The 127689-nt window shown below is 38.6% G+C and overlaps 4 protein-coding genes across 4 annotated transcripts; all 4 read left to right on the top strand.

Moving 5' to 3' along the window:
* Positions 1-52187: 52187 nt before the first annotated feature.
* Positions 52188-56966, top strand: nags (N-acetylglutamate synthase). Its single transcript, XM_053338295.1, has 8 exons — positions 52188-52562; positions 53348-53628; positions 54403-54616; positions 55591-55771; positions 55968-56007; positions 56130-56261; positions 56376-56558; positions 56786-56966. Exons 1-8 carry the CDS (start codon positions 52188-52190, stop codon positions 56964-56966), a joined length of 1587 nt encoding a protein of 528 aa, XP_053194270.1.
* Positions 56967-60087: 3121 nt separating this feature from the next.
* Positions 60088-67801, top strand: LOC128378385 (NACHT, LRR and PYD domains-containing protein 12-like). The gene is made up of 11 exons (XM_053337886.1): positions 60088-60162; positions 61297-61582; positions 61876-63652; positions 63744-63911; positions 64251-64424; positions 64572-64745; positions 65275-65448; positions 65556-65729; positions 65876-66049; positions 66379-66425; positions 67072-67801. The coding sequence occupies exons 2-11, from the start codon at positions 61309-61311 to the stop codon at positions 67641-67643; spliced, it is 3708 nt and encodes a 1235-aa protein (XP_053193861.1). The 5' UTR covers positions 60088-60162; positions 61297-61308; the 3' UTR covers positions 67644-67801.
* A 13475-nt stretch (positions 67802-81276) lies between these two features.
* Positions 81277-88338, top strand: LOC128378715 (NACHT, LRR and PYD domains-containing protein 12-like). The gene is made up of 10 exons (XM_053338294.1): positions 81277-81550; positions 82146-83925; positions 84009-84182; positions 84507-84680; positions 84833-85006; positions 85544-85717; positions 85835-86008; positions 86161-86334; positions 86665-86711; positions 87752-88338. The coding sequence occupies exons 1-10, from the start codon at positions 81277-81279 to the stop codon at positions 88336-88338; spliced, it is 3732 nt and encodes a 1243-aa protein (XP_053194269.1).
* Positions 88339-91671: 3333 nt separating this feature from the next.
* Positions 91672-93466, top strand: LOC128378386 (cytochrome c oxidase assembly factor 3 homolog, mitochondrial). Its single transcript, XM_053337888.1, has 2 exons — positions 91672-91858; positions 92692-93466. Exons 1-2 carry the CDS (start codon positions 91690-91692, stop codon positions 92796-92798), a joined length of 276 nt encoding a protein of 91 aa, XP_053193863.1. The 5' UTR covers positions 91672-91689; the 3' UTR covers positions 92799-93466.
* The last annotated feature ends 34223 nt before the right edge of the window (positions 93467-127689 follow it).

The raw sequence follows: 127689 nt of genomic DNA, 5'->3' as shown, positions 1-127689 counted from the left end.
TTTGCACTGCCCTCTAGACTGTGAGAGAGTTTGCCCACTGCCATTTTTAGAGGCTGATGGAATAATTATTTCCAAAAACTTGCAGAGAACTGTTCTGAAGACAGAAACGGTCAGTGAAATGTCGGTGTGTGAAGCAAAGTAGCTATAGTAACATGATCCTTGAAATATGTAGAAAATGCAATGTAGACAACTAGAACTAAAACCCTCTGACTAGCAATACTAATGTAATGATAAAAAAGTAGACTAATCTTGGTTGTTGTTACCATTACTACAACAGCATCTCTCTAGTAAACCTTCTATAACACTGCAGTTTTTGTGAAGGACTTCTGCACATATTTTGACTAGAAAAAAATGTCTAGGAAATCCTGAAGGCCTTGCTTTATATTGATTTATAGCTGTTCCAATGTGGCTGAAACAACAGCTATCTAATGCCAAAATCTAAAAATGACACAAACATGAACTAATCAATGTAATTTAAGAGATGTGATAAACATTGTTTCACCTGCAAATCACAAAAATCAGTTTAACTAGCTGTTTTTATAAGCTGCTCCAACAGTAAACCTTTGGGGAAAAGCACAGTCCACAAACTTATAAACTGCATGAGGTCATTTTTATTTTAATTCATCTCCATGATATCCTCCTGCTCCATTTACAAGAGTGTGTAAAAGCTTACAGCCTTGCTTGCAGCTCTGCAAGGTTATCTCGATCCATTTATATTTATATGAAGAAGTGAGCATGTGTATCGCGATGTTACCTGTGATCGTGTAGACATCAAATTTGGGCTCATACACTATCACCATCACTAATTCTTCATGTGTAATGTCCTGACACTAATGATGACTGACAAGTTCCTGACAAGTTAATTAACTGGCAGTAGAGAAGAGCGGGATGATGTGAGGGGAACATTTTGTAGTTCTACTGGTTACCAGCATGTAGGCAGGCAAGCCCATAGCCAAGATATATTCATAGATACCAAAAAACAAAAACAAAATCAGCCAATAAAACACCTACTGAATTCCTAGAAACCAAAGTATTGGACAAGATCAAATTTTGATCCAACCAACCCAGACTGATCCGCCATAGAGCGCCAGAGAAAGAAAGACCATGGCATAGCTGCATGACACCAACCCTTATAAAAGCATTGAATGGTCAGGCTTCTGCCTATATTTGTGAACTGCTAACTCCTTGAGCCTGATTGCTGGGTGAGATCTTCCTACTGATTGTTCCAAAATCTCGACATGTTACTAGGGTCTTTTCTGTTTGGGGCCTGCAGCTGTGGAACTCCCTGCCTGGAGATCTAAGGCAGACAAACTCAATGTCATCTTTTAAACCATATGGCTTTTTCTTAACCGTTGTCATTCATTGTGTTATTTAATTTATTGTATATTGTCGATATTTTCCTTGGAGTATCAGTTTTTACTGAAAGAACACCTTGAAAGGCGCTATACAAATAAAGTTATTCTAATTATTAAATGTAGATATACGAGATGTGAAAATATAATAAATAGAGCAAATATATAGTATGTACTTCTTGCCCATTCATTCATTCATTCATTTTCACAAAATTGATTTATTTATATTCATGTACTCTTTAGCTCAGCCTCTGACTGAGAGCTCACCAGAAACTCTTCTTCCTTCATTAATTTCCCTCCAGTCTCTCAGTTTTTTCCTCTTGTCTCAGTACATTTATGAGGCAGCATCTATAAAGCCCCGGGAAACGCACTCATTTTTTGCTCAGTATGAACACTTTTTCCAAATTCAAACTGAATGAGGTGTCTAAATCCTTCTGTGGTTCTGTGTGTGTTTACTTCTTGTTTATTTGATTCATTAGTTCACGTATCATTTTTAGACCCACAGTCTGCCTCTATGTTTGGACAGTGCAAGTGTACTACATGGTGATGGACACATTTACATTGTGCACACGAATAATAAGCGTGTTCATGTTTGTGCATGTTTCATTCATCTGTAGCGAGTGTACAAATGAAATCTGGTAATCCTTGAATCGTTCTAAGGATTAACACTAGGAGAAGTTGCCTACGTAAAACTCTACTGAACCACTTCAAAATGATGAAATACCTCACAATTATCATTATCACCATTGTGGTCAATTTGTTTTGAAGTGGTACTGGGAAGAAGGCCAGATTCAAATCTTTTTGTTTTGCTCATACAGATTCCCTGGAGCTGGTAGGTATCCAGTGTTTCAGCAGCATTAGTGTTTAATGATATATGTGCTACAAAGGGCTGCTTTATTCTGCTGTGCTACAGTGTAGACAAATTAGGGCTGTCCCTTCTCAAAAAGTTAAGTTGGAGCCAATGAGAACTAACAAGTAATGTGTCCAGCAAACTTCAGGTATTGCCTCATTTGCGGGACAAGCTAATTCTAATACAGTGCACTTTATTAACTTTATGCATGATTTTTCCGTTTATGCTGACTCCAATATTCTTACTCACATTACTTCTCGGGTGGTTTGGTTTCATCATTATCTATTCACCACCGTTATGTTGTGTTAGCCAAGATATGCTAGTTTATTAATACAGCAACAGGGCATGTAATGGGTCGAACAAACATTTTTGAAGGCCTCTGCTTGTTGCATTAATACACTGTGAACGCTCACTTTAAACAGAATATTACAGATTGCTTATTTAAATTTTTCCCCAAGTTTGAGTCGTACTTCGAATCTTGAATTGATTGTGAAAATAAGCTGGTCAGTAGTTTAGAGTGAGGAAAGGGGACACATGCACATTTTCAGGTATACATTTTTAGTATGTGGCTTTACTGGAATATCTTTGCATGATGATTATTAATACATTATTCATACAGACCATTTACATAGCCCCTTAGTTCAGCCTGTCTGAAACAGACAACTAGACTAGCATCTAGCAGAACAGACTTGCCTAGAATGAAATATAATATTCCCAAGTATGTTTTAATTAGTGTATCATCACGTGGAAATGAGAATTACTGTGTTTTTGTTACTTTAGAAAGAGCCCTTTATATCTACATAGGAAGTGGGTCCTCTACCGTAGGTTCTCGTACACAGTTGGAAGCGGAAGCTGGGAGGGATATTAAGTTGGTTACAAGCTGCAACTTCACCATTACATGCCACTAAATCCAATACGCTGCACCTTTAAGCCCCCCCCCCACATCTGATCCACAGTATGAGACTGGACAATGTTAACAACACATGTCCACGTGTGACAAGTTGACATCAGCTTGTTGGAAAGGTAGAAAAAACTGTCATTGAATTTAGAGCAGGTTGGCCCTGGTTTTTGACATTTCTACATTCATTCACCTCAAATTTTGGAGCCATGTTTAATATAGATATCTGGGATCATAGCAATATATAAATAACAGAAATCACAAAAAGCATGATATATCCCCTTTAAGGTTTGTCCACACAATGTTCAGATCAGCCTCTGACTGTACTGAAAGCTCACCAGAAACCCTTGTTCTTTCAGTTACTTCCCTCCGGTCTCTCAAGTTTTTTCCTAGTTTCTACGTTTATGAGGCAGGATGTATAAAGCCCTGGGATACGCACTCATTTTTTGCTCAGTATGGACACTTTTTCCAAATTGAATTAGGTGTCTTAATCCTTCTGTGGTACACTTTGTGTGCAGTCTCTCCCACAGAAAGTGCATTTGTGTGTACATATAGTATTTACAATTTATACCGATAATTAGGGGCATTCAAGGCCATCAATCAAGTTTCATGGTTTCTTTGGAAGAGGGGCTCTTCTTTGAAGCTGTGCTCCTTTCAGTATCTGCCTGCTTGTACATTGCCCTTCAATTTTCCCAACATATGTCAGTGTCAAAATAACCAACAGAGAAAAAACAGCACGATAAAAGGGAAGGAGGACACACAAAACTCAGGTTTGGACTTAAATGAACCAGGTGTGAAGTGACTAATTGAACATCTTATGTGATCACTTTGTCTGCAGCCACTGTATGCAATACTTAATCACCTGCAGTACCACATGTACTTAAACACACTAATCCCGAGGCAAAATGACATCAGAAATATAAAGGTCAAAAGGTCAAGTGCCCGAAAGTTCGTCAGATGCAAGGGCCAAGTATGGTTTGCAGGACTGTGTGTACTTGTCTTTCTTTTGTGTATACATGGACACATTTATGTCTTTGATTTATGTCTTATTTCATTTTCACACCCTATTTTCATCAAAAGGTGTGCATACGTAGGATAGTAGTTATAGGTGTGTAAGCTTTGATGTTTCTGGGTGTGTGTCTATGCATGTGTGTGTTTTTGTTTCAGTGTGAATCAGCATACGTAGCTTTGCAAACTTGAGAGTGAATCGTGGATGTGAGTTTCAAGTTTGGTGTAGGTCTGCTGTGAATATATCCATGTGTCCTCTTAACTCTGCCGGGTGCCTGAGGGGTGCGGCGGGCGTGCCCACTTTGAGGAGTAGATTTAGCTAATTGGTCTGTAGATAAAGAGAAGACATTCCACAGCCCAGAGAGTTCAAATGGTGAAAGGCCGGACACAATAGGTCTACTTAGGGACTTTCGACATGGTTTATTTTTTATAAGAACACATTTACATACATGTGTAACAAATAGTGACAGCATTATGAATGAGATGTTTACAGGAAAGGTTTTTAGTGCTTCTGTCACTTAAAATGTGAGGATTTTATTAACATATAGCCTACAGTTTAATTCACAGTCATTGCAATTCCTTCAGTTGAAACTAAAGTCACTTGGTATATTGGAGAACAAAAGCAAATTAACCAAACACATTTTGTCCGACCTAAGCCCGGTACTTAAACATATCTGTAAATGTACGTTATATAGGCCTACATGTTGTTTTAGTCTTGAATTGAATTTTCTCTTTTGTTTTAATAAAGATGTACTTGATGACACCTTATATTACAGTAAGCTTTAAAAAAAAAACCTCAGTCACATAGTCTTTTTGAATTGTCCTGTTCAGAACAGAGCAGCCATGACTTTTCTTTTGAGCTGCCTAGTAAATAACGTTAGCTAGATAGTTAGCTGTTACGTTACTCCTAGCGTTAGCTAGTGGCACAGCATAAATTTCCCATGACTATTAGAAATGGGAACCTTCATGATTTAAGGCAGGGGTGCCCAACCTTTTTTAAACAAAGATATACTTTAACATTTTCTAGCCTGTTGAGATCTACTTGTTCACACAGTCATCCATAGTGTTTGCAGTGACATATTTATTTACAATGCACATAAGAAAGACACATCCAGATGACAATTAATTAATTTTTCTACCTTAGTGTGACCTCTGGCACTGGGAAGAGGAAGCTAGTTTCTCATAGTCAGGGCAGTAGGAGCTGGTTGCAAGTCTCAGGCAGGCCATAAGGTGGTCATCTGTCATTGTGGACCTGTACTTTGACTTGATGATCTTCATGTGAGAGAAGGCAGCCTCACACAAATAGGTTGATCCAAAAAGTGCTGTCAGGTTGAAGGCACATCTTCTTAGGTTGGGATACTTTTGTTCCAGGAGTAGGTGCCAGAAGTCTCCTTTTGTACCAGGTGTTGCCCTGGATTTGATCTCAATGTCACTTTGCAGTGTGAGAATCTCACTCTCAACTGCACAGGTTTCTACTGCACATGCTACTTTTGAAGCAATATAATCCACATCAATATCCTCCAAAAAAGGAAAACACAGATAACTGGCAACAGGCTCAATGGAGGCAAAGTCAGTAAAACGCCTCTCAAATTCTGACAGGATGCTCTGAACTTGCTTTTCATAACGGGCTCCATCAAGCTGTGCAGAGTTTTTGCCGTGACGCTGAAGTTCTGCTTGCATGTGAGGAAAGTTTCGCAGGTCACAGCGTTGCAGCCTATTTGAAAGCAGCTGCAGCTTGCTTTTGAATGTGTTCACCGAACTGATCATGTTGATCACATGTTTATCCTGACCCTGGAGCTCTAGATTCAAATCATTGAGCATTTCAGTGATATCTGTCAGGAATGATAAGTCCAAAAGCCACTGGGAGTCCTCCAGCTGTGCATATTCTGTGTGCTTTGAAAGCTTCAGAAAGTCTTTAATTTCAGGTAACAACTCTGTAAACCTTGCCAAGAATTTACCTCTGCTGAGCCATCTCACGTCTGTGTGAAGCAGCAGGTCGATGTGTTCTGCGCCTGTCTCCTCCAGGTGAGCGCGGAATAACTTTCTCTGTAGACTCCTGGCCCGAACAGAGCACACTATCTTCATAGCAACATCCATCACTTCTTTCATGTTTAAAATCTTCCCACACAATGCTTGCTGGTGGATAATACAATGATAATTAAGGATGTCTGGGAAAGATTCACTCTGTTTGCACAATGCAATGAACCCATTAGTTCGGCCTACCATAGCTGGTGCACCATCAGTTGTAATGGAGATGAGCTTGAAGAGGGGCAGTTTGTTCTTTTTAACAAAGTCCATGAAAGTGCTGAAAATATCTTCACCTCTTGTGTGTCCTTTCAATGGCAAAATCGTGAGTAGCTCTTCTTTTGCACGTCTTCAAAAACCATTCTGATGAAAACACATAATTGTGCCACATCCACCACGTCAGTTGATTCGTCGAACTGGAGGGAGAAACACTCAAATGCATCGATGTCCTTCTTCAGCTGTGATTCAACATCCTCTGCCATTCCCTCCCAGCGTCGTGTGACAGTATTCCGTGATAACTGCATGTCCTTGATGGCGGTAACGATCTCTGTTTTGTTTTTAAACTCGCCAAAAAGTGCATCAGCAGCCTCGATAAAGGCTTCCTTAACAACTTCGCCGTCCTTGAACGACTTCTTGTGTTTCGCAAGAACATGACTAACTCGATAAGATGCCGTTGTTGCAGCCTTACCCTTGGTGTTTGGTCTAGTAAAAACAGACTGCTGTGCGGCAAGCTGACTCTTCAAATCCCGCACTTTCCGAGAGCGTAGCGGTGTTTTAGCAGGAAAGTCCGTCTCATAGCTTTTGTGTACCGTCTTGAAATGTCGTTCCAGATTGCCCTTCTTTGGTATGGCCACGCTGGCTTTGCAGATGAGACAGATGGGCCTTGAGTTTGAGTAGACAAAAAAGTAATCATCTTCCCACTCCGGGTGAAAATTGTAAGTTTTCCGTCTTTTTGCGTCTGCCATCCTCCTTCGTTTTAGCTGCAGCGCTAACTACCGTACTAGCGAGCGTCTGGTAGCACGCTGGTGACCTGACCTGACAGCCAAAACGGAGAGGGGGCGTGGCGCTGGCGCAGCCATGAGAAAAATACTATTAAAGCCATAGACTATATATTTAAAAAAAGATTAAAGCGTGGATTGATTACAAGAGTTTTATTTACCGTTGTCAAGGCTACTTCTCGCGATCGACTGAGAATTATTCCGCGATCTACCAGTCGATCGCGATCGACCGGTTGGGCACCCATGATTTAAGGTAATCACATTATTGTAATGATTTTTTTTCTTGACCTGCCCAGTAAATAATGTTAGTTAGATTGTTAGTTGTTATGCAACACCTAGCGTTAGCCAGTAGCACAGCACAACCCTCCCATGACTTGCTTTTCAAAGTCCTCTTAATGATTTTAAATAAGTTTAACAACAAATTATCTTGTGAACCTTCAAAAAACTACAGTTAGCATGAAAATGTATTAGCAGTAATCACAGCATTACTGATTTAATCCATATCCATAAAATTCAACAATAAGTCATTTCTCATGTGATTTTAAAAACAAAACATTTAGCAGTAATTTCTACCTTCTAAAAGTGTCTACACTATTGGATCCTCTATATCTGGCTGTTATTACAGACATGTCTGAACTTACCAAGACCCCTCGACTCATAGTCTTCTGTGCTGTCTAATGTGAGAAGGAAATGCTGTTCAGCAAAGGCCAAGAAGAAGAAAAAAACCTGAAATAAGAGTATTTTCTAAGAAAATACTGTCCTTGTCTAAACATACTGAGTGAACGAGACGACTTAATTTTGAGAAAGGCAATGTTTCAAGGCTGGCTGCTTATTTACATTACAACCAATGTGTATGTGAGTTTGAATGTGGTTTTTTGAGACAGGATGAGGAAGATTTGGTCTCCCTTCAGCTCTCTGAACGGTAATCACATTACTGTAATGCATTACTTTGTAATACCCAACTGCTCAACACTGGCCATGATTAATGTATCATCAAATCATCTCCAAATTCCCTATTCTCTTTCATTATTACCATCATCAAGATCATCACAATCATCATTATCATTAATATTAATAATGACAGCAATTATAATGTATTATGAATAATGCAAGTTCCTGCAAACACGAGAAGAGCTTTATTTTCAACTTCAAATTTGCCAACAAAGAAAAATGACTGTACACTCATATCATCATCATAACAGACACAACATTTACAGGTGTGTGTGTGTGCGCAGTTGTCATGGATCATTTGTGTGTGTCTGTTCAAATTGAGCAATTCCCTCACTCTTTGCTTCCTCTCTCCCACTCTGCTCAAGTAACACAGACATCAAGCCAAAAGAAACAGACTGAGGAGCTGGATGGTCGACAGTCATTTCTCTTTCTCTCTCTCTTTCTCTCTCTCTCTCTCTCTCTCTGTTTCCTGATCACTCTTTCTCTCTCTCCCTTTTTTTCATCTCCTTCCATTCTCTTTTTTTTAACTATCAAAACATACGTACGTTCACACACATAAACAAACACATGCACATGCATGCGTGGTACCAGAGGGAGATGATGAATACCCTATGTGGATGGGCTGAATTAAAAACAACATTAATGAGAAAGCTCTAATTGCCCTCATTCATCAGCCTGTCCACAGCTGAACTCTGAGGCTCTCAGATCAGATACGAATCAAACTGACTCCCATATTGTTACAAAAAGTGACCCAGTGAGCGAGTCAGTGAATGAAAGCCAATATTTAACATATTTATTGGACTGAAATGATGGATGGAGATCGATGGATGAGTTAAGTTGAAATATGTGGAATTTGCAGGCATTTTTTAAAATTATAGGGTAATCCCCTTGAAATGTATCATCAATTTATTAACATTTCATACACAAAGGCAATTATATCATGCATTATGAACACTTAAAAAATGGAAAAACAGCATTTAAACATTTAAAATACAAATGAAAGAACACATCTTTTAAGGGAAGTTAAAAAGGTAAGAACAGACTCAAATACAGGATAGGTATAGATCTAAAAATGTGTAATTTCAGTCAAAGGCAGCGCAGAAGATGAAAGTTTTAACCTAGATTTAAATGTGGTGAAGGTCACAGTCAGAGATGTAATTTGGTCCAAAGCCACAGAGATTTATACACCAGTTACAGTACTACAAAATGTATTCTCTAACATACTGGAAACCAGTGCAGAGACCTGAGACCAGTTGAAAAGTTCAGGGAAATACTAGTAAGTAACAAAAGTATTGTAATGATATTCATTTTTGAAGGACAAAATATGAGTAAGGACATTATTTTTGTACATGGGATAAATTAAAAGACATCTTGACTAAATGTAAATGTAATGTTAATATAAGCTGAATTCATAAGTATAAAATATGTATAGATGTATGCAAAGACCAACTTCATTTCAGGTCAGGGTGCGAACTACAGCTTGGCTCCTCATGATTTGGGGGGAGAGGTGTTAAAGTTCGGATTAGTTGACATTGACATATTGACAATATGCTACTTTTGCCATGCATTGCTATATTTCTGTATCTTCATCATCATGAATCATGCATACATGTGGGCTATTGTTGATGCATGACCAGTCTGCGCATTATTCCACATTTATCCAAGTTTCCATGATTAATTTCTCTGTTTTATAATCAACACACAGATATGTCAGATATGTCACAAAGAAAACAAGGAAGCTTACCCAAAATGTCCCCCCTGATTTAAAAAAAAAGAAAAAGAAAAAGTGAACTCCCTTGAAAGCCATGAGATAGTAAGGACTATGTTTCAGATGTGGGAAAACCCTACATTTGATAACTCAGAAGATGGTTTGTACATAGCGTGTGATTAGTAAATTATTTCAGTGAAAGGGAACCTTGACACAGAATCATCTTTTATCTCTATCAGACACAATAAAGGCGGAGCTGATCAGAGTGTCTGGTTGTAAAGCTTACAGTTAAACCGGTTTTGTTGGAATTTGGCGCTATATAAATAAAACTGAATTGAATTAGCTAAAGTTTCATTCCACCGTGCAACTCTTGTCCTCCAGGGTCAAAATTGACCCATTGTTTCGTCTTTTAGATGGACAATGTCATGGAAATAATCAAAATCACTTGTATGTATGTGATTATAATTAGTTTCACTGTTTATATGCTTGTCACGGTTCTGTTGTCATGGTGATTGACCCGCTGATATTATAATAAACCCCAGACTCCTACAACTTAAGTTAATTTAGCACTAATGTGTGTTGAACAATTATGTAATTCCTGGATAATGTTGAGTAGGAAGGTTTTTGAACATGATACTTTTTTATACCACACATTAGTTGTAGGGAGGGTCAGGTGAATGATGGGTATACTACGTGCAGCACTTTATTGGGAGACCACCTTCTAGAATTCACCTTCTGCATCCTGTGTGTGGTCAGGTTTAGGCAATAAAAGCTCTAGGGTTGAGGATAAGGAGATCTTGTGGTTTGAGGTAAATGTTAATAAAGTAAACACATAGTGTCTTGTGCTTTGGCACGCCATTTTAGCTACTGTCTCTTTAAGACAACCCCACCCCCCAATGACCCCACTGTGTTCTGATTGGCCACCTCTCTGAATCTGCCCTTCAGGAGACTTCTGCGAGTCCATCACTAAACCATGCAAAAAAAGTCATAGTTGGATTTTTCTAATTTTGAACTAAAATCTCGACTTTGCATTAAGTTTGAGAAATCCAATCAGAGTTCAAGAAAGCTAGAGAAATCCAATCAGCAATATGCAAGTTGACAATGCAAACAATACATGGTGCAACCTTTGCAGTAGGCCAATGTAGAAAAAAATGTACCACACAAAGGGCGCAGGCAGGTTGAAGCCCTGGTTTTTGACTTGCAGGGAGCATTACTACATACAATAACATCAAGTTTTGTAACTTTGACCATGTTTAACACAAATATCAAACATTATTACACATTGCACACAGTATATAACGTACAATATGTGCACTTCGACAATGCTTAACCATCCTGGTGTCGTCAGGTCAAGGACAACAGACGTTAACTCAAAAATTAGATATCATTTCATTTAAATCAGGCCTGTTGACCAAAATTTCCAAAAGAAAAAGTGTAATGTGGTAGTCATTTGGAATGAAGTTGGCTAAGAAGGTCGAACACATGATGATGATAATTTATACCGTATGCTTTAGAAACAGTCAAACCAAACCAGGTCAGTTTTGGCCCAGAAGGACATTAGTTGCATGGCAGATGGGAAGACAACAGAAGGGTTAAGTTGCTATATTGGAGCTGTTGAAATATGTTTTCAGTGAACATTTAGCAGATACATTCAGTATCAACTTTTTGTGACTTTTGCACATATGTTAATTGACAAAATTTGAACGTAGATTGATTAAAAAATATATTCTAGCCAACAATACGGCTTACAGACTGTATTTGTTCCTGCAAATTACAGTAGTAGTAAATAAGTGTAATTTAATGTAATTTATTATAATGAATCCATTTATTTATTTATTTATTTTTTTGTAGTTTTTAGGAGACAAGGTTGCCTGATGGTGCCTTTTTGGTTTTATGGTTATAAACCAGTCAATATGCAACCGCCAGTGATGGTGAAGCTATTTGAACATTTCAGATCTTGATGACAAAATGTTAAACTTAATGAAAAAAGTTGAACTTGTAGTACTCATGGATTTCATATGTAGTTTTTCTTCCTGGTTCACAGGTTGTGACATACTCTGATGTTTTTGAAAATGTCAAACCACATCTGCTCTTACCTCATTCTTGGCATCAAAATGCAGAACACAAAGAAACTGAGTCTTCTGTTGATCCACTGAATGACAAACATATTGTTGTCTTGCTTAGTATCAAAAAACTAGTTTCATTTGACAGCAGTTCAATCAGACTTTGCTTGGATGCCACATATTTTGTGTTGAAGCATCAGAAAAGCTTGAGTGTGCACTGTAAATGTGTCCATGTGCCCTTGTGAGTTAATGTGTGTGTGCGTGTGTGTGTCTGTGAGGCCATTTACGTAAGCAGTCACCTTTTAAATCAGCGTAAAGGGTGGGGAGACAGTGGAGACAAGACTCAGCGTGCCTGCTGACTGGCAGTGAGGATAGCCGCTGATCGAGCTGCTTTTCTTAATACAACTGTTACTACTTTAAAATACATCTGCAGCTAGAGTTCTCATCATTATCAGTGCTAAAACAAGACAGGAGCTGGATTTGTCTTGATGATACTGACATTATGAGGTAATTGAAAATGTTTTTGCAGTTGCTCTTCTTAATTAAAATAGTATAATGATTAGTATGTTATTCTGTGGAATAAATTAACTAAACTGAATTGTGTTAAGTTTCCTTCTGGGGAAACAACCTTGGTTTCACTCAGTCAAATGTAGCTATCAGGGAAAATATAATGGAGAATGTACATTTTATCATGATAACAGCTGTTAGTCACAGGTGATTTCTGCATTAGGATGGATGTAATGATGGATTTATATGAAGCTATTTCAGGGATTCAACTGGAGGGAAATTCAATGGACAGCACTTTGCATTATGGTGGTATGAATATAAAATGTGTACATACAGTATGTAAAAGTACACAAATGCACTTCTTCCTTCACTTCTGAGAGTATTCTAAAAAGCTATTTTTTGTCACGTACTCTGTAAAAAATTGCACAAAGTTTAAAGGCAACAAAATATAAAATAAAAATAAAATATCTAATCTTATAAACACATAATTGACTTTTGAAGCTGGCCATCCTGCAGGTTACTGTAGTTAGGCGTATTGTTAGTGAGCCTCAATTTTTCACAATAAAATACATAATAATAATAGAGGCAGACAATTCCACGTTTTTCATTTTTACAGTGTAGCATTAGAGCTGGCAAGGTTGGCCCGAATTATGTTTGCGTTGCTTGGAGAATCCACCGTTTGGCTAACACGCATGTTTGAATTCCATAATCCACCGAGTCTCTCCGGTAATCTCTGCTCTCTTTCTCTAATCTCTTAATTCAGCGATTAACTCAGAAACAGAGAAAAAGACAGAGAGGGGAAGACAGAGTGAGCATTTCCTCTCCTACTCCCTCATGCTGTGTTTTGCTCTGTTTTTGCTCTCTGTGACATTCAGTATAGAAAATAACAGTCAATCATTCTGTATTTACTATGTTCAATAGGATGAAATTGAACTCAGACGATGCATCATTAACTGTTAAATTATCCTTTTTATTAAGGTCAACAAATTACACTGAAAATTATACTTTTTTTTGTTCTTTTTTTAAGCAAATTTGGAATAATCATAAAACGTTAAAGGGTCAGTTCAATGAAAAATGCGCAAAATTACATATTACTCCTTTAGTGTCTATCCATCCAGATGGAGAACAGAACTTTCCATAAAGTGAGTCAGTTTTTGTTGATTAAAAAGTAGTTCCAGTGATAAAAGTTGCTGTGAATTATCCAAAGTATAGTTTTTCACACATTTTTATTCCCCCCACAAATGAAATTCCATCCACCTGCATTTGGGTGGAGGCAGGAATTTTCGGAGAGAGATATTGCAAAACCTCAGCACAAGAAATCCAAAACTGTCTGCGTGGCCAGATACCACTTCGGTTAAAAGAGAAAGTATGTTTTTTCTGCGATTTGGATGTAATGACCCTTTAAGCATGACCATTTCAACTCTAAAAAATATGTTTTTTATGAGTGAGCAGAGCTGAAGCTGGAGACTGGTTTCCACATCCCGCCACCTAACGACTGTAATGTCTGAGGGCTGTTTATATCATTTTTTTCTCCATCTTTCTGTTATCTTTTTTTTGTGTGTGTGTGTGTGTTAAATATTACATTTTGATGGGACTGCCAAAAACAACACCATTCTTTCACTACTGCCTTGCTCAAAAGCACATTGACGCTCCATATTGAGCCTTACTGAAGTTATTTACAATGTGCAGTTATGGATATTTGTTCCTTCACTTCTTCTCTTTTTCTTTTCTTCTTTCCTTTAGGTTACAGACCACAGAAAAAGCAAATATCTGGAGTAGTTGGTGAAATCAGCACTTGTATACTTTGGAATAGTGTAGAAAAGAATCAACCTAAATATGATGTGGTTCTGCAGCAGACGGTGTCATTTTGATGTATCACTGTACAAATAAACAGCAGGTTCATGGCTACTGTGCCTCATTAGCTGGTTGTTGTTTACATCTGGGCTGGCTAATGTTTTGGCTGACCACCCAGACGGAACACACACACACACACACACACACATGCATACACATGCATACACATCCCTCCTGGTCATAGATTCAGCAGACCAGAACAACACTGTAGAGTTGAGATTTGATCAGAGAGTGCACTCTTGATATGGCGCACTGATCCTGCTGCCTCCAGCGTTGTGTATGTGTTTGTGTATGTGTGTGAGTTTGTGTGTGTGTGTGAGACCCATTAAGAATCTATAAGTACTGCAATCTGCCGTAATACTAATAAATCAATATTTGTGTTTTTATTGACATTTAAAAATTGTGTTGCATCGGGTTGAACTTACACCAACATTGAACTAACGAGTAGTTCAATCTAGTGACTTAAAAACAGCATCTTCCATGATCTGAATAATACTGCAATTCACCATGGCAACCGGGACATAAAAGGCTGCGCGTCCATTTTATGGGGAGCTAGAAATATTAACTGTAATGGAGTGTTAGCAGCTTCAGTGAAAGAACCTACATTAGAGAAGTTTTATTCACTGTAGTTCACTCAATCATAGTTCTAGAACCTTTTAGATGTCTATTATATATTTTAATCATGGTTCAACAGCATTTAATGACCATATTTTCATTGTTAAAGACTGTTTAACTTTCTACAGTAAGACAACTGTTCCTTTTCAAACACATTTACTCCAGTTTCAAATATTTTCAGCTGCACCACAGTCCTGTTCACTCACTAATATTCCGTAATCTGAGGTATGATTTGGTATGACAGGAATGCCTCACTAGTGTGACCATTAGAGATGATTAGATATTGTTTGGTATCAGCCTCACATTGCTACTAACATGGCTGTAGAGTCTTCTATTTCTATTAGTTCCAATTCAAACAACAAATTCACAAAAAACTGCTTTCTGGATCAGAAACCATAGCACACAGACCCTGACTTAACATGTGGACGGCAATGGTCATTTTTGTATGGAGAACCTCTAGGGGTCATGTGGTAGAAATAAAACATGTCCTCCACACATGTTTTACAATGTGCACTCCAGAACCACACACATGCTTTCCAAAACAGTTATAAATCACTGTTAAAAACTAATGATGTTTTATGATGTGATGCTATGGTTACAGTCTGATTAGGTTTAGGCCAACACCACCCACTTGGTTAGGTTCAAGGAAAGACCATGGTTTGGGTTAAAATGGTCACTTTGTTAAGGTAAGTTACTACTTATTTCAAGTTAGGTCCCTGTCAACACCATGGCAACCGTAATAACCATGAGTTTAAGGTTAGGGGTCAAAGTTAAGGTTTTTAAAAAACTGCCCTGACTCACAGTTGGAAATGAGACATTTCCACCATTACATGGTTGTAATCATGAAATAAACAGCAATCTTCTATGGCACAGTCCACTGTTGACACAGTTTGTGATAAGTCATCCACCCAAACTGCTACCAATGAATTTAGGAGTTCATAGGTGAACTAAGTTGAACTAAGTTGAGTTGAACTAAGACATTTTCTAAACTGTGCCATTTCTCCATAATTACTATGGGTGCTAGATGGCATCTGTCACTCAAGTGTAACTATGGGTTATCTATGGGCAACTGACATTACGACCTATTGTGTCATTTTTATTGACAGTCCACTGAGTGTAAATCTCTGTGCAGATGGATTGGCAGACCGAGGGCATGGATCAGCAAATCATGCCTGTTTGATGGCCAAGAAGTTAAACCTCTGTTCTGCCTCATCCTGGTGCCTGTGATCACCTAATACTGTGTTTTAATGAAGCCAGAGTCACAATATAATTGTTCAGTGTGCATAATGATTATATGTGCAAAATAGTTGCATACAGTATCTTTCTGTTGTAGAATATGAATGTTGATCAAGACTTGTCTAGACTGTAGGATCTGAGTACATACAGTCATTAGTGCTGCTGCAGATAAAATCATAATTTTAAGATCATCTGACAAAATAAAAAAAATACAAAAATCCAAGTTAATAACAGCAGCTGTGAGATACTGACAGAAATGACAGATACAATTCCAGAACAACATCTGTTACCGGAACCCAACGCAGCAAGAACCATAAATACATGTTTGTGGTTCATTTATATAGACGTAAATGTAAACTTGGCTGTCGCCAGGGCTGCTCATGGGGGAGTGTTGAGTCTCTGTAAATTAAAGAGTACAGTCTAGACCTGCTCTATCTGAAAAGTGCCCTGAGATAACTTCTGTTGTGATCTGGCGCTATATAAATAAAATTGACTTGACTTGACTTGATGTGGCAACAGATGTTGTGACAACCTTTTGTTGCCTCTAACTTTTACTGTAATCGCAAATAAAATATTGAGTTAAAATCTATGCACATTGTTTTGTAAGCTGTACTCTTGGTTTGCCAATCTGTGTGTTCAGATTTCTACCCATTATCTGATTCTACCACATGATCCCTGTGGGCCTCCGTGATTGGATTTTTTTTATCTCACCAGCAGTAGCAAAGAAAGCCACGGTATTATGTATATTCTCATGACTTCAACGCTGGTCTCCATATCTTACTAAAGTTTCACCCTCTCTACACTCCCCCAGCACACACACACACACACATGCACACACACAGAGTTATTGGCACCCTCATATGCAGAGGCGTATGAAGTGTCAAACGATTCAGCCAACTAACATCAAACTTCTCACTAGCGCCTACTTAAGATGTCTAAGATCTAACCAGACCTCTGAACAAATGCCAAGAATTTACATAGACTCACAATGGAGACGCAGGCGTTACACACATGTGACGTAGGTGTCGTGCTGGCGGTGGTTGTTTCATATAGATGTGGCGTTCATATGAATTGACGGGGCAAGTGTGCGTAACGTACACTACATCTGATTTAGTGCAACATACACCACAACTACCTGTACATGTAATTTCATATGCACACATACACCACATCAACACACTACACCTTACACTTTGATAGATAACTATGTGTGCATATCGATATATGTTGTAATTTATAAGTTTACTTTTGGTGCTAACACACTAACATGCCTAACTTAGTATCAAACATACTCATTGCATTTTCACCATTATTCCACCAGGGGGCATTTGAGGTTTTTTTTAATGAAAGGTACTCGTTCCTGTGTAGCACGCTGCTGTCAAGAAGAAATACAACTTGATTCTCCTCAAAGTTTGCCTTCACAAAGACACCCTTATCCCATATTATCCAACATAAAGCAAAAAAACCCTTTTGATGAGCACACTACATAGGGATACCACTGTCAGCATGTGCAGTAACATGCACGCAAATACAGCACACGCTCTACATCCACACGAGACAAGAAAATATCATATATATTATATATATTTTATACTATAATTTATGCTTTGAAGTTGATATTATGATGTTATAAAATAAATATTTATCTGGAAATAAGTTTTGATTGTACTTGACCAGAAACACATAAACACATAATGTAGTACTATGACAAAACTTCAAATGGTTTTAAAACAATATCCTGGCTAACCAATGACAGATACTATAGTCTTTGTTAATCTCTCAACATGTTGTCCTCTATTGTTAAGTATAGTCAAAAACCAACAAAAAAACAAAACAAATTGCAGCTTACTTCTTTTACTTAAATATGAGTGGTATAATTTCAAGTAGATGAGGGTTACAGAGCATAGATTCCAAAAAGAATTGTAGAGCAAGTGATAATAACAGGGATTGAAGAGTCATTCACGGGTCCCGTTTTGTAAACCTGCACCCGCCCATACCCGCTGTGCTTAAAACCGCACATGACCCGACCGGACCCGTCCCCGCAAATTACATAGTAGGGTATTTTTCACCTATTTTATCTAAATTTTACAAGCCATCTGTTGGTTACCTGCGGGTACCCGAACCAGAAGTAGATCTATCAACCTTGACTGTCAGATACCTGAGTGGGAATTTTTACTCAGGAACGTTGGGGAAGCACCTACTCTTTATGATACCCAAGTGAGTCGGGACCTCAGTCTACCCAAGTGAGTCGGGACCTCAGTCAAGTGAGTCGGGACCTCAGCAATTAGGTTGCATGCAACCTAATGGAATCCCATCGGACACATTTTGCCTATAACTATAGATCAAATAGATCATTGGACAATATAACACTATTATGACTTTTCATTTTAGGAATATCAGGACACGCACTGGCCAGAAGAACTGTAGATTTAGAGACAAATATCATGACCAAGCTCATCTGGATATTTTAAAAGACAAACCAACAGAGAACCCTGAAGGGCCAACAACATGTATAAGCACCTTATTTTGATTTTGCTGGACATCTCAAGCAGAGGACAAGACTGTACCCCATTATATAATACATGATGGAACTCACTATTGCTCACTATCATCTCCAGGGTGGTGTACAACTGTGTTTCCCAGTACAGGCCCATACACTACACAGGAGTGAGCATCTTTCACAAAAAAGTCAAATGCCTCCCGGTGGAGTAGAGGAATATTGGCATAAACACAATGAGCTTTCTTGATACAAGTTGGTGTGTTGGTGTGTAGGTGTTTGCTGCAGCACACCAAATGTAACATGTGTTCCACTTACAACACATACCTATACATATGCCTAAATGTCTGATTCAACTGAGGTGTTGTGTGAAGTACACATGTATACACCACTTCAGTCAGACAGCAGGTTGTGGTGAAGGTATTGTGTGTGCATTGGCTGAAGCGTTGGACACCTCATAGAGGCAGATATCTTGGCTGTTCCAACCTTTCAACCTTTGCCTGGCTCCCTCTCCTAACTGTCTTCACAACTAACTGCTGTCGAATTTTCAGTGCCTGATACAGTTCTCCCGCTGTTATGGCAGGCCAGTCTGGTGTGTGTGAGTGTGTGTGTGTGTCTGTGGTCGTTCTTGGCGCAGCATGTCAGCAGTGGAAAGAGCTGGGGGGGAAATTTTGACACTTTTCCCTCCATAAAAGAGGCTGTGAAAGCTGGAAGCCTCTACCTCCCTCCTGAGGTTAGACTGGGTTTGTCTGTCTTTTAAAGGTTTAGTTCACCCAAATGACTAAAACATATTGTCTACTTACCTCTAGTGATATCCAGCCATGCAGTTTTGGTTTTATTTGCCAAGGTTATAACTGTCTTCGAGATGGATCTGAGGTAAATGGAATTTAATTTATTTAAAACATTTTTTTAAAAAGGGCAGATGATGAGCAGTGTTCATTCAATGTGTATCTTTATTAAGTGAGTGAGTGAGTTCTTATTTAAAAAACTAAAATAGTATCACTTTACTAATTTATCAGTTATGTTACATTATCGATTAGTTATATTCATTTTTCATCTTTTTCTGGAGCAGACCACTTCTCTTCATACTGAGGGGGAAAAACTAATGTATGTACTCAGAAGTAAGTTAGAAAAATCAATTAGAAATTATTTATAATTTTTTTTAAGTTAACATTTTTAAGGTAAATACATTTAAAAAATGAATATAGTTGAATTGGCAAAACAATCACTTCTAATCACCTTTCTAAACATTTTGTATTATTAATCAACCATATACTGAAATTGAAGTTTAATTTGCCTTGTTCATGTTTCTTTTTCAGGAGGAACAAATAAGTGTATTTGAGGCCTAATATGTATTTGCAGTGCAGTACCACCTGCCAGTCTAACTACCAGCTTTGCTTTATATATTGTGATTACAATATTTTTTATTTATTATTTATATTTATTACCTGAGACATTGATACAGGAATGTGTACACCCTGAGGCTTTTAACATATGTGATGTCTGAACACAGTAAATATCCAATTCTAGATTTTTTATTATATATATATATATATTATATACACGAAAAAAGGTTTATTTTTTATAATCTAGGATCATAGCATCAAAAATGTGTCCATGCAAATCCATTATCACCAGCAGAGTCAATAGTTCAACAGCTGAGAATGTCATTAGATGTCACTGCCAGAGCGAGTGTCTGCATAGCTGCATGTCTGTGAGTGAGCGCACAACAGAAACACACTAAAAGATCAGAAACATTTTAGAGGATATTTCTTCCTAAAACTAAATCATTATTTCTTTATTGATAGTTGCTCATATTTGTTTTCCATTTGCTTAACAAACAAACATTATTAACACTGAAATCGTCCTATCAATGTTTAGCCTTTATATTAGTACTCAAATGATATAACTATATCAGTAAAATTAATACTGGGTATGTATAAGATATACCGAATCTTATTGGATTCAGCTTTCATATATATGTTATTATTTAATATTTTCTTATGAATGAGAGCTACAAAATGCAGCAATGTGTGAGCCTGTGTGTAATTAGATAATATATAGTCATTAGGAAGCTGCTGTGTCTCATTATATGACAGTGTTGCAATCTGAATAAAAATATAAACTTCACTAAATTTCTATTTCTGTTTCATATTTACTGTAATGGAATATAAACATGTGCACATCATATTTGTCTTATTCCTGTGGTCACTACAGAGTAAATACATATATGTTATATCATTCTCTTCTTCTGTCCCAAGCTCAGCAAAAAGAAAACAAATCTGCTAAAAGTTTTTTTTAATATAATCATCCATCCAGAAGATTAGAATTTAACTAATAAGTATAACCCTTAAGTTATCATATAATGAGCATAAAACATGAAACAGACTTCATCAGTAATCTCACCTAAATCACATTGCAAACACAGTCTTTTCATCTCAGGGAGACCAATAAACCTGCCTGTTTGTACAGATAATGCTGGTGCACTTGAACGCAACAGATCTTTAACTTTTGAAGTTCTGGTGCACAAAAAGCTCTACACTGTGTTTAATGACACAATGTATTTGTATGAAACATCATCAGACATTAATTTCAACCAACTTTAAACAGTGACCTTTGCACCTATTAATAGATTTAGTATATTTCCGATTCAATATTATGACAAAGTTCATAAGATGTCTTTTTTTTGGAGGGGAGTGTTGATGTATATTGGTGAGGACCTATGGGATGGTTGTGGGGATTTTTTATAGTTTTTGGTGGTTTGTGGCTACAGACAAATATCAACACATGTATTCAATCTTACGTACATTTTTACTTTATTGACTATATTATTTATGCTTGTTGAAAGTGTAATGTCTGGTTGCCTTGTGTTGCAGCCTCCACTTGGAAAATGAAATAAAAAACTGGTCACAAAAAACCCCATCATCAGACACTACTGATTACTGATTACTAGTGTAAATTTATATCCTTTAATTATTATGTGCTGCATTACAGAATGGAAACTGTAGAAATGAAATAAATCTGTTCTAAAATGTAAAGTTTGTTTTTAAATATATTTATATATTTTGGGATTACATCAATTAAAATATTAAATATTAAAAATGTCATATCCTGTCAAGTCAAGTATCAATATAATTATGAAGTAAACATGTTTGGGCATAAGAAAAAGCTACATAGATTAAGGATTGACCCCATTTAGAACACTAATATTGAACTAATACAATTATCTTAACTCTAAAACCCTATTTCATATGGTCTAAATATTCCTACTTTAACTGTATTTTGCTTTTTCTGAATACTTATCTGTCATTTATGCTTTCAAAACTATATTACAGCATGATTAGTTTATGCAGGACTGTGATATTTCCAGTTGAGAGACCAAACCAAGCAAACTTCCGATATTAGGACACCAGTTGGACCTGCTTCTTCAGTGCAGGTGGTGAGAGGCAGAGAAAGGACCAGAGTATGTGCTAATGGTCTGCTCTCAGCACAGACAATAATAATAACAACAACAAAGTGCAGTGCTGAACGGGCCCCCTTCAACCGTTTCCAAATGTCATTCCAGGCCTGGATGTAATGAGCCTCAGTGCAGAGTTGAATGGTTGGTAATTGCTGAACAGGGGAAATAGATTGTCACCATAGCTTCCTTTAGTTTCCCTGCTTCCTCTCTCTGTGTGTGTGTATGTGTGTATGTGTGTGTAGGCATATGTCATGTATAAGTCAGAGTTCGGTCCCCACACTCTGGGCCTCTCGACCCGATTGTCTACACGCTGCAGGGAATTGGACCCATGAGGTGACCCCTAAATTAAGATGAAAAAGACGACAAAAAAAAAAAAAAAAAGAAAAACTCCACAGATCGTTGAGGAGATCAGTCCATTAGATGTCTGGGTTTTGTCACAGGTGGCTGAGGCAGATATCTTTTTTAGATAAGGAGGATGGTGGAAGTATGGAAGTGTGGGAAGGAATATGGAAGAAAATTGAGTTAAATGCTAACAACAACATCTTAACATACTCCTTGACCATCCTGATCCTGAGTTAGTGTGTTCAAATGCTTACGTTCTCCAATTATTAACACCAAATACAAAGTAAATAGTTTTGTAGGTATTTTTTATTTTGCAGCTAAACTAAAGTATTGAACAGATGACATTTTTTGGCCTGATGATGTCACTAGATAAAAAGGGAGCATGATTGTGTGAACCAGATTTCACGAAAATAGTTGTTGAGACATTTCATTCAAATCCCCTCATGGTGGCAGTAGAAAAAGTCGTAAGGAGTCATTTTCGCAGAACAAAGAATACAGTGATCCTGTCTTGTAAACCCGCAAACTGCCATACCTAGTGTGCTTAAAACCTGCACCCAACTTGTTATCCGACAGCATCACTAATTCAATTCTGTACCCGACCCAACCTGCTTAAATAGAACCGAAACCCGACCCGAGTTCTGGGAGGACGCATGCTCGAATAAACTCCATGATTTAAACAAGCTTTTGTCAATTTGAATTGCAGGCATATTGTTGTGGATGTGTTACTAGAAATATAAATTTTTAAGTATGCAAAAATTAGCGTTGCACTTCAGACCCTCAGTCCGCATCTGTCCAACCTAACCCATACCAGCAAATTACACAGTAGGGTATTTTTCACCCATTTCATCAAAATTTGCAGGTCACCTGTTGAGTGGCTGTGGGTACCCGAACTCATGCAGGACTATGCAGTGAAACCTTTATGTTGTTCCGTTTCTACTTTTTGTAGTACATTTCTGTACAGTGTCATACCTACTGGGAGCGTTTCAGAATGGCAGTGTTTTGCTCCAGCACCACAGAGAAAAGAACCATCTTCTCTACTTTGAGAGGAAGAAGGGGAGCAGGGCCATCATGCCAGCAGTAGTGTCATGAAATCTTGTGAATTTCCACTCCAAGAAGAACCTCTCATTGTCCATGGTGACAGATATCCTCTAAATTGGTTGACATCTGGCAGGGTGCCACTGGTTATAACATAATGATATAGGGATATAGTGATGTGGTAAATGATTGGAATTCTGCACAGGCTGTTTTATTTTGAAAATTGACTGGATGCTCTATGCCATTCCTGTATCTGACTTCCTACCTGGCTCTGTCTGCTCAGTGGAGCTTGACACAGCTTCCATTAAAAATAGACTAGACGTGTGTATGTTTAGCAGAGCAAAGAGCTGCATCTGGGCTGCTTCTGAAATGTGCTGCAGTGCCTCTGGTGGCATCATAAGCATTGACTAGAGTAGTCGTGATCAGCTCCGGCAGCCGCAACACAATGCAGATGGTGGCGCCACATGATACGTCAGGATATCACCAACGTTCTTAGGGTTCATCCTCTGCACATCTGTACCACATTTCCTGGCAATCCATCCAATAGTTTTTGAGACATTTCACTGAAAACCAATTATGTCAACCTCACAGTGGTGCTAGAAGAAAAGTCTGACAATCACCAGAGTCATTAGGATCTATCCTCTTAGAACCATGATTGTCTCTACAAAATTGAATGGCAATTGATCGAAAGGCTTTTGAGATATTTGAGACTACAATGATGGACAGACCAAAAGGCAGACCAACCAGCAGACCAGTATTGCCCACCCTCGAACCACACTTGTAAAACCCTCTAAGCATAATAAATGATGTTATAAGCACCTTTCTCACCCATAAAAATAAACCTATATGACTCCTTTCAGGCAGTAATTACTGACACCGATTGACCTGATTATTCATAGAAAGATATGCTCAGTTATCAGACTGAAAACAAACACCATCATCGTCACTCATATTAATTTTCTGCAGTAATGTCAACTCACAGCTTCAACCGGCACAGTACACATGAACTCTGTTACCCTGACTTGAACCTCACAGACAGAACTTTGTCTTATGCAAACAATGGAAGCTGAAACAAAAATGTGACACTTTTCCTTATTTGACCCGGGTTAGTTGTTCTAAATATGGCAGACTGCATTTTGATCGAAGGATCCCTAGTACGATGTTTTCTAATTGTTATTATATTATAATAATTATTCATTTTTAACATGTCCTATGTATTCTATTTGAGATAATACAGCTCATGGTCCTTAAAATAAATGATGAGAAGAAGAAGAAGATTTGTCTATATCAGCTAGAAATTAAAATTCCTGTCCACCTCACTTACTTGCTTTTCCCAGAGCTTACAACTGCATCACATGGTCTTGATCAGTGGATAGAGTTTGCTTAGTTGTCATGAACATTTGGACTTGGAAAGTTTGTTTTTTGGATTGCACTATTTTTTTATACTTACCCTGAGTCAGACAGGCTATGTGTTGTAGCTGGGCTCAGTTCTGGTCGATTTAAAGCAAATTAACTTTTTCAGGAAGCCAAGAACCTCTTAAGGAACTCCCAAAAAATTAAAAATTGAGTCATTCCTTCAGCAAATAATGCAAGACTAATGTATCAGCAAACATACAACTTTAAGAAGAATATCAAAGTTATTAGAAGTTAAAAGTTAGAAATGTATTCATGGTTTCATGTCTAAGCAGAAGTTATTGTCCCAAATTTACTGCACGGATGTAAATGTGTGTGTACTTTATGTGTGTTTGTGTGTTCATGTGAAATGAGAGATGGGTTTGTGAAGAGGAGCAAAGAGGGGAGAAGAGAAATATTTAACCTTAGAACAGAGTTGTGGTATTGTAATGAACTCTGCCCAGGCGGCGATTTTGTAAAGAGCAATTTCAGTGTCATATCTGATCAGATGTCATGTAGCTGAAAGAGTACTTTACCCCAAACTCCCTTCTCCAGTATCTGGGCTGCTTTACATTCTGTGTAAAAAAAGAATCCTCAAGGAAAATCAGATAGGTTAGATGCATGCCAAACATATCAATGTAAAGAAGATATTTATGAAAAAATACCCAGTGGAAAGGGTTGTAGAACTGGCCAAAGATTCCACACATACAGTACATTTATCCAAGAGCTGGACAAATATATACACACGGAGTCGTTCTTGCCATGTTACTCCTCCATTTTATTTTTTTTAAAATATTTCAGTATATTAACTTGAACCATTGCAGAATACACTACATTATGCATTTGCAATAGTATACATGTAAATGACAATAGTAATCCCTTAAGATTATCAGAAGGTTGTGGTCGACTGCACAACAGCTTTGAAAGTATTGCCAATTTATTGACGATTAAAGCCACACTGATCATAATTTTTACATTAATATTTAATCAAATGACTATAATGTTAAAAGTTTTTCTTAACGATCACAAAATGCTGGAGTTCCTCTCTACAGAGCATTTAGCCTCTTTTGGCTGATTGTTTCGGTGTTGGTTCCACATGCAGCAAACTGCTGTTTTTACCAAGCACCAAACAGAAGGTACATTTGCTGGTGAACACAGTGGAGCGTTTAGCCACCCACCATATATTACTAGATGTAGAGCTGGTGGAAACCAAACTAGAGTTAAAAGCCCAGACACTCAACTCCAGATTACTGCTAATGGTGCTGTGTGTGTACTGTGTATGTAATAATAGTTACCTATTACAGTTGTATTGTTACAGTTTCACCATAACACGTTTATAGGTAATATAACAGATAATATGTTGTGTTTTTACCACATAAACATCAATTAATAAGTTGTGTGGTACCTGTGGCTGTGAGAGGAAACAATTCTTGTGACTACCATAAAATAGTGGACTTTCTCTTATACAGACCAAATGCAGGATGTAAATATAATGTCTTATATTTCCTAAAAAGTCCAGGTCATCAGAAGCTCCCATAGTGCACAAAATCTAACTGTTACTATGTGTTACTGTCCTGTATGCAGAACTCAAAAGATATATATTTTTAAAAAGATATAAAAAACAACTAGTGGAGTCTCAAATACTAAATCATGACTATTACACCTGCTGTCAGATTTTAGCAGCTTGATACGTGAACGTATTTTCTAAATGACACTCATCTCTAGTAGCTGCTGAATCAAGGAATGCATTGTGTGTATAAGGTGCATGTGTATGTATGAGAGAGTTTTGCCACCACATCTGGCCCTGTGTGTTATTGCAGGGGTCAGGGGTCTGCTGGGTCCCTACAAGCCGCTGCTTTTGTATGTGTGTGTGTGTCTGGAGCTGCAGGTGAACGCCACAGGCTATCATAATCACGGGCCAGGGTCATTAACTCTTTTCTCTCTCTCTCTGTGTGTGTGTGTGTGTGTGTGTGTGTGTGTGTGTGTGTGTGTGTGAGAGTGTGTGTGTGAGAGAGAGACACAGAAAGGAGGGTGTTTTGCGGGTGAACAGGTGGCAATCTGCTGCTCAAGGGCAGAGAGTGTTGAGCATGTGTGAACAGAGAGTTAAACTTAGCGAAGCCTAAAACATTTGCTACAATCCCACATTGAGAATTTTGGTGTGTATTCCACCATGATCTCAAAATTTCCAGCCTGACCAAATTTCAAGTAAAAGTTTTGGTATTTTGTTCTCAGAATTCTGGCTATTTTGAATTTAGTTAATGCTAACTTTGCATTTGGTACGTGAGTTGCAGAGATGAAAAAAAAAAAAAATGTTGGCAGAGCAAGCCACCAAAAGCACTTCTAATGAACTTCAGTTCTACCTAAATCTCAGAGTCCAACTGAAGGTAAAAATACAGAAATTAGCCCCCTGCATTAGATGTTCTTGCTAACTGCTTCTGCTTGCTAACAAAATTATTTGTTATTCATCTGTCATAGTAACAAATATTCTATACATTTTGTTTCATATAAAGCAGGATTCTGTTTGATTAACACACATGAAAAAGGTTGCAGGGGGTTGTAATAGCTGTTGCTTTCTTGTAGCTAGCTGACTGTTTGGTCGGCTAGCAAGGCAACTTTGTTTAGAGCTGTGAATTCATTTGTTGGTCCTTGTCTTTGCAGCAGTTTTCCTTCTCAGTCAACTTTGGAGGTAAGTGACTGTCAGAATACCACCTGACAGATATGTCGTCTCTTTAAACTGTCCTTTTCTTTGGTTTAGCTCTTGCTCTTTCTACTCTGTTTCAAATAAATAATGGCTGCCGTCAAAGTGAAACGTCCCATGACCATCGTCAAACTTTCTTTTCTTTGTTACTAATCTTTTATACAAACACCTGTAAATACATTGGTGTGCTTACACGAAAAGGCAGATAGTTTGGTTAGCTTGCAAGTTGTAGCAAGTAAATCCTCATACAGTAGCCTAAGCTACAAAAGCTAATCCAGGAGGCTTATTTCTGTGTTTACTTTCGAAAAGAGACAGGTGTTTGAAGTGATTTGCTCGAATTTATCAATTCCAAATCATTAAGATAGATAGCGGGCTCAAAATAAGCCTAACTCAATGGAGGATAAGGCTGGAAAAACCTGAATTTTCCTTTTAAGTTACCATCTTCAAGAATGCAGTAACAGTTTAGGTTTTCAATTGATCTGTGAGAGAAGGTGATGGTGGATAGCTTCCTTTTGGCTAGAAAGAAAAACAAAACATGTTTTTTAAAATTCAGGTTCAATGGTGCTATTTTTAGAGCCAAGTCCAAGATGGCTAACCTTTGTCCTTTCCGATCCAGGGTCAGGTGTCAGGGGTCAAATGTCGGCAGGCTGAAATGACAGTTTATTTTTAGTGCAAACAAGACTGCTATTTAAAGCTACATAAAGAGGCTGGTCAGATAATTATACCACCGGTTGGTCGGCTGCCATTTATCCACCCACCCCGCCGGTCAATTGCAGCCATATGTGGACAGACTAGGGGGTCTACCCTGCTGCCACCGTGTGTGTGTGTGTTCGTGTGTGTGTCTGTATGTGTGTGTTTGCATTAATTTTCCCCCTGTGTAGATGTTGGCATCTTTTCTTCTCTGTCTCATAAATGGACACCACTTTATATGTCATTGTGCCTGTATGTATTTGGCTTATCTTTGTTAATGTTACCATTTCTGCAATACTGTAACCCTGTGTATGTGCATCAGTGTGTGTGGTTTCTCTACATAAATGTTAGTATCTCTCAGTTGCTCTGTTGTTAGTATGGCTTCAGCTAACCCTCTCTTCAATTTGGCTTCGAAACTCAAAACAGGCTGTCCACCCTCGCACAGCCGTCCTCCCACTGTGGAAGGATTCAAATCAAGACGAATCCCTCTGAAAGGTTGTTTATGCCGCGCCCTCTCAAACCACCCAGATGCTGCACTGAAGTTGACAGTTTACAGTATGTTACTGCAAGGTAGTGTAGACGAAAAGACAAATGTCCTCCAGTGTGACTGAGGTGCATGACAACCACATGAAAGAGAAGAACTTCAGTGTCTCACTCATCGGTTACTGAGGGATGAAGTCCTGAAGTCAAAAATAAAGTACTGCTTTGTATTTAATGCTGCACTAATCAGGATTTGTATATTCCCGACTTTTCTTGCGAAAGAACTCAGTTATAGTGACAAGAATTATCACCCAATATCATCTGATGTTCCTCTCAGCTCATTGGAGCATTTTAGCATCTTTTAGCTCAATGTTTTGGTTTTACTACCTGCAACTCTAGTATTCTGTTTCAGTCTCGTCACTTCTGAATAGAATAGAATGTCTTTATTGACATTGTTTTTGTTGTGTTTAGTGCAGTTATGGCTTTAATTAATTAATGTTTGTCCATCTCATTTCCACAAAAAGAAACAAACAAGCAAAAAGAAATTAATTAATGCTTTAAGGTATTACAGATCAAACCTAAGTATGTTCAAAGGCATCTTTACTTGACTGATAGGAGTTTCAAAAGTATTATGAGCTTGATGTAGTTAAAGTATTGCAGTAAAGGTACTGCAGTATTATGGGTGATGTAGTAAAAGTAGTGGTTTGGTCCCTCTGACCGATATATTATTATATATGACATCATTAGATTATTAATAGTGAAGCATCAGTGTTAGAGCAGCATGTTACTGTTGTAGCTGCTGGAGGTGGAGCTAGTTTACACTACTTTATATACAGTTAGCTAGTTTATACTACTTTACATACAGTTAGCTAGTTTACACTACTTTACATACAGTTAGCTAGTTTATACTACTTTATATACAGTTAGCTAGTTTACACTACTTTATATACAGTTAGCTAGTTTGCACTACTTTATATACAGTTAGCTAGTTTACACTACTTTATATACAGTTAACTAGTTTACACTACTTTATATACAGTTAGCTAGTTTACACTACTTTATATACAGTTAGCTAGTTTAGTTCAGTGGTTCCCAACCTAGGGGTTGGCCATGAGATGATTAATGGGAGAGGAAAGAAGACAAAATTGATACACCAATGTGTTTTCAGTTTTTGGACTTGGATCTTTTTGCTGAAATATTGGATCATTTGAACATTTATTGATATGAAAGCATGTGAGAAGTTTAGAGGGAAAAATTACTATTTGGTGGAGCTGTTAATAACTCATAAACATCTGAAATGTGAGCCGACTACACACTGCTTTTTGTAAGACGCCAAAAGAGAAAAAGGTTGGAAACCACTGGTTCCATCTTTAACGATGTATTTTAAAAGCTTGTTATATTATCCATTGTGTCAAATCTACATCTGCAAAGTAACTAAAGCTGTCAAATAAATGTAGTGGAGTAGAAAGTACAATATATCCCTCTGAAATGTAGAAAGTAAAGTAGCATCACATGGAAATACTACAGTAAAGTACAAGTACCTCAAAATTGTACTTAAGTACAGTACTTGAGTAAATGTGTGTAGATACTTTCCACCACCGCTTTTACACTAGTACAAATTTGGATGTGCCAACTGACACGTTGTTCATATTTTCTCTGTGAGCCACATTTAGCCACAATACCCCTCTCTGCAGAGGTTCACAGAGCATTACGTGCATCTTTGAATAACTATAATTCCAACTTCAGTAATGGTGCTTGCTCATCACTCAGCTTGTAATGTAGAAATATTGCTTACAACAAATCAAGGAGGCTATATTTGTCCAAAAAACAAAAAAAAGTGGAAAATACCTAGTGAAAACCCACTTACACAAAACTCCCTAGAATACCACAATCAGTTACATGAATAAATTCCCACGAGACTGTGGAGCTGAGTCACTAGTTTCACTTTAGCATCTGTTTTGTCTTGATCTTCCTCGCTCTCTCTTTTTCTCTCTCTGTCTCCCTTTTGCTTTTATCTATCTTTCTCTTTTTTGTCTTCACTCTTTAAACTTCTTCACTCTCTTCCATTCTTCTCTTCCGTGTTTCTCTCAGCTTGTTAGTCATGACCCCCCAAAGCTAAAACCGTCACACTTGGCTCTAGATATGAGTCAGTGGCAGTTACATCATTGTTTATGTGTTACACCAATATTAATCAATGCTGCAAAACAGAAGTTGCAGAGGGGAATATCCACACGTTTTTCCCACATCCATCATCATTAGTCAGTGTTTTTTTTTTCTTTTTAATTTTCCTGATCACGGTGTTTAGTTACATCATTTAATTTAATTACTTCTAACAATCAGAACAAATTCCACCACAGCCCAGAGCTTACTGATTTTATTTGATCAAATGCGGCTCTGTGTATCATTAACTGTCTTTCATTTCCCTAATGTAATATTATGAGGAAGCAAAAAAGACACAGGAAGACATATAAGCAATAAAGCACATGACAGTACGTTGGTTGTGTATACACATATATATATTTATATATATGTGTATCAAACACAATAACAACTATAGTTACATACTGTAAAAACCTTTTGTGCCAGCTTTCAAAATGAGTAAAAATTAAATAAAATCTAGTCCTCATACTCACAACTCAAAGCAAATAGACAAATGACTCATTTTGTGACACGTTTTGAAAATTTACATTTGGTATTTTAAGGATTAGGGGGGAAGAACTGTGACCTTTGAAGCAAATCGATGTGTTTATACCCCCCCCCCACCCCCCCCGCATATGACACTGACTAACATCAGAACAGGTGGTTCTTGGGCGGAGGTGGTGAAACTTTGTTTGCGTGTAAGATTAAGTAGGTGGTCAGTGGGAAACCACTGTGGTTTGCATACATAGATTTAAAACACTAGATGCAACATGTTCTGCTCGAATTTTGGTTATCATATTTACAAGAGAACAAATCATGCCTTCAGTCATGAAAATAATGTCCTAATTGTGTATTTTTCAATTTTTTTTAACTTAATAATAACACTCCATTTCCAACTCCAGATTTTTATTCTGGGACTCCATTAGAGGATCTTTGCATGATTCACAGTTTAAAAAATATCATTACTTAACTTGTACTGGCCCTTTATGCAGTGCCTCAGTTCAGTCTCTGTCTCTAACAGGCAGTCCTAGCAACTCTCTCTTTGAGCCCCCCCTCCCAGAAGCCTGCCAAGAGCAGCTGTACCATAGTAATGTTACTGCCGATAAAAACGAAATATTTTCCGCTTTAGTGCTTCATATTAAAAGCTTTTAAAATACCAGATAACAAGAGACACAGGAAATGAAACTGTTTGAAATTAATCTCTTTCTCAGTGAATCACCAGAGCTTCATTAGCAGCGCTGAGTGGATCGGTTAGAAATAATGCAGGGAGGAGTAGTACAAACAGAAACAGCCACAATGATGATGATGAGCTGCAGACGACCAACATACCCCTAACTACTTATTTTATTTTGCCCTTCTGTGTAATGGAAAAATACTCACAGTGTGCCAGCTCAGCGTGGCTACCCCAAAAAACACTGGAAAAATGCCATAATGTTAGTGTAGTGGTGCAGTGAACAGATGACTATAGGAAGAAATACATCACAAGCTGACATCACCTGAAAGGGATTACTTCTACATACATTTACCTCATTATTTAGACATTTTGGACACGTCTGATCTATATCTGACATTGTAACATTACATATATGACTGAAAATAGGGAAAAGCATAACAGATCCTCTTTAAGTGTGAACCCTTTGCATCGAAGGACAGTATGCTGGCTGATTATGTGGTTAGTTAGTGTTTCGTGTTGTTGTCCAGGATGTGGCTAACGCTACTCTTGTGGACATTTGCTTCACGTTTTTTAGGCCTTTGTCAAAACACAACATTTTGAAGGTAAATGATATCTAAAGGCAAGACTGGACAGCAACATTTACTCAAATCTGTATGCAGTCCCTCCCTTTTATTGCTCTTGACCTAATAGTAAGATTCAGGCCTAGTTTGATACCTGACCGTTCTGACACACAAAGCCTCCTGCGTTAAAGTTTCTAGCCTTCTGCGTAGAAACTGTGTGCAAAACACAACGAAGCTGGGGTTTCCCTACTGTTAAAACACTTATGCACATCTCCTAAACCAAATGAACACACAAAAGAGAGTTCTGTACCAGTTGTTGGTTTCATGTAGAGTCGTGCTAGCTTTTCGGTCCTCTCCTCTGCGCTCTGTGTTTGAACAGTGGAGAGGCGTACACAGTACATAATGGACAGGAGGCCGAATGTTTTACTTGAGTTGACAACTACACCTGTCGCTGTAAGCACAATGAAACCTTCACAGCTAAAAAGCCAATAAGTAATTTAACAAACCATCTGCTTAACAAGCATAAACATGTAGAAAAATGAAACTTTCAACTGTTTTGCCCGCATTGTCCAATCTACTGCCGGTATATTTTACACAGCCAGAGCTAACAGCTATGAACGAACTGAAACAAAAGCTGTCTGTGTGTAGCTTAACTGTTTATTTCTTAGTTTGTAATGTAGCGTTATATTAAAATTGGCAGATTGTTGTAAACTTAGCTGCTGGCTGGGACAAAGCAGCCACTCCTCTTTCTACCAGCAGTACCTGCAGCAATACATCAACAGGAGAGGGAGGATGAATGACAGGATGAATAATTGATACTGACTGATGTCTGTGTTGTTCATTCTTTCGAAACTTCATTCAGTACTTTGATGTCAGGAATATTATTTATTTTCCTGACATGTTAGATTTGTTTCCAATGAGTTTATACAATGACTTTGCTGTTTGAAACATTACTGTTGCTGCTCTAGAAACAACATTCACTTCTATTTCGAATGCAAACCACTCCGCACAATCCGCCTTTTCCTTCAACGCCATTAAAGAATGGAATAAGCTCCCCGCCAATCAGATGGAAATTAGCTAGTAGCTGGTTCTAGTACAAAGCATCTTTCCTCTTTTTTGAGATTCATGTATTTTGTACAAAGTCACTGATATTAAATAGATGAAACAATATAAAATAATGACTTGTAATCCTGTTCTCAATTTATTCTTTAAAAAAAACTAATAAAATAAGAGCCAATAAAAGTATTGATAAGCTATAGATAAAATTCCAACCATACACATCCCTATAGCTGCTTCATGTCTTCACCCAGACTCTAGGGGTCAAGTATACAGTGCACACTATTTTATTTTATATAAATACTGTATTAATAGTCAAAACCTCTTGCTAACACAGGTGATAAAAGTTCAACAGAAAGTAAAGAATCAAAGGAGAGAAAGGTGGAATTGTTGTGTTCTGTTTTTAAGGTTGTAAAGACGTTCTTCTTCAGACTCCATAAACTCCACATTTCTTTGCCCGCTGATCCCTATCAACCGAACAGACGACTGGCGCTCAGTAGCTCGGCTTCCGCAGCAATTACCTTCTCCCTTGAGAAACTGAGAGCATAGGCAGCTTCTCTGTGTGTGTATGAATGAGTGGGTAAGAGTGAGTGTGTCAGGGGGAGACAGGGGGGGAAGGGGTTGGTTGCATACTTACAGTATGCTCAAACGTGTTTCTGCTCTGAATCAAACCCCAAAGCGTCCGTGTCAGAAAACTGAGCTTCCCCACATAACCGAAAAAAATACCCATAATCCCTCCGTGTGCCCACATGAGGTATTTAGTTTCGCCCTCAGCATTTGAAAACTGAAAGCTGATACCCTCTGTGGTTAAGCCACTGAGACAGCAACCGGTGTCAGAAATATTTGATTTGTCATAATCGCACTTTCTACCATTAGCCTTACCCAGTAGGTGGGGGCGACCTGTTTGCCTAAACAAGTCCTGTGATTGGTGGATTAATGCTAAGTCATTGCTGTTGTCTGAACTCTGGCTCACATTCAGGACTGTTTGCATGGATAGAGTGTATGCATGCACGCACCTGTAAGTAAGTTCATTTTTGGGCGTTAAAGTGCCAATAAATGTGCTTCATAATGACAATGTATCAAATATCAATGTGTAATGCTCAATGTTTATCAGTGATTGTATTTAATTATTTAATAATTATTCAACCATACACATTGTTTTATTTGCCTTGGTTCATTTTTCAAAAATTACATCAAATTTCCTGTATCTCTTGAACCCCATGAACCTCCAGTAAGCACCCCTTAATGTTTATTACCAATGAAATTAAATGAATATTTAATGAGGCATTTCATTTGTGATTCACATTGCTTGTTAATGTCACTTCTCCAAAAGTCTCTAAAGCAGGAAGACAGCTAATTTACTACATTTTTCATTCTGCTACACCATTGAGAAGATACAGATACAGACAATCTGTATTGTTTTAGCTGTGTAACAGGTGACAAAGTAAATTACAAGTGATTAATGTCTCCTAGCAACGTTGAGTGAGTGAAAAATGTGGTTTTATGGACGTTTGTATATGTTCAAATGCAAGAATGTATATGGTAAAAACACAAATTTCACACTTTTCCATGCATGCATAGTATGTCTGTGTCCATGCACATGTAGGGATGTGTGTGAAGACCATGTGTGTGTATGTGTTTAAGTGTGTTTTTTTTAAACTAATTGGAGAGAGCTAGGAGTCAAGGCTCAAGGATAAGATAAGATTGCAGAAACCAAACGCTGCTGTCGGGAAATAACCATGTAACTGCCATTTCAGTGTTTTCCTTCCTCAGTATGAATCTCTCGCTTGTGTGTTAAGTTGTAGAGTGAGCCTCATCAACCTCGAGGTATTTTGTTAAAACTCTATTGTGAAATTTCAAAACTGCATTGGTGTGAATACCAAAAAAAAGCATTTCCTTTTCCCCAATTGTGAAAGACAGACTGACTTTGTGCAGATACGTGGTTTTTGGTCCGACAATGGCGAGAAGCATCTGGTAACACTTCTCTGTAATTGCTGCTGAGAAACCCTGAAGATCTGAGAGGAGAAGAAAATTCCAACATGTTTTTCCTTCGTCCTTCTCCTGCCCCGTTCGCCTCGTGTTGGAATTTCACCAGAGTTTAGGCAAAAACAAAAGAGACGGGTGTTCTGAGTGTAAGAAGGAAAAAAAAACACACTTGGATGAAAGACAAGGAGGGTGTTTTTCAGTGACTGTTTATGGATTGTGTGTGTGTGCTTGTGTTAAAGGTGTTTTCTAATAGCTATGCTGAGGTCCGAACTTGAGACGTGAGTAGAATTAAATGGGTTCCAATTTCCTTTGTAGCAATCACTACTCCTCCCAAAAGACATACAGACACAGTAGACAGATGATTTTTAATGAAGAATTGCCCGAAGTAGTGACCCACAAAATCCTTTTCTTTTTCTATTTTGGCAACAATTTTGGTGATAAAGGACATTGCTGTTATTCAAATTAAGTAAATAATACAATACAGTACTGTAATACAAAATAAATGGATGAGGTCTTGCATCCTTGGGTGTCCCCTTATTGTCCACTGCTATGTAAAAAAGACCCATTTGTCTGTCACCTGTTTTTTCCTATGTAATAGAGTAATACCATCTAATCAAAAAAAGATTCAATTTCAACTGAACGAGTGTGTGGGTGATTAGTTGTAAAATTGGAACTTAAATCAATGAAAAGCAATCTTGCATGTGTTACAAACAACTTATGCTTCAAAAGAAAGTGCAATAGAGTGGAAAAGGCATCATCAGTCATGTAATTTTCTCTTTGGCAATTTGATAAAGATCCAGGGATGGTTCCACCACCCTACATGGTTCCTCAGTTGTTACTTCTCTGAGGATTTCATGGAATTGGAAGTTTACCACTTGTGGTCATCCAGTTCTTGGAGAGCAGAATGGATGATCATGGGGGTAAGGATCAAATTTCAGTGGGATATAGGAGACTGTGGTATCCTCTGTCTAACTAGGAAATGGCTCATGCACCAGGTGCCAAATTGAGTCGTCCAACCTTCAGAGTCTTCTTTGTTTTCCATGTGAACGGAGCTGAACAGCCTGACAGGGCCAAGGATGGCAAAATCTGTCCTGTGACAAACCATTGGCGTAATCCCAGAGATACTAAAACTCTTTCCCACTCCTGCTCACCTGGCTTTGATCTTGTGCCTTCCACTCTGGTTCCCCCCAGGAGTTCCCTTTGGTCAAAGGGAAAATACTTTGTGATCCAAATAATTACTGTCAAAATAGTTTAATAATACACTTAATTAGATGTGCAGAACAATAATTCTAGAGAGTTCCACCTGGAAAAAAGTTGGCAGCGCACCACTTGGCTGTAGCATGCTTCTATGTTAGCCAGTTCAGCCAAGCTGCCTGGTTACCCTGTAGGTCAATTCCATCAGAATGATGTGTCATGAGACCCACAACACTGTCTGAATGCAACACAGATGGTTTAGTCCACAGTGAAACAATAATGCGTCTCACTGCCCCCCTACACTCTCTGTGATGGTCAGTTTTGAGTGAAGCCGTCAGAACAACGATAAAAAGGTTTGATTTCTGGCATGGTCCAACAGCATCATGTAAGGACCAGTTCTGAAAGATTTCTTTTTAAACACATTAGAAAATAGTTGCTGAAAACATTTGAAAGACTAGAAAGAGTGCACATACTCACATTTACTATTTTTACACCTGGCACACCGATTTTCAAACTTTCATCGGAGACAACTGGGATTCACTTCAGTTCTATTAAATCCAGCTGAAGCATCCATTGCCAAGTGGAGCCTCGAACGGCTTCAACTTCAGCACCGGCTGTGCAGCTGGGAGGTCCCTGGCCAAAAGGAGAGGATTTGCCAGGCAGCACTTCACCAAAGAGCCCAGCGTGAAAAGCAATTTCTCCAAAGGTGACCCCCACAATGAAGCTGCCAATGACTTTTCATGTGATTGAAAAGTTAGTTGGTGTGTGATTTCAGTGCCTTCAGAAAACATGCCTCCAGCAGAGAATACTGCTTATCCTTTTCACGATTTTGTAACCTAATTTTATATATTTGATAATTTTTGTAACCATTCAAATTTGGCTGGATGGTTAATTACACATTTTTTGACAAACTGAAAATGTATTATTTGTTTGTGCTTTACACAGACTTTAAAAAAGTATCAAAGTAAAAGTAGTGCTTGGCTCCTCTGACTGATATATTATTATATATGACATCATTAGCATCAGTGTGTAAGCTGCATGTTACTATTGTAGCTGCTGGAGGTGGAGCTAGTTTACACTACTTTATATACAGTTAAACCACAAATCATCATAAAACAGCTGTCAGCGTGTGTCCTGACTCCTTACAGGAAACAGAAAGGTTGTTTTCTTATTCCACAGCAGCAAACTGTTTCAGTAATAGTTTCCACTGCAGCACAAATAAATTGTTCCAGTAATAGTTTTGGCCATTGAGCAATTGTTGGACGTTTACATTTTTCAAAATAAAAGACCAAACTGTTATTTTCCACCTGTCTTTTTTTTCTGCTGCAATAAAAATCGTACGCAACAGTGACCCTAAACCCAAGGTACATACCGAACCGTGAATTTTGTGTAACATTACCCCCCCTATTTTGGCCGTCATCGCTGCTGTGTGCAGACAACCACTGGCTTCCTTAAACTGAAATATAATGGATGGCACAGGCCAGTCAAGTTTTGACATTATCTATGTGTCTGTGGAAGTAGTGACAAGCTTCATTATAACGCCAGCCAACAATATCATTCCTATGGTAACGAACCAGAAATCATGTTTATAGATCCATCTGCGCTGCTGTGGGTGGGCCTGCTGCTGCTTGTGGACAGGACTTGCAAGTCAGCGTCCTACATGCTGAGACATGTGGTCAGAGTTTCTAAACGGATACTTTCTTTCCTATTATTAATGCACAGTAATCTTTATATTTAATCTTTGGCCATATTCATTTCTTAATCCTGGAAGAAAATGTTGCAATCCGCGTAAATTTGTCTGTATGGTCATTAACCCGCACTTTTATGGTCTTTGTTTCTGGATTTCTGGAGCAGGTGAATGCGTTGTCAAGAGGAGGTCTTTGATATTACCATAGATACTACTTTTCCAAAATCTTTTTATTTCTTGTGATAAATTTGACATACTGCTGAAAGCCTGGCAGAGATTTCCCCAGCCAGCAATTATCTACATTAACTAGGAGTTTGTAGGACTTGTGTTTTAGGTAGGTTTAGGTTTCTATTTGACTGAATTTAAACAGCACAAACAAATATGTTGATGGTAGATAGTGTGGTTGCAGATTTGCCATAGCAGTTCCAGGTCAAATTTGGTCTGATCATGAAATTGCATCAACATCAATACCTCCGCCCCTTGTTTTACGAGGCTTTCCATCTGTAACAGAACGATTGCAAACCCATCACCCATTTGTATAAAGATAACTGACATCTTTGCAAACCTGTGTTCCTCTAAAAACCAACAAGCAAAACTCAGGAAACTCCTTGTGGTCTGATGCCACTCTTCCTACCATGCTTTCTACCGCAGCTGGAGTTGTCACTGTAGCTTGTTGGGGATGTTATTCAACCAGCTGATATAGCCAATATTGGCGAGCTTTTTCATCAAGTACTGAAAGACCTGGTTAGGTTAGATTAGCCATGTGATGGGTAAAGTTCCAATCATCTTCATATCGTCACACGCATCTAGGTTGACACTAATTAAACATAGCAGCCAGTGTGCTAAATGGTAAATGGTGAACAGAATAAATAGAGACATTACAAACTGTGACAAAGTGGGTGAGAGTACGCCATTTGTACCCATTTATGTTCATATACCATCTACATTTCAGGTTAAAGCCACACTCATTGGAGGACTACAAATTAAACTCTTTTTGTGTAATAATTCAGGGAGTGTTATCTAAATTTTGTTATATTGTTGTCTGACCCTCAATATAATGACAATAAAGCTACTACTACTACTACTACTATAAAAATATTTAATGGTTCAGTTCTGTGATGTATAAGTTAATCGTTTTCTTTCTTTGTTACTTATTTACTTGCAACTGCTTCTGGACTTGAGCGGGGGCCTTGTGGTGAGAGGGGGCCTTGTGCACTGGGTAAAGGATTTTTTAACTGACTGCCCACAATGACTCTGTGTTAAAGCAGTACCCTCTAATGAGGTTGTTTTAAACACAGGGGCCCGGCAGGGATGTGTTTTATCTCCATTACTATTTTCTGTGTACACCAATAAAATGACACTGCACAACAGCAAGCTATTTAAATATGCTGATGGTATGGCTTTGTGGGTCTTTTCCATGAAAATGATGATGCCTCTAAGTATTTACAAGTTAGAACAGTGGTCTAAGTCCGGATCATTGTTTTATGCATCTAGGAACATACACAGTTGACAAACTGATATTTACAGACCATGTTGATTTTATATGTAAGAAAGCTATTCAGAGATAGCTTTAACAAGGTCTTGACAGTTTGGGAAAAGTGTTTGCCAGCCTGATAGGGAACACCCTTGATTTTAATATTTCTGTCTGGCATGGGCACTTGACTTTAGCAAATAGAAACAAGCTGGACTGGATTGTTAAGACAGCAGGGATGCCAACAAAAGCCATTAGATGACCTTCACAGCACAGCTGTACTCAGGAAAGCTCTGTCAATCGACAAAACACATCCCATACACCCTGACTCTGAATTGCTCCCCTCAGGGCGATGCTATAGAATACCCCTGGCAAAGGAAAAGCTGTACAAGGGTTCTTTTATCCCAAATGCACTTAATGTGATCAACAAACTACAGTCAACTAATATAATGAGTGTAGGCTGTACACTATGGATACTCATGCAATGATTTTGTATAATTGAGGAATCTTTGATTTACTATTATATAGATGTTTTCATTTTGTGGACATGTTTGAGTTTATATTTTTCAGGGTGGAAAATAGTTTATTATAGTTTATTCTATTCCATTCTGTTCTTACCATACCCACCATGCTTAGAGAGACAAAAGGATGATGCACCACTGCATCACTTCCCCCCTTTATTACTCTAACCTGGCCAGGTTTTATGACCTAGGTTATATGAGACAGGTAACCTGGGTTATGGTGCTTGCCTATTTAAACTGTTGCTTTTTAGTTGTTCCTGGGTGGGACGCCAGTTAATAGCTGTGTTGCATGTGATGCACACGTGTATCATGATGCCACTTTTTGTCCTTTTTTTGTACACCTGGACACAGATCCTTATGTTTGCCTCCTACTACTTTCCTAGCCACTCTGGCCAGGCTTCCCCACAAACACTATGCAAAAGAAAAGCACCATAATCACCCCGATACAGATCCAGCAGATGCGATTGGTACATTCAGCTTCTCTTGCTCTCTTGGCAATGGCATGCAATGATGATTCATGGACTAAATCACAGCACCACCATCCAGTCCCCATCAAAGTTTATATGACTTTGGACAAAAGCTACAGTTAAATGAATACATTTAAATGTACTGTAAATGTGAGTCAGTTAAGTTAAACCAGGTGGACTTAACAACATGAACACCTGTAAAATCGAGCACACAACACATTACAACCTAAGTATGTAGTGCTATATTTATTGTCAGCTGTGTAAGTCAGCTGTTGATTCAACACCACTGAGATTTTTTGACGTAGTGTCATAGAGATTTATATTTTAATGGACGAAAAAACAACAACATTTTGTACCATTATAAAGAAAGTGAGGGAAGATGTTTATCATGGTTTATTGTTTATGACATTGTTTATTGGCAATATGTAATGGAGGAAGACATCTTTGTACCATGGAAAATTTGATGAAAATGTTGTTAAATAGAAGACTATAAAAAATGTAAAGGTGAAATGTGTGATACATATTTTCACTACATTTTACTGAAGTGAAACTAGTGAAACAGAGTGGGGAGAGATGAGTGTTTAGAAGAAACTCAAACTCAAGTACTCTGTAGTAAAATACAGTCAGACTGGATCTGACAGGCTGTTTAGTTCTCAATCTGCTTGTGTAGTAACATTTTAAACACAAGATCATTTTAATCACAAGATCACATGGTTGGACGTACAGACGAGACTCGGTCTCAACACACACACACACACACACACACACACACACACACAAACACAAACACACGCAGACACTGACCACACACACACAGCCTGCTATCACCAGAATAAATACTTTATACCCACACACAACCACATCTCACCAACATATCCAACCACACCAATGAGCCCACCCTGACTCTGCATCCAAATCTGCCATCCTGACTGACTCTAATTTACTGTTTCAAGTCTCTGTGTGGCACCAGGGTGGCAGAGTGGCAGGGTGGCACCGCTGGGGATTTGTGGGTGTCTACACTGCCAGGGGGGCATGTGCCCACAAGCTGTCTGCCAGGCTTCAAAGCCGTCTCTCTTTTTGTTTGGTGCAAAATGCTGCATTTTACACACTGTCACTTCTACCGAGCACTTTAGGCATTACTCTTGTGAAGTTGTTCTTTTTAACCCTTTATTTCTTAGGTATGCATGTGAGCTGTTGTAGATGTTGATAAGTACCTCTGTGTTAAGTGGTGTTTGCAACAAAGAAAGACAGTTATGGGGATGTGTCACTGTTTTTTTTTTTAAAGAATAAGGCTGGTGATAGTATATGTGTATTACAGTCATTTAATATTGCACTTCCATAAAGCTGGAGAATTTTATGGAAGTGCAAGTGCCAGAATAGAAAAAAAAGAATAGACATATGAAAGAATGGTTCAAACCAAAGCTGCAAAGTGCAAGATACACTGATTTTTAGTCTGTAGTATGGGTCCAAGTACAGAAAAATGGGATCCTATAATTTCCCAATAATTCAACTCAGATTCATGCAACCATTAAACCTACCTGTCTACTGAATGCACCCTTCTTTAAAACAGCAGCTGATAATGGAGGCTGTCTGTTCGAAGTTTTAAATCTCAAGCCCAAGTCGAGATAATCCTGATGACATCAACATCTTCACTGTCATGGTGATTATAGCAGTTAAACTTATTCTCCTGTTGCATTATAACAACAAAATGAAAGTATAAGTATCATCAGTGCATCATCAGCAAAGAGAAATACTAGATGTCTACTAATGACATGATTAAGGAGATTTTAAATATCTTCATTCTCATTTGAGCAACATGTACAGTGTAGATGTGTGGTGTTGTGGGTAACAACATATGTGATTTTCCAGTCTTTTTTGTCCTGTCCTGAATATAAAATATTGAAACCATATGTCATGCACCAACAAATCTCAGCTGTTTACAGCCCAGTGGAGACTTATCATGTGTTTTAAAAAAGATTAAACTGTTATACCACAGAGAAATATCACTTTAACACCCCTTGTTGATTGATTTGTACACACACAAGCTGCTGCCTGTCTAATCAGAGATGCCCTAAAGCTCTAATTCAATCTGCCCACTCGCCTTCAGAAGGATGAAGGACCACATACAGTCTGTGATTAAATGACCACCCACACAGACAGGCAGACAGACAGATAGACAAACAGAGAAACACACAGTCAGGCAGACAGGTAAGAAACAAACAGGGTGAGCAGACAGGTGGGCAGAGAGGAAAACAGACTTGTTTAGAGGTATAGTAACAATCTCACAGGTTGAGTTTAACCTTCATTGGCAGAAGAACAGAACAGAAAGATTAACTACTCTTAAGGTTAATGTACATATATATCAGATTGCCACAGAAACGACATAATACCTAAACATGCAGGTGCTGTTTTCTGCTCTTGGATAAAGTCCAACAGAAATTAAATAGCTATTTTTGGCTGCTACAACACACTCAGTCGATCATTTGTCCTGTGTTCTCCTTTGAGAAAAACACAGACACCAGAAGTGAGAAATCTATATTTTTGGTTTCTTTGGTTGCATTATAGTTTACATGGCAGTCACCCCTAGTTTTGCATTAATCCAATGAAATACTGTCCCGTTATCTGTCTACAGCTGGCGTCCTTAGTTCATTACAGCACATCAAATCTTTTGGTTAAAGCGCTAATGTCAGCAATCCATCATAGAGCAGACTCTCTGCAACAACCCACGTTAGCTTTCCTGCTAAAGTCTCCTTCTTATCAAACTTACAAACATGAACACACATCTTGTTCTGTACCTTAGCTTGTTGAACGGAAAGAAAAAAAAATCAATACTGTACGTATTTATTTTTAGCTTTAGCTAACGTTAGCCATGGCTATCTCACCAGCTAGCTTTAAAAGTCTGACTGGCTGTCTCTGTGTCAGAGTTCAACCAACGCAGCATTTCTATAGTCTAAAAATATGTGGTAAAGGAGACATCAAAAAGTAATATGCCAGATAAACAGTTATTATATTTTGCTTTTGTAGAACAGGTGTGTTTTAACCAACCATGCTCAAACCACACATATAGGCCCATGTTTAACTTACTGTTACTGACTTTCCAGCTAATCCTGTTGACTGTCACATGGGCAATGTGAAAGCAAGGAATTATATTTCTGTCCAAATGTGTCTTAAAATAGTGTAATACAGCTGACGGCTAATATCCTGTATGCTACACTTAATAGACTGAAAATAAGGTTACAATTGGTCTTTGATTGTTACTGCAGAAGCTATAGGTCAAAAACACTTCTCTTTGCCTGTAGACTGCTTCGTCTTATTGACATATTCATGGATAGTGCTGGCAATATTCTATACTTTAGTTTTTGTAAGAAAATCTCATCAAAAGACCAAAACCAATAACTGGTTTGTCCATTTCTCAATATTTGCTAGTTTTTCTGCTCTGTCTGTGGTTATCAGCCCCAAGCCCAATGGTTCCCTCTGAGATTGTAAATGTAAAAAACACCTCACAAATATGTAATTTTATTTAAAAACCACATTATTCACTCAGGAGTAAGTAGTGGATTTGTAATTATTTGGTCCTATTTGGTTTTGTGAATTCTGTATCAGAAGTCTTATTGTTCCTGTGATGCACACATCTTTACTAAATGCACCTTTCAGTAACTTTTTGTTTTACTTTAAAGGTGAATAATATGTGTGCATGGATTGATAAACTGAAAACGTGTTTATTAATCATGGATTTTCTATATTATCCCCACATTTCAACATACATCTGAAATAACTGACGTTCTTCACTCTATCACTGAAATTATTTCCACGCCCCCCAAAAAATCTATCCAACCATTAGAGCTACAATTTATTTATAAATTTGACAATGAAATTAATCAATTAATTGTCAAATTCATGAAATATCATAAAAGTGAAATTGTGATCACAATGTCTCAGAGCCCGAATGTTTGTTTCTTGCAACCAAAAGTAGAAAACTCACAGATATTCAATAAGAAAATCCTTCCATTTTATAAGCTGCAACCTGCAAATGTCACATATTTAAAATGCCAATTAATTATCTGATAGTGGAGTAATCAGTTAATCAACTAATTGTTTCAGCTCTATGTCCATCTATACATTTTCAATCCAGTTCAGTTAAACAGTGCAGGACAATTGATGTTCTGTACTAGTCAATCTTAGTTCAAAGCCACATTGCTTGATTTTAATGGTAGTTAAACCAGGCTGGCTCAATTGTACGATACATTTCTAGATGACATTATTATGATGTCAATCTGATGAAAGTTAAATGAAATTTCTTTTTTAAATGGCAACTCATGATAATATTGATCCTGGAGATTGTTGTTTGTGTTATGAATGATCTTTAACTAGAGATGTAAGAAATGATGGATCACATTTCAAGTGGAGGGAGACTCCTACCTAATGCCTATCTTTGACAAGCATGTAAAACTCAATCAAATGTGTTTTGCATGCTTTGATTAAATTGAAAATCTTTGTTTTATCTACTTCCCCAAGTGTGCTAATCTGCTGTCATAACAGTAAATCTGCCATTTATCTGCTGTTCAAAATCCAAACAATCTTGTTTTATCAAAGGGGGGGGGGGGGGGGGGGGGAGTGGTTTTAGTCCTGCATGTTTTAAAGATTCCCAGTGACTAACAATTTAAGTGGGATTAAGTGGGATCGTTAAATCAACATTGAGAAGTGATGACTTACTTTGTATTGTTTTAACTTGAATATTCACCGAGCCTCATCATCATATGTTCAATGTGTTTGTGTTGACATTTCACCTGCTGCAGGTTGTTTTGTTAAGTGAAATGTCACATTCACACACACACACACACACACACACACACACACACACACACAGAAACACTCGGTCACACACAGACACATGCACACACTAAGTTCATGGTGTATACTGCCCTCTACTGGTGCATCAAGCTTAAAGTGCATGAAGAGAAAAGGCAATGGAGTGGTCATACATGAACGTACTGAACACATTAAGTTTTGATGGTATCTTGTTGTTTAACACCAACAAGTCAAACATGTGTGCTTGCTCAGATGAAATGTGTTTTCATCATATTGTGATTGAATTTGATGAGTTGAGCAGGGATGACAGCTGAAAGGGCTGCAATCCAAAAGCAGTTTTTCAGTTAGTAATTATAATATTTTCCCGCTGGCTACTGAACTCATTTAATTGGAGTCTCAGTGGATTATCTTTAACCGATAACACTGTAAACTGCTTTCACCTGCTTCTAAGTCAGCATGGCACCAATGCTGCTGTTACTGCAGTATTTTTAAAAAGACAAGAAAAAAATGTATGTGCTATGTATACCGTTTGTGCATGGGCCTGTCCTGTACAGTGCTGTTATAAGCATTTATCATATAATATTGACCCATTTAACATATTGCAAGAATATTCACATTAAAAGCAGCTTATGCTAAGAATTGTTAAAGGTTAAAAACTATATATGTCAGTGTATCATGTAAATTATTAAAATAAAACATACTGTATGTCACCAAAGTAAGATTCAACTTGAATGAATGTACTAGAATGTAATACTGTATTATTGTATTATATTGTATTGTATTGTAATAGTGTTTCAGTCATTTTACAAAACTCCTGTTATTGTGATACAATAGCATCACATCAGCATAATTACAGCATTGTAAACTTTTAAGACCTTCAGTCCAATACCTTCAGATATTATTTTACCCACTCATATAATTATGTTGAACTTTTTAAACATCATTTCATGTCTTCACTATCATGACATTTTTTCCCCCTTGTCCACTATAATGGTCGCTTTGACTGACACAGTGTAGAATATTTTAATTAATCAAAATCTTTTTAGATATTTTCCATTACTAATTGTTAATCAGTGGTGAAAAAGGAGTTTAAATATTTATTTGGGTAAAAGTAGCACTACAAACATAAAAATGCTCTTTTACAAGCACAAATCCTGAATCAAAAAGTATGAATATACTGCATGTTATTTGTGCCATGCCACTGCTGATTTTATTCTACACATCAAATGCTATTATCATTGTTTATATACTCCTAGTTACCTCATCACCACTGTATATATAAATGATATTTCCTGCTGCACTTATCTGTAAATGATGCTATTTTTGCACTTCTGGTTACATGCTAACTGTATTTCCATTGACTACACATTGGCCCATGCACAGTGACCATAAAGTTCAATATAATCTAATGTAATTATGGTACTAAATGTAAAACCCTGCATTATACCACATAATGCTAGTGTGCTAATGTTATATATTGTAGTATTGTAATAATGTAGTAATGTAATGTAATTATACGTAATAATGTTACTGATGGATTACTGTGTAAGCAGCCCTTTAATGGTGTAGCTGCTGGAGGTGAAAATACTCTTAACTTTAACATCTATAACAATTATTAGATTTTAAAAACTGACATGCTATGTATGTAAATTTGAAATCTTTAAAGTATCAGGTAACTATAGCTGTTAAATAAACGTAGTATAGTAAAAATGACAATATTTTACCCTGACATTTTGTGGAGTTTAAAGTAGCATAAAATATAAATACAGTATAGTAAATGAGTAAATGTAGTTACCATTTAACTGTATTACATCTAATAAATAGGTTTAAATTTAAAGTTTATGTGTATTAATGGCATGTTTCTCACATTTTTATACTTTTAATGTGTATTGTATATTTTGAACACCACATTTTGAAAATAGCACAAATACAAAGCCATTTATTAAAGCTGTTGCTGAGCAGCTGTACACTGATCGCTATCATGCCTCAACAGGATGTCTGTGTTTCTGTCTGGTTCCATGATTGTGAGGGAGAAAAAAAGTTTAATCTAAACATTAGATGATTTTTTTTTTTTTTTGGTAGTTTGTCTTCACCCGAGCAATGATATTTTAAGGGTGTCAATCCCACATTACATCATATTTTCCAAACACAAAGAATCCTTTCTAGCCCAGAGACGGTAGCGAGAACTTAAGTTTGTCTAAAACATAACAACATTCTCCAATGATTTTATGTTGTAATACTTTGTCTATGAGGGTGTTTGGTACTATGGAAGCTGTTTCAGTGTCAGTCCTGTCGAGGTAGTCAGAGTTAAACGCGAGGAAGTTGTCCGTCCTTCTTGCCCGGAACGGAGGGAGGAATGTTTTCCCGTCGTACAAAACCTTTGATCTCACACCCCCTAATCACTTCCTGAAGATTATACAGTACGTGCACCTCCGCACTGCCCTCACTGAGTGTGTGTGTGTATGTCTGTGTGTGTGTTTTTGTGATTGCCTGAGGGCAGCCGGGGCAGATGTAGTCCTCTGTGTCCAGCCTGATGACAGACAGAGATAGGGAACAAACAGAGACAGAGGCATGATGTCATCAAACAGTGACATCCAGGATGAGTTATAAATAAGTTTAACAGTCATGCTGAAGTGCATGAAGCATATAAACTAACCAAAAGAGTCAGCACATTTCAACACTACTAAAATAAACAATCTGGAAGTGCTGGTAAAATCGTTGAGCCAGTCCTCAGTATGACTTTGGCAGGTCTCAGTATTATTATGGTTTTTGGGGCCAGTGAAGGCGTCTCAGGAATAGCAGAGGTTGAAGTGACGAGGAGTGAGCAGGGGCATTTGGTTTGGAGGATGAGTACTACATTGAGATGGAACAAAGAAGATATTACATTAGTTACAACATTATGTGTAAGCCTGCAATCAAGAGACTTGAAATGTGGTAAATATACAAAAACATAATTTATGTGTGCATGATACAGTGACAATTCCAATGAAATAATAGAAATGCAAAGTATTGATATATATTTGTGTGTGTTCATCTGCCAACTGAATGCCAAACTATAGACATGTGATCCATATGAGCTGTTTGGGTTTAATGGGATACGTGGATATACTTTGCATTTTGCATGTTCAACAACATTGTGTTATCTTTGAGATCCCTTTTACATTGTGTGTTGTGTGTGTAACTGTGTGTCTGTTAATTGTATGCACTAATGATTGATTCAACCATTGATTTAACCAGACCAACCAGTGCTATAAGCACTTGTTAAAGGAGCAGTGTGTAGACTTTAGTGCCATCTAGTGGACGAAATTAGTGTATAATCACCTGAAAATAAGAATGGTTGTGTTTTTGTTACCTTAAAATGAGTCCCTTATATCTTCATGGGGAGTGTGTCCTCTTCAAGAATCAAGAGCAGTTTGTTGCAATCCCACCACTAGTAACTGTTAGTTTACATGATTTTATCAACACATTCCTGTTGAATGCATAAATGCTTGTTCATTCTGTCATCAAAACATTTTACTTTTGTGTGTCATTCCATTGCAGGGTAACATAACCATTGCCAGACACCTGCTGGTGTTGTCTGGTAAAATCATAGTCTGATAAAGTCATATCTGATGGCAATCATAGTGGTTGGTATTTAGCTTCCTGGTTAGCGATAACAAAAGAGGATATTGTGTTGGAAAACGTTCATCTTTCCTTCAGGTCAGAATTCCTTTGTTCTGTCAGAATTCCCAGCTGTCAGCAGTGAGGGAACAGCTGAGCTATTGTCTCCCATTGATCAAACACCAGTACCACCTCCAAGTCTGGTAGGAGAAGTAGATCAGTCAGGATTCTAAGTTTGTAATAGAACAGGAACAACAGCTAAAATTATAGAAACACTGAAAGGTCCTCTTTTCTGAGGAATATGTGATATTGAAAGAAATTTCACCATTATAGCCCAGTGTGGCCTGTAAATCTAGTGCACTTCTCAGTGGTTTAGCACTGGTACTACATCCTTATGAATCAAGAGCAGCACAGCAGGTCATAATCACAACTATTTCACAGAACAAAACTGAAGACAGTAACATGCAGGCTTAAATTAATCAGTTTGGACACATCTTCCCAATAACTTCAATGACTGTTTTAACTGTTATGAATGATCTGATTTCACTTTCTATCCTAAAGCCAAGTAAGGTGAACAGGGTGGTGCCAGAGAGTACCAGCACAGTGTCTACAGAAGAACGTGCAATGGGGCCACAAAGTTAAAGAGCAGGGTAACAAGAGGACTGAAGCCAGATTTTTCTTTCTTTCTGCAGGGCCTATGGTAAACAACATACTGGAGCCAAACATGGCCAAAGCATGGCCTACAACAGCTGAAGTGACCAGAGCACGTCCTGCAGTGGACAGGGCACTAGGCTCAAAGAGATCCTTGGAGCCACTGAAAACCAGAGCAAGGTCTGCTGGGGTCAGGCCACTGGAAACGCCTATGACAGACAGGGCACTAGGCCCAAAGAGGTTCCTGGGGCTACAGAGAACCAGAGCAAGACCTATGGTAGTCAGGGACCCAGCGCCAACAGAAACCACTGCAAGTCCCAAGACCCTGGTACCCACGATTTTAGAGCTAAAGAGAACCAGCACAAGGTCTGTAACATGCTCCAGAGCTGCCAACACAGATTTTTCCCAGATTTCTCAGATATTCTAACCCAATCTCCCGCTGTGCTCCCGTTTTATTTTTTCTCCTAGGAAACTCCTGTAATTTGCATGGCCCTCAACTTTTATTACAGTGTGGGGTTCTATCATGGCTTATATAAGACACACCACTGACTCCCTGTTTTATAGAATCATAGATCAGCCCAGAGTAAACATTATGACAAAGCACATATATTGTCCATATTATAACATACAGGAATGTGCAGCTGCAATCTTTGCCTCTGGGTCATTGTGCATAATAGTGTTTAAAGTGTTGTTGTTGTATTTCTTTATGCAAAGTTCCTCCTGTTATGTGTGCAATGCTCAAGTGTACTTGATAACTTGACAAATGTAATTGTGGGAGGTTTTGTTTGGTTTCTTTTGTTTTTTTGATGGTCCTTTAATTAGAAGATGGCCACTGATGTGCTTATGTTGATGAGTTTAGTTGATATTATTTTAAATAGTTGCAAATCACCATTAAAAAAATATTGACTCATAAATATAAATCAAACAAAATTAACTTTTTCAAGAGTTCCATACACTGTTCAGTGTTCGTATCAGTGTATTACCACTTATTCTCCTCCAGGGGTAGACACAGACCACACACTGTTATTACAAAAACCCAAGTCCTTACCATAACTTGGGCAAAATAAGATACCACGACAAGGTCTAATTGAAGTCATTGTAATTACAAGGAACTGCAGGAATCCCACTTTTTAAATTGACAATTTATATACACATACTGTATACATTTTACCAAAGGTGGCAAGTTACATAAATTACACAAATTACAGTCCAACAGTAGTTACAGACAATTGTTTGGCTTGTGTTTAATTTTTTTAAAAGTCATTCAATACAGCATTTTGCCCAATAACTATGATACTATATTAATATATGATGTGTTTCAAAGGCTCTAACATCAATTTCAAAGGTAAAACAAGATTCCTGTTAAAACTAAACTCAATCCATCATCAAATTAAAGTCAATATTAAAGTTGGAATCAAGGATTCCTTAAAAGTTTTAGAAAAGAGTGAAGGTGAAGTTCCACTTCACAGGATAATTAACATAGAACAGAAAGTGCTACTGTACTGCTTATAATTATGAGTTGGCTATGAATCACTACATCAGACAGGTTTCACATGGGCATAATCATAATAATGTGATTTGTTGTGGTCTCCATATGTCTGTAACATGATAATCCATGCAAAGTAAGGGAGAAAGACGCATTATTTTATTTGCATCATTTAAACACAATGCCTAGGCCTAGTAACAATGAGGCATTCAATGACCTAATGTATGTTTGTTGAGGAGGAACCAATGCTTTAGATGTAACAAGACCTCAGGTATGTGATAGCATTTTACTTTCCTTGTGATTTTTTTATTACAAAAAATATAACCTACATTTTAAATAACACCTCTGATTATATTCGGAAACTTTTTTTTTTTTTTTAAAGTTAGCAAACATTTATTGAGTCAAAAACCGAATAGTGCACCTATCCAACATTACTCAAACGGTTTCTCAGGTATAAAGTGTTAAAAGTAAAGTGTGGTTAAACCTAAACTTGACATCGATATTTTAAAGCAGACGAGCTTTGATACCTCACAGCGGGTAAGCATCCCCCCTCCCCACCCATTCCCCGCGCTGATGAAATGCGAGAAGTGCAGACACAGCAGCCCGTTGAATGAAACTCTTCACGGGGCTTCTGCGAGCTGCCAGCAGCTCTCGGCGGAGACTGCATACGGAGCTCCCCGACTCCAACCGCCAGACCGAGGGACTCTGGACACTGTCAGCAGACAATATGGCCAAAGTAAACAGCGGTTCCTCCGGTTGCCGGGCCATGGTCATGGCAGGAAGATACCTGTCGAACCCGTCTCCCCCGGTGCTGACCCGTGCTCCCGGCCAGCAGCAGCGGAGGATGTTGGGGCCCCCGCGCCGCATGATGAGCTCGAACGCGGCCGGCACGGGAGGAAAGACCGCGGCTTTGGCCCAGCCGGAGCATCTGGGGTATTTCTCCGCCGCAGACCGACAAGTGCTGGCCAACCGGAATCTGATATACCGGGACGTGAAGGCTTTCCTTAATGAAGTCGGTGGAGACCCACAGGAGGCCCGATACTGGCTGACCCAGTTTCAGAGAGCGAGTGCATCTCAGTCTCCTGCTTTTGCTGTACTGGAGGTATTGAAACAGCTGTTACTTTTCACTCAAATAAACTCGCAACATATATGAATTGTGTTTAATACATGTTGGCAGCTCCTGTCTAATTTTAAACTAATTGTAGGCTACATGATTGTAAACTATTTATAAAGTATTGTAAACTAATTGTAAAGTATTGTAGGCTCATAGTAAAATAAGTTATTTATTGTAAAAAACCACTATGTTCCTAAGCACTGATTTAAACAAGAAATGGAACGAATATCCTTAATTTGTAGATAAAATGCTTAGCTATGAATCAAATATCTACTTATTGTTTGTTTATTATAGTTTACTGTATTAACCACCCTCCTACAATATAAAACATATTTAACTAAGACATCCTGTCCCTCCCATGCCAGCCTACCAAAGGTTCTTGCCACCTCATGTAGTTTCTAGATCATTTCAGTATTTTAAAAATATGAATAAATACAATTTTTAAATTTAAAATGTTTCCATTTGTGACTCTATGTCAAACCATTAGGTGGCAGGCATTTCCCAAAACCTATTACATACAAGCAGTTAAAAGTTACGATTATGAGGAAAAATTATATTATGAAATAGAAAATCACATAATCATGAGTTTGATCTTGCAGGTGGTGAAAATGGTCTTAACATATAAATCTGACATAAAGTCTAAGAAAGTATTATAAACTTCTGGAAGCCAGAAATTGACCATGGGTGAAATGTTTTATATTTCGTAATTAATACTACAATTCTTTTTTACTATTACTTTGTTTGGTATCACTTTGTGTCTTCATCTCTTCCAGGTGGACAGCTCTGTGTTCGACAGCAGGGAGATGGTTCATAGGCTGGCTTTTGGGCTCTCCTTCCTGCAGCGGATGGATATGAAGCCTGTGGTGGTGATGGGCTGGTCTGAGGATGACGAGACGAGGCCTGCAGAACCGGGGACTGGGGCTCTCTGCACCAGGGGGCTAGTAGAGCGGAGTCAACAGCTAACCGAGGCTCTGCAGCAGCACTCGGGCACTATCCTGCCTTTCTTCTCAGCTGAGTCCTTCCTCCTGCTGAATGAAGCACCACGTGGAAGCAGGTGGGGGTTAAGACATCCAGTTCAGTCGGTCAAATGTGAACCAAACATTGTACATGATTTCTTATAATATTAGTGGGTTTACTATTTCCCTTTATCTTTGCAATTTAAGTTAATATTCCAAAGCATTTCCTTAATATTACACACTAAATAACAGTTTAGTGCTGTAGGTGTGAAGCCATATTATGTTGTGTACACCTGATCACACTTGTTTTTCAGAAAAGAGCTTTTTTTTAGTTCAAAACTGATAATATGACAATTTCTACAAGACGTGTATTTGTTTAAACAGATGAAAAATGTAAGTTTTTGGAAGTGACACAAACACTTACCTGCAAATGTACTGTTTCCAAAAGGAAATGTTTCGAAACATAGTTTGCACATATACGTGAACTTAAGATGCATAAAACATTTCATGCATGCACTCATCCATCCTGGAAAACTCCAGAAGAAGTGGACCTTTGGTTCAAGCTCCAAACATGTAGGATCCTACTTTTCTCAAAATAAAACTCAGTAGCAGTTTTCGTTTGACCCCTGTGCCTCCTAAATGCCCACTTTTTTCAAACCTTTAGTTTGTAATGCTTGTTTTCTGTTAAAAACTCTGAGCCCAAGTCGAGCTGACACTAATGACACTGGTCTCCCATCACTACTTCTCTTCCATCCTTTCATGCTCTTCTCTCTCTTCAATCCTGCCTCCTTTTCTTCCTTTTTTCCTCCTTCTAACATCCTTCAAGATCTCTAAACCCTGTCGTCATCCTCTTTCTTCTCCTCTCCCTGCAGTGTTCCACCCTCCCTTTCTTTGGATACCAGCCTCCTCCAGTGGAGTCTGAACTGCGGGACAATCCCATTGGTTTGCCCAGTGGGGAGGGACTGGCGAGGTTGCTCAGTAATGTTGGACCCGATAGATGTGACGGCGGCCGTTTGCCGAGCCCTGCAGCCCCACAAAGTCATGTTCCTGAACAACTCAGGAGGTCTGCGCAGCCAAGACCACAAGGCAAGACAGTTAGCTACTGCTTAGAAGGTGTTTCGTAATACTCTTTATTTTGGCCTGAATATCAGATGTTCGGGGTCCTCTGAATGTCATCTGAATGTTTCCTTAGTGTAACTGTGAGGACCCTCAAAAACCTCTGGAGCTCCCATCAAGAATATTGTTTCTAGATCTTCTTTGTAAGTCTTCACATTTTTCAGACAGCAGTTTCACTTGGCTTCACCGTAGAGTTCACCTCGGACAGCTAACCGTAGTTTTCTGTAAAACACCAACGTTCTACCAAATTTCCTTTGTTTGACCTCCGAACGAAATCAGTTTCCTCGCTAATATCACCTTTCATGGGTGTTGTACCAAGCTGAGAAAGTTCAGGAAAGTTAGTAGGGGTAACAGTCCAACTTGGGAAGGAAATCAATCAGTCAGGGACAAGCCTATGCAGTGGATTTTCTTTCAGTCAAGGAGAGGACATGGCCTGGTCAAAAGTGCAAAAACTTGGCTCAACTTGTATTAAAGCAAGTGGGTTTGGTTCTGGTATTGTAATTTTTAAAACTATACCCAACCCTATTGGTGACTATTCAAACAAGGACAAGGGCAGAGGGGTCTCTCCTCCAATGCTTTCATGGTGTTGCCCTTGGTTGTACACATGAGAAGTGGCTAAAGTAGATGTAGAAATAATGAAAAATACAATTTGAGAGAAAAAGTTCAAATTGTGCCTCATTTATCAGCAGGTGTTTGTCACATTGTTAATTTTGGAAAGTTACAAGAACTGCTGCACATAGTCTCCTCAAGTCTGGTGGAGAGGTGCGAGGGGAGAACGTTGCGCTTCAGTTGAAACATACTGACAAGAGAATCAATCTTAGTGTGAGAAACAGTCCAGTCTGACTACATGCACAGTAGGTTGCATCTTCAGAATAAACTTACTATATATATATATATATATATATATATGTATGTGAAAGAACAATTCCTTTTTTGTGTTGCAGGTGCTGGGCACAGTGTCGTTGCCTAGCGACCTTCCCGGTCTGTCCACAGCGGCGTGGCTGAGCGCTACGGAGCGCCGCAGAGTTACCGCTATAGCCAGACTGCTCAATCAGCTGTCGACCGAGTCCTCTGCAGTGATCACCTCTGCTGACACTCTGCTGACCGAGCTGTTCAGCCACAGAGGTGAGACCGCTGACAAGCTCTCTCTTACACCTACATACATGTGGCAAAACCATCTATTTTGAGGTGGTGGCCCTTTTTGTAACCCAAGAGGCCACTTGCCTATGTATGAATGTGTGTATGGAGAAGTTCAACACAAGTTTATATCTTGATAGGATTTGCATGACTTCTTATGTATCTGTCTGTCCGTCTCTCTCAGGGTCTGGGTCACTCTTTAAAAACGGAGACCCCATACACCGGTGAGTAGCTATCGCACATACACACGGACATGTGAAATCTAAACCGTAACTGTAGAAAACACTTCATTTGACTCATCTCTTGCATTTACATTGACCAGTGGTTTATGTGTTTGTGTGTGTAGGTACAGCTCTTTGGATGGGATTGATGTTGAGCGTCTTCTGGCTCTCATTAACATGTCATTTGATAAAACTCTGAGGTACGATTACATCGACTCTCTGAAAGGACGACTGCACTCCATCTACCTCTCTGAAGGGTACGTGCAACCATTCTAGTCTCGGTCCAGAACACGGTATCAACACCTTGCATCCAGTCTGCCTTTTAAAACAATGACTTATGACTTTCTATCTTTCTGCCCCACCCCCTCCAGTTACAGCGCAGCAGCCATCATCACCATGGAGCCGGTGAACAGCGGCACTCCTTACCTTGACAAGTTTGTGGTGAGCAGCAGTAAGCAGGGCCAGGGTACCAGCCAAATTCTGTGGGAGTGTATCAGACAAGACCTGGGCAAACTGTTCTGGAGGTCCAGAGCCACCAACAAGATCAACCCATGGTATGACATTTACCCACACACACAGACACCTTTTAAGACTTTCCATTCTAATGACTTTGTTCACCGAGCACCACCTGCTGGTCAAAGTTTTCACTCATCCACTAACTAGAAGTATTGGTACCAGACTTAATATAGACATTCATGGATTCCAGACAATGAATGTTGATGATTTTGAAGTTTTCCTGACTGAGAACCAAAAATCTGTCATGTGATCCTTGTCGGTCCAGGTACTTCAAGCACTGTGATGGGAGCTTTGTTAATGGGGTATGGACAGTGTTCTGGTTGGGCCTGACAGACATCAGAGATTCCTATGAGCTGGTGGAGTATGCCAAGAATCTCCCCGACTCTTTCCACGCCTCCTCTCTCACCGCCTCCCAGCAGCCCCCACCACCTGCCGCAGGGTCATGAAATGCTTCTTCCTTGGCCTGCTGCTTGCGTAACTTTTCAACTGGAGAATGTGAAGCGTGTTAAGCCTTAGAGCTATGGGCTTGTTCTGTTTTGAATCTTTTCTTGGGTTTCCTTCTACTTTGCAACTTGAAAACCAAAGCTACACTGCTGTGGAGAATTTCATATATGCAGTGTCTTGACAAACTATAAATCCTCCTCTATTTTTAAACCGGGGGTTAACTCTTAAGTGTACTAGTATTTAGGGCTGGGGATAGCATTAAGGTAATGGTAAGGTTAATGGATGACATGGTTTCAGTGGCATTCCAGTGACATCTCCACTTTGCCAGGAAACATTGAGACCATGTTCACACTTATGTGGCTTATTTTGAAATAGAAAGTTGTTCTCACTATTTTTGCCTTCCATCTGCATTTAGCTAAAAAAACTGTGATTTTTCTCTGGAGTGATGAATTCACAAAACTTAAGGTTGTTGTAATGTGGACCAGGAAAACTGAGCTTTTCCAAAGTGACTTCTGTACTGTATGCCTCCACAAATGCAGCCAGGTGCTGTTTTACCTCCAGATCTTTTTGGGTGCCTTATTCTGAATGCCAGTATATCTCTTAGCATAATATAAGGCTTATTAAAGGGGAAGTCCTCTGATTTTTACACATGGAGAAGGCCAATAAACTTATCATAAAACAGTATTATTATTATTATTTTTTTTTTTATTATTATTACTATTATTATTATTATCATTATTATTATTTAGGTTGTGAACAATTGATGTAAAGTATGGAGCTTTTTAAAGTGGCTTTGGCTTTGAAACCCTCAATTTTTAATAGAAAGCCTCTGTTCCAACCTTGGGATTTACCACCCAGACAGGGTCTAACGAAAGACACCATAAAGTTGCATTATGGGGAATGTAGGATCCAGCGTTTTCAGAGCTGGTCTCTTACAAAGGGCTAAAAGTCAGGATATCTCTACTTCTGCATTCTTCATTTAACGTGTCTCTTTGCAGTCCCTTCACTCCATGGAAGTGCAATACTAAATAGCTGGAGTACACCTTTAATCCTTATTATGTTGACATATCAATTCACAAGCCTTAAATAGCAAATAACAGAATGTTTACAACAGGTTAACAGTTTATAACAGGAAGCACTTAAATGCCACACCAATGGGTGTAATATTAGCATCATTAAAGCACACTAGACCAAATACTCCACAGCATGTCCAAATCTGATAAGGTGCTATTTCCTAATGTGATAATAACAGTAATAATATGCTACAATAGCACTTTCCTTAATGTTACAAAAACGCTGTATTTTTTACTTAGAAATTTTAGCCTGACAACACTAAATATGCTGTTTTCAGTCCAGGCTATTTCCTTATTTGCTTATTTTCGATAGAGGTCAGTTCTAGTTTTTGACCTGTTGGTGGAGCCTTCAGCTCAGCAGTGTTTACAGGAAAGAATGATGATATCCAGTTTACTCAGTTCAGATGTTTACACCTTTTTTTTTTGTTATTACTTGCCTCATTTTTGAGTCGCTTAACATTTGTAGTCCATCACTTGGCAAGCCTGACCTTCTAAATTAAATTCTGTAACAGCCACTTCAGTACTAAATTAGAAGTTAAAAGGCAAATGAAAAAAAGGACAAATGTGAGCACACCTTAAGTTTCTACTAGTGGTAGAGGAAATAGTGAAGAATGAAGTGACTCTGATTTGTATGCTTCTGTATCATTCTTTGACTGTTTGAAGCTATAATTTGAATAAACTTGAACACTTCAATAAGAACTGTCTTTGTGTTTAGTTCGTGGTCTTATTTCAAATACAGAAATGGACATTTTCTTCTCCTCAGTCCTGACTTTTTGCATTCCTTGCTGGAGTTTAACTCTTGAAATATTAGCCCATTTATTTTATTTGTAACAAAACAGGATGAGAGATTTTTTTTTTTTAGTTTTAGACCTTTTTAAAATGTCATCTATACCACAAAATCAAGATGAACCAACACTTTCCTTTCTCACAGTTATGTTCCCATGGTAACTGAACTGTGTATTTGCACAAATAAAAAAGGCTACATGGAGTCACACCACTCATGCCATCGAGCAGGAAGCAAAAATACGTCCAGAGGTTCAGCTAATAGCTTTTAAAACACTGGAATATTGTGGGTGTGGTGGTGACAAGTGATTTTAATTTGTATTTGAAGACTACCTTATTTAGTTCAACAACCCTCGGGTAGCACAAGTAGGTTGTAATTATTTATGTATTTGGCTCATGTCCTTTGAAGTGCAGTGATAAAAAATGTGTCTTTGTGTTAAAGGATAGGTTCATGTGTCTGAAGTTAACACGAGGTTTCAGCAGTATAAAATTGTGTTACTGTCTAAAAAACTAAAAATAACAGCTGGCTTCTCATTTATAAAACTGTAAAACTTGTTTTGTTTGGATTCAGTTCAAATCAGTATGCAACATCATACAAGCACAAGCTGTTGCCAATTCTACCACAAGACAGTTTGTCCATTCAGCTGTTTCAGTTCTGCTTTCTCTTTATAGTAAAATGGAAGGCTCACCATCAAAGGTATTGCTGAAGTGGCACCCCTGTTAGCTTCTGCACTGCTATCTGTAAGTTTCTAGACTTCCATAACTGTCAATACTGTGACATGGAGTCAAATCACACATGGCTGTTGCACACTTACATGATGAGTAGCTAGTTATTAAGCTAATATTAGCACATAGCATTAGCATTCACATTGTCGTTTGCAGTACCATTACAGACTGTTAAATTAACCCAAGAAACCTACTGTTTCTACATGTCTAATGAATTTGTAAAATGAAGTGATGTTCATTATAGCGTCCTCAGTCGCAATTTCCTGTTTCAACAGTGGTCCTTCCCCTTCTGCTACATAGTCAAGACTGTTGGAGAGTGAGAAGTGTCAATAGTTACTCACTCAACTGTCTGACCATTTTGAGTGCACTATCCAGGAACGCATAGTAGAGTAGTTGCAGGAAGAACTAACTTGCATGCGGAACTTCCAGGTTCTTCCTCTTTTTCTAAATTCTTCCTCACAGTTTGCTGTTATAAAACCACATCGATTAAAGATTCAAGCCCCCAACCTGGAGAAGGAGCTTCAATCAAGCCCTGCAACAAGCTGACCACAGGTGCCATCCGCCTGGAAAGAGGAAGCTACGCACTCTTCAGAGCCAACATTAAAGCCAACAGGTGGTGAGTCATCATCATCATCATTAAAAGCTTACACTTTCAATGGAATATTCGTTGAATTGACTGGGCCAATGGTTACCAAGATATTTAGTTCTAAAAAGTAGAGTTTGGGTACTGTGTTTAAAAGACAGGAGTGTTTACCAGGCGGGAAATGGTCTGATGAAATACAGTATCTAAAGTTTGACCCTTTTCTAAGAACTAAAAGTCAGCCTCCAATGCTTCCATTTGACCATTGATTTAAAAATCACTTTTGGAACCCCCAACAAGTGCAATATTGAATTTCTGGAGTGCCCATTTAACAGACAGACTTATAAATACATGTTAACAAGGTTACAGTAGCTTATATTACTTCATCTTTATTAGATTAATTATAATAACAATCATGGTAATGCATTTACGATTGCTTTAATACTACATACAGTAACATACTCATGTTTATTACTTACTTAACAGTGGATCATTTGAAACTAGTACAGAAAGATTTAACCCACCTGTTGTTTTCCCATCAACTGTGCAACTTTTATACTCCCGTGTCAAAACTGTTTGGTTTGGCTTGACTATTTATAAAGTATAAGGTATCAATTAAAATCCATTTCTGTGTTAGACATTCTTTGCCCACTTCATTCCAACTTATTACAATGTTACACTTTTCTTTTTTTTTCTTGTGGAAATTATGATCAGTAAGCCTCATTTAAATGAAACTGTACCTCCTGGGGACCGGAGGACAATCTGTAGATTGTAAAATCAGTTTTCTCCACAGTGTAATCTATATCATCCACTGGCAGTTAGTTGCATGCATTATCAAATTTTAAGATCAGTAATTGGCTGTTTCTGGCCGAAAAGTACATTGGGAGTCATAGTCAACTACCCCAAAATTTTTATGTGCACAGAGCCAGATATTTTCTAATGCAGTTGTTCATCTTTTGTACTGATGATTTAATCTCAACAGTCTCATGCTGATCCAAGCCGTGAAGGTGCACAAACTGTGACTGAGGTAGCATTGTCAATGGGGGAAAAAATTAGTTTTTACTTCCAGAACTACAGGGGCACAAAATCTGATTGATTTGAAAGATAATCCCACTTTGCATCCTCTGTACAGCCTCTGTAAATTGTTACTAGGTTTCCATTTCATTTCAGCAAAAAGAAACCATGGCAACACCCACAGAGCTGCTGGGAACTTTGGAATATTTGGCAGATGAAGAGTTTAAAAAGTTCAAATGGTTCTTGCAGCAGGCTGATGTTTTGGAAGGCTTCCCAGCTATCCAAAGGAGCCAGCTGGAGAACGCAGACAGGTTGGACACAGTTGATCAGATCATAGATACCTACAACAAAAATGCAGTGGAGGTGACCATATTGGTTTTGAAGAGAATTAAAAAAAATGGCTTGGTGCAGCATTTATTAAACATCAACTCAACACCCAAAGGTAAGTAGGACAAGAATCACTAAATACATTAAAGTTACATGCTCTCTGAATTACACTATAATATGACTTGAGGTCTTGAGACATTCCATGGATACAATGGTCAACTCCATTGTGTCAGCTACTTTTCTGGTTCAGCCACAAGTGGTGAGACAGTATAAGATGCCTCCTCAGCCTTTGCTGATACATCGGTGCCTGTTCTCAGTTTGATTTGGCTTGATTTAATTGATTTGTGTTACTGTTACTTCACTTGCAATCACATATTTACATTTAAATCATATCTGCTGTTCCTTTAGAGACACTCTCTGATTGCCAACGTAAACTAAAATCCAACCTCAGAAGGAAGTTTCAGCTTCCACCTCAGCAAGCCACACAATTTGGAAAGCAGATATGGATGAATGAGCTAAACAATGACCTTCATATAATGGAGGGGATGTCTCGAAATGTTGACATGAAACATGATTTCAGCCAAACTGCAACAACATCCAGCAAAACAGCCAATCTGGAGCAGACTACCCATATAGAAGACATCTTTAAACCTTGCCCTGGTCAAGATGAATCAGTCAGAACATTAATGACAAATGGAGTGTCTGGTATTGGGAAAACTATCTTGACACAGAAGTTTGCTCGGGATTGGGCTCAAGACAAAGTCGACAGCGATATCGAGTTCCTCTTTCCATTCACTTTCCAAGAATTGAATTTACTTAAAGACAGAAAATTCAGCTGGGTGGAACTTCTCCATCACTTCTTTGCTGATACCAAAGAAGTGGGAACCTTTGATAAACTCCAGATTGCATTCATATTTGATGGTCTGGATGAGTTTCAACTTCCTCTTGACTTTCACAACAACGAGATCCTGACAGACGTCAATGAGTCAGCGTCAGTGGACGTGCTGCTAACAAACCTCATCATGGGGAAGTTGTTTCCTTCTGCTTGTCTCTGGATAACCACAACACCTGAGGCAGCCAAACAAATCCCTCCAGAGTACATTCACATGTTGACAGAGATGAGAGGGTTCACGGATGCAGAGAAAGAGGAGTACTTCAGGAGGAGATTCAGACATAAAGAGCTGGCCAGCAAAATCATCACCCAGATCAGGGCCTCACAAAGCCTCCACACCATGTGCCGCATCCCCGTTTTCTGCTGGATTACTGGATCAGTTCTGGAGAGCATGTTGAAAACCAGTGACAAACGGAAGCTTCCCAACACCCTTACTGAGATGTACACACAATTCCTGGTTGTTCAGTCCAAACAGGCAAATGTCAAATACCATGAAGGAGCTGAAACAGATCCACCTTGGACCACCAAGACCAGCAAGATGATAGTCGCATTGGGAAAACTGGCTTTTGAGCAGTTTCAGAAAGGCAACTTAATCTTCTGTGAAGCAGATCTACTAGATTGTGGCATTAACATCAGAGAAGCCTCAGAATATGCCGAAGTTTTCACACAGATCTTTAAAAAAGAACGTGGGCTAAACCAGGACCAAAGTTTCTGCTTTGTCCATTCAAGCTGTCAAGTGTTTATGGCTGCTGTTTATGTCTTCATATCATTCATCAACTATGGTGTCAACCTTTTGTGGGAGGAAAAATCAACATCTCTTATCACAGACAGATCTGCAGTACAACATCTCTACCAGAGTGCAATCGACAAGGCTTTACAGAGTCCTGATGAACACTTGAACTTGTTCCTTCGCTTCCTCATGGGCCTCTCACTGCAGACCAATCAAACACTCCTTCAAGACCTATTGAAACAATCAGGAAGTAGCCTACAAAGCATTCAGGAAACAGTCCAGTACATCAAAATGAAGATCAAGGAGAATCCCTCTCCAGAGAGATGCTTTAATCTGTTTCACTGTCTGAATGAGATGAAGGATGATTCTCTAGTGGAGGAGATTCAACAGTACCTGAGTTCAAGAAATCTGTCCACACAAAAACTCTCTCCTACTCAATGGTCAGATCTGGTTTTCATCCTACTATGTTGTGAGTTGGACATGTTTGACCTGAAGAAATTCTCAGCTTCAGAGGAAAGTCTTCTGAGGTTGCTGCCAGTGGTTCAAGCCTCTAGGCTATCTCTGTGAGTGCACAAGTTACCATACACATTAAACAATGTGGATGTTATATTTTGAGGTTTTTGTTCATTCTTTGTTTGGTTATGATATTTTCAGGTTAAGTGGCTGTATGCTGTCTAAGAGAAGCTATAAAGCTCTGGCTCCAGTTTTCAGTTCCTTGACCTCAAATCTGAGAGAGCTGGACCTGAGTTACAACTGTTTTACAGGAGTCCAGGAGCTTGTAGGTGGTTTGAAGAATCCACAATGTAGACTGAAAACTCTGAAGTAAGCATGCTTTATTTAAATATTGTTTGATATCTCGTTGGTTTTTGAATATGCCACACTCTAGGTCTATGGATTAGTGAAAAGTTTGGTAAAGACATTCAAAGTTCCCAAATAATCTGTTTTAATGACTTTGTTGGACCTTTTCTTTGGGGCCAAATGTTGGGTTCCGATTGAAATATCTCAACAACTCTCAGATGTATTGCCATAAAAAGATAGGGTAATATAAAAATAATAATATAAAGGAACAACTGTCACTATGAGGGAATCACAATTCTGCCAGACTGCATTTAATCATTTTTTTTCAATATTTGTCCATCCTTATTGTTTGTTCTTGTTTAGGCTGATTGGCTGTGGTCTGTTATCTTATAACTGTGAAGATTTATCTTCAGCCCTCAGTTCCCAGTCCTCCAGCCTTACAGAGCTGGACTTGAGTATCAATTCACTGGGGGATACAGGAGTGATACAGCTCTCTGCTGGATTGCAGAGTCCACACTGCAGACTTGAAACTCTCAGGTCAGCTGGCTGTATGACTAATCAAAGCCAAACCCTGTAATTTAAAAAGTTGTTTTTGCTAACAAGGACTTCTAGATTCTGTATCATTAAATAGAAATCCAGAATTTTCAGACTTGATGTTTGTCTGAACTGCTTTTTCTTTTTTAGGTTGATCACTTGTGGGCTGACGTGGAAATGCTGTGATGCTGTGGCCTTTTTTGTTAGTTCCCCATCCTCCTGTCTGAGACAGCTTGATCTGTGTATGAATATCCTAGGGGATTCTGGAGTGATGGTGTTCAGTGCTGGACTGGAGAGTCCTCACTGTAAACTTGAAACGCTCAGGTCAGATTGTTTTTTTGTTTGTTTGTTTTTTGTAGTTAGGATTATAGAACAGTTTCTGTCACTTTAAGTTAAAAACCTTTCCTGGAAGTACAGAGAAGTTTATTCAACTGACTGGACTTTGGAGTGTACCACCAGAATAATTATGAACTTTCACATTGTTTGAAGGATTGGAGATGTCTTGAGCTATTCCTGATGAGTATTGGGAACATTCTGTGGATGTTTTATAGGGTGGTATAGGCTAAAATTAATCAAATCAAATGACAATTACAGGTTGTAATCCTGTCTTGTTTAATAGATTACAATTGAGTTTAAACTCTGATTTAAAACACTCCCCCCTGAAAATTCTATTCTATTTGCTTACCATTTGCACCTTTATAGTTTTCATTTCATGATCAATTTACTTTTATAGATGAGTTAATTTAAAAATGTGTAACTATTAGGTGACCTCAGAAATCCATCTTTATACCCAGGAATTGAGTGTGACAAGAGATGACTTTTTATATTTGTTTTACAATTGATTCTTCTTCAGAGTACGTGGTTGTTATCTGTTAGAAAAAAGCTGTGAGGCTCTGGCCCCAGTCCTCTCTTCCCAAAACTCCAGCTTGAGAGAGCTGGACTTGAGTAACAACTATTTGCAAGATTCAGGGGTCAAGTTCCTCTCTACTGGACTAAGCAGTCCACATTGTAACCTGGAAGCTCTCAGGTCAGCTGAGTGACATATTTCATATCTTTTAAGGAATTGAAAATGAATGTTTGAACACACAACTTGAGCTTGCCTTTGCTTTGTCATCCACATTAATTATTCCTAAGGCTGAGTGGCTGTAAGCTGTCAGAGAGAAGCTGTGAGGCTCTGTCCTCAGTTCTCAGCTCCCAGACCTCTAGTCTGGGAGAGCTGGACCTGAGTAACAACAACGTGCAGGATTCAGGTGTGAAGCTTCTATCTACTGGACTTGAGAGTACTAAATGTACACTGGAGACCCTCAGGTCAGAACAAATACCAATCTAAATGTGCCCTCATGTACACTTTCACATTAGTGCCAAGATTCTAATTCAGCTGTGGTCAATCAATCAATAGTAATTAATTTCATAGTCAAAATAACAAATAATCAAGTACATATAAATGTTTGCAGGTTGTCAGGATGTCAGGTCACAGATAAAGGCTGTGGTTCTTTGGTCTCAGCTCTGAGGTCCAACCCCTCCCATCTGAGAGAGCTGGACCTGAGCTACAATCATCCAGGAGACTCAGGAGTGAGCCTGCTTTCTGCTGGAATGGAGAATCCACAGTGGAGATTGGACACTCTCAGGTATGGCTCACAGAGGGCAGAGCGCTTACATTCAGTGGATCCTCAGTAGCATTAAAATATTAAATTTGACTACAAATTGGGTCTTGGGATAAAGAACAATTTCAGATTTTTAAAAAAAGAGTGGAAACCACTGATCAAACTTTTATGCAAAAAACTGTGGAGAGTACAATGTTCACTATGACTAAAAATAAAACCACTAAAATAACAACCAAGTTGTAATGCTAAAGTTTAGTATAGATTGTGGATAATAATGCCTAATGAGGGCTATTTCATGCTCTATTTGCACATGCAAAGAAAATATGCCTTTCTGACCATATTTATTCTTTCAGAGTGGACCACGGTGGACAGCAGAGGTTAAAAGCTAATCTGTGGAAGTGTAAGTATTTTATTATTGAGAAAAAAAGCTTTTAAGTTATATGAAATCACCCTCATATGTACAGTATGTGTATTGTTTCGCATGTCTATGATTCCTTTCACATATTTAAAGATTATGTTTACCTTATATTTTATTTTATAACTGATTCAGATAATATGTACATAGCTGCCTTTTTTATTATTCTGGCACTTCTGCTTCACTGCAACTCAAAGGAAAATACTCCCCTCAATACTTTTCAAATGGTCTAATATCATTGTTCTAGGGAAAACTTTAAAATATTTCACAAAAAGCAAAGACCCCTTGGTCGCAACCAACTGGCTGAGCAACTACAGTATACTAGTAAAATGCTGCTTAATATTGATTCATCTGCTTAAATTATGTATTATATTAAATTAATTTGTAAATGTAAATGTATACCTAGATTTTCAAATCCAGGACTACTAATTATACTTATAATAAGTATTTGTACTTTGGGACATTTCCTCTTTTTAAAAAAAATATAACCTTGAATGAATACTTTGTGTCTGGTAATTTGTTATGAGCCTATACATCATAGAAATCCTGTACATGCAGTACATTCACAGAACATTAAAATAGTTATAACCACCAAGTTATTAGAAAGTTGTTGTCTTGTTCTTTCCTCCAGATGCGTGTGAGCTCACACTGGACCCAAACACAGCTCACAGAAAACTCATCTTGTCTGAGAACAACAGACAGGTGAAATTTGTGAGTGAAGAACAGCCATATCGGTATCATCCAGAGAGATTTGATTCCCTCCCACAGCTGCTCTGTAGTAATGGTCTGACTGGTCGCTGTTACTGGGAATTTCAGATGAATGCTCAATTCTATGTGGCAGTGGCTTACCGAGGAATAACCAGAAGAGGAAATGGTAATGAGTGCAGGTTTGGTGGAAATGACAAGTCTTGGAGTCTATACTACTATCAGAGGCATTACTATGCTTGGCATAATAACACAGAAACAACGATATGTACCTCTGAAGACAGCACCAAGAGAGTGGCGGTGTATCTGGACTGGTCTGCTGGCACTGTGTCCTTTTACAGAGTCTCATCTGACGCACTGATTCACCTCTACACCTTCTACTCCCAATTCACTGAACCCCTCTACCCTGGCTTTGGCTTTGAGATTAGGCCAACACCTGGTCTGACAATTTACCATATTGGTTCCACAGTGTCTCTGCATCAGCTAGACGAGGAATAGCTTCAGCTGGAAGTTGGAGCTGGGAATAATCTTACAAGAAATATGTCTTACAAAAGTGTGTATCATTCCAGTTTAGAAGTCAGAAAACCAGTTTTAGCCAGGTTAGCCACTGATAGCAATACCAGTTGAGAAAAATGCATTTTTCTGTATTTTTCTCATACAAACACCATAATCACATATCCACAGATAGAAGTAGGACAGTGCTGTGTGTATGACCGATTAAATGAGACACAGATAAAACACAACTGTTAATAAACAGGATTGTAGGAGCTATTTGTTAATTTTGTGAAGTTTAGCTATTGTTTATAGTTTGTTTCAAATCTAATTTACTAATTAAGTAATTTTGTTTTGTTTACTTTATTTGGATTAAAATTGGATAATATTTTTGTTAATTATTTGTTTAGTATATTTAGATTGATAGGATTTATTTTGGGTTTAGTTTTACTAGTTGATTATCACTGAGAGCACTTAAAGTTTATTTAAGTAGGTAGGCACACTTGTACCAGCATGCACCTGGGTTGGCCTATGGTTTTTTACCAGTGCACTAGAGGCAGCAACAGCTTTGGATTTCTTTGTTCTTTTGTTTGTTTTTATTATTTTGAAATAAATCACCGCAAACGCAATATTTTTGAATGGACATTCATCTTTTCATCTCCCCTCTTTTGCCTGCGTTATCCCACACCCATGGTGCTCAGTGGCCCTTTGATTATGTTTAGTTTAAAGTTGAATTTGTTTTTTTTTGTTTATTTGAGGACAAATGGCCACTACATCAAGTAAAAAACCTGCCCATGGACTCAAAGGAAGGATTCTTCATCATTGGAAAGAGTGGATCTTCTTGGTTTATGGACTGATCATCAGCACGGATTGTTTTATTCAACGCTGTTTGTAACATCATCAACCGCAGTGGGAAATGGTCTTCGGCTCAGATCAACAAAAGCACTGGTATGTAACAGGACTGCTGTATTGGACAACAGCCAAACGATTGGAGTTTGAAAGTCAGTGTTTTATAAAAAAATGGGAAAAGTTTGAACTGTGCTAAAGTGCGCCACGTCATCATTACGCACACTTTACGTCTATCTGCCAGCGGCTTTCATTCATAAAGTCGCCCAACTGCAATGTGTGATGTCTTTGTGTGATGAACTGGATCTGATCAGCCAATAATCATATTGATTTGCTGCTTTACCTGCATGTTTGGACATTGTGGACTTTGTTTTCTGCGCCACAAGCAGTGTTGGAAAGATCGCTAAAATGTCTGATGAAACTGTGAAAGAGTCTGAAACATTGTCAACCAAAAGAGACATTAAACTCACCTTTAAAGGATTGTGCTTCTACACAGAAATGTGCCAAGAAAAAATGAGTGTGAAATGCAAACAAGCAAAAAAGTTTGTGGACAAAATCACTGCGTTAATGGAATCAAATGAAAATGTCAATTCAGTGAACTTGGAGCTTTCAAAGCTTATCCAGTGTTGTGACGACGCAAATGAACTGCATGAATCTTTAATAAACTTGCCTTTGCCACAAGATGAAATGAAAAGACAATGTGAATATTTCGCGGCAAAGATGATCAAATTGAATGATTTCACTGAAAGGGCAAAAACCTGGCTTTCTGAACTGGGTCATCCATATGTGTTTACCGAGTGTCATGATGAACAGGGTGTCACTGACGAAATACAGGCTGATGATATAACTGAATCTCCTGATGGTGACGCTGATGAAATAAAGCCTGATGATAGTGCTTCCAATGTGTCAAGTGTAAAAGCAAGCTGTTTAAAGCCTCCATCCCAGCTATCTCGTACCTCCTCAACAGCTTCAGCACGCATTAAAACCCAAGCAGAAAAAGCAGCGCTACTGGAGCGCGTTGCTGTGCTAAAAAAGAAACATTCAATTGAAGCCATGGAGGAGAAGCTGAAAAGAGAAAAGGAACAATTGGAGCTTGAAACCGAATTGGCTGCAACAAATGCAAAACTTGTTGTTCTGGAGATTAATTCATCTGAACGTGGTTCAAAACGGTCAGATGGTATGAACTCTTATTTTGAAAGGAATAAATCTCAGAGAGCAAGTGTATTAAATCCAGATGTTGACATGTTTGTGCCATTAACCTTGAATGAAAATGTGAATGTTACTGATGTGCCTGTCATATCTCAACCACAAGTTGTGAAGCCTAAACAAAAAACATGGATGAATGAAAAGTTTTTCAATGTTAATGAACCAGTTCAAGTCACATCAACTGCAAATCAAAATCAAGCAAGACTGATACCCCCTCAATATCAAACTGTGACAAATAACTCTCAAAATGAGATTGTGAATATAATGCAAAAGCAAAACGAAATCACTGCTCTGCTGGTTCAGCAAAATCTAAGCTCTGTACTTCCTTCTATAAGCATCCCTGTGTTTGATGGAGACCCCCTTCACTACAGGTCTTTCATTAGAGCTTTTGAGAATGGAGTGGAGGATAAAACATCTAACTGGAGTGACCGCTCGCACTATCTGGAGCAATATACCAGAGGAGAACCAAGAAACTTGGTGCACAGTTGTTAACACTTACCTTCAGAGATTGGATACAACAATGCCAAGAGTCTCCTTGCAGAACATTTTGGTAATGAATACAAAATATCAAGTGCTTATATGGAGAAGCTTCTTTCCTGGACACTTGTTAAAAGGGAGGACGTTAAAGCATTACAGTCTTTCTCTCTGTTTCTGCGAGGATGTGCAAATCTAACAGAGCAAATGACGCAAATGAAAGAACTGGATTTACCCTCTAACATGAGAAGTATAATCATGAAACTTCCTTATAAATTAAGGGAAAAATGGAGAAGTGTTGCATGTGACATACTTGACAAAAATGGTCGGAGAGCACAGTTTGTTGATCTTGTCACCTTTATTGAAAAGCAAGTCAAAATTGCCTCAGACCCACTTTTTGGCAACATTCAAGATTCACCACCCATCAAATCCAAATCCTCCAAGCCTAGCTCTTTCATGCAAAGGAAGAAGGAAAGCAGTTTTGCTACTAATGTCACCACAGTAAAGGACAAAGACATGGCTCATTGTACAAGTAACAAAGTCAAACCCTCTCCAATTCACAACTGTCTGTTTTGTTCACAAAGTAGTCACTCGCTGGATAACTGCTCACAGTTTAGAATGAAATTACATCGTGACAAGATTAATTTCATCAAAGCAAAAGGGATATGTTTTGGTTGCCTGAAAATAGGTTACACAAGCAAAGACTGCAGGAGTCATTTGGATTGCAACGTGTGTAACCAAAAGCATCCAGGAATCCTTCATATCAAGTGGCAGGATACAGGTACATCCTCCAAACACTCACCTGTGAGCACTCCAAGTGTTACTACTGTAATGACACAGACCTGTGGACATATCGGGGCCGGTTCTGAAGATGACTCCATCTTTTCTATTGTTGCAGTTAAAGTTAAGAGCCACAAAAGTGACAAAACTGTGCTGACATATGCTTTCTTAGATCCAGGAAGCTCAGGAACGTTTTGCACGGAGAAGCTGGCAAGAAAATTAAATCTGAGTGGAAAAAGAACAAGTTTTTTGATGAAAACAATGGGACAAAGGAAAGTTGTGAATGCTCACAGTCTGTCAGGTCTTGAGGTGTCTGGTCTTGACTTGAATGATTACATCCAGTTACCTGATGTGTTAACACAGAGATCCATGCCTGTTTCCTCACTCAATGTTCCACGACAGGAGGATCTTGATCAGTGGTCTTATCTGAGGGATGTGAAAATCCATGACATTGATGCAGATGTAGAACTGCTAATTGGAACTGATGCCCCCAAAGTAATGGAGCCTTGGGAGGTAATAAACAGCCAGGATGAAGGACCTTATGCAGTAAGAACCAGGGTCAGCTGGGTCATTAATGGTCCGCTTCATGGAACAAACAATATGAGCAAGAAGAACTGCCCTGCTGTGTCAGTGAACAGAATATCTGTTGAACACCTTCAAGACATGCTAATTCAACAATATAACCATGACTTTAATGAGAGATCATCTGAGGAGCAAACTGAAATGTCTAGAGAAGATGTTAAGTTCATGGATGTTGTAAGCAGCACGGCAGAAATGATTGAAGGTCATTATTGCATTGACTTACCTTTCAGACAAGAAGATTGTATCTTGCCAAATAATCGCTGTGTAGCAGAACAGCGCCTCCAAAGTCTGAAAAGAAAATTTGACAAGAACAACACATTTAAGGAGGAGTACACTAAATTCCTAAATGACATGATAACTCAAGGATATGCAGAGATGGTGCCTGCTGATCAACTAGAACAAAGTGATGGAAAGGTGTGGTATATTCCACATCATGGAGTTTATCATCCCAGAAAAGGCAAGCTGAGAGTCGTTTTCGACTGCGGAGCAACCTATAAAGGAACATCACTGAACTGTCAACTGTTAAAGGGACCTGATCTGACCAACACTCTCATTGGAGTTCTCATTCGATTTAGACAAGAACCTGTGGCAATAATGGCAGATATCACAGCAATGTTTCACCAAGTACATGTCCCAGATAAGCACACCAACTTTCTCCACTTCCTCTGGTGGCCAAATGGTAACATTACACAGCCTCCACAGGAACATTGCATGAGAGTTCATCTGTTTGGCACTGTATCCTCACCAAGCTGTGCAAATTATGCTTTGAGGAGAACAGCAGAAGATAACAGCATTTCCCACTTGAAGTGATCAATACAGTGAAACATAATTTCTACGTGGATGACTGAAAGCCATGGCTTCAGAGGAAGAAGCTATTCAAATGATCCAAGATTTGACTGCTCTCTGCAACAAAGGAGGATTTATTCTTTCGAAATGGATCAGCAACAACCGTACAGTGTTGCAGTCTATCCCGGAGGAAAGCAGAGCAAACAAAATCATGGAGCTGGACTTGGATGCAGAACAACTTCCAACAGAGCTAGCACTTGGGCTTCAGTGGTGCATTGGTACTGACATGTTCAAGTTCAAGACCTCAATCCGAGAACAATCGCAGACTAGAAGAGGCATTCTTTCAGTGGTCAGCTCTCTTTACGACCCTTTGGGATTTTTAGCCCCATTCAGCATACCAGCCAAACTGTTGCTTCAGGAGCTCTGTAGGAGAAACATAAAGTGGGATGAGGTCATTCCCCTTGCCCTCTCTGAGCAGTGGACTGAATGGCTCAAAGACCTCAAAAAAATGGCTGAAATTAAAGTGGAACGCTGCATTAAACCCAGAGACTTCGGAACACCTGTTTCAGCACAGCTTCATCATTTCTCTGATGCCAGCCAGGTTGGGTATGGAACAGTGTCTTATTTAAGACTGGAAAATAATCATCAGACACATGTGGCATTTCTTCTGGGAAAAGCTAGAGTTGCTCCTCTCAAGCAGACTACAATCCCAAGACTGGAACTCACTGCTGCAGTTCTTGCTGTTAGAGCCGATAAAATGCTGCAAAAGGAGTTGCAACTTGTGCTGAAGAAGTCAGTTTTTTGGACAGACAGTACAACAGTCCTTAAATACATAGCAAACGAGACCAGACGATTCCATACTTTCGTGGCAAACAGAACTTCTGTCATCAGAGAGGCCACAGCTGTTGAGCAGTGGAGATATGTGGGTTCAAAGGAGAATCCAGCAGATGAAGCCTCAAGAGGAATGAAAGCTCAGGATTTCTTGAATGGCAGGAAATGGTTGAATGGACCTGAGTTTCTCTCCAAATCAGAGGAGGAATGGCCTAATCTGAAAAATGATCTTGCTGTGGTTTCTGTTGATGACTCAGAGGTCAAAAGGGACTTGATAGTGAATGCTATTGTCAAGGATGTAGAAAACCCTACCAGCCATCTAATCCATTACTTTTCATCCTGGATTAAATTAAAGACATCTGTGGCCTGGTTATTAAAAGTCAAAACAGTTCTCTTGACATTGGCCCAAAAGAGGAAAGAGTTTTGTGCTTCTGCAAGCCTAAATAAAGAACATGAAGTGGACATGAAAGTGCAGAACTTCAAAGTTACACTCAAAGGACAAAGTCTGACTCCTGAGGATCTGGTGAAAGCAGAAGAGTCCATCATTCGGCATGTACAAACACACAAGTTTAAAACTGAAATTGCTTCACTTAACGGCGGCTTCAAATTCATCTCCAAAGAAAGCCCACTATACAAACTGGATCCAGTGATGGATGATGGAATCCTCAGAGTTGGTGGTCGGCTGAACAAAGCAGCATTACCAGCAGAATCCAAACATCCAGTCATTCTCTCCAAAGACATGCATGTATCCACGCTCATTTTACGTCATATTCATAATCAACTGGGACATTCAGGCAGAAATCACATGCTGTCTAGGTTACGACAAAAATACTGGATCATAAATGCAAACTCTGCTGCCAGGAAGGTAATATCAGACTGTATTGTATGCAGACGTAACAGAGGAAAGCTGATTGAACAGAAAATGGCTGACCTACCAGAGGAGAGGGTGTTGCCAGAAAGACCTTTCACAAATGTGGGAATTGATTATTTTGGCCCTATTGAAGTTAAAAAAAGGCAGAAGTCTTCTTAAAAGATATGGAGTGCTGTTTACATGTCTGACCAGCCGTGCAGTGCATTTGGAAGTGGCTTATACCTTGGATACAGATTCCTGTATTAATGCAATTCGGAGGTTTATCTGTCGAAGAGGTCCAGTTTCAACTGTCAGAACTGATAATGGTACGAACTTTGTCGGAGCTAACCGGGAGTTGAAAGAAAGTTTGGCTGCTTTGAATCACAGCAGAATTCAAAGAGCTTTCGTTCAGGATGGCATAAAGTGGAGTTTCAACACACCAGCAGCTTCCCATACGAGTATTCTCGTCTCAGTACTTAAACAACAAACTCTGGATGATGAAGGACTCCAGACCATTTTCTGTGAGGTTGAGGCAATATTGAATGACGGACCTATCACAAAAGTCTCAGACGACCCAAATGACTTGGAAGCTCTCACACCGAACCATGTTCTAATGTTGAAAGGAAAACCAATTATGCCACCAGGACTGTTCGACCAAAATGATCTATACCTGAGGAAAAGGTGGAAGCAAACACAGTATATTGCTGAGTTATTTTGGAAAAGATGTATTTCTGAGTATCTGCCTATAATGCAGGAAAGACAAAAATGGATAAGGCCAAGGAAAAGCCTCACTCCTGGAGACATTGTTCTTGTTGCAGATGCCTCAGCTCCAAGAGGATCATGGATCATGGGGAAAGTTTTGGAGGTCAGATCAGATGCGAAAGGTCTGGTACGCACTGTTCGACTCCAAACAAGGACCAGTATTCTGGAGAGGCCCGTGACGAAGCTCTGTCTACTACTGGAAGCAGCAGTCTAACGTCATCATTCTCTCTTTTCTACTTCTGATTTTTCTTTCTATTTCTTTCTCTAATTAACCTGTGTTTTATTTTTCTGGTTATTCAAGAAGACAATTTATGCAGGGTTACTACATGATACACAGAATAGGTCTGTTTCATAGTCGTAGTTTTATAAATAGCTCTTTTTTGTGTGTAATTGTGATATAATGCACAATTAGGGGCCGGAATGTAGGAGCCATTTGTTAATTTTGTGAAGTTTAGCTATTGTTTATAGTTTGTTTCAAATCTAATTTACTAATTAAGTAATTTTGTTTTGTTTACTTTATTTATATTAAAATTGGATAATATTTTTGTTAATTATTTGTTTAGTATATTTAGATTGATAGGATTTATTTTGGGTTTAGTTTTACTAGTTGATTATCACTGAGAGCACTTAAAGTTTATTTAAGTAGGTAGGCACACTTGTACCAGCATGCACCTGGGTTGGCCTATGGTTTTTTACCAGTGCACTAGAGGCGGCAACAGCTTTGGATTTCTTTGTTCTTTTGTTTGTTTTTATTATTTTGAAATAAATCACCGCAAACACAATATTTTTGAATGGACATTCATCTTTTCATCTCCCCTCTTTTGCCTGCGTTATCCCACACCCATGGTGCGTCAGTGGCCCTTTGATTATGTTTAGTTTAAAGTTGAATTTGTTTTTTTTGTTTATTTGAGGACAAATGGCCACTACAAGGATATTGCTACAGTTTTCACACTATTGATGCACGGAGCTACTATCTTGGATTTTGAGGTTGGGGCTGGTGGGGTACGTCTGGCTTTTCGAGTCAGAGATCTGACTTCAGTTCCAGTCGAAATTTCTGACTGGGAACTCAGAAATTCCAACATCCAAGTACAACTGGAATGCATCGTTAGCTCCCAAATACAGTTGCGAAGTGGGATAAACTATTTCTTGCACTGCTGGCTACAGGAATTAAAATACCATAGACAGCAATGTGAATCACAGTTTCAACATGAAACTCTCCCAGTTATGTCAACAAAAAAGTGAAAATATCATGACTGTGTACATACAATTTTTGGAGTAAAAAGTAATTGAAACTGGTGGTCATAATATAAACCTACTGTATAAGACTGTGACATTATAAGGTAGAGCCTTGAGTATCTATGTTCAGTAATATTAATAAGATCTTTTAAAGTAAAATTTGAAATGGGTATACAGAATGTAAAAAACAACAACTTGTGAACCAGCAGTATGTCCCACTTTACAACTTTATGAAATTGTATGTCCTCAATGCCTAACAAATGTGTTAAGTGAATTTACTTCCTCATAAGGTTTCTTACAGTGAGCCTGCATGTGTAGGCTCCTCAACAATGTAACTACACATTAGGGCTTTGAAGGCCACAAGGATACCAAATGAGGATCACAAGAACAGTGATTTGTTAACATATAGAGTACTTGCAGTTTTTTATATGAATAAAATAGTATAGAAGCAGACAGGAAGAATGGGAGAGAGAGCGATGTATGATGTGCAACAAATGTCCCTGGCCAGAATGGAGCTCAGGATATTATCTGGGTGCCTTGTGTTTGTGTTTTCTCCAAGTCTCTGATGCTGGAACTAAATTATGAAAGTTGAAGAAAGCCTTTTTTGAAGAATTGTCTTTTCAGTGACACCCATCTTGCAAACATTTAAATATGAGCATAACAGTGTAATGTAAATATGCATACTAATCCGACATTCTGTAATGAAGCTAAACTGACCTTGCCAGTGTTGCTTGTATTACAAAATAAATGAAAAAAAATGTACATGTAATTATACTGTGGAGAATAAAATTAAAGCTGTGATGATATCAATAGAGAAATTTGATGCTGAACAATGAATAAAAACCTTCCATGATGTGAGTGTTGTCCATGAATTACATTGTGCAAATGAATGTGTTAATTACTGAACCCGGCAGGATTACAACTACAGTACCACCAAAACCATCCAGTAGATTGAGTATTACATGAATGTAGTCTTTCTGAACATTCTTTAAATTTGCAACTAGAAAACCACAGAGTACAATGTAAATTGAATATTATTTAAAACATCTAAATATATCTAAACTATATAACTACCTAAATGAAAATAACCCCCCCTCTTAAAGTTTTGAGTCTCCAATAAAAAGGATTCAAGTAAAGAATCTTGGATCAGACAAGACCAAAAAAATTGTTACAAAAGCTAGATATTTTATTTTGATTTAATCCCTGCTGTTGCACCTGGCATGCAGCTAAGAACACTTTCATGCTGTTACTGCCAGTGCCTGGAGTCAGAGCTATTGTACAGTACCTATAAAACGTATGTATCCCCCTGGTGTAGTGGCAGGTGTGGCCATTAGTCAACAACAAAATATTTGTTCATGTGATAGCAAGAGAAGTTCACAAACAAATGTATTATAAGCTTATGTCCTCCATAAACTGTGTGTTACTGATTAACAGGCCTGGACTGGTCCAGACCGGCCCACTACAATCCATGCTCAGATACTGTGCCAACTCGCGTTTGTGTACATTTAAACACACAAGCCCTTAATAACACTAGTATACTGAACAATATCCCTTATATTCTGGAGACTTGAATAGGCTTGAATTAGTTTTAACTGTATAATGTGAAACTGAATGGGCAATAAACCATAAACACTGACTGAAAAAAATATGTAAAGTATAGGCTACATATGTGTTATGTTGTTAGATCAATGTCCTTCATGAACAAATTGGACTGTGGGCACAAAGAAAGGTGCATGTTGACACTTAAAACACTTTAACTCTGAGGACCTGATTTGGGGGAAGTCATTATAGGTAGAAATGATAAAAAATTGTGAAAATAGCAGATCTACATACTCAAACCACATCACATTGCAACATGTGAGTTGTAAGCTTGCAGATTTGCAATTATGTGACATCCTTTGATGAAAATAGTGGTTAAGTGGTTAATAAAAGCAACTAATCAATGAATCAGGATAGTATATGAATATGATTGTTTTCCAATACTTTATATAACTAGATTTAGGCCTAGTTGTAACACACCACACTATTCAGAGTTTGTTATTTATTATGTCAAGTAAAGTTCTTCCTAGACAGTTAGTAACCGTTCTGAACATTTAATGAGTGTTTATTCACACCATGCTGGCAGGATCACACCTGCTTAAGACTGTATCACCACTTCCACATGGTGGAGGGTCTTCCCCAACCTGCTGCTGCACCACCATGGCAGCGGGAGCCTCACTCTGACACACCTGCTGCTGAGAGGAACCACTGCTGCTAGCTCTGGCCACGCTGGCCCCCGCAGCAAATCTTTGTTGCTCCTACCAGCGTCGGTCGCGAGAGCTTTTCTTTTCTCCGTTTTTCAGCTCCGCCTTTTCGTTTTTCACCCGTAGTTCCCATTTTGTAATTCTTGCTTTGTTTTTCATGTGCTGGTGTGCTGTTGTTTCTCTCACTCGCTCTCTCATCATGACTGCTTGTCATTATAGGTGATTGGACGGGGGGCGGGGTCCAGAACATATGTGGGTGGGACTCCTGGGCCTCTGTAGCCTATCATAGGGCCATTGGACTAGGCATTCTTTAGACAGACAAGCCAATGGGCCTCTGCTGTGTCTGCAGGCTGCAGCAGAGCTCTGTGGGCCGGTGCATGTCTCTGCCCCTGGGCCGGGAGAGTTACCATGGCAAGGTGCAGCAAAAAATAAATGAGCAAATAAAAAATAAAAAACGGGCAGCCATCGGCCCATTATTGATCGGCCCACTGGGAAAAATCCCGGTACTCCCTATGGCCAATCCACCCCTGCTGATTAATCCTTGTATTATGTGGGCCTGTGAGGACATTTGAAGCTGTCACAGTGGGGAGTGCACATTTAGATAAACTAGACTTTCTCCTTTTCTCTCTAGTCTACTTCCAGTCAGTGTGGCGAAGGATTATTTTCAACATGAAAAGGTATTTTACAACATGTTATTGAATAGTTTTCTTTAACAAATAATGCCGACTGTGAGTTTTTACTACTGATTATTTCTTGTAACATATAAAGCTGTTCTTTACTCCACTGTAGATGTCATGGTTACAGTTAAATGTATGTAGGCATATAGTGACTCATTTTACTGATATAAGATTTGAATTGTCTGATTGACACAGACTTATATTTCAAAACTGAGACATTTTATATTATGGGTGTTTACATAATTTTTTCTGGCATAGACACCATTTTATTAGCAGTAGAGAGACAGGAAATCATGGGAGAGAGGGGGGTGTGACATGCAGCAAAGGTCTGCTGGCCAGGATTTGAAACGCTGCATACGTGGCATGCCCTCTTAACCACTCGACCACCTGCACGCCCAGTGTTTGCATGATTTTGATATTTGATGCTTTCTGTCATACTTAAACTCCACTCTGCTTTCAGTCCAAGCTGACCAAAGCTGCCCACTGCCTGGAAAGAGGAACTTATGCACTCTTCAGAGCCAACAGGTGGTGGGTATTTAATAATTAAAAGATTAGACTTTCAGTGGAATATTACTTTATTTAAGTGGGCCAATGGATGACAAGGTATTTATTTCTAAAAAGTAGAATTTGGGCACTGTGTTTAAAAGACAGGAGTGTTTACCAGGCGGGAAAGGGTCTAATGACATATCTAAAGTGTGACCCTGCGGACTAAAAGTCAGCCTCCACTGCTTCCATTTTGACCATTGTTTTAAAAATCACTTTTGAAACCCCTAACTTCTTAGAAGTACAATACTAAATTTCTGGAGTGCCTCTTTAACAACAACACTTTTGAATACATGTTAACAATTTAGTATATATTATGTAAACTTTATTACATTAACTATAACAACAGTCATGGTCATATATTTACGACTGCTTTTATACTATATGCAGTGACATATTTATGTGTATTATTTACTTAACAGTGAAATGATTGATGCCAGTACAGATAGATTTAACCGACCTGTTGTCTTCCATCGACTGTGCAACTTTTATCTGGGTCACTGGGTCAAAATTGACACGCTTTGGTTTGACTCTTTATAAAGCATAAGGTATCAATTATCACCCAATTTGTTGTTAGGCTTTCTTAGCTAACTTCATTCTAACTTATTACGTTACACTTTTTTGTGTGTGTGTTTGTGGAAATTATGATCAATAAGCCTCATTTAAATGAAACTGTACCTAATTTTTCCGCACCTTTTGTCCTCCTGGGGACTGGAGGAAATCAGGAGGATTAAGCAGTTCCACCCATCCGAGAGGGCAAAGTCCAAAGTTATTGCTCTCCATTGAATTTGCATTGGGACAAGGTGCCTCTGTATTAATTCTGTCTGCTAGCAAACAACAGAAAAAAACAGAACTGAATTAGCATTCAGTTGAAATGCTGACTGTAAAAAAGGGAAATGATTGCAGTCTGTGCGTGTAATTTCCTTGTTAATGTTTACAAAGTGTAATCCCAATATCAATTGTGAAAAGTGTAATGCCAGCCAGTTACACTTTGAGTTTGCTATAAAGTTGTGCTATCTCTACTGTAGATGTGATGTGATGCATTCATTTATTGCAGGGAGGGCTTGCTGGTTCCTGAACTGTACTTCCCCATTGTGTATTTCCACTTCAAAGTTTTCTTTAAACAATCTCCTCAATGTAACTGAACATAGAGCTCAGGATCATTGTTGTAGGAATATTGTGGTAGGATAATGTATAGGTTTATTCTATGACCACCAGTTTTTAATCATTTTAACTTTGTTTTGGGGAAATTGTGTTTTGTACGTGATCTTGGCATAGCGGACAGCTAAGAATAGTACAATACTCAAAACACTTGGCTGCCATGTTATTAAAAAATTGGAGCGTAATGAATTCAAAACACACAAAAGCTGTAAACAATGGCCACAGTTGCTGAATTCATTTAAAAGTGTCACAGACATTAAAAGTAGACTAATTCACTCTGTAGATTGTAAATTCTCAACACTGTAATCTTCCACCTACTGTTTGTGGCACGCATGATCCAATTTTAAGATCAGTAATTGGCTGTATTTGGCTGAAAAGCACATTGGGAGTCGTAGTCAACTACCCCCAAATTTTTATGTGCACGGTATTATACCTTGACTCTTTACTAAAGAGCCAGATATTTTCTAATGCAGTTGTTCATCTCTTGTACTGATGAGTTACCGTCAAGAGTCACATGCTGATCCAAAACTACTCAAACTGTGGCTCAGGTAGCTGTCAATGGGAAAAAATAGTTTTCACTTCCAGAACAACGGGGGCACAACATCTGTATAGCCTCTGTAAATTGTTACTAGGTTTCCATTTCATTTCAGCAAGAAGAAATCATGGCAACACCCACAGAGCTGCTGGGAACTTTGGAATATTTGGCAGATGGAGAGTTTAAAAAGTTCAAATGGTTCTTGCAGCAGGCTGATGTTTTGGAAGGCTTCCCAGCTATCCAAAGGAGCCAGCTGGAGAACGCAGACAGGTTGGACACAGTTGATCAGATCATAGATACCTACAACAAAAATGCAGTGGAGGTGACCATATTGGTTTTGAAGAGAATCAAAAAACCTAACTTGGTGCAGCATTTATTAAACATCAACTCAACACCCAAAGGTAAGTAGGATGAGAATAACCAAATACATTAAAGTTACATGCTCTCTGAATTACACTTGAATATCACTTGAGGTCTTGGGACATTTCATCGATGCAATGGTTGACTCCATTCCGTCAGCTACTTTTTTGGTTAAGCCACAAGTGACTAGACAGTATAATATGCTTCTTTAGCTTTGGCTGATACTTTGGTGCCTATCCTCAGTTTGATTTGGCTTGATTTAAATTTTAGTTGGAAAAATACATCCCTCTTGCCAACATAGCCCAGGTGTTTGGTGATCACTGGTGTTACTCTAAATGGGACTGACTTTTTGGAGTGTTCGATGTTCGACAGTATTTTGCATTTGTATCACTGCCACATTTTAACCTTTCTCTTGGCATGCGCGTTAGTTTTGTCACACTGCACTCTTGAACACCGACACTTGCTGTTGAAGTGTTATAGCTCCCAAGTCCACCCAACAGCATATGAATCAAGTGAATAGGTAACATGGAGTCGTAAATGTGTTTATATCCATTTATCTTTTAATGTAATGAAATGTTTGCGTTGCTTCACTTAAAATAGCATATTTACATTTAATGTTATCTGCTTTTCCTTTAGAGACACTCATGGATTGCCAGCGTAAGCTAAAATCCAACCTCAGAACGAAGTTTCAGCTTCCACTTCAGCAAGCCACACAATCTGGAAAGCAGATATGGATGAATGAGCTAAACAATGACCTTCATATAATGGAGGGAAAGTCTCGAAAGGTTGACATGAAACAGGAATTCAGCCAAACTGCAACAACATCCAGCAAAACAGCTAATCTGGAGCAGACTATCCATATAGAAGACATCTTTAAACCTTGCCCTGGTCAACATGAATCAGTCAGAACATTAATGACAAAAGGAGTGTCTGGTATTGGGAAAACAGTCATTACACAGAAGTTTGCTCGGGATTGGGCTGAAGACAAAGTCGACAGCGATATCGAGTTCCTCTTTCCATTCACTTTCCAAGAATTGAATTTACTTAAAGACAAAAACTTCAGCTGGGTGGAACTTCTCCATCACTTCTTTGCTGATACCAAAGAAGTGGGAACCTTTGATAAACTCCAGATTGCATTCATATTTGATGGTCTGGATGAGTTTCAACTTCCTCTTGACTTTCACAACAATGAGATCCTGACAGACGTCAATGAGTCAGCGTCAGTGGACGTGCTGCTAACAAACCTCATCATGGGGAAGTTGTTTCCTTCTGCTTGTCTCTGGATAACCACAACACCTGAGGCAGCCAAACAAATCCCTCCAGAGTACATTCACATGGTGACAGAGATGAGAGGGTTCACGGATGCAGAGAAGGAGGAGTACTTCAGGAGAAGATTCAGACATAAAGAGCTGGCCAGCAAAATCATCACCCAGATCAGGGCCTCACGAAGCCTCCACACCATGTGCCGCATCCCTGTTTTCTGCTGGATTACTGGATCAGTTCTGGAGAGCATGTTGAAAACCAGTGACAAACGGAAGCTTCCCAAGACCCTTACTGAGATGTACACACAATTCCTGGTTGTTCAGTCCAAACAGGCAAATGTCAAATACCATGAAGGAGCTGAAACAGATCCACCTTGTACCACCAAGACCAGCAAGATGATTGTCGCACTGGGAAAACTGGCTTTTGAACAGTTTCAGAAAGGCAACTTAATCTTCTGTGAAGCAGATCTTCTAGATTGTGGCATTAACATCAGAGAAGCCTCAGAATATGCCAAAGTTTTCACACAGATCTTTAAAAAAGAACGTGGGCTAAACCAGGACCAAAGTTTCTGCTTTGTCCATTCAAGCTGTCAAGTGTTTATGGCTGCTGTTTATGTCTTCTTGTCATTCATCAACTCTGATGTCAACCTTTTTTTGGAGGAAAAATCAACATCTCTCATCACAGACAGATCTGCAGTAAAGCATCTCTACCAGAGTGCAATCGACAAGGCTTTACAGAGTCCTGATGAACACTTGAACTTGTTCCTTCGCTTCCTCATGGGCCTCTCACTGCAGACCAATCAAGCACTTCTTCAAGACCTTTTGAAACAATCGGGAAGTAGCCTACAAAGTATTCAGGAAACAGTCCAGTACATCAAAATGAAGATCAAGGAGAATCCCTCTCCAGAGAGATGCTTTAATCTGTTTCACTGTCTTAATGAAATGAAGGATGATTCTCTAGTGGAGGAGATCCAACACCTGAATTTAAGAGGTCTGTCCACACACAAACTCTCTCCTACTCAATGGTCAGATCTGGTTTTCATCCTACTGTCATCAGAGAGTGAGTTGGACATGTTTGACCTGAAGAAATTTTCAGCTTCAGAGGAAGGTCTTCTGAGGTTGCTGCCAGTGGTTCAAGCCTCCAGTCTATCTCTGTGAGTTACCTTACATATTAAATGCTGTGGATGTTATATTTTGAAGTTTTTGTTCATTCTTTGTTTGGTTATGATATTTTCAGGTTAAGTGGCTGTATGCTGTCTGAGAGAAGCTGTAAAGCACTGGCTTCAGTTTTCAGTTCTTTGAACTCTAATCTGAGAGAGCTGGACCTGAGTTACAACCATCCGAACATGACAGGAGTCCAGGAGCTTGTAGGTGGTTTGAAGAATCCACAATGTACACTGAAAACTCTCAAGTAAGCATGCTTTGGTATTTGAATATGCGACCCTCTAGGTCTATGGATTAGTGCAAAGTTTAGTAACTTTGGTTCCCAAATAATCTGTTTTAATGACTTTGTTGGACCTTTTCTTTGGTGCCAATTTTTTGGTTCAGATTGAAATATTTCAACAACTATCAGATGTCTTGCTGTAAAAAGTAAAGATAGAAGAAATACATGGGAAAATAATAATAATATAAAGGAACAAATGTCACTATGAGGGAATCACAATTCTGCCACACTACATTTAATCAAATCAAATTTCACAATATTTGTCCATCCTCATTGTTTGTTCTTGTTTAGGCTGATTGGCTGTGGTCTGTCATCTCATAACTGTGAAGATTTATCTTCAGCCCTCAGTTCCCAGTCCTGCAGTCTTATAGAGCTGGACTTGAGTATCAATAACCTGGAGGACTCAGGAATGAAATGGCTCTCTGCTGGATTGCAGAGTCCACACTGCAGACTTGAAACCCTCAGGTCAGCTGGCTGTGTGACTTACTGAAGCCAAACCCTGTCATTTAAAAAGTTGCTTAACACTTTCTAACATAGACTTCTAGATTCTGTATTGTTTAATGGAAATCCAGAATTTTCAGACTTGATGTTTGTCTTAACCACTTTTTCTTTTTTAGGTTGATTAGTTGTGGGCTGACATGGAAATGCTGTGATGCTGTGGCCTTTTTTGTTAGTTCCCCATCCTCCAGTCTGAGACAGCTTGACCTGTGTGTGAATAACATTGGGGATTCTGGAGTGAGGGTATTCAGTGCTGGAATGGAGAGTCCTCACTGTAAACTTGAAACTCTCAGGTCAGATTGTTTTTGTTTTTTGCAGTTAGGCTTCACAAACAGTTTCTGTCACTTTAGGTTAAAAACCTTTCCTGTAAGTTCAGAGAAGTTTATTCAACTGACTGGACTTTGGAGTGTACCACCAGAATAATTATGAATTTTCACATTGTTTGATAAGTATTGGTGGTGTCTTGAGCTATTCCTGACTATGAGTATTGGGACAATTCTGTAGATGACAGGCTAAAAGTAATCAAATCAAATGACAATTACAGGTTGTAAGCCTGTTTGTTAATAAATTACAATTGAATTTAAACTGATCTTTAAAAAACTTAAGTATTTTAAAGATCATCACATTTAAGTAATAATTCTATTTGCTTACGATTTGCTTTTTTTTCTTCATCATTTAGTTTTTTCATTTCATGATCAATTTAATTTTATAGATGAGTCTCGTTAATTTAAAGATGTACTGTATAACCATTATTTTACATCAAATGTCCATCTTTATACTAATTGAGTGTGACAAGAGATTACTTTGTTTTACAATTGATTCTTCTTCAGATTACGTGGTTGTAACCTATTGGAAAAAAGCTGTGAGGCTCTGGCCCCAGTCCTCTCTTCCCAAACCTCCAGCTTGAGAGAGCTGGACTTGAGTAACAACTATTTGCAAAATTCAGGGGTGAAGTTCCTCTCTACTGGACTGGACAGTCCAAATTGCAACCTAAAATCTCTCAGGTCAGCCGAGTGACATATTGGAATCTTTTAAGGAATTTAAAATGAATGTTTGAACAATTGTTGGCCACACAACTTGAGCTTGCCTTTGCTTTGTCATCCACATTAATTATTCCTAAGGCTGAGTGGCTGTAAGCTGTCAGAGAGAAGCTGCGAGGCTCTGTCCTCAGTTCTCAGCTCCCAGACCTCGAGTCTGGGAGAGCTGGACCTGAGTAACAATGACGTGCAGGATTCAGGTGTGAAGCTTCTATCTACTGGACTTGAGAGTACTAAATGTACAATGGAGACCCTCAGGTCAGAACAAATACCCATCTTCACATCAGTGCCAAGATTCTAAATCAGTTGTGGTCAATCAATTGTTGGTAATACCACCTAGTCTAACCATTTAATAGTAATTAACTTCATAGTCAAATAACAAACAATCAAGTACATATAAATGTTTGCAGGTTGTCAGGATGTCAGGTCACAGGTAAAGGCTGTGGTTCTTTGGTCTCAGCTCTGAGGTCCAACCCCTCCCATCTGAGAGAGCTGGACCTGAGCTACAATCACCCAGGAGACTCAGGAGTGAGCCTGCTTTCTGCTGGACTAGAGGATCCAGAGTGGAGATTGGACACTCTCAGGTATGGCTTACAGAGGGCAGAGTGCTTACATTCAGTGGATCCTCAGTGGCAGTAAAATATTAAAGTTTTCTACAAATTGGGTCTTGGGTTAAAGAACTAATTCAGATTAGAAAAAAAGAGTGGAAACCACTGATCAAACTTCTTAGAAAAGTAAGAGTACAATGTTATCATGTGATGTCCACTGTGACTAAAATAAGAGCCAAGTTGTAATGCTGAAGTTTAGTGTAGATTGTGGATAATAATGCCTAATGAGGCTATTTCATCCTCTGTTTGCACATGCAAAGAAAAGGTGCATTAAATGCAATTTTTTGACCATGTTTATTCTTTCAGAGTGGACCATGGTGGAGAGCAGAGGTTAAAATCTGACCTGTGCAAGTGTAAGTATCCAGTACTTATACTATTTGTATTATTTCTTCTTTTATTAAACATTTTTTGAAAGTTTTTTGAAAATGAATACTTGGCAGCTGGTAATTCATTATGAGCCTAAAGAGGACATACATTCTGTACATGCAATACACAGGGTAGAGACGGTTACTTTAAAATTTATTCTGGTACATTTCTTAGTTTCCTGTTAAAACATATAGTCAGTAACGTAATCTAAGTACCAAAATAGTAATTTAACTTGATTACTTTCCATCACTTTAGGATTACTGCAATACCAAATAATAATAAAAAAAAAAAATTAAAACACAGGGCATACATTCGGTTCAAAATTTGCCACTTTCTATGCAAATAAAAACCATGTAATTCACCACGACCAGCGCAAATTACCACCAGCATCTAGGGTGGAGGTAATAGTGTGTTCATAGAGTTGGTGTTAACTGTGCAAGGGCGAAATCTTCTGTCAGACTCTGGGCTACTTAAAAATTATTTCAGTTACTCAAAAATGAAAATGTCCTGACAGCTCTGATGGGACTCAGGGTTCACCTATAAGTTCTGCTTTATTATAAACAATCCCACTTTATAAACCTGAGTCTATGTGTAACATGTAACACGTGCAGATGTGCAGCAGAACACAGAACATTTACTGTTAGATCCAGATCGATCCGGTGTTAATGAAGTTACCGCTGCTGGACCTTGTGTGTAAATGCACATGGCCTTTGTCTCAGTTTGGAGACTCACTTATTGTTTCAGCTGCTGTATGATGCTGTATATCTTTCTTTATTGTAAAATGTGTTTTAAAATTGTAATCCAGCTAAGTGATCCCCCTTTTTACTAAATGTACCTGTAATCATATTATGTCTTTTTTTTCTGTAACTGTGGCGGAATACAGTTACCTTTTTTTTGTATCCTAATACATAACGCCATTACATGTATTCCATTACTCGTAAAGCCTGGCATTACATTCACAAACCATTAAAATAGTAATTATAACAGCCCAGTTGTTAGAAGGTTGTTGTCTTGTTCTTTCCTCTAGATTCCTGTGAGCTCACACTGGACCCAAACACAGCTCACAGAAGACTCATCTTGTCTGAGAACAACAGACAGGTGACATTGGTGAAGGAAGAACAGCCATATCGGTATCACCCAGAGAGATTTGATTCCACCATACAGCTGCTCTGTAGTAATGGTCTGACTGGTCGCTGTTACTGGGAATTTCAGGTGGGTCTTTACTTCTGTGTAGCAGTGGCTTACGGAGGAATAACCAGAAGAGGAAAAGGTAAAGAGTGCACGTTTTCTGGAAATGACAAGTCCTGGAGTCTATACTACTATAATGGGCAATACTATGTGTGGCACAATAACACAGGAACAAAGATATGTACCCCGAAAGACAGCACCAAGAGAGTGGCGGTGTATCTGGACTGGTCTGCTGGCACTGTGTCCTTTTACAGGGTTTCATCTGACACACTGATTCACCTCTACACCTTCTACTCCCAATTCACTGAACCCCTCTACCCTGGCTTTGGCTTTGAGATTAGGCATTCGCCTACTAACTCATGCGTTTTCGGTTCCACAGTATCTCTGCATCAGCCAGACGAGGAACAGCTTCAGTCAGAAGCCTAGCAAAGCATTCAGAGGTTAGGGTTGGAGTTAGGTGGGGTGCCATCATGGGTGTAATCTTTAGTTACAATTCCATTTTGCCCATTGTTACATGCCAGGCAGATAGATGTGTGTGTGTGTGTGTGTGTGTGTGTGTGTGTGTCTGTGTGTGTGTGTGTGTGTGTGTGTGTGTGTGTGTGTGTGTGTGTCTCCTCCCCTTTGTGTTTCTTTCAGTTGCTTGCAACAGAAACGCTGCTCACCTGTGCAGGCAGGCTCGGCTGCTCATTGGCTCTCTACCTTCCCACCTGGCCTATGGTAACAGGGGAGAGGCCTTTAAAAAGGAGGAAATCCCAGACCTTCTTCCTCTTGGCTTTTGTTTGTGATGTTCCTACCTTTGTCTGGCATAGTGGTTTTTCTGAGTCGGTTTTGGACTGTATGTGGTGGGAGGTTTTGGGGCTAGGTAAGTTGGAGTACCCTTTACATTTTTACACACACGAAGGTGAAAATTGTTACCTCACTAGGTTTATTGGTTGTGCCACTCCTGTACTGTTTTGAGATGTTCTTTTGTTAGATAAGCCAGTTAGGCATTTTGTTTGCACTTTAGTAGTTTAGGTAGGCCTCCTTTTTGTTATATTAATTTCATTTGTTTTGGCACAATCACATTATCCCATCTTCCCCCACTTTAGTGTGTCTTTTTGTTTTAATAAACCACTTTGTTCACTTCCACTGAGACTTATTTGATTTTATGGTTGTTGTGTTATTGTCTGCTGACCAGGTCACCAAGTGGACGTAACACCATGAAAATTCCTCTTTACAGGGTTCCTTTTCTATCTAGCGACCAACATTCAGATAAGAGAAACACTCTAACATGATTGTGCAATTTGCTTTGTTTGGCTACATGAAAGTTGCCTAACCATCGCATTGTTGGGCTGGTTGGGGCTGTGTCCTGCTTATTAGGCTGCATTCCATTTACCTTTGAAGTTGGAGCTGGGAATGATGTCACATCCGAGTTTGTATCATTTCAGTTTCGAAGTCAGAAAACCAGTTTTAGCCAGGTTAGCCACTGATAGCAATACCAGTTGAGAAAAATGCATTTTGCTGTTTTTTGCTCATACAAACACCATAACCACACATCTACAGATAGGCGTAGGACAGTGCTGTGTGTATGACTGATTAAATGACACAGATAAGACACAACTGCTAATAAACAGGATATTACTATAATTTTCACACTATTAATACACAGAGCTACTATCTTGGATTTTGAGGTTGGAGCTGGTGGGGTACGTCTGACTTTCTGAGTCAGAGATCTGACTTCAGTTCCAGTTGAAATTTCCGACTAGGAACTCAAAAATTCCAACTTCAGAGTACAACTGGAATGCATCGTTAGCTCCCAAATACAGTTGTGAAGTGGGATGAACTATTTCTTGCACTGCTGGCTACAGGAATTAAAATACCATAGACAGTAATGTGAATCACAGTGAGCACTTTTACATGAATAGCATGAAACTCTCCCAGTTATATCATCGTTACAAAAAGTGAAGGGTGTTAATTGTATGTTTTAATGTTTCTCAAATTGCATGTTTTTCTGTTTTATGTAAAGCACATTGAGTTGCCATTGTGTATGACATACGCTATATAAATAAAACTGCCTTGCCTTAATGCCTAACAAATGTGTTAAGTGAATTTACTTCCTCATAAGGTTTCCTACAGTGAGCCTGCATGTGTAGGCTCCTCAAAAATGTAACTACACATTAGGGCTTTGAAGGCCACAAGCATACCAAGTGAGGATCACAAGAACAGTGATTCGTTAACATAGAGTACTTGCAGTTTTTTATATGAATAAAATAGTATAGAAGCAGACAGGAAGAATGGGGGAGAGAGTGATGTATGATGTGCAACAAATGTCCCTGGCCAGAATCGAGCTCAGGATATTATCTGGGTGCCTTGTGTTTGCGTTTTCTCCAAGTCTCTGATGCTGGTAGCTTTTTTAGAGTGAAAACAAAATTATGAAAGTTGAAGTATTGGAATTGGAATAAAATTAAAGCTGTGCTGATCAGTGGAGAGATTTGATGCTGAACAATGAATAAATGAATGTGCACTGTGTTCAAGTGCACATGCATTCTTGTGCATTAGCAAGTTAATAAGTTTGTATACTATGGTATAAATAGCACCAAAAATATTTTGTTGTTGTTTCTCCATTTATTTTCTTTAGTTTTTTAATTGTGTGCTGATGCCACAGATGGCAATGATGTTCCAACTTATTTCATAAATTAATTTTAAAGAATTGAAAATTAAATGAAAAAACTATTCCTGACATCATTATGCCCCCTCAACTCTAGCTCTGAAACCAATGCATGTCTGTGGTCCACTCTCTCTTCATCTTAGATTGCAGGCCCCAAAAAAATGTGATACTGTATAATGGCAACTCCAACAATGGTGCCAGACAAAAAAACAAGTGGGATACAAGGGGCAATCAATAAGTGTATGGTAATATTGCCTTTGGTAAAAGTGAATGCAGAGGGAAAAAAGTGGAAAAACATTAAAGGGCTGGCTCATATTGTCCTAGCTCAACAGGGAAACACTGTCCGAGGAAACCCAAAGAAGGAATTTGATGCTAAAAAACTGTAAACGATGAAGATATTCATTTAAGCCTCATGCAAGCTTCACATCTACTTTTAAATGACTGTGTGGACACACTGTGGATTTTGCCCCCCATCACCTACACTGAACGCACATTTGAAGGAGATCTTTTAATAGTCATTATGAACAGGAGAAATGATTACAGTGAAGAAAACCTCTCTTACTGTGGTATGTCAGAATTAACTTGAAGTATATTGAAAGATTGAGAACAAATCTTACTTTGTGTTTATTAATCACAAATAATGCAAATATGCATGGAAATAATGAATTCTAGTAAGGAAATTCTAGAATTTGTTATATGAATGATAAAGAATCATGCTAAATTGACGTACATATGCAAATTATACCCTATCATAATTTTATACGCAATAACTTTCATGCCACACCATATGACAATTTTAGTCACTAACACAATAAACTAGAATACATTTACCACACATACTTTTGGAAATGTAAGAGTCAGTAGAACAGAACTCAATGATTCCCATTCCTAATAACTTTATTTTTCGGTCTAATATGTCAACCACCTATAGATAGATAGATAGATAGACAGACAGACAGACAGACAGACAGACAGACAGACAGACAGACAGACAGACATAGATAGGTAGACAGACAGATAGATATATGCAGTCAGTACTCCAGTACAGTAGGTGGCGACATTTATTTATTAAATTGTGTTTTAAGTAATATGTATCCCGGTCACCTGAGCAGCTGATCATCTAAACAGTCATGGCGGAGAAAGGACAAACAGGGTCTTCTAAATCAACATTAACAGCTGCAGAGAAACAGCTGTACCGCAGCAGGCAGGAGCTCAACCACATGAAGCAACATGCGGCTAGGATCCGCAGCAGAAACCTGATGACCGGCCTGGCGATAGGAGCGTTTGTGGTCGGCATGTGTATCCTTAATGAGCCTACAACAACATACAGGAATACATCTTCTTTCAGTCTTGTTTCATTTCTAATAATATAATATATATTGGAAAAATAAATGTGTCTACAACTGATAATATTATCATGTTTAACATTGAAAACAGCGTGTTTCATCATTATTCATCACATTTATGTCATTATAATTATCGTCCACTAGATGGCGCCAAAGTAATCACCATTCAGATGATATGATCCTGCACAATAAGCTAAAATAAGATATTCTTACATTAGTCCCACGGTGGGGCGGGGGGGGAGTTTACATTATTGCAGCAGTAAGTGGATAGCAAAAAATAGAAAGAGCATCAATAGAAAGAATAAAGAACAATAAATAATAACGAAGTACTCAAATGAGAGACAATAGTAAAAATACCAAAAATACTAATATTGCACAGTTGTGTACATTAGAAAGTGCAGTTGTGAAATTGTCCAGGTTTGTGGTGAGTGAGGTTTATTAGGAGCAGTGCTGGTTGTACAGTCTGACAGCTACAGATAGGAAGGACCTGCGATATCACTCCAGTGCGGTCAGTATACAAATTTCAAGAAGTAAAAAGCAACAATTTGTTAGTTCATTATTAGTAGCTCAGCAATTTCCTAAAACAAAATTAGTAGATAGGAAAATAGTCATATTTTCTAGCTCTGGATGTAAAAAGGATTGATTGCAGGTATCGTTTGACCAGAGATGTTTCAATACTACTTGATATCAATTAGTTTTGTTTGAGATCTTAAAGCTATCGAGTACCGATACCTATACATGAGTGTTTTATGTCATTGTGTTTTCCTTTAACCTGTACTTGCCCAGTTAGCTACACCGTCCTATCCGTCAAACAGGAGAGGGTTATAGACGAGCTGGATGATGAAGCCAGGATCCACATCACCAGAGGGCCACGGACCGGAGCCAACTCCTGAAGACACTAAACATGAACTGTCCTGGACTTTCTGCTTCCTGGCTCACTGCAGGGCATTACATGTGACATCTATAGACTGGTGACGATTCATGTCTGCAGAACAACTTACATATTACCTGACATTTCACAGTTTTTCACTATAAGTTTCAGTATAAAAATACATCAAATCTTTATTTAAAATGGATAATTTTGAACTATTTTCTGCTGCTTTGAAGATTCATGGTAACATACTTTGAATCTTGTGTAACCCTGATAGTAAGAAGACACCAAACTCCATTTAAAAAATCTTATTATTGTTATTATCATTATTTATTATAATCTAACATGTCATCAAAAATACAGTATGTACCTGATAAATCACCTTTTTCTTAATTTAGCAAATTGACAACCAATCCATTAAGTTGCTCTTGTTAAACAATATCAGCTCTTCAAATGAATGCTCATCTCTGTTCTCTGTGGTGTAATCTGGTGGAAATAACATGAAAATGTACCTTCACATTTCATGTGTCTGGTACTTGTCAGCTTATGTGTGGTGCAATGGAGTGTTTTCTTTTCTATATTTAAAAAAAGTATAAATAGAAATATGTATATTCTGTGTTTTGACTTAAGTTGTTTATTTTCCAGAAAAATTAAATATATGTTATACACAGGCGAAATCATTATTATACAAAATGAATCATTAACCATTAAAACAAGCCCTCAACGCATGTTTTAAGACATATAAACTCTGATTATTAACATTAACCATCACATTCAAGATTATCCTTATCTTTTAACTAGTGATAAAGTTGGATGTAGACAACCCTTCTTAAAGCATTTTGTGATCATCTGTCAGGATTGGGGAAGGTGCAAAATTGCTTTGTAGAACTCCACCACATGCAGCTAGGCCAGGTCATTTACCACTGAGTGATTTCAGTAGCTGAGATGGGCATGTATGTGAACGTATGTACCAGTATATACATTTATCTTCTTAATTAGGACCAAAGGAAATGTACCTGTTGCCTTGGTAGGAACTAATGGGGATCTAGATAAACAATTAACAGTCATATTGCTATATCCACAAACACTCACACATTATCTCAGGGTGAAGGTGAAAGAGTTGAAAGACATCTGTTTGCCAAATACAGTGTTTTGTTTATTACTGATGTGTGTAGGTATTTGAATGTGTGGGTGTGTGAAAGGAATATTCAAACCTGGGTTGCAAGCTGGTAGATTATAGATTTTAAAGACAAAATAGTGTATAACTATAAATATAAAAAACGTTCATAAATGCGAATCTGGACACTACTTTCAGGGAGTCCATACAAACAGACAGCCTAATTTCACATACAGTAGTCAGTCACCACTTTAGTCCAGACTGACATATCTTGACAACTATTAAGTGAAAAAGACATTTTTAATGTTGATTGTCCCCAGCAAATGAATCCTATTGACTTTGGCAATCTGCAAGATGGTTTGGCACATGACTAGGAGCAGGCATTCGTGGTTCCTAGATGTAATGTCCTAATGAAGCTTAGTTAATAGTTCAATAAAGAATATATTTCCTCTTACATTTGCCTTGATTAATCTATCTGCTATAACGTTCCGCTCTAATCATTTTCCTTTCACTTGGTCACACTGTCAAAAATCTTTTAATGACAAATTCTGACATCACCATATTAGACCAGTAATCTTTTTGCCTGCTTTCTTTGAGGCAATCAGTCTGAAAATGCTGGTCTCTAAATATCACTTTGATCCTGTGTTTCAGACCTATCATCACCTGCCCATTACCTTCAGGATGTGCAAGAAAGTTCAACTGAATGAAATCCTACTTTACCACATCCAGATTAGATTCTCTTGGGGATCCTGTCCTATCTTGTTAACAATCCTATGCTAAATGAACACTTGCTTGATGTTGATTTCTTTCTCTGTTGTTAATCTTACTAAATGATGGTTTACACTATCAATTGATATCTCCTCAGTGAAATGACCTTTCCACTAATTATACTCTGCTCTGAGCTTGTATGTCAACAACTAATTTACAGTACACCTATCTTCACCTATTGACTGGGTGCCATGACCTCTGACCATTGATATCCTTGCCTTTGATGCTTATAATTTATGTGTTTTTTATTCTTTATTATAGGCCTGTCACGATAACTACTTTTGTTGGACGGTATATTGTCTTATAAATAATAAACAATATTATTGAAAATCATTTTATACCACTGATATAATAATAATATAATAGGGTGGTGGGTGGTGGGATTTGAGAGTGGGCACTACGCTTCTGTAAAGATGCAGATAATGTAATTATTGTGATAGACCTACTTTATTATGTCATTTTGATCAGGTTCTCCATTGCTTGCTAACTGTGCTATACTTCCAAACTATATAACAACAAATACCATAGCTTTGTTGAAGACCTACACCTCCCTCAAAGGACCAAACAACAAGTGCTCTGCTTTGCATGGCTGCTGGGATTTATCAGGAGAGGACAGGCAAGGATTCCTTTACCTGCCCAGGGACTGCAGATGGAAATTAACAGGTAGCAAGGTACAAAGCACCTTGTAATTTTTTTGCATGGTCCCTGATATAAACACATTTAAATTAACAATTTACATAAAAATGGTTACTGGCGTTACAGGAAAAGAGAGACAGAGAGGGTGGGTCAAAGTAGGCAAGATTATTCTGTGTAACAGCTAGGTTTTGCAGATTGTTGTGATTGGTCTAGTCTACCTGAGCTGTGATTGGTGCAGTCATAATGCAGTGGAGGCAGCCGGGGTTAGCAGGCTAAAATGAGTATTTCACACTTGGACTGAGAATCATCAGTTGAAGACCCACAAAAGGCAACATCCAAGGTGAGTGCTTCTGTACAAACAAAACTGGTATGTTGGGTAGAGCGAGGCACTAACACTGCTGGAGGGAGGTGTTACATATACATTTTCGCCTGTTAATGACACATTGCCGTAATTAATTGCTTATTAATTGCACGGCAGCCTTTTAGAAGATGATAAGGTAATCAACTTGTCAAGACTTGAAACCACATTTAGAGCAGATTAACTTGTAAAGCAACCAAGAACGTTCAATTAAAAAAAAAGAAAATCTGAATAAAACTGTACATGTGACTGCAGGTATATGGAAACTCATCACAATGATGACAATCTGCATTCTTGTCCCTCTGCTGCTCCTGCTTCCACCTGTGTGTTGTGAGTGGCCAGGCCTGAGACATAAAAAATACATACAGTACACAAGAAGATATACGTGGAGCGAGGCACAGAACTTATGCAGATGGCACCACACTGACCTGGTCACCATCAGAGATGAAATAGAGAATAAAGACTTCTTTAACGGACATGGCTGGTTGGGTTTGTACCGAGCCAATTCAACCTCTGTGTGGAAATGGTCCAGAGGAGACCAGATCGCCAACTTCACCATCTGGGGGTTCGGTAAGCAAGGCTTTCTTGTAACCTTGTAACTGAGTAAAGCATGTCATGGTTTTCAGGCTTTCAGTCCAATAACTTCAGAATGATTTTATACACTACAGTGTCATGATACAGTGTATTTGTGCTATCCACCTTATCCTGACGAAAGAGACAAAAGTCCAGCCTAATTTCTTAACTGTGTCTGCTAAAAATCACTTTCATATAAGATACAACTAATTTGCATCAGAAAATAGGTTTTGTTGAAGATTCATTTGTTTTCCTACAATATTCTGGAAATTAAATCCGAAATTATTATCTTTAGGGGACTTTAAGCACTTGGTTAAAGCCAGTGAATGTATGAACTTTATTATATTATGTGTCAGAAAAGCAGGGATGATTTGCTTTATATCTTTTCTGTTAAAGCCATGTCCTATAAATGTGCATTTAGCCAAATGTAATCATATCTCTGTATTAGGGCTTTACTTAAAGGTGCAGAGTATAGAATTTAGTGGCATCTAGCAGAACAGACTTGGCAGAAATTGTATGTTATATTGTATTGTATTGTGTATACAGTAAGTATGTTTCAATTTTGTTACCATAGAATGAACCCTTTATATATACATCGAGAGTGGGTCCTCTTCCATGGAGGCCACCATAGGTTCTTGGGCATGGTTGGAACCTCACTACTAGATGCCACAAAATCTTACACACTGGTTCTTTAACTTATTTACCTTTATTTATCAAAACCAACTAGTCATGAGTAGGATATGTTTGAAAGACAGGACAAATGTAAATCCACATGAACCACAATGAAACTTGACCACCAACAGCTGGTTGGTACACAAGCGCTCTAAATGGCACAGGGAGGAATGATAATGAGACACCTTTGCCCCAAACAGGACAAGTTAAAATTTCACTATCTTCCTATCATAACCTCAAAGTAGCACGTAAGCTAACCAGCTACCTATACCAAACAGTTTAAGCATAGAAATGACTTTGTTTCAAATCCAGCTAGGGAACTGCCATGTCAATACCATCTGTACGTCCTCATTTCCTGTGAGTTGCTGACTACAAAGGCAAAATGTTCTAACTAGACATACATGTAGCAAATATCTATAATATGACTCCAGTCAAGCATCCCCCTTTTTCCTACTCCTTACAGATGATCCAGACCTAAATGAAAACTGTGCTCATAAGCACAGCCCTAAACTTGAGTGGTACAGCCATGTTTGTACTGCCAAACATTCTTTCATGTGTTATGAGGAGAGGCTGGTTCTGGTGAAGGAGAAGAAGACGTGGGAGGACGCATTAGTTCATTGCAGGGCTCTGGAAGCAGTTGACCCAATGCTGCCAGCTGATTCCTACCAGAACCACCGCTACGACCTGGCCACCGTACTAACTGCAGATGACCTCAGCTTTGCTCGAGAGAAAGCACAAGAAGCTACCACTGATGAGGTATGGTAGTTTTCTACAGTGTATGTATTTGTAACTGAGCTGCTCCTCTTCTGTGTTTATGTCTCTTTGCTATATGTTGGCAGGTATGGACAGGCCTGCGTTACCTGGCTGATCGGTGGTTATGGATAGGCGGAGAAGTTCAGAACAATAATTATGACTGTGTGAATCAGAGGTTCTGTGGCGCCCTGCTGAAAAACGGCACTGATTTCTTCAGGATGAGGAGCTGCAGGCAGAGAAAGAGCTTCTTCTGCTACAAGAAGCCTTAAACACAGTCTCCTTTTCACAATAAAGCTTTATTATCAGTGTGAAGTTTGTTTTGTTGTTGGACATTGGGAGGATTGTCCTTTCAGCTGTTTTAATAAAAGTGTATTGGGCAAGTGAAAACATCAGTTCCTGTTGCCTCTTTCAATATTTTCGAAAGTCTGAACATTTTCCCTTTTTTCTTTGAACTGGATCCAGAACAAAATATGAATGTATGTAAAACCTATAGGCTACAAATGGTTGAAAGTCCATCATGATACACTATATGGACAAAAATATGGGCCATTACACCTGCAGGTGCTTTTAGGACACCCTATTCTAAATGCATAAGCATTAATATGGAGTTGGTCCAAATGTTCCAATCACAGAATAGTTTGGACTTTGGGGTTTTAAAAAAGAAATCAACATCATCATCCTTCATTTTGTGAGAGCAAGGTGATTTTGGTTTCTCAGAGCAGCTGTGCTGAAACCGTAACACAATACTACAACATGGCCACCAGGGGTAGCTTTAATACTTCAGAAAACTGTCCATCAGGAGGACCAGACACACTTCTCCTGACTCAAACTGTGTCCTCTGCTGAGATTTAATCACACGCTCCTTCAAGAAACTGCCTCTCTGTCTGTGCCTACAGGGACTAATAAAATGTAATCTGCTCAAATCACAGCAGAAAATGCTCGAATGAACCCTTAACTATCGTGTTATTTACCTTGATGTGTGTGTGTGTGTGTGTGTGTGTATGTGTGTGTGTGTGTGTGTGTGTGTGTGTGTGTGTGTGTGTGTGTGTGTGTAGTTTTTTTTTTTGTTTGTTTTTTACATGTGTCTGTATGTGTATTTGAATATATCAATATTGCGGATTTTCCCCACAAATCTCAGGGGTTAAGTGAGCATTTCTGCCACATCTGACTTTGAGTCAAGAAGAGGAAAAGAGGAAAATCAACGTGAGCCTGAAAAAGGAACTCAGTAATAGCACCCAGCCTGTAAGAGTGTGTGTGTGTGTGTGTGTGTGTGTGTGTGTGTGTGTGTGTGCATGTGTGTGTGTGCGTGTGTGTGTGCAGGTTTCTACTGTATGTGTGTGTGCATTTGCCTACTTCGGTTTGGATGTAGAATAAAGCTGAAAATACAGAGTTGAGAGTTAAAAGTCAGCCACGCATGTGTGGAAAACCACTGTACTGAAAGTAGACTTCCCCGTGTGTGTGATTACTGCAACATAGAATTACATGAGGCTGGTCCGGGGTTGGCTGGGTGTAGACAGCTGAGGTCAACAACACATTGAGTTAAAACAGTTTGGACCTTCAGCCAAGTGACCTGATTGGTCAGTCTTGCCTTAGCTGTGCTCAGAACCTTCATAATGTACGGCTCTCCCCTTCTGTGGTGACTAGGCTGCTAGTTAGCCAACTGTGCTGCTTTCTGCTCCACGACTGAAGAAAACAATACACGTGTATAACCTATGTGCAGAAGCAGTAATCCACTAGTGGGCGCTTTACATTGAGCTTGATTGAGAGTGAGATCCAGCTGCAGGACCCAGCCTTAAAGATACACCCACTCACAGACATACACACTTTGTCCAAAAGTGTCTTTTAAGCTCCGAACAATGCAGACGGACAATAGAAGACACAGCTGTGAAACAACATATGCATATGTTTATGTATAGAGAAAAGATCACAATCAGACCATTTAAAAAGTGACTTAAAAAAAATGTAATTGCATGAAAGAAAGATAAGAACTAACCAATCTAACCAGAACCAGAAGCCAACCATCTGTCTGGTCTGGAAGTTTCATATCTCACAATCAGGACAGTAATCTCAAGATCCATGAGTCCTAATATAACAATACAAATGGTTTGCAACAATTTCTATAAGGTATATTTATTCTAAAAAAATATATGCTAATGAAAATCAGTCAGGCTCCATGTAAGAAACACATATGAGGTTAATACTAGACTAGAATTGTAAAATCACGATTAAGCCTGTCAAAAAAATAATAATAATCAGGAAGAATCTCCTTTACAATATCATATTAACAAAGCATTAATGAAACACTGTTTTTCACATGTTAAAAATCATCTCTGAGGATGAGGTGTCCTGGTAGCCTGGTGGTTAAGAAGCATACTGTTACTGCATATGTACCTGGTTCCATTTCAATCTGTCGATCCGCTGTCCATCTTTCAGTATTAATAGAGGCTAGAATGCCAAATTTTATTGTTTTTTTTCTAGTTAGGCAAGTCTTTTCATAGGGATGCTGTAGAAGCAGAGTACAGGTTACTGGCACAACTACACCCACTTCCAAGGTACACAGAGAAGGGAATCTACAGCAACATTAGTATACAGAACAACACTATTGTTAGAGCAGGTTCTTCATAAAACACATTAAAAGCAGTATTTAAATTGGGTATTTAAAAAAACAGGAAACACCATTAAAAAGATAAAACAATATACAAAAAATAACCAATTATGTGCATCCAGACATGTATCAGCCAATGGGTTATCTTCCCAGTATTTAACTAGGGTTTAAATACCCTAGTTAAATACTAAGGTATTTACCTAGTTAAATACTAAGGTATTTAACTAGGAAGGCTAAAGGCCAAAACACATTGGTCTAACAGTAAAGTGTGTATTCTACAAATGGCTTTCACTGTTGAACACCTGCGAGTCCACAAGTACCAATTTGCTTCAGTTTTTGTGAGTGTTGATATTTTTAAAAGCAAACTTTAGACCTACCTATTTAATCTGGCTTTCAATTGAACTTTACTTTTAATATGAAACTGTCTTTAATTTTTTTAATTTTTTTTAGCATGTTTTACTACTTATTTTTTATCCTATTTTTATTTCCTATGTGTTTTCCTGGTTTTACTTCATCACATTCACTCTTACTTGTTTTATTATTTTCTTATATTTGTTTTTAATAACCTTTAATACTCCTCCTCACATTTCTGGTTTTATCCAGCTCATTTTTAAAATAAACTTTATTTATTATATCTTCATTATATTTTACTAATCTTTTATCACCTTTTACTTTATTTGCTATTCTTCATTTTTCCATGTTTATCCTACCTCATGAGAGTTACAATAGTATTTCCTCACTTCCTGTTTTTATTGAGTCTAATTTGTTAGTTTGTTTTCTTTGTATTCTTTTAACTGTGTATAGCACTTTGTGTTACATTAACATGTATGAAAAGTGCTATACAAATAAAGTTTGACTGATTGGTTGAAAAAAAAACCTGACAGGTATGCATTACATAATATAAATGTACACACTATACAGACAATAACAGCGCTTATGAATCTACAGTTAGCGGTCTGTGGTCTGCTTCACAACACAAAGAGCAATCATGACTCAATGCACAATTCACTTTAGGTGATTCTTTTGTTAATGCAAATCATCAATGACTCTACTTCTTTTCCATATATGATCTCCTCTGTCTTGGTGTCTTAGGTCTTGGTGTTTTTGTTGTGATGTGTGCACGACTACAGTAGGTCACTATTCTCTGTTTAAAACATGTGTGTCTTTATGTCCTGCATAAATGTGTATGCCTGTGCATGCATGTAACCTAATATCCACAGAAGCATGCCTGTACATGCTTGTCTCTAGGTGTTTGTATAGGCGAGGTCAAGTCAGTGTAATTTAATGGACCTGCAGGTCTCTGTGTGTGTGTGTGTGTGTGTGTGTGTGTGTGTGTGTGTGTGTGTGTGTGTGTGCATGTGTGTGTGTGTGTGTGTGTGTGTGTATGTGTGTGCATGTGTGTGTGTGTTTAAAGCTTGGGTGGTCATAAAGCCATTCAGTCCTAATGACCACAAGTGTTGTATAGAGCTGCACCATTAGTGTTAGTATATTTATGACTTAATCCTGTCACATGTGCCACTAAAGCAAATTGAACTGAGCTGATCTGAATGAAGACAGGAGAGAAGTTACGAGAGAAGAGGAAAAAGTGAGGACAAAAATGAGCAAGCAGCATAGGAAAAGTGGAAGAGAGAAAGAGAGAGAAAGAGCAAAAAAGAGAGAGAGAGAGAGAGAAGGGGGGGGGGGGGACTATTAGAAGAAGTGGGCTGGAACTTCAGGTATGCTGGAGGCAGGCACAGACAAGCTGCCTGAGAGAGAGAGTGTGTGTGAGAAAGAGAGAGAGAGAGGGGGGGGGGAGATAGAAAGAAAGAGAGAGATGTAGGGGCAGAAGTTAGAACAAAAATAAATCAATAAATCAATTTTCACATCCGATAGCTGAGATTGATTTAATGGCACCGTGCTGCAGGTTGGACATAATATATGTGAGTTCTTTGTTCTCCAGGTTTAACTTAATGATTGGACTGGATTTGGTCCCAGAAACACTGGCTAATAAATAAATGAATAAATAAATGAATACATCAAAAGTACAAGAATTAGTCTTCTGGCTTCTTTGATAACTTAGTGCATCTCAAACATACAACCTGATATTGTGCATAAAACTCAATAAGGTAGAAACACAAAGAATCCAGCATGCTAAAGTAAGCACTGAAAAAATCAAGTGTTAATGTTTCGATAAAAAAACAAGATGATGAGACTTATTTGTTACGGTATATTTACACTCATTTGCTCATTTGCCAGTTTTATAAGCCATTTTCAATCATTCTCAATTAAAAAGGCTGCTGTAGGCTTAGTTTTATTTACAGTCCTTGTATAAAAGAGTCTATAAAAACACTTTGTTATTCATCTTCTGCTCACCTCATACACTCCTGAGCTTCAGAGATGAACAGCAGTATGAATAAGTGATGATCAACCTCTGCATAGTAGAATCTTTGAAAACAATATCAGTCTTTTGTGCTTTTTGATACTCTTTACCTCAGTGAAAATGCTGAAGTTGGGTTCATTTTGGACAGTGGTGGAATGTAACTTAGCATATTTGTGTACTTTATATTAAGATTCTCTTGAGCACAAATTTATGGAACTTATACTTTACTTGAATATTTCCATTTCATGCTTCATGATTTGACATACAGATGGGCTCATTAAATATTTTTCCCTACAGGACTGTATATGAAACAATTCAAATGATCTCCACCTCAACAACAGTAATATTACGCATTGATGGTCATCATAAATGATCAAATAATAATACTGTGCATTAGCACTCATATGAGGTCATTATTTCTCATTTAATACTTTTAATTTTGATATTATAAGTCCCCCTCCACTAGTAGCTGTAATAGCTGTGGTCATACCTGAAGGAGTGCTACAGTATATACATCTTGTTATATTGTTGTCTGACCATCAATGTACTGACAATAAAGCTACTACTACACTCAAAAATGTGTTTTGCTTATTGTTACCTCACTTGTTTCACCTTCACTGTGCAGAGTGATGTATGTGCAGAGTTTGACACTATAAGTGTTTTCATGTCTCAGTGCCGCGAGATGACTTTTGTTTTGATTTGGCGCTATATAATTAAAGATTGATTGATTGATGTCTGAACTTTCAACTTGAATGTCACCTTGAAGCTCCCCTTGAATCTGAGTAGCTATGAGCAGGATTTGCTGACATCACAACTAGTTTGTAGCCAATCATGGTCCAATATGCAACTTCCCCAAGTGTGATGTGGAAACCTGAATCCTCCAGTGAATGCAGAGTGGAGTACACTGTGAATAGATTTTACAGTGAAATAAAAGACACCATGTGTCCAGTTAAACTTTTGAAATGAAAAATATTTACATATTCGTGAATGTCCTATTAAGCATTTACAATGACATTATTGTTTAGTTTGTATAAAAACCATATCAGACACAAATTACTAGTCTTTAATACATGCCTTCAAAAATATCTGGAGGGGGAATATTTAAAGAGGCCCTGTTTAGTTTTCTTGTAGACAAAAAGAGTTATGTTTATGTTCACTGTTACTTGCCAAAGCTGATTGTGTGTATCCTTGTGGTCTACAAATGTGTTGAATTAATTTGCTTCCTCATAAAAACATTTCTCAAAACTGACTTGTACTGTGAATCCTGCATTGTCAACATCCATGTTTACTAGCTTCCAGTCCTCTTCTATGCATTTTTGCTGTGTTGCTGTTTTTCGGCACATTACAGCCACATCTGGATCTGTTGGATAGAGTGAAACGGTTGGACTGTATATCATACCACTCGCCATCACGACACAAGCAAAATGGTGGCACACTAATTACAAAAACTGCCTCATAGTTTACTGTAGCACTACCTTTAAGTACTTTTTATTAACATTTTGCATACAGGACTTTTGCTTGTAACAGCTTTTTGGCTGTTGCGGTGTGGCTAAACATTTGAATACTTCCTCCGCCACCAATTGGGTGATCTTGTAGGAAAGATGACTCAGTCTTTCCAGTCCATTGACTGGTAAGTAGGCTGGTTCTACTTTTTTTTGATCAGATCCATTCAGCAGGATAGCTATGAAGCATGGTTACTATGGTGATTGAAACATACCATACCGTACGTCAGCTGTGTAATACCAGACGGCCTGGATTAAAGCCAAAGAGCTACTAATATACAGGCCCCAGCGCCAATCTAGGACCTTTGATAGATGGTGATACTTAGTACTTGAAATAAGCACATCTTAAAGTCTGGTTGGTAACTTTCATATTTTACAAAAAAAACGGATCCATCCATCTGACTTGAATACACACACACACACACTCAAGCATACAGAAATCTTGTGGGCAACTTTTTTCCTGTCCTTGACACATGGAAACACACGCACGGTCAAACACAGCGCTGTACATGACAATAGAAAACACATTAAAAGCTTGTGAAGCCATTTGGTTGGCTGGAGGTTTTCGGCTGTCTCTCTTCACCCCACATTCCAGGAGAGTTCAGGGAGAAAAAGACACACCCTGTGAGAACAGAGGAGAGATGGAGGGAGAAAGGGAGGAGGCAGTTCTGTATATACACTCAGGCTCCATTCGGAAACTTTGGCTGTGACTGAAAGGCATTGGATGGAGGGAGTAGGAGGAAGAGGAGGAGGAGCGAGGATGACGTGTTGCTTCACCAATATGAAGGCTTTTGTCTTCTCCCATCAGCTGTTTTTAATTTTTCTTTGTAATCTGTAATATGTAGTGGTGTATTAGTAATAAACCATCTGCTCCCCCTGCTACATTCACTCTCTTGATTATCTGTCTCTTCTTATGGGAACATATCAACTACTATTGTGTGTGTGTGTGTGTGTGTGTGTGTGTGTGTGTGTGTGTGTGTGTGTGTGTGTGTGTGTGTGCGTGTGCGTGTGTGCATGCCTTACTATCTTTAAGATAACCAATTTCATTTAAAAAGCATTGTGAGGACATTTCTGTGTTATGAGGACATTTAGGCCTGTCCTCATAACTTCAAAGGACAATGTGGTTTTAAGGTTAAGGTTAGTATTGACTTTAGGTTTGAGTTGAAGGTAAAGGTTGGATTTGGGAATTTAGTTGTGATGGTTAATGTCAGGGTAACAGGCTAGGTAGGTATTATGTCAGTGTCCTCACGAGGAAAAGACAGACGTGTGTGTGGCCCAGGGTTGTTTTTTGTTTTTTTTATTGCCCACCTCTCTTTTTTCAAAGACAACATAACCACCAGCTCCATCACTACATGTTATACATCTGAGCATTACATCCCCCTCGCCACACGCACACACATTGGGATCTAGCAGGGAAGTACCCACAATTCAATTAAAGGTTCCACTCTACAGCCTGAGCTACACCCGGGTTTGATTTTGATGCTATGACAAAGATGAAAAGTCTTCAAACTCTTCAATAAATTTGAATTCAATTACACAGAAATGATGCAGAAGACATCAAGAATTTTGCATTTGAGGTCATGTTGGAGCCATAGGATTAAGGTTAAGGTTAGGGCTAGGGTTAGGGTTAAAGTCAACTTATTGACTTTAACCCTAAACAAAATCAATTAAAGAAGCTTTAAAGTAAATTTGAAGTTAAATGTGATGACCTTTTCATAAAATATTAACTTGAATTTCTTATCTGTGTGTTATCAGTTGTGGTTTACTATTACGAAGCATCAAGGTTTACCCCCTTCATAAGTGTCTGTTCTTATCTTGGTATACTGGATAACACACAGACTTGATATTTAAGTGCCAAGTGATGCTTTTCTTGTTTAATAGAAATAATAAAAACAAAGACATCATCATCTTTCCACATGTTTCTTGATCCAGTGTGATCTGTAAACTCCACACAGGGCATATTATTGTCTAATGTCATCAAAAGTGCAACAGACTTCTGGCCCTCTGCCCAAGTGTTACTATGAGTTTGGGAAAGTTACTTGAAAGTTGTAATAAATTACTGATTAAGTATTATGTTACTTTACTCATTGTATAGCAGCAAAAGCAATGTGTTACATTGTTACTTTACTTTCGTATCTCAGCTATCAGCTCTCTCAAGGTTGCCTTTAAACATCTCAAAACACTCCACACACACACACGTTGCATATTTTATATTTAACACATATGGATAATATACAACAATAATAATATAGAAAATGAGATGTTTCTGTTACCAACAGCTAGCATGAGTGTAGCCTCTGTGATGCCACACAGTACTGCAGAAGTCCCGCTTCAGCTGTACTATTCATACACCCTCCAATTCTAAACTGAACTAGCATCAGGTGATGCGTCACTGTAGGCGTATCTGTGACTAATGTTAGCGAAAAAGACAACTTTGGAGTTTCCTGCAAGTTGTCAGCCCTCAACTTTCTATTTGTTCCAGTATATCCTGGGATATACTTGATTTTAATTGTGTTCACTTGCACTTGTCCGTTTGGAGCATTGGTTGTGCACACCCTCAGAAATACAATACAGTGTAGGGGGCAGTAATGCGATGTGATGGAAGGTGAAGGCATGCCACTCTGCTTAGCAGCAGGTGTATAATCAGTGGGCTAATCCTACAGAGTCTTCATGTAGTTTTAAACTTACTCGAGAGATGTTTTCCAAGCAGACATGTTATAGTAACAATTCATACAATCAATTATTTTCCTCAGCCTGGAGGCGTTATAAACCTTTTAAATATTAATATGTTATAAATGTTAAATAAAATAAAATAAAAGTATTACTGACAAACAAACAAAGGTCCTTCATCTTGTTGTTGCTCACTACTGCAGTTATTCTAACACAAGTCATTTCATTTGTGAGAAGGTTTCATGGCAGTGCAGACTTTAAGGAAACACTCTGTTGGGTGGCTTCCAAACCAAAACGAGCTTAAGTTCCTTTCCTGGTATGACCTGATGGAGAATCTGCTTTTTCCATCCTGACGAGACAGAAGGAGGGGGAGGAGTGTGTGTGTGTACACGTCTGACTGAGAGCAAAAGAGAAGGAAAGAGAAAAATCTGACAACGTTGAAACAGGGAGAAAGCCATATTCCTTGCCAGTGACTCACACCGTCACCCACACGCAGCCACTGAGAGTGGACCTCCACTGATTTCAGCTCCACCCTCCTCACCCAAATACACACAAACACACACATACACAAACATCTGGCCTGCTGATGTTGTTCACCGATCTGACATCCACATCAATACTGGAGAACATTTTTAGTTGAAGCCCCTCACACAAGGCAATGGCTCCGCCCCCCCCCCCCCCCCCCCCCCCCCCCCGCCCCCCCTCCAAATTCATTCCAAAGAGACTGTCCAGACCAGTAGGAAACACACACACACACACACAAACTTGATATACAGCTTAGCCCTCCAGCATGGTATCTCTCTCTCTCTCTCTCTCTTCTCTCTCTCTCTCTCTCTCTCTCTCTCACTCTTCTCTCTCTCTCTCTCTCTCTCTCTCTCGTCTCTCTCTCTCTCTCTCTCTCTCTCTCTACGCATTCACACACACATTTAACAGAGAAATACTCTGTCTTGGAGTTTGGGATATTATCATTTTGGGGATTTCCAACTGCAGAACTAACTATGTATCAGTTAATCATTGATTTGTGGTCATGTATTGTAGAAACATGTGCCACAATGTGCTTGGACAATAAACTACTCTATATCATGTTTAGGCTACATAGTCAGGACATGTTAGAAGGTCAGTCATTGTTTATTCAGGTCTTTTTATAGGCTTTAATGAAAATGAAAAATATAAAACATTTGCAGCCTTATTCCTTGATCAATAAAGTCCTTCAGCTGCACTTCCATCAGCTGGTTGAAAAGAACCAATCAAATCTTAAAGCACACCTCCAGCAAAAACAAACTTTCAGACTTTATAACTGATTAGCAATGACTAATTATTACTATTAATTAGCAACCTACATAAACAAAAGATGAACCTGGTCTTACATGTGATCTGGTTCACGTCACTGTTGACAACCAGAACAGTTTGGCATAATATCAGGATAACAGACTAGCATCTTGGAGAGTTTTGTTCTGCCTCGCTTTGCTTTCCGTCTTTAAACAGGACACATCCTTCCTTTTCTTTAACCCTGCCCTCATTTAAGTGACGCCCCTTGCCCGCTTCAGCTGCCCCTCCCTCTTTCTCTCCCCTGACACCCCAAATCTGCAGTTTTTTCCCACATACACTGATCACTGATGTTAACAAAGTAATCTAACAAAGTGTTCTATGTCTTCTTTAATCCAACACCAGTAAACCAGTCCACCAGTAAGACCAGTACTAGTAACGGTGGTGCAGCATCTTAAAGGCACTGCAGAGATCCAGGGCTCTGTGTGTGTGAATGGGAGTTCTGGTTGTGAGGGTGCAGTTATTCAGTTTGACCACCAGGGACCGCCAGAACAGTTATCTTTCACAGTAGAGCTGTTGAGATTTCAGGTACAGTAGTGTTGACACGACAGACAGGTCTGATGATGATGAGAGGATTCTGCTAATACTACTGGAAACATGGATGTGCATTTAAAAAACAGAAGCAAAAGCTGAGAAAAAGGTGCATTTTAATAAACTGTGTGATGAAGAAGATCAATGACATTGATCCCCAGGTAACAAATTAATGGCTTGGTTACATGAAGATTCTAAAGGTCTATGGTAAACTGGATTGTGTGCACATTTGTAGTCATTTGGACTTTTGGTCAATGCAACCTATTTAACCAGAAGAAAATGTGTAAGTAGTAAAAGAAGTATTTTAATAACCAATCATGATTCCAGACCTCTAAATCACTTCCAATATTTTCATCCATTCAGGTTTGATGTCACGCTCATTGACTGCAGGTGGACAAAACTACTGAGCCAATCAGTGCTTTGTAGGTGGGATTAAGAATGAGAACGTCATCTTCCTTTGCCAGAGCAACACATGAGACTGGCGCAGCTCCATCGGTTGTTGTACAGCGACTTAAAGATGAAGAAAAACAACAACAACAAAACACACCTAAACTGATTCAGCAGCTTTAGCGTTGACTAAAACCAGACCACTGGGACAGATGCATTAGTTGTTGACTAACAAACCTCTGAGAAAAGAAGCCATATCCATGAATGATAATACCAAATAAAAAGAAAGAAAAAATAACAACTTGTATTTGGGTTCCTGATTGTGCAAACTGATGAAGGCTTGAAAACCGACCCAGCTTTACTTCTGTCCATTTTTTGCCACTTATCCAGGGCTGGGGCTGGTCATGGTGGCATTAGGCTGAGCAATGGAACCCAGATCCTTCTCCCCAGCAACACTCACCAGCTCCTCTCGGGGGAACCCAAGGCGTTCATAGGCCAGGAGAGATATATAATCCTTCCTGCATGTTCTGAGTCTGCCCTGTAAAATATTATTTGCTATGATTATTTGCTTTCTTTTAGATGGTATCAGTCTTCTCAACTAAACTTTGTCAAGAAAGACAATAAGCATAATTCCCAAAATGTCAATTCCTCTCAGAAAAGATGTGTTATCTCCTAACTTGTCCCATTTGATCCATAAATAATTAACACAGTATACCTAAGATTAGTGTTGATATCTTACAAATTTGAAAAAAAAACCTCCTGTGTTAGATAGTGTTTTGACATACAGTACAATGCCATTATTTTCTTGTAATATCTACATATGTGGAATACAGTATGGAATTTTAACTGGAAATATGGTGAAGACCAGGAGTTTGGCAAAGGTTAATGAAAAGTCAGCATTAATTGTTGGGATGAACTCTGGTTTCCAGCATCAAAGTTAAACAGCTCACACACCCATTCACCAACCTGACCTCCACAGCAGGCTACATAAATACACACTAACTCCTAAATTGGCACTGAATGTTGGCAATGGAGGTAAATTGTGTACTGCAAGAATGACTGAATATGAAGTAAGTCTAGTATGGTAAGACACAAAAGCAGAAAACAAACCCCACAGTAAACTACTGCATGTCAGAGATGATTATAGTGTGGAAAATGAGAACCAGGTCCACCAGAACTTCACAAATATTACAAAAATGAACTTTACCTTTACTTTTTACATTGCAGACATTGTGGCCACAACCTTTCTCTCAAAGGGAAAATCTGTGATTGGTAGGTAAGAATACAGAAAATAGTGAAGGGACAGAGTCAGAAGAAACCAGGCCATATAACTGTTACAGTGATGAGTAATGCATTGGCTGTGTGTGTGTGTCTCTGTGTGTGTGTGTGTGTGTGTGTGTGTGTGTGTGTGTGAGAGAGAGAGAGAGAGAGAGAGAGAGAGAGAGAGAGAGAGAGAGAGAGAGAGAGAGAGAGAGAGTTTGTGTGTTGGTCCTCTGCAGAACTCATCAGCCAACGCAGATTCCAGCAGCTCCAATGTCTTAGCTCTACAGTAGCCAATAGCTTGTGCCCCAACTTAGTATTGGCCAATTACTAACAGTCGGTTTGGATGAGCCCGCCCAATTCTCTTTGTCCCACCCATCAGTGACCACAGGGCCCAGAATTTGCTGCTTCTTTTCTGTTTTCTCTCAGAAAACAAAGTGAAAAACTTCCAGCTGAACCTCACAAGCTTAAAACAAATGAAGATGTGGAAAAATCTAATAGAGAATGTTCAAATCACTCTATTATAAGTAAAAGTCATGCATTCAAAATGATAGTGTTGAAGTATTATCAACAACATGTACTAAATATCCAAAGTAAAAGTACTGGTTCTGCACAATAAATGTCTCCTGTTACCAATAGCATAAGTAACAATGTATTGGTGTATACAGTTCAGAAGTTTAGTCCCAACCAAGAACCAAGAACTCAGTGTTTTTTGAAAAATATTGGATAATGTCGCCTTTTTGGGCTTCCAAGCAGTTATTTAAATGAAAACATCTGAGATGTCTGGAAGTGAAATCCCACTGGTGGAACTCATAACAACCCTGAGACATTTTATCATAGTTTAATTATGTAAAATCCTGCTCTGAAAAGTAACTACAGCAATCAGATTAATATAGTGTAGGACGATATTTACCCTTAAATGATGCCTTTTAATTGTGCTGTAGTGAATGCACTTTGTTACTATTCATCTCTCAAGCACTTCTTCATTAACACTTCTTATGTCACTTTTTATGTGTACAACCAAGTGCAAGACCTCAAATGCCCATGAAGGCCTTCCACGTGCATCAATCGACCTACATCACACATAGAATGCAGCAATTGGACAGAAGAAGAGGTGATGTATCATATGGTATGTGAATACATTTGCTGTTTTTCAGGGGTGTTGACATGTGTTGACGCTGGAAAACAGTACAGTGATGTCTATGTGTTTCCCTGGAGAGTTCGGCTCATCACAGACTTGCTCAGTTAAATGTGTATCTTTTCTTTTAGTCTGGTTAAAGCAAAAAGGAATGAAGATGCATTAACTTATATGCTCTTGACATGCAGGGGTGGCTTATGGCTGAGAATTTTGTCGCCAAAGGTTTCTCCCTGTCAGACCACAGAACAGAATGTCTACCATCATGGAAAGCTAAAACTGAAAGCAGATCAGGAAAAACAGCAAGCATAAGAAAGACATTTGATAGTTGAAGTCAAAATCGGTTCTGTTTGTATACTCTGCAACATTCCTGCGCACCTACTAGGTTGTGAATATTCTTTCAAATACATGAATACCAATGGACTGGGCTTTGACTTTAAACTAAGGTGTAAAACAATGTTTTGGTTGAAATTAGCACCATATCAAATACCTAAACCAGTCAAGACTGACACTGAGGGGGTCTGGAAGCATAGGACTCAAACACCGGAAAAGGGTTGTCTGGCCAAAAAAAGTTGAACAAGTTTTAGGTCATGGTCTGCCGATCATCTGTTACTTTGTGTTCACCATATGATAATTGTGACATGGGATAAGATGAAGTTCCAGAATTATGAAGTCCTTCCTCAAATGGCTGTGTAGGTGTTTTGGTGTCTGATAAGCCTCTGAAGTCTTTGTTGAGTTGTAACTCGCCCAAAATACAGACCTTTGCACTCTTTAAGCACAGCATGACAGTGTGAACATCCACCCCCTAGTGTCCTCCAGCATCATGCCGGTACTTTGTGCTTTGTGAGATTACAGCAACAACTAAACTCTTATAAAGTGAAAAACTGCCAGTCTTTGGAGAGGTTGGGGATTTGAACCCTGGGCCTCTGGTTGAAGTGGAAAAAAATTTTCTTACAGGGAGAAAAATAAAGTGCCCCACCATGAACAAGCCAGAAAGGAACTGCTATAACCTAGCCATTTTGAATGCTTAAGCCCCAGAAAACCCATTTAAAACACCACCATAAAACTTCAAAAACAAGGAGGCCTAATGTAAGCAGTTCCTCCTCCTCGTTCATGTAGATACAGCCTCTTTATCCATAACCCCCCTGCTAACGTGGCTAAGTGCTAACAGAAACCAGCAGCAGGTTTAGAGGTGTGCAGGAGTGTGGGGGGGGTTCGTTAATAGGCTTTCAAAGCTGCTAATATGGAAAGAAGGACTGTTTAAAAAATTGCTGAGAGGAAGAGAAAGAGGTACATGAAAAGAGGAGAAGAAAGGGGAGGAAGAGGTGACCCTGGCCCCCCGATGTCGTACTGGAAACCGCTAGAGGGGGGCCATTTTAAAACTACTCCATAAAGACATTGAGGAGGGTAGGGGGTGCCAGCGTGGCAACCAGGTAGCTGCTGATCTTTCAGCTTGGTGTGTGTGTGTTTGTCCAGGTACTACTGAGCTGCTTTTTAAAGATGGCAGTCTTCTGGCCTTGTGGCAAACAGCTACTGTTTGCTTTGGGTATCACAACAGGTAACGCTGCAGAAATAAAAGATGCAATCTACAACTGAGAAAGTTTGACAAGTATACTTTCCATTGGTGTTGCACCCCTCTTCATACACTAGGCCAACAAGCTGTAAACAAAACATTGACACACAGTAAATGGCAAACATGTTAGCAAACAGCTGCATACTTACACATCCATTAACCATTGAGCAACAGTGGCATTCATTTGGAGTGTTGCCTCCAGCCTCCTGATGATAGTAATTGCAATACTTACTCTTCATTTAGCTCTGCTTTAGTCTTTACCAGCTCCCATGGGGAAATATCTGGTTGTTAAGCAGCTAAATGCTCCACTATGTTCACCAGCTAGATGCTAACTTTGTCTGTCTGCTGTTTGGTACTGAGCATGTAGTGTAGAGTGCGCTTATCTGAGCTTTTTTCTGAAAAAAAAACTCCTACTGTGTTAAAAAATTAGATTGATAAGAGCAGTAAGACTCAACCATAACAAAACGAAACGAAAAATTAGCTGAAAGACATGATCAGTGCCATAGAGCTGAGAGGAACTACAGGGTGATCACTATAAGTGATCCATGCCGCTTTACACAAGTTTATGTAATCTTTTATTGGTATAAAATTATTGATTAGTGCAGCTTTAAAGTCAAAGTTCAGTTAAATCTTACAACTTGGGTCACATATTATTAGTTTTAGCCATTGTATTATTTAGAAGATCTGGGAATAGGATAACATTCCTCCAACACCGTGTGATTGTTAACATAGTTTGTTAAAAACATATAGTATCCTATAACTTCTATTTTATCTTACAAAATCTAACTTTTTTGCATTATTATCACATTCAGAGATCTAATCAGTTAAGTCTGCTGGAGATGACAGAAAGAATTGCTAAATTTACAAATTTAAGTTCCAAGGCTCCTGTCAGCCTGTCTGTACATCAAGAGGGTGGAGGTAAGGAAGGAAAATTAAAATGTAACTATGTGCTATATGATATACAGCACAGGTACATTTATTTAATGCTGATGTCCCTCACTCTCTCGCTGACTTTACACAAACACACAGTAACACCCCAATGAGAGATTCTGGTTTCTAAGGAAGCAGTAAACACACCAGGTATCCCTCCATGCTCCCTGCTTATCCCCCTTGATCTCTTGACGTGTAAAATCCTGTTGCCGCCAGCAATACCATGCACAGCAAGAGTGCACGCACACACATGCACACTGCAGCAGTAAAATCACTTTCTGTGCATTTTAATGGATAGTTGTTTAGTGCTAACATAAACAGAATGGCTGCAGCAGCAGTACTATAAGGGACAAGTTCACCTTCTTACACTGCTGTTCAGTACACGTTTACATTTTCCCAAAGTTAAACCATGTTATCTTTATTCTAAAGAAGAAAGCAGAGTGCATGTAGGGATAAGTATTATTGGGATTTTTATAGATGCTACAGTTCTTAATGTTACTCCTAATCAGTCTGGTACTTTATCAATTTATTGGTACAGTATCTCCCTCAAAACAAACCGCAATAAGATAACCACCATTCCTGATTCAAAACAGGAACAGGAGTAAAGTTTAGAAATAATAAAGAACACTGAAATATGGCACTATCACTCATTCATCCTCTCTCATAGTGCTGATGTGGATTCACTGCCTGGCAGGTATACAAGGAGGAGGGGTTAGTTTTGGGGGGTGCAGTCTGAGCCAGAAAGTCTACAAGAATTTGACAAATTTTGAGATACGTGGCTAATTGGGCTGAACAGCTACTGTAATCTACCTACAGTCAGCTTTTGTTTCAGCTCATTCTTAACAGACTAACAAGCGTGCTATGGGTGATGATGGAGTGCACGAAAAGCAGTTGAACATAAGTTCATGCTTTTTTAACAGACACTTATAAATTACTCTTAGGAAATTTTTATATAAGAAGATTATTTCTATTGTACTTACAGTCAGAAGCCTTTGTCATTAATGTGATTAAAATGTTATCTTTAAAGTGGGTTCCCACTTGACACCACAACCTTTCTGCTCTGCTGACCGTGTGTGTGTGTGTGGTGGAGCTCAGTTCCTCGCTCAGCCAATCACCGACTCAGAGCAGAAAGACAGAGAGGACAGGCTGCATCACAACCATAAAATAAGAATAATAATAATAAATAGTATGTCCTCGACTACAAACTGCAACTTTTTACTGAGTCTCATGAATCTATAGATGAAATTTCTTAGCTATTTCACATACTGATGTGAGACTGTGTTGTGTGGATCCTGTGTCAAAATCTAGCTATAAGACCTGAAAGTTCTAGTTCCGCTTTGACCCTTGTCACAGAAATTAACCTTAACCATGATTTACTGAGTTTCTTGTCTTAAAAAACAACTAGTCATTAGATTCCATGGGACAGATTATTCAAGATCATAAAACACCTACAGTTCTCAGCCTGCTTCAAATATCTGTATATGCTATTATGTAATATATAACAGGCTGTTCACCCACAGGCTGAAAAATATACTGGGACCTACAAAATGCTGCCAGGAATGAAAAGAGCATAAGCAACAGCTGTTTTGACCCGAGTAACAGTGTTTTAGTTGAGTTTTCCTTTAATAGGGGAGCACCAGTGGTAGTCATGTTAATAGTGGGGAATGACTGCTTAGACACAGACATTGTCTCTTCTCTCCTCACTGTGCTACTAAATGAAAAGGTTGGGAGGCTTTTAAAATCCTCACGACACCTGCTGCCTAACGCAAAGTATGTTAAGAGCAGAGCAGAGGTGGAGTGGAGAAAAAAAGGACGTTAAGTGATGATGGACACTTTGGATTTCACCCTTATTCCTCAATGGAGGGACCACATGGTGTAAGAATGGAAGAGATTGTGTTCATTCAACCTTGAGGTAAAGCAACATCTCTGCCAGTTTTTGCTTCTTTGATTACATTTTAAGCAGTGAAACACATCACAGAACACAGACATGTGACCCATGAAATAAAGAGAAATGAAACAAGAGCAGTGGTCACTCTACTGGGAAACTTTGCTCACATTCTGTTAGTCCAAGGACCATTAGTCCCCCACACCCTACACACATACACACACTCACACACACACAAACATAAAGAGAGCCTCTAATTTAATGTGTATTTATAGCAGTCTGAGTGGCCTGGACGCCACGGTGGATGGAGGAAAATGTAGAGGCGTGATTACACACTACTATTCCCAGCTCTCTCCCTCCCTTCCTGTGACTAGCACACCAAGTCTTCACTTTTTAGGCCTTTTATTCTGAACTCTCTTTACAAATGCCAGATTTGTTACAAACCGCAAAGGAGAAAGATATTAATGCCAGTACCGGTAGCAGTAATGCGAATTAATAGTATTAATACTTGTAATTGTAGTAATTAGAGTACATAACAACTACTGTATAGTGGTTGACCTTTTCATAGAAAGCAAAATTGCTTCTCCAGAGATGACTATAAGGTGCAATAGTGGCTGTAGGTATGAAAAGGACAATTACACTCAATTACACTCTTTCACACTCAACAGGCCAAGTAGAAGCCTTCACAGGTCTCAGGTTCTGAGGCATTTAGAACTAGAGCCAAGATCTGGGCTTATCAGGTGTGATGGGGTCTCATTTTACTGCTACGTGTCGCAGGTCAGTACATTGATATGTCTGTCAGTACCCCAGTGGATCTGATTGAATCCAGTTGTACTAAGTATTGATTTAATCATGTGGAGAAAATATTTTAGGAAATCCGCCCTGGGGAAAGAAAATGCTATTTAATGACAATATTTGGATATTAGATTGGTTAGAAAGTGATTAGCTTCTGAAAATGTATCAGCCATTTGGCAACAGAATGTTTTGTTTTATAATTTATTAGCTGGTGTTTGTGTTCGAGTCTGTTCAGGTCATTTTGCAATATTCCAGTTGTCTATCCATCAAGGCAGATGGTCGCCCACGGAGAGTTTGATTCTGCTTGAGGTTTCTCTCAGGCTCTTCAGTCTAAACTACTACTCTATGTGAAAAGTGCCTTGAGATAACTTTTGTCTTGATTTGGTGCTATATAAATAAAGATTTATTGAATGACTGATTGATATTTAGGTCTATTCAGGTTGGGTTTGAGTGTGTGTCAGGGTCATCTCGAATCGTGTTGTCTCTTTTTTGATAATTAATTTAAACATTTTTGCACAGGTCTAGTTCAGATCTGGCTGAAGTTCAGCAGGGGCCAGGTCTCTGGATGAAAGGGTTTTTCAGGGGGAAGGTTAGTGGACTGTGCAGCTAATATTTTTATTCTCCAGATTGAAGCTATCCACTAGATTTCTCAGTCCTAGAATAAATAAATTGTATCAACCCACAGGTGGAGTAAAATGGACTAAAAATACATACCATACCATACCATACCACATCATGCCATGCCATACCATATAATACTATACCATTATACCATATTACACCATACGATACCATACTATTCCGTACCATACCATACCATATCATGCCATGTCATACCATACCATACTACACCATACCATGCCATACTACACCATACTATTTCATACCATACCATACTACACCATACTATTTCATATCATACCATACTACACCATACCATACTACACTAGACCATACTATATCATACCATACCCTACTACACCATACCATATCATACCCTACTACACCATACCATATCATATCATACTAAACCATACCATATCATACCATAACATACCATACCATAAAATAACATAAAATGACACAACATGCCATACCACACCATTCTACACCATATCATATCATATCATATCATATCATATCATATCATATCATATCATATCATATCATATCATATCATACCATACCATACCATATCATTCAGAGGTATCAGGTTGAATTATTAGTTAGAGAGCTTAATAGATAAAACTATTATCTATTGTGTGTGTGTGTGTGTGTGTGTGTGTGAGTGTTTTATGCATTGAAACACCTGGTCTTTCTTAATACCAGGAGGTGAGGAGGAGGAGAAAAGGCGTGGTTTCCACTGGTGACAGTACACCTGCTTACAAAAATTCACAGTTATGATGAATTCCTTCCATGTGTTTAAATCATCACGAAAAAGAGTAATTGCACACACCAATGTGCGTGCACACACACACACACATCTTAAGGGATGATCTTAGGTAAAAATGAATGCATTCCTGGCTTAGTGGGACCCTTTTCCTTTGGCTGAAAGTGTGTGTGCGTGTGTGTGTGTGTGTGTGTGTGTGTGTGTGTGTGTGCGTGCGCATGTAGGTGTGTGTGTATATAGTATTTCCACACCAATGACAGAGAGAAGTGCTTTTTCATGTCTCTGTTCTTCTCATACCAAAATACTGCCCAATTTTTTTTTTTTTTTTTTACTCTATTTTTTTTTGTCTGTGTGAGTAATTTCCCTTTTTATTCTCTTTAAAGACCCGGCCTCAACAGAAAGTGGTACAGTGATATTCATGCATCTTCGCAAAATATATGTGGTTGTACACACATAGTCACATAGAGACTATCTCCATTGCAGTTAAACTGCCAACCGCTGAAACAATAACCAGCAAGGCCAGCAATAGTCAGGATTTGTGAATGACAAAAAATCGTAGGCTATATGATGCTTTTTTTCCTCTCACACATGTACAAACATACACATAAGCACACAAAATGCACATACACACACTCACACATCAGCTGGAATGTCCTGATGAAAAGACAGTAACAGGTTTTTCAATCAGGCAGCGTCTCTCTCATGCGCACGCACACACACACACACACACGCACACAAACACAGACACATCACAGTCACACACAAGTATTCATCCCAGCATATGTATACGTTTTGTACCCCGGAACAGGAAGCGCTTGGATAAGAACGAGGATGAAGGAGGATGATGTTATTGAACAGAAATGAAATATTACACATATACAGTGTGGATATATTCACTGAAACAACCTATTGCCCCCCCCCCCCCCCTCTCTCTCTCTCTCTCTCTCTCTCTCTCTCTCACTCTCTCTCTGTCTTTCTTTTGGGGGCACTGAGTTCTCTTAAAAAGCTGAATGTTAAGAAATAGTGAATTTAACACACCTCATATGCAGAATATGACCTTATTACCAATTTTGGTATTACACCCCAGTAATATGACCATCATTACTCATCACCAATATAACATGAATTTTCTTAAAAGTTAGAGCTATTTGGCTCCCAATGCTGACTTTATTGTATTTTTTGTTGTATTTTTCTTATTGTCAACAAATCCCATGAAAAGACCAAAACGAGCAGAGTTAGTCCGTCTCCCAATACTTGATCCCCTAGGAGATCCACAGTACTAAGTTCCTCTTTAAAAATGTCTCATTCATGTCATTTCTAAAACAGAGAAGAAAAACAGAGAATATTAGCAAGCTTATCCTTTAAGTCTCAACTCCGGAGTGACTTCTCAGAGGGGAGTGAGCAGTTCATTTAAGCTCAGTCTTTGAAATTCCCATGCTGCCTTCTGTGTGTGTGTGTGTGTGTGTGTGTGTGTGTGTGTGTTTTTTTGAAAGTCCACTCTGAAAAATGAAAAGAAAAACTCACCACAAAACGACTAACCTCTCTGGTCAGAAGTTATTATTGTCCTCCGTTTCTCTCTCTCTCACTCTCTCTCTTTTTTCCTTCTCTGCCTCAGCTCTCCTTTAATCGGACAACACCGACAACACATGATCACAAGGCAAGACCGTTTGTGTGTGTGTGCTTGTGTTCGTGTTGACCTTGTGATCTCTTTACACCTGAAACGTTGCAGATCCAAATCTGGATAAATCAAAATATATTCTTATTCCCTCACTTTTTATGCTTCCTCCTCTCATCCTCATACAAACACACACACACACACATACACAAAACACACAGACATGCCCTTAGCATTTCCAGTTGGTGAACCTCTAATCATAAGAAAATAACAGGGGTGTCAAGGTGATCATAAAACCTCACATATTTCTCCCCTCTGCTTCCATAATGTCACATATTACAGACTAAAGGGCATCATGGGAAACACCTGCTTCAGTGCGCACAGGTGGTACGATGAGAGAGGGGCAGAGAGAGAGAGGGAGAGATTTAGACAGAGAGGGGGTCTTTAGGAGATGTGGAGAAACGTGTAATTTAAAGTGTTTTAACAGGGCTGGTTAAGGAATGCTTGTTTAAAAGAGTATAATTATTTTTGTTCGAGGAATACAGTTTCCAGAAGATTTGTTGGATGGTCAGCTGTTGTCAAAATCATCCAAGTGTGTCTGTTTTGAAGTATTTGATGATGGTTGGATCCTTGCTGAAGTACATAAAGTCAGAACAACAACATACAAATCAAAATGATACTAAAGTTATTCAAAACTGACCACAAAAGATTTAGAAGTGATTCATTTTTTAAGAATTAGCCTCTAAATATAGTCTCCCATCATCATATCAGGTGATCCATGTTGTATTTTCTGACTTTCTGTGAATGAAAATGTGCACATTTGCTCATTTTCCCATTGGAAATAAGTCCATTTCAAACCCCATGTTGTAGCAAGCTTCATGTTCACACCAGCACACACTATGCTGAGTTATTCTACATGTAGTTTAAGTATACTCCATAGGAACACTTTAAAGAGGCAAGTATGGCTAATTATTTTTATAGTATCTACAATTGCAATTTGCAATACTGTAATAATTAATTTAGAGCTGGAATTTCAGTTTGTATCAGTGAAAATGGAGAGCAACAAGTAGTTCTCATAAAGTAATGAAGCTGTATTAAGCTGTAATTACACTATGTAACATCATGTTTGTTCCCTTGTAGTAAGTGAATAATTGCTTTTACCTAAAAAGTTATAAAATAGATAAAAGTTACTATTCTCTTCAAACGTTGCTTTCACGATCTGGACATTGTACTGTACTATAAAGAACATTTGTCCATTTCCATTCACATATAGTCAGAAAGACAACACATGATTCATAATTTTACTAAAGTCGTACAAAAGTGACTACAAATGATTTGGAAGTGAGTCAGTGATTCATGTTATTTTTTCTGACTTAATGTGAATGAAAATGTGCAAATTTTCCAATTTTTCCATTGGAGATAGGTCATTTTCAAAATGTCACTGTCCTGGTCACAAAAGCAAAGTTTGAAGGTAATAATAGCTCTTACCTTTTAGGCATTAGCAATTACCAAATAACATTTACAACACAGTAAGAAAAAAACAAGGTGTGTGCTAGGAAAACAGTATAGCTATTGTTTTTGTAATCACCAAAATGAATAAATTTGAATTCTGTAGGCTTTGTAAAAATCCCTTCTAACACAGGCACAGATAGTTAACCAGCCAGGCCGTTTATATAGTTAGCCATCAGTGATTTAAGAACACTGTACATTCCTCTGTCAAGTTTCGAATAACTGGGTAATATATGTGCTGAGGTCAGGAGTACCTGTTCCTTACAGTTTTGACAGTCAGGTAACACTGTCACCTCAACTAGACCCATGAAAAAGGAGACACCCCCCCCCCCCCCCCCCCACACTTTGTATAACACAGTAAAGAGTGCAGGAGCTGCAGATGACTCGGCAGGTTTTGATTTAATATGACCGAAAATAAAAACATCAGGGCTCACTGCTTCAACTCTCTGTGCAATACAAACGTATCACCACAATGAGTTCTCCCACATGTTGAAAGCTGTAAAGGTACAGATGCAAATGTTACATGATTAACAATATGTGTGCTTCTTGAAAAAGTAAAAGAAAAACATCATATCCTGTGGCTCAGTAGCTCACCACAGAGGTCGACAAGCTCCTATATATCAACAGCTAGCAGCTTAATATTTAAAATATGCACATTAACTGCAGTCACATTATGGTTCATTTATATTGAATTTCAGTATGACTGTGCACATCCACAATAACATCAGTTGGATTAGAAAATGGACAGGAAAAACTCAGAAAGCATGGGTACATTATTGAAATACTGATCATTTTTAAACTGCATGAATCTACCAGCAAGTCCTCTAACCTAAACAGCAAAACAGACACTTTCTCATTGCCCAAATACAATATGAGCATTGTCTGATCTGCCACTTATATGAGTTTCATTACAAAGATGAAACCATTCCCTCTTTCTTTCTGTCACTTTCTAGCTGTTCTCTAACAACACTGTTGGCAACGGTATGCCTATTAATATGTTCTAATTGTTTCGACTACTGTCCCTGCTAAACTTGTTATACTTTGGCCTGCTGATATTCAAATTTGGGACTTCAGGCTCCAAAGTGTGAAATTCATTAGTTTTACTCTATTATAACATTCATGTGAAAGAAACTACAACTGGAGCAGAATATGCTGCCTTTTGGAAATGTTAGGATCATTAATTATCATGCACAGGTAGCATTCAGCAGGATGATTTGAGTAATACACGTCAAGCTTGTGCAGAGTTTGATAAAAGTCAAACAGATTTTGGATAAGGACCTTGCATGAGGCCCAATGTGTTTGCAGTTATAAAGTAAGCCAACATTGACTTTTGGCAGGAGACTGGATGTGAACAGTCTTGATCAAACTCATTGAAACATCCACCCGAGTACCATCCCAAACACATCAGTCCACTATAAGAAAATTATGTTTAACAAATAAGGAAAGCAGGAATCGTCTGATGTAGCAGAAGCCATAGACGGGGAAATGACAAAGTCCACTCTCCCGTATTCTTGCTAAATTATCTCCAAGTTAATGCGTACATAATAGCAATTACTTATATTACACGGTGAAGTGTTTTCATATTACACGTCTAAAGAGAGAGGGGGCAGAGTAGAGTTGTGACTGCACAATTTACGCCAAAGTAAACAAAGGAAGAAAGAAAGGAGAAAGGGAAGAGGGGAGTCATGTGGGCGAGAGATTAAGGAGTGTGTGTGTGTGTGTGAGAGAGAGAGAGAGAGAGAGAGGGGACACACAAAGTGAATATGCAGACTGCAGTAACAGGAGACAAAAGGAAAAAGAAACTCATGTAAAAAAGGAACAGTGGAGAAAAAGAAAGAGGCAAAAAGAAAAAGGCACATGAGAGAGAGAGCAGGGACAAAAAAAATCCAAGACTAACAGGCACACGTCAGCAAACTACACACACACACACACACAAAACTACTGCACTTTACTGTACGGTTAACAGTGTAAGGTATACCAGTGAGAAATGCATGTGAATATCAGTGGAGATACTTCTGGAACTTTCTCTAAAATATGAAGATATAAGAAAAGGATCCACAGTTTGGTACTTTCCACTTCTGACAAAGAAATAAATGCACCACAGCTGATTCCAACAAGTCTCCAAATCCAGCTGGGAGGAAGGGTTGGAGTCTGACACACAAACACACACACACACACACATACACACATACACGTGGTGCACTTGTGTGGCTATCATTGTTAGGACCAATTTTTTATAGCTGTGAAACAAGGACATTTTAGGAAAAGTGAGGACATTTTAGCCAGTTATCATTTTCTGACACAAAGAAGACATCTGAGGCTTGGTTGTAGGGTGAAGGTTGGATTTGGGTTTAGGTTCAGATTAGGGTAAGGGTTAGGGTTTAGTTGCGATGGTTAAGGTTAGAGTTAGAGACTAGGGAATGCATTTTATTCAATTCAGTGAGTGTCCTCACTATAGAAACATGTGTGGACTGTAACTCGTGTAAGGGAGTGGTAAGAGTGTGAGAGAAACCAGAGCGGAGAGGAGGTCGTCTTCAGAGAGGTTAACTCTTCATGTTCCATCCACACTGACCACATACTAGGAAATTACAGGGCTAATGATAAAAATAGTATATATACATGTGTCTCTGTGCTTGTGTGTGTATGTGATATAAGAACAGTTACTTATTAGTCATTTGATAGTTCGTTTTAGTCCAAAACTAAATATTTTTTTTGTCAGTAAAACTTCAGTCCAGCACATTTTTTATGTCTTAGTTTGAAGCACTTTCAGGGCTACATGTTTGATGTGTACAGTTAGCATGCTTGCAGGTCTATCTATAAGGAGCTGTTTATCTGTTCATAGCAGACTGATATTTCACACACAGCTTCCATGTCACTCTAATCTGCAGTAATACTGATTCCAAAACTCCTTGAACTTTCACTTCATTCCTGCTCACTATTACCACAGCTAGCCGTGCTCTCAACTACAGAGCAGTGTTATCATTTAGAAGCTAGACTCGCTCACTTGTGCACTAAAATTCAGTTTACTGTTTGGGTTTAGTTTGAGAAGAGCAGCTAAAATATCGGATAACGTTAAAAACTGCTCCTAACCTAGATTTACGGTTGTCAGCTAATATTGATCTTGTGCGCATTGCTACGGCTAACAACCGATTGACATTAATGGTGCAGCCGTGTACTACGTTAGCTTACCTTTACTGTATGTCTGCATTGTGGCCCACGTTTTCATAGTTTGTTGCTGTTTCTTGTCTTCATTGTTTCTATTTTTAGTGGGAATATAGCTACATTTATTTCAATATTTTTTCCCTTGAGGCATCAATAGCGTTAGCTAACATTACTGACAGAGCTATAGTGGTACTGAAGTGCAAGATACTATTTATTTTTGCAACAGATCAAACAGTTAAATCAGCTTCTGAAGATTCTGTAGATTCTATAATGACTGAACCCAGGTAGGTCAACACAAAGACACACAGGTTTTATTTTTAAAGGAAGTTTTAGAACACCTTTTATTAAATTCAGCTTTTTTCCCTTTTTCTTCCTTATTCTCTTCCTGATTACCTGAAACACTGAAGATGAAGAGAAGATAGACAGAAGAGAAGTGGCAGAAAGACGGAGGAAAGAGAACAGTTAAAAAGAAAGCTGAGGTAGAAATATAGCAGAAAAAAAGACTAAGAATGGCAGGGAAGGGAAACGGAAAGATTGATGTTTCAAACAAAAGGAAAGAAAAAATGACCGAGAGAGAGGATGATAGAAGAAGGAAGGAAGGAAAAAAGTTGGATGAAAAACAAGGAAGATATACAGCGACAGTGTGACGTGGACTGAGAGGGTGGGAAGCGAGAAAAAAAAAATCCAAAGTGAGGATTTGGATCTTAAAAGAGTGGGACACTGGAGGAGGAGACAAAAGACAGAAGAAGGTGGGGGAACACACAGGGAGGAGAAAAATGGAGGGAGGAGGAAGATAGAGTGAAGGAAGAGCAAAAAGGCAGAAGAAACACACATATACTGTATAAAGTTAGAATGTTGAATGTTCATATGAAACAATTTGGAGGTCGGATTTTAATGGATTTCTTTTTAAGTTCATCTGGTCCACATACAGCGCAAGTTCACTGCTCCACTCTGCTAACATTATGGTGTTTTTCCATTGTTTGGGGAGGGGGGGGGGGGGGTCACACTGAGCCATGACTTGAGTCGAGCTGGCGCTTTCTAAACTTCTGAACAAAGAGCTCTAAATATCTCCATATGTTGCTACTAACGACGCTAACTCTGCTAATTAGGCGAGGAAGTTTCATTCCCCGAAAGATATCCACAGAAAAAAGTCTCCCGTTATTTAGTCATTTAAAACCTTTAATATCAAGCAGTAAAGCGGGTTATGTTGGGTTTGCATCAGTAGCAGTAACTTAACATAACTATGATACAGCTACCTGTTGGCAGGCTTCCGGAAAGCTGACCAATCAAAACAGAGTGGGCTCATCAGGAGGGGCAGCCTTAAAGAGACAGGAGCTAAAACTGCCTGTGAGAGACGGAGGCTGAACTGAAGGGTTTCATAAAGGGCCTGTATATATTTTTTGAACTGTGGATCATGCAAAGCTACTCTAGTCCTCTTTAAACATTGTTGATACTGGCTGTAATTATTATTGAAACTTACAGAACAAATACTTAAAAACACCTGGCTGTGATGTCATAACTGTGGGATGATGCTGACACATCATGTGAAGAACAGAACAGAGGAGAGACGAACAGTTTTTGATGACGGAGCAGTGTCATTTCAATCTGATTATTGTTATAGACAAAATCACCAAATTCTCATCTGTCTAAACTCTTGCATACTGTGTGAATTGCGCTTGAACTCCTTCCGTGGTCCTGTCTCACACATACACACACACACACACACTGTAGGCAGTGGTCAAAGGTTTTGTAAAACATTGACCTCAATGGAAAAGAATGCAAACCCTCTCTCTCTCTACCCCTCTAAGTCTCTCTCTCTTTCTCCGTCTCTCCTCCCCCTCATGTGTCAGACACACACATATTGCTTAGATTAAACTGCCACGGAGAGAGGGAGAGAGACACACACACACAGAAAATGTTCTTTTTCCCACTTTTGACCCAGACTCCCTCTCTGTTTTTCCTGTCATCTCTCATGTTACTCTCCCTTTTTCTCCCAGTTGAGCTCGGAAATCTGTATTATCATTAAAAAAACACACTTTTTTATATCTTTACAGTACTTTTCTAAAAGTAGAGTACACCTATAGAGCCATAGCAACCACAGAATAAGACTTTATACTACTAGCTACCCTCAAACTGGTGATTTACTAAATCGCTAAAGATTTCAGTAATGAGTCTACATTTCTTACCCAGAAACATTTGTCTGTCCAATCACAAGCAAACAACAATGTGATGTCACTTAATTATGGCCAAACAGTCCCAAAAAAAATATTTTTCAAGATCAATGAATACATTTTTCTGAGTATCACAATACCCTCACAATGACTTAGTATTGTGACAGTTTAAAGCCATTAGGTCCAATACAAATAAACGGTTACTGGATCTTTCTTTATCAGTAGATTTGTACTATTTTCCAAGTGCTTGCTTAAGCTACCAAGAAGAAGTAGAGTTAGCTGGCCTTTTCTTTTTAAACTTTATATTTATGCCACATAATTCAAACACTCCTTCATTAAATAGATACACATCTCCACATTGCAATATGTATCCTTATATATAAACTTCATGGAATCTAGACATTGCATGAAGAAAATACTAACATTAAAATTATAGTGGAAAATGGAAATAAAATGATACAGGGGTTTTCTATATTCTTGTTGTTTGTTTTTGAAGCAGCTATATCCATGGTATATACCATATATCTACTGTATATAATAAAAATGTCCAATTTCAGCTGTATTTTACCTGTGACTTATTACATAATAAGGTGCTGACTTTTCAACTGGATTTTCTTAAGAATGAGGCCACGCTGTGCAAATTGCACTTACACCTTACAGACCCAAACATAATGCAGATCATCTTGAACCCCTGTACCTGTTCTCTCTAGAGACACCTGAGAATCACCAGTACTAACACTTGTTTTTACTCAGCCTTTTTGAATTACTGTAGTACTCATGCTGGTTAAAGTAAAAGGGACATATCCAATAACACCATTAAACATAACTTCTTGTCTTAGTGGCATAATAATTTGTAATTTGAGATATATTGGTAAATGTTATTTTAGTTGCCCTCCAGACTGTGATTTTTTAGCTTTGTTGTGCAGAATGATGTTTGTTTTCACCTTCATCTGCTGAAGGGAGAAGGTTTCTCTGTGCTCACCTTAAATCTCAGTTAAAGACGTGGTTTGTGACATCACAAAGGAAGCCAATCACGGTCCAGTATGCAAGTATAATGAAATCATGAAAAAAACATGATCCACGTCTGATTTATGATTGAGATTTCTGCATTTTTGATTGTATCTCAGTCAGAGAAATATATTGAAGCTTAACAAACTCTTCTATCAAAATCTATCACTGCTACACAATATTTTTGTATTTCACAAACTGCAATTTCATAAATAATCCCAAA

Source organism: Scomber japonicus, chromosome 18 (genome assembly GCF_027409825.1).
Source record: "Scomber japonicus isolate fScoJap1 chromosome 18, fScoJap1.pri, whole genome shotgun sequence".
NCBI classification, from domain to species: Eukaryota; Metazoa; Chordata; class Actinopteri; order Scombriformes; family Scombridae; genus Scomber; species Scomber japonicus.
The sequence above is the reverse complement of the archived record's forward strand: the minus strand, read 5'-3'. Positions and strand labels throughout refer to the sequence as shown.

Excerpts from the sequence above, each read along its gene's own strand:
- nags (XM_053338295.1), top strand. The coding sequence starts at position 52,188 with ATGGCCAAAGTAAACAGCGGTTCCTCCGGTTGCCGGGCCATGGTCATG. Across the intron at positions 52,563-53,347 it reads CTGCTTTTGCTGTACTGGAG|GTGGACAGCTCTGTGTTCGA; the intron begins GTATTGAAACAG and ends CATCTCTTCCAG. Across the intron at positions 53,629-54,402 it reads GAAGCACCACGTGGAAGCAG|TGTTCCACCCTCCCTTTCTT; the intron begins GTGGGGGTTAAG and ends CTCTCCCTGCAG.
- LOC128378385 (XM_053337886.1), top strand. The coding sequence starts at position 61,309 with ATGGCAACACCCACAGAGCTGCTGGGAACTTTGGAATATTTGGCAGAT. Across the intron at positions 65,449-65,555 it reads TGTAACCTGGAAGCTCTCAG|GCTGAGTGGCTGTAAGCTGT; the intron begins GTCAGCTGAGTG and ends ATTATTCCTAAG. Across the intron at positions 65,730-65,875 it reads TGTACACTGGAGACCCTCAG|GTTGTCAGGATGTCAGGTCA; the intron begins GTCAGAACAAAT and ends AAATGTTTGCAG.
- LOC128378715 (XM_053338294.1), top strand. The coding sequence starts at position 81,277 with ATGGCAACACCCACAGAGCTGCTGGGAACTTTGGAATATTTGGCAGAT. Across the intron at positions 84,183-84,506 it reads TGTACACTGAAAACTCTCAA|GCTGATTGGCTGTGGTCTGT; the intron begins GTAAGCATGCTT and ends GTTCTTGTTTAG. Across the intron at positions 85,007-85,543 it reads TGTAAACTTGAAACTCTCAG|ATTACGTGGTTGTAACCTAT; the intron begins GTCAGATTGTTT and ends ATTCTTCTTCAG.
- LOC128378386 (XM_053337888.1), top strand. The coding sequence starts at position 91,690 with ATGGCGGAGAAAGGACAAACAGGGTCTTCTAAATCAACATTAACAGCT. Across the intron at positions 91,859-92,691 it reads AGCGTTTGTGGTCGGCATGT|TTAGCTACACCGTCCTATCC; the intron begins GTATCCTTAATG and ends GTACTTGCCCAG.